Consider the following 144,179-nt stretch of genomic DNA (forward strand, 5'->3'; position numbering starts at 1 on the left):
ACACAACTCCAAACCAAAATGTCCATGATCAGCCAGTCTAGTAGAAGCTTTCTTCTGAAAACAAAACAAAACAAAACAAACTATAGATTCTCCTCAGGGGTTGCTATCCAGAGAATTAAAAAACTTGTCTTCTTTTTATATGCTGATAGCTGAATTCCACAGGAAATCCTCTTTCTTAAAAACGACCAGAATTCAAAGAAATTCAAAGGTATTCATTTTGGTGAATTGCAACCTGTCATCAATAACTATTTATTGAATGTCCACGGGGTGCCTAGGCATTTAAGTGGCAAGTGATTTATTTGCATTATTCAAAGGATTTCTAAGGCGAGTCTGAAGATTTGCAGACGTCTTTAAAGATGCAAAGTGGTGTGTGCTTCTCTCATTCAAACTGCCCCTACAAGGAATGAACTGAATAGTCTGGGTTTCAGAGCTCTAGGGATTTCCAGCACTCAGATCCGACTTTTGTAAGCGAAGACCCCATTGGGTGCCAATCGATAGGCGGGCTGGTGGTCAGAACACAGCCCCACCAGGGGCTTCTGGACAAGTTAGGCCCTCCCTGGTCTGAAGCAGGGCGGACTGCGGCAATGGCGGCCCTGACCCGCCACCCCATCCCTCCCCCCTACCCCTCCACTCCCACCCCCCACACGCGGCTCACACCCTCTCCCAGTCTCCCAGCCTCGACCGGTTCTCGCGAGATCCGGGCAACTGAGCGCTCGGGGCCTTTTCAAATCGGGATCCGTTACCGCTTTCCCGGCCGCCGCCATTGTAGTGCTCGGAGCCCCTCAGCGCAGGCGGCCGTGGCGGAGGCGGAGGCAGCGGCAGCGGGATGGCGGACGCCGACAAGCCCGAGGTGCTCGGGGTCGCTGGCGACGACAGTCCGCATCAGCAGCCAGTGGAGCAGCCGGGCGAGCCGCGGCGAGAACCGCACCCGCCGGAGCCAGAGAAGCAGCCGCCGCAGCACAGCAGCAGCTCCAATGGCGTTAAAATGTATTGTCTTTTCCTCCGGGGACCGGGACGAGGTGGGGGGCGGGGAGTTGGCCTCGGAGGGGGGCCGAAGCCGGCCTGGGCCTCGGTGGGGGATAACTGCTCCCGGGCCGTAGGCGGCGGGAGGAGCAGGTGCAAGTAGGGCCGCTCCCAGGCCCTTCCCTCCCGCCCTGGCCCGGGAGCCGGGGTGCGAGCCGGGGGGCCGACGCCCCTCCCCTGTTTCCAGCCGGAGACTGCGGGTCACTCCTTCTTCCCAGACTTCCAGCTGGAGAACCTTTGAGCAAAGCACGGCGGCCGCCACTGTCTGGAGGAAAATGGTCCCCCTTTTAAAGCCCAGTACAGTAGTTAGTGTTCATCACTAGGGAGTAACTAGGGATGACATCATCGGACATTTCCTCTTAACTACCGAGAACGTATTTAAAAGGAATAGTCCCCGATCTCCCGGCCTCATTCTGAGCTTTATAAGTTCAGTGTTTGTTGTTGCTTTCTAAACATGTGTTAATTTCTGAATATATATATACACGCCACAGAGGAAGTTTAATAATGTGCTGTGAGCCTAAATCCATTGTGTTACACTTGAATTGGTAAGAGGTTATTCAGAAAGGGAAATATGCGTGGTTCCTTGGTCCCCCACATCCCTCTCAAATGTTTGTAAGCCTTGCAGGTTATTTTTTAAGAACTCCTTGTGTGATGGCTTGTTCTTAATTTTGGTAAAATGGTAAAATAAGATTTTTTTTTAATTGAAGAAAGCCTGACGCTTTTAAGATTGCCCCTGTCATCAGTGTCTAGAAAGAATGTAGTTGACTCAAATCCATAATAATTTTTAGTTATAAGGAACTGTTATGCTCCCCATTGTTCTTGTTATATAGGGGGATATGAATCAGGCATTCTTTTGCATGTGCCCAGCTTTTTAAACTTGAAGTTAAAAGTATGTTAATAATTTACTGAAAACATCCTTTTCCTTCTCTCAGTTATGCCTCAGAGTAGAAAGCAGTGAACATATGGTCAAACTAAAATAGAAAAGAGAATTTTTCTTTTCTTTTGTATAAGAATGTTTGAAGCAGTACAGTAAGACCTGGACTAGTTTGTGTAGGAATTGGTCGCAGATAAGATAGCTCTCCCAGCTCAGTTATGACACTCTTCCTCTCACTTGGGTTTGAATAGGATAGGTTGCATCTTCCAGGCAGAATAGAGGTGCAGGTGTAGGAGATTCGACCTTGGTGGAATTTGTTACTAGGTGCAGAATGGTGCACCTCAGTAACTGAGCATCTGGAAAGGGAGCACTTTCTACCATGCATGCCAAAATATGGGCTCTCAGGGATTTGGCCTCATAAATTCTAATAGAAGGCATTGGAATGATAAAATTGGTGCTTTTTGTTTATCTCTAAATGTGGGCTTGCCACCCTTTTCTCCTAAACAAAAACCACAGTCTTGAATTACAGAGAGAAGCCCTACTATACTTGGGTGTGATTAGTATAATAGTGTCCATACAGATAAAGCTGGCATGTAAACCTCCCAGATCTAAAAGTCTCTAATCCGTTTTAAAGTCTCATTGTGGGTTAGCTAGACAAGAGGACAGAGGTAGGAAAAGAATCTCTTTCACTTCAAAGTGAGGAAAAGGAAAATATTAAGTAAAGAAATTAAGAAATGCTAGTAGAATATACAAATGAAGATTCTTTTAATATTGTTTATAGTTAATATCTCTCAGACCTTCCTGTTTTCCCAAGTTGAATAAAGAAGCAAATCTACTCTCAAGGGTTTCTTGTACTGTCAGTTCCATAAGAACCATATAATGGTCCAGCATGGGTCGGTCATTCATACTGAAAAACTGGGAACATTTACCTGTATCAAGCCAACAACCTTTTTTTGACCCTGTGAACCAACTGGAGTAGTTAACAATCTAACACATAACCCTTGACTACCATACATTTTTAAGGGTAAGAATTCACAGAGGTTATAAAAATTACCAAATATTGCCTTAAAATATGTATTGCTTAGAAGAGAACAGAGTGCCACTTACCAAGGTTGAAATGACTTTTGCTGAGGTTAATCCATAGTCACTGAGTATAGAGACCACTATGTCTTATTCATCTTTGTATCCCCAAGGCCTTATGTTTATAAAGGCCCAGTAAATATTTGTTTAAGAAATGCAGAAGTGAACTTTTATGATTGTGAAACTTATACACAGAGAATTTCATGGGCATGTTCACATCTTTTGACAAGAAATTAAAGATGTTTCCCTAGGTTTAGTCTTTTCTTTATGCCAAAATGGTATACTAGCTATCCTTTTCTTAAGTGAACAGGAGAAAAAATAGCAGTATTGTTACAACTCTTCATTATTTTCTGTGTGATTAACATCTTGGAGTATATGGAAATTGAAAGTTACATTAGGGTATAAAGTGTTGTGTAAAATATTAAGCATCGAAGCAAGGTGAAGTGTTTGAAGTAGAGTAGTATTTTTTATTATATTAGGAGTAAGAATGGAACTGGGCTTAATTTTAGATTTCATACTATAGCATGTTTTTAAAACCATGTTTTAAAATTATGTTTTCTTATTTGATGTTGAATATTGATTTTTCAGAAATTTATAACTTCAGTGGGCATAATTCCGTCTTAAGAGTAGATAACATTTTTGTGACTTAAGATAGTCACAGTCTTTATTTCAAGTACATTAAAGGGGGTGGTTTAAGTGAATAGTTTGAGCATTATTACAGGGAATTATGGATATAGTGCCAATATTTGATATTATGTAGCATCATTTCCCTAAGAGTTTTCACCTGTATCTTAACTGTCCATTCCATAGTGTATTTATGACATAAAAAGAGTTTAGGAATTGAATATTAAATTGTTTGTTTCTCAATAATCAGACCATACCTCTAGCCATTAAACTGGTCTGCCTTCCACAGATAATTTATGCACTATAGATGAGCAGTGTAGTAATATCTTTAATATGCCACTAAGTGAGGAAAAGTTGAAGAAATTGCTCTCTCTGGTCATACTTGGAATAAATATTTTGGAGAGGGTATCCTACATTAATATCATTGCTTTCAGTGGAATTATCAGATTGTTTTAAGCAAATGCTTACATATAAGCATCTTCTATTCATATAAGAATAGAAGAACATTGTAATTCAGAACTCTGTGCATTTTTCACAGTTGGTTTCATTCAGGAAGAAAATAGGTAGGAGAAGGCATACTTAGCTAGAGACTATATAGATGTCTGCTTACCTAAACAGAGACAGTTATTTTACAAACATTCATAGAATACAGTCTACTGTGTACATACATTCTCTGGGTGCTTACTTGTATCTACTGTACTTAGAACCAGAGTAAAGGCCTCTGTACCTTTTGGCCGCTTGCTGCCATTTTCAAAAGTCGCACACTGTTCAGACAGGTAGGTACTTGCTGGAGCTGGGACAGTTGTGAAGACTTACTCTAGGCTGTGCCATTTCTGATGAGGGAAGATGTTCCATTGTAATGGTGTCCCTGTCAAGGTCTGAAAAGGTGGCAAAGCAAGTTTGGCTCTAATGTTTCTTCCTTGATTTTAGCAGTTTTTCTGGCAGACGGCAACACCATCTGTGCCCAGATGAGCATGGGTTCTTAATTGACTGTTCATTCAAAAATTAGTATTTATTGAGCAACATGTTGTGTGCAGTCACCATGCTAGGTGCTGCTCATACCAATGCAGATAGTTTTCGTTCTTACAGAGTTTTTTACATCCTATATTTATGGTTGTGTTGTTACCTGCTCAGAAAGGTAGTGTCTAAAAATATCAATATCACACGGAACAGATGACTACAATAAGACGTGTGTGTGGAGCACTACAGTGTATAGAGTCCCACAGTTGGTTGGGTTAGAAGATAAGTGAGCGCCTGGATTATGAAACCTGGTTGGTTGTTGGAAAAACCCAGGAAGCTTTAAAAATTTTGGATTTCTGAATGTCATTTCCAGAGATTTTTATTAGTATGTGATTGTGGAAAATTGCTTTAAATTAAAGTATTAATTAAATAGTTTTAGATTCACTAGAATAATTAGTGATTTAAAACCTATTATTTCTTCTGTAAAAGAAGATTCCTTTTGATAAGTAAGTTGCATTTTTAAGATATATACCCAAATTTTTATCTATAGGATTTACTTTAAGTATATACTTTTATGTTATGGATGGTTGGTGGGTAGCATCAGATCGTCGCATTGTGATTACAGTCTTACAAATTAAATGTTTTTCCTGTTAGGGTCTCATTAAAAAGTTGATTTATAAAATTTTGATTCGTGTTGTCTTTTAAGTACTGCTTCCTACCTCCGTTCCATCCCATCGTGTAGGTGATAACTACTAGTAAAAATTATGATTCTATGAAATACCCTATCTTAGTTTATAGGTTAATACATAGAAAGTGTTGAGTATGAACATATTAGAATACCTTACTAATTAATTATCCTGATCAAAGTTGGGAATAGAAAAAATTATGAGAGTCATATGAGCGTGTATGCATGTATAGATACCATAATATAACTATGTATTTTAGTTATGTTTTTAAGCAAACTTTATGAGAAGTTTGGTAATATACCCAAATTCTTGCTCTGAAATGGCATTGGGTAATTTCAAAGCAAGCAAGCTGACCCTCCAGGTCTAACTTGGTGGAGAGTTTTGAGAAGTGAAGTGATAAATATGCAATATTTATGTAATGTAGGCTTCCATTATTAGAAACATGACAGATTTTCTTCTTGTTTTGTTTTTAATTCATAGGGAAAATGATGAATCAGTCAAAGAAGATAAATCTGAATTAAAAGAAAAATCTTCAGGAAATAAGAAGGCCAATAGATTTCATCCTTATTCAAAAGATAAGAATTCAGGCACTGGAGAAAAGAAGGGTCCAAATCGAAACAGAGTTTTCATTAGCAACATCCCATATGATATGAAATGGCAAGCTATTAAAGATCTAATGAGAGAAAAAGGTAACCATTCCTGATAAACCCACTGTTGGCTTATCTTCATATAGAAGGGGGAGGAACTAAGCAAACTTTTTTATTCCTCTGAACCACACAGACTCAAAAAATTGATTTTTGTTTATTTCTTGACACATGAATTAATCTTTTCCTCTGCTCTCACTTGACAACAATTTCATTACAAAGTCATACGGATAAATGAAGTTTTTTTTTTTTTTCCCATTTTAGTGGTATAGTAGTGAGCCAGCATATGCATGCCACCAAGAATTTTGTTAAAGTGATTGCTTTGTCTAGTTGAAGTTTTTATAGATTTTTAAAGGACTATTGCATTAGTTAAGCAATACATTAGCGTGTTAAAGTATGAATAATAAGGTCTGATTATTTTTTTCCAAAAGCTGTTTTGTTATTATCTTGGTGGATTCTGGAATCTGGCTGTGGAGTTCATTTTGTTTGCATTGTCATGAATGCCATGATGCTGTCTCTGCAGTTCTATATTAAAATTGCGTTACTGCTGTTGCAGTTTTGTTTTTAGAATAACTTGAAAAACTTCATTTTATATATATGGTTGGTTTTGGGGAAAAATAATTTTAATATTTGATCTTGTAAAAGTTAGTTTTGTTATCTCTTGAAAAATTGAGTTTCAACAGTCCTGCAAACTATGTACTTGGCTTTGAGGCTGATCTCTTCTAATAAATAAAAAAAACCTTGCATTGGTGTATCTGTTGTAAGGTGACAACTATTTGATTGGTTTTATTCATTGACTTTATTTAGAAAGTGTGTGGCTTGCTGTGAAGCATGACTTGTAAATTTAGTTTACTGATGGCAAACATGATTGAAGACATTCAGGTAGAAAGTCACCTTAAAACAGCTGTTGTGTGTAGGCGACCAAAGTTATTTGAAAAGTGTTAATGTTGATGTTTTTAATATGATAGGTTAAGGGACCATTTGTATGTATATGTGCATTTGTTCACCAACTATATCATGCTGGCCAAAATATGATCTGTAGTATGAATTAGGTTAATATGGTTGTTAGCTTTTTTAGAGAATGTGGATGATGTACATTTCAGAAAATTAGTTAAATTTACATAGCCATTGATAGGAGGTATGTTGGTCTGGTTTTGATTGTTGGTGAATAATAGGTGCTTTTCTGTAGAGTTGTGCACAGGTGTGCAGTAAAGCAAGATATTGGTGTTTAAATGTATTGTTTCTTGGTATCTTCCTTTTGTATGTCTTATGTAGTCGGTGAGGTTACATACGTGGAGCTCTTTAAGGATGCGGAAGGAAAATCAAGGGTAAGTGCTGTGGGCCATAATCTGCTTGAGGTTTAAAAGTTCCTCAGCAGTTTACTTTTTTGTATAATATTTGTACCAGTTTTTGGAAACTTAAGTTTCATTTTGTTTTACTTTATTATGCAAGATTTGAGGCTTTATACTAGCAAGTCTGACATTTATTCAAACCAAACTAGCTGCCTGGAAGGGATGGGTTTGTAAATGTTCATAAAGGGCATTCACTTTTCTAATGCTTTAAGGTAATGCTTCTTCTTAGCCAAGAGATTTTACTATAGGATTTTTTTTGTTGTGTTTTGATGTCTTCAAGGATATTCTAAAAGTTACTGCATTGATAATATTCCCTAAGAGTTCTCTGACAAGCCCATAGCTTAAAGGTGTTAATTCAGAATGTATGTTTGAAATTTACATTGAAGAACTTAATTTGGTAGCCTGCAAGACTACATAAGAGGCAGTGCTCTGACCAATTGGTATGAATGACATTGATGATTAAATTGACATAGAAGGAATTGGTTGATAGTAGGTTTTGATTTTTAGCAACAAGAAAGCAATACACTGAGGAATACAATGGAAAGCTTTAACAGTGTTCAATTCTATTGCAAAAACCAGTTGGTGCATGAGAAAAACTTTGTCATCACATTCAAATGGCACTTCGAACAGTAATGACAATTATTTTAAAAATGTATAGGTTTGTTTCTGTAGCATAAGTGATTATTTTATATACTTAAACTGGATGCTGTTAAATTGTGTGCAGCCAGTTTTCTCTAATAGAGAAATTAATTAAAAATGAGATTATTTCCTATTTTTACCTTAATAAAATTGAAAGATATACATTAAAAACAATTTGTGCATAATACATCTTTTGAAAATAGTCGTAACAATGGAAGAAGTGTTTTATGGAAACCTTTAATTTCCTTGAGTTACTTTTGATTGAATTTGTGAAAATACCTTATTTAGTCTTAACCTAAAGAAGAGTCCTCTAAAAGTAAATATGTGCTCCAAGCTTGTTAAATGCTAGATGCTACTGCCTTTAAATAGATCGATTTAAACATTGACAGAAGATTTGTGGTCACTTGCTATTATGTTCTAGAAGTGTAAAAGATAAAAAGTGATTGTATTATCAATTGCTTTTCATGACCTAAATATTAGAGTTTACCATTAACTTCGTCTACTGATCTAAAACTTTTCTTCTTTTGCATATATTGACAAATCTTCCTGGATATAGGGTTGTGGGTAAGAATTTTTTTTAAGTTTCTTAAGTCAAATTTAAACTTCTGATTAAGAAAAAGAAAATTTAGTATATAAACATTTCCTATAAATTTTTTCCCCATTAAGTGTTGTTGAATTCAAAGATGAAGAATTCGTAAAGAAAGCACTAGAAACTATGAACAAATATGATCTTAGTGGAAGACCCCTGAATATTAAAGAGGTAAGATTTCTTATATTTGGAATAATTTAAACTTTTGGATATAAAGACATGTTTTCTTTGGATTTTCATCTTGGGGGATGTATTTCTCTGGCTACTCCTTTTTTTTTTTAAAGCCTAGATGCTTATTAAAGCATTATATAATTGAAAATAATTTTGCTTGTGCATGGTTTCCTGTTTGCTTTTAAGCAGTTTTCCTATATATTTGATTTGTTCCAAGTTGTTATAAGCAGAGGTGCATGATTTTAAAAATGCAGGTATTTAAAGATGGCAAGGTTTATGTATTGACTTTATTTGGTATAGACATTTTCAGTTTTTAGATTGTGTTGTTTAACTTGAGAATTAGATATTCTTGTAGTTGATAGTAAAGGGTGCTTAATAATGCAAATACCTTATGGATTTGAATAAAATTGATACTCACTTTTAGTTAAAATCACCCTGAAACTATGCCAGATTAAAATTTAAGAAAACTTGTGAATCTGTTAGTGAAATTTGTAACTGGAACTTGGAAACTCCTAAAGTGGGTATGTTCCCTTTGTATGGAACAGTAGTATAATACATTGACAAAAGAATAATCGGAAGATCCTTAAAAAACTATGTACACTTAAGTGTAATTGACCTTGGTAATGATTAGCTTGAATAGCAGTCATTTTCATTTCTTCCTTTAGTTCATATTGTTAATCTTACCTGAATCGTTTGATCATGGACCAGTTATGTATATATTTTTGCTAAAGTCTGTGTTAGAAATGATTGAGGATGTACTTTAGGACCCTGAAGAGTCTCTACCAGCAAGGTTGCAAGTCTTTGGTAGTAGAGCATTACTGTCAGTCACAGTTTAATTTGGTTGAGTAATGATAAGAGTCCCAGCTCACTTTCTAGCTCTGTGACTAGGCAGGTTACTTATTCTCTAAACCTCAGTAATTATAATAGTACAAATGGTAGTACTTACCTAATAGAGTTTTTATGAGTATTAAATGAGATAACATGGTAGAGAATTCAAGCTCTGGCATCAGATAATCTGGGTGACTCAGGGCAAATTACTTACCTTTAATTACTTAAAAAAATTACCTAACTTTAATCACTCTCTATTTCTTTGTTTATCACTAAAGTGAGAATGATATTAGAAGCTATCTGATAGTTTTATAAGGTTTCAGTTAGTATATGTAAAACATTTAATAAATGTTAGCTACTAACTATAATTGTGATGTTATTATAAAAAGCACTTAGCACAGTGCTCAAAATATTATATAACTACATAAGAAATGTTAGCTGTAATAATAATTGCTTGTTGTTATTCCAGTCCAAGGTAGGAATATTCCTGGTTGTTGGTCTCTTGATTCTGACTATGAGGTGATAATGGCTTAAAATTAAATCCCATGCTACCAACAAATACAAGTATTCCAAATCCCTTTATTGGAGTCAGCTTTTGAACTCCTCTAATTCTGTTTGAGCCTGGGGGGTTTGTCCGTCCGTCCTTCCTCCTTCCTTCCTTCCTTCCTTCCTTCCTTCCTTCCTTCCTTCCTCCCTCCCTTCCTCTCTCTTCCCTTTCGTTTTCCCTTTCCCTTTCCTCTCCTTCCCTCACTCCTTCCTCCTTTCCTTCCTTCCTTCCTTCCTTCCTTCCTTCCTTCCTTCCTTCCTTCCTTTCTTTTGATTTTGACTGGGAAGTAGAGAAAGTTTAGACTTGTACTCTGTGCCAGCCATTTACATGGTGGTTTTTATGCTAAAGGACAAGCCTATGTTGTTTGTGTTCTTTTAAGTTTTAGCACTTCCTCTATCCTCAGTAATATTTTAGAGACCCTAGAATAGAGTTATATGATCCAAATTGATGTAGGATACTTCCATTTTTAAATTTTTTTAAGAGGGAAAAATAACTGAGTTTGGCCTAGCTAAATGATGAAGTATTCTTTATTCAGTTAACTTTATGGATTATTATTACTAAAGGTCTCTTTCCTGGGAATATCTGATTTACAAATGGATGACTGGGCTCAGTGCTAAAACTACTAGTGAGAGTCTAAGAAAAAATATATTTCCAATATTCCTTTCCAGATATTAGAATTTTATTTTTTCATTATATTAAATGGTGTTAGGAGCAGTTATAAAATTTAATAGGCCCTCTAATAGCAATAACAGGTAGTGACTGGCAGGCTGTCCTCCAAGGGGAAAAGAGGAATAAAAACCATGTTACATAGTGGCTACTTTGTTTTAGATAAATTGTATTTATATATGTTTTATATTTTATTATGCATATGTGTATATGTATTTTTGTGTGTATATATGTTTATATATATGTCAAAAATATAAAAAGACAAAACATACTAAGATGTTAAGGACAACAGTGTATCTCAATATTTTATGAAGCACCTCCCCTACCCCTCCTTCTCCCCATAGGTAACCACTATCATAAATTTTCGATTTGTGCAAGTTTTTGAAGCTTTAGTTAGACCTGAAACATTTATTATTTACTAACTTAAAAATTTTGCAGCATTTTTCAAAACATTTATTTCTTTATTTCTGTATTTCTCTTTATTTCTTCATGGTGAAAAAATACTTTGGAAGCTACTATACCTTTATTAATTGCATTTAGGTTTTTTTTTTTTAATTTTTTTTTTAACGTTTTATTTATTTTTGAGACAGGGAGAGACAGAGCATGAACAGGGGAGGGTCAGAGAGAGGGAGACAGAATCTGAAACAGGCTCCAGGCTCTGAGCTGTCAGCACAGAGCCCGACGCGGGGCTTGAATTCACCGACCGCGAGATCATGACCTGAGCCGAAGTCGGCCGCTTAACGACTAAGCCATCCAGGTGCCCCTGCATTTAGTTTTTCACCTTCTATTCTCCCAGCCTTCCTAGAGAATTTATTAAGGTCATCCAACTTTGTTTTTATTAATATTCCCAGACTGAGACTAGCAATATAGAGTTGATGGTTACATTTATCATTGTTATTTGGTATTGCAGATGATAGTCTATCAGTGTGTTTATGTGTTTTTTTGTGTGTGTTTTGCATTCCACCTGGTGAGATAAGTGAGAAATACATTTAAACTCAGTATTTTTATTTTGTTTAAAGGTAGAATATTTCTCTTATACAGTTAATGAACTTAAAAAAAAAGCAGTTTTTAATATCATTATTTGCTTGGACACTTAGCCTTTCTTTATCCCCCCCCTTCATCTCAGATCATAATCCATTGTCAGATCACAATCATTGTTGAGAAAGGAAAAAGGTTGGAAAGTGGGTAATTGTATTTTGTTTAGGAATGAAACTTACACATTATAATAGTTCCCCTTTACCCCAATATTCCTGGGTTTTGTAACAGTCTGTTCCACTGCTGAAAAGCTTTGAATTAGTCTGATTTGGCATTGCCTTGGGCATCCAGTGGTGAGAATTCACCATTACTGCATTTTAGCAAGAAAAGAGTCACAGTAAGTACAGTATTTTGTTCCTCTTTGAGTTATATATATTTATGCGTATGTGTCATGTATTTGTACCCTAGTATAAGGGCAGAATTAAACTAATTTCAAGTTCTTAAGTGACTTTAGTGATTGGAAACGGGTATTTAATTGACACCCCTGGAGACTGAAATCTTTTGTCTGTCCACAGGTTTTTATGGGACTGAATTCTCTGGATAAGAAAAAAGCTCACTCTTCAAGAGGGCCAATAATTTGAGCCAGTTGGGATAGCTACTGTAGAATTTGAAGTTGTTATTTTAATGATACAGATTTACTGATGTATCTAGTGGTATTTAACATTCAATGTGTGTTATAGGATCCTGATGGAGAAAATGCTCGTAGGGCATTGCAACGAACAGGAGGATCATTTCCAGGAGGACATGTACCCGATATGGGATCGGGGTTGATGAATTTACCACCTTCCATTCTCAATAATCCAAACATTCCTCCTGAGGTTATCAGTAATTTGCAGGCTGGTAGACTTGGTTCCACAATTTTTGTTGCTAATGTAAGTTTAAGCTTTAGTCTAAAACTTTGTCATTCAGATATTCAGTTCTAATCATGAGGTTATTAAATTAGATGAATGGGTTGTAGGTTTAGAGAACATTTTGCTGATTTTTAATGAAAGTAAGTGAAACAGTAATTATTGGAACTCAAACCCAGTTTAAGTCTATATATATATATATATATATATATATATATATATATATATATATACACACACATATATATATAAGGTTAAAGTGTAAATATGAGTATTTAGTATTCTTTAAAAGTGAACTGTGGAATTTACAAATACCTATGCAGTTCTTGAACATGTTTACTTTCATTATATGGGACTTTTGTTCATATTGGTAAATGGATTTCTTTCTTTAGCTTTGATATTTGATATTTGTGAATGTGCACATTGTAGTTGGTTTGTCATTTGTTCTAAAGCTTTTGAAAGTCAGTGATATCAACAGTACTTTCAAAAATCTGAATTTCTCTCAGTAAAAATAGATGAGCAAGTTTCACATGTACAAAACAGGATTGAGCAGATAAGAGGCTGTTTTGGAAATTTAAAAAAAAAATTAAGGATAAGGAACAACGTTGGGTGAAGCTTGATTGATTTTAAACAACTTAAGATGTTTTTATTTGAATACTGTTGTTGATGTACCATCTACCAAGAAGTATAGTTCTTTATAGTTTTTAGAGTTGAGAAAAGATTTGTTTGTATTATTTATAAATGGGGAGAGGGGTTTATTAGGTATGTAACTTTATGTAATTTTATGTTAAGCTTGACTTCAAAGTTGGTTGGAAGAAGCTAAAGGAGGTGTTCAGCATAGCTGGAACTGTAAAACGGGCAGATATTAAAGAAGACAAAGATGGCAAGAGCAGAGGAATGGGCACAGTCACTTTTGAACAAGCAATTGAAGCAGTTCAAGCAATTTGTATCCTGATTTACACTTTAGCGCTATCTAATATGGTTGAAGAGCTTGATACTGTTTTGTGGGGGTCATGGAATTTAAAGTTGCCTGGCTTGGAAATGTGTATTAGACTTTAGTCTCCAGCACATAAAACCTTTACTATGTCCAAGTACTAAAGTCACTCTTAAAACTTGAATTAGCCATATTATGTAAGCCTGGTATGAACTCTTCTACTTTCTCTTCCTGCCACAATGAACTGTATGTATATCCGCTGTCGACAGTTGATGTAATCCGTTGTGCATTAATGCAGTTGCTTTAAATGAAGTTTTCCCCCAGTGGTTGACTTACAAGATTATATTTTATTTATAAAGTAAAACTATAAAGCAAAGACTTCAAGATTTTTCTTTGAGTATATGGAAGAGACTAAAATAAGTAAAATAGTAAAGATGTTGATTAAAGTATTAGAGGTAGTCTGACTCTAAGATTATTAAAAATGTGTGTTCAAGTATAATTTTATAGTCAACTGGTTTTCCTTGACCAAACCAACAGCTATGTTCAATGGGCAGTTTTTGTTTGATAGACCTATGCATGTGAAAATGGTGAGTTCCTCCATATCACTTCAACCTCCCACCTCTTCAAACTTGTATCTGCTCTCCTCTGCATTGCAGATCTGTTTAGTTATGAATTAACCACACAATAAACTTTTTTTGCAATTAGGATGACAAGTCTGTCCCTCATGAAGACTACCGCTCACATGATAGTAAAACACCACAGTTACCACGTAAGTAAAAGTTATTATTAGAAGCAGAGCAGGCTATATATTTTTTCAATTTTATTATATGCTAAGCAAAACTCCTTATTTTTGCACCTATATCCCAAATTGCCCACAGTTTAGGATTAGTTTGGCATCATAGAGATAGTTTGTCATGATTGCTGAGGAAGACTGAGAAGATAAACATGTACCTTTTTTTTTCTTTTTGGTAGTTTTTCCTTATTACAAAAGCAATACATACTAAAAAAAATTGTTAAGTTCATATACATGAAGGGAAAAAGAAGTCCTTTTAATTTTACCACATGTAGTCTCCATTTTAATATTTTTCTGTATTTTTTATGGTCTTTTTATGTTTTTTTTTTACATAGTTGAGTACTACCATATAAATAATTTTTTTTTTAACATTAATCTGAAGTATTCCATGTTGGAAAATTCTTTTCACATGTTTTTATTGGGTGTGTAATAGTCCATGGTATGGATGCTCCCTAAGTATTTCACTGTAATGTTAGGTATATTTATTTGTTTTAATTTTTTTTTTCTTTTTTTTTTTTTTTTTTAAATTTTTTTAACGTTTATTTATTTTTGAGACAGAGAGAGACAGAGCATGAACGGGGGAGAGTCAGAGAGAGAGGGAGACACAGAATCTGAAACAGGCTCCAGGCTCTGAGCACTCAGCACAGAGCCTGACGCGGGGCTCGAACTCACAGACTGCGAGATCGTGACCCGAGCCGAAGTCGGACACTCAACCGACTGAGCCACCCAGGCGCCCCAAATTTTTTTTTTCTTTAATTGCCAACAGAGTAATTCATGTCTTTCTGTATACAAATATTTGGTATGTTTTTGGTTATTTCTTTCAAGTATATTTACAAGTTCTCAGGTGTGCATATTGATCAGTATTATCGAATTATTTTCCAAATGGTTATAAAACATAATGTACTTAACATCTTTGTCTCAGTGTTACATCTGCAAAATGAGGATGAGGATAGCGCCTATATCATGGGGTTGGCATGAGTGTTGCATGAGTTAATATATGTATAGCACTTAGAACGGTTTTGGAATAATTAGACACTCAAAAACTAGCTCTTCTTACTCTTTTTACTGTACCTTCTCTGATTTTTATTAAGTTTTTTTTAATGATAAAATATTTTAAATATACAGACAAAAATAAAATTACTCATGTAGCTATCATAGGCCATATTTGTTATAGATGATTTTCCTTTAAAATAAAATTTTACAGATAAGGTTGAGACTCCCCCTCTCTCCTGACCACCAGATACCATACCGAGAGGAAACAACTTATGAATATAGTGTTTATTGTTTAAGTTTTAGTCATTTGGATACACATTTATACATACACAAACATTATAGGAAATGGTTTTGCTGGATTTAAAATTTGGGGTGAGTGACATCCTATTGTATATATTCTGCAGCTTGCTGTTTTTGGTTTAATATTGTTTTTGAGATGCATTATATTGATGTAGCTCTAGTTCCTTAATTTTTTAATTTTTTTTTTTTTTGAGTGGGGCGGGGCAGAGAAAGAGGGAAAGAATCTTAAGCAGGCTCTAGGCTCAGCACTGAGCCCCACACAAGGGACCTGAGTTGAAATCAAGAGTCGGGTGTTTAACCGACTTGAGCCATCCAGGCTCCCCAGTAATTTCTGTTTTTCTAAGATTTTTACTATTTTTGTTCATTTTCAGATTTATTGGCATAAAATACCCTCTTAAATTTCTTCTACATCTATAGTTCTTTCTTCTGATAAATTCTGAAGGTTTGTAATTTCTCTTTTTCTTGGTCAGTTTTGCTTAGAGATTTTTCAGTTTTATTTGTGCTTTCAGTTTCATCTTAATTTCTGCTCTTTAATATTTTCTTCTCTCTATTTTTGGGGGTTTAGTTTCTTATTTTTGTCCAAATTCCTTAAGTTGAATGTTTACTTCACTAATTTTGTAGGCTCTCTTTCCTAGTAAAAGTAGTTATAACTATAAATTTAGCCGTTGCACACAAGTTTTGCTATGGAGTATTTTTATTGTGATTTCATTTTTATTAAATTACTACTATGACTTCTTAAGCCATGCAGTTTTGAATTTCTAAATGTATGGGGCTTTTTATTGTTAATTTTTAACTTATTGTGGCCAGAGAAGATACGATTGTGATTTTTGGAATAATTTGGACTTTGTATTATGGTCTAATATAAGGCACTTTTTTAATACATATTCTAGGTGTGCTTGGTGAGTGCAGTGTTCTGTATATGTCCATTAAATCAAGTTTGTTAATCCATTTACATTGTCTACATTTACATCACTACTAATCATCATGTGTGCTTGGGCTGTCAATTACTGAGAGATGTATATGGTAAAATTTCCCACTAGAATGTTGGATTTTCTTTTTTTTGTTGTTGTTTGTTTTTTGGTTTGTTTTTTTTTTTTTGGTTTTTACTTTAAATATTTTGACACTAACTTAGTAAGTACATCTAAGTTTTAGAACTGATACATTTTCCAAATGAATCAAAATTTTATCACTAAGAGTGATTTTATCTTTAGTAACTAAGTCTCATCTAATATTGATATAGTTATAACAGCTTTGTTTTGCTTATTCACATTTATTATTTATGTGGGTTAATTCCCATTATTTTACATTCTATTTTTGTGCTTTTTACAGATATTTTCCTCCTATCTTGCTTTCTCATTTAGTGGTTAGCCAGGATTTTTAATATATCTGTAAAGTCTGAAGTTAATATAACTATTCTTTTACTCAGTAATAGAGTGACCTTTGAATGCTTTAATTCTAATCACTTTTTCTATTGAATTATATGCCGTTATTGCTCATTGTCTCAGTTCTGTATTGCTTTTTTTCATGCCCACAAATTAGGCATTACTACTATTTACCATTTTCTTGGCTTACCTTTCTCTACTCTCACAGACCCTGGCGCTAATTTTTTCTCAAAGCATATATTTTAAAAGCTCTTTCAGTGAGGATCTGTTGTTAGTAAATTGTCTCAATTTTGGATAGTCTATAAATGTCTTCAAAGGTAGTTTTACTGGTTATACAGTTTAAGATTGATAGTTATTTTCTCTCAGCACTTTGAAAAACCCCGCAGTCTTCTGGCTTCCATTGTTGCTATTAAGTTGGCTACCACTTAAAACGTCCTTTCTTCACAGGTTAGCTGTGTTCTTCATGTTGCTGATTTTAAGATATTTGTCTTTGGTGTGCAGTTTTCTGCAGTGTTGGTATGAATTACTTTTTATTGGGCTTTCACAATCGAAGAATTCAGTTTCTTTTTAAGTGAACTCTGGAAAACTCTCAGTTCATGTGTCTTTGAGTATTTCCCTTTCTCTCTTTATAGGGCAGTTTTTTCCTGCCTCAGCCCAGTTTACCTTATCACTTAGAGTGTCATCTTTCGAGATTTCTGCCTGGCTTTCTGCTGGGGCTTCCGGTTTACTTTTCCACTATTAATACTCTTCTAGTTATTTAGATAAAAAATATTCTCTGTTGTATTCAGACTTATTCTATATCTCTTTTTGAGATTCACATTTTTATATATTCTTTATTGAGATATAATATGAACTCATACACTTTGACAGAATCAGTTCGTTATTCGAGTTAATCATTATTAATGTCCCCATTTTTCCCTTCCTCCCTTCTTTTGTTCAAATTATTTTAACTTGTCAAATGGGAGCCTCCTTACTGCCAATGATGCCCATACTCTTACTTTTGGTGAAAGCATGATTTCCCAGAGCTGTGAAGATTTTTTTTTTTTTTTTTTTTGTCATAGAGATATGAGATTGGCCTAGTCTCAAAGAGTCCTGGTTCCTTTTAGTAGAGAATGATTTCAGAGATGAAAATATGAGTCCTAGGTATAGACATGAGAGTATTGTTGATAGTCAAGTATGCTGTTGCTTTCAGTTAGACCATTTTTAGGTACTAAGCTGTTATCTTTTACCAGATGACATTGATCTTTTCAATTACACAGCATGCTTCTGTATTTTATCTTAAAACACACACACACATTTTGTGTGTGTGTGTGTGTGTGTGTGTGTGTGTGTGTGTGTAGATAGATAGATAGATAGATAGATAGTATGGTTTTCTCAGCCCCTACCTCTTAATTGCTACATTGGCTAGCAAGAACATACTCAGATTTAATATAGTAAAATAAAATAGTTCCCACTCAACTGTTAAGTCTTTAAGGTCATCAAATTAACTTCTTAAAGTCTATTTTCAACAAATTTAATTAGTTTATTTTAAGAGAGGTAGTAAAAGGAATACTGGATTTAGAGACCGAAAACTTAAATTGTAGTCCTAACTTAATCACATAGCTAAATGGCATTATAAAAGTAACTTAAGGTCTCAGAAATTTCCTCCTGTGTGGAAAATAGATGTGAAAACACTTAAGGTGCCATATAAATAAATAAATATGTCATGGACAAAACCAGGTAATGTAACATTTGTTTTATTCAATATTTTGTTTTCATTGTTGTTGACTTTTTAGTTGGATTTGAACCATCTTAAACGTAATTCTATTTTAAGTGGTTTTACATACTCGAGCAAGATTCTCATTTTCAGATATGTATACCATTTATAAGGTATATAATATTATTCAAAATCCTCTTGGTATTTGATTAGTCCTTTTTAGAATGCCTTGAAACTAGGATAGAAGGTAGGTCTGCTTTATAAAATACTTCTCATTAATAAATGGTGTTATAGTGAGGCTTCTTCACTGTGCTGCATTCTGATGAAAACAAGAACCAGTGCTCTTATTTGCAAATTTGCAAAATTTTGGCAATATTACGACAGGCATGTAGCTTAAAGAATTTATTTAGTGCCAGTTAGTTAATCATATATGGGCTGGTAATATCATTTTCATTTGTGTTTTAGGTGGTCTTGGAGGCATTGGAATGGGACTTGGTCCAGGTGGACAGCCTATTAGTGCCAGCCAGTTGAATATAGGTGGTGTAATGGGAAATTTAGGCCCAAGTGGTGAGTATTCTCACTTTCTTATTTCTTTTTAATGATACATTGCTAAATTTATAAAGCTTACATTTACTAGTTTGTAATAGTGTTTAAAGGATTCTGTTTTATAGTTGAATATTTAGGATTTCATTCAGCCTGAAAAAAGAATGAAACCTTGAGACCAGAGAACATGAAATAGAGTGAGCAAAGGTCAAGAGGGTTCCTCTGACGCTAGCTGTGTTGTAGCTAGCCGTTTAGCACTTTGGATTTTAAAATGTCTTTGAGGCAGGAGGAGAATGTTTAACATAGTGTCTCGTGTATCATGGATATACAGTATTTGTGGAATGGCTGAAATGCTACCCTATCAAAAGCAAGTTAAATTTGTATTTATAGCTGGGAAGGTAGCTTTTCAGAGAGCTGTTTGTCTCTTTACATGGACTAATTTACAGTTTATCTCTGAAGATTAGTTTTTAAACCTTGTGGTTTCAGAACCCTTTTATTCTCTTCCAATTTGGTGGCAGTCCCAAAGTGCTTTTGTTGACATGGTTATGTTTGTCAGTATTTACTGTGTTAGGAAATAAAACTTAGAAATTTAAAAATATTTACAGATTTATTTAAAATAACAGTTATCGACTTGTATTAACATAAATATAATTTTTAAGAAAATGTTTTATTTTCCGTTACAAAATATTAGTAAACACAGTGGCATCGTTTTATCTTTTTGGATATCTCTTTAATGTTTGATTTAAGGCAAGACAGCCGTGCTGTTATATCTGCTTCTGCATTTCGTTTGTTATATTGCATACATCATGTAGTTTCTGGAAAATTACACCTTATATTCATGACAGAATGAGAGTAAACAGTCAAATAATATCTTAATATTACTTGATGAACAAAATAGTTTTGACTTATTGGACCCCAGACCATACTTTGAGAACTGTGTCTTAATTGATAGAGTACTAAATGCTCTCAGATTCCTGTTTTTTGCTGAGATGCTATAGCTAAACTTTAAAAAATCAGTGTAGCTATGGTAATTGGTCTGAATGAAATAGAAACTTTTATTCTTAGGCCCTCCACCTTCCTAAACAAAGGCTTTTTTATTCTTTGTTTTTTTTACTGCTCCCTTAGCTGCCATGTTGAAAGGAGTCCTTACTTTCTGACTCGATCTCTAAATCTGCTGTGGTGATACTTGTGTGTGTGTGTGTGTGTGTGTGTGTGTGTGTGTGTGTGTGTGTGTGTGTTGAAAAAAAAAAAATGAACAGTTACCTAGTCCTAGATATTCTCTGCTTGAATGTGTGACCAGTGAATTTTGTTTTCTTATTTAATAAATATTCATAGAGGCCTTTTTGAAGACTCATGATTAGACAGCTGCTGTACATAGCACTTTAAAGCCTCACATGTGTGCCCCACTGCTTCTCTAGCATTCCGTCATGACTAGACCAGTGGTATCTTTTGCTATATTGCGTTATGTCATTCTTTAGTCCTAAAAATAAGATTGACTGAACGTACATACTATGTATTTTATTTGAGGTATGGGAATGGATGGTCCAGGTTTTGGAGGAATGAATAGAATTGGAGGAGGTATGTATAAGCATTTGTTTTTTGTATGTACCCAGTACCATGTTTAGTAAATTAGAAGCTGTGTTGAGAATTCTAAGGGAAAAAAAAGTCATAGTTTATTGTTGGCTCATACCTAAAGGCTGCTAGCAGAAACTGAGCCTAGTACATACTTAAGAGATGGGAAATGATGTGTTAAGCCCCTGCACAAGGTAGAGTGGATGAAGAGCTTACTGGTGAGACATAACATTTACAACATGTACCTTTCAGCTATATAGCTAATAGTCAAATCTCAAATTAATCTTTATTCCGTAGGAATTGGGTTTGGTGGTCTGGAAGCAATGAATAGCATGGGAGGATTTGGAGGAGTTGGCCGAATGGGAGGTAGGTAAATGTAGGAATGGGCACTGTAGAGGTCTCCAGAGGGCATATGGGGCATGGCGGGTAGGGACAGGCATAACAGGACGGGGGATATCATATAGCATGTGAGGTAAGTTGGTAAATCACAGACTTTTTGGTATTTGTGACTTTTGTCATCTTTCCAGTTTACTTTCATTATGTTCCTAAATGGATTACCATGTACTGATACACTTGAAAAAGGGTTAATTTGTTGCATAATCTTTTCAGAGCTGTACCGTGGTGCGATGACTAGTAGCATGGAGAGAGATTTTGGACGTGGTGATATTGGATTAAATCGAGGCTTTGGAGATTCCTTTGGTAGACTTGGTAGGGCTGGCTGCATATTTCTCCTTTTCCTTTTTGCAGATTATGTTTTTCAAAGTCTGTTTCCTTTTTTTGTGAAAAATTGGACATTGATAATGTTTCATGTAATTTATTGATGAAAACCACTTTAGGAATTTTAATGTACTAGCTCTCTTTTTCAGTAAATTACATATTTGAACCTATTTCTAGAAGACTTACACTTTTTGGTTACTGTACAGCTGAGAGCATAGTACCTTGGGAATTTTAAAATATGATTCTTCCAATTAATTAGTATCTTTCCATCCTTGTTTAGGCAGTGCAATGATTGCAGGAAGAATAGGAGCTTCTAACATGGGTCCAGTAGGATCTGGAATAAGTAGGTTTAAATTTTACTAGAATTTATTCAGTAGTATTTGAGTGCTTGCAAAAGACTTTGCAAGAGTAGTTATTATAGTATAGTAATATTTTGTTCTTATGTGTTAATATGTCTTGTCATAATTTAGAGAAACTTTGAGAGTTACTGAGCTTTTCTGTTTGATCACTGTTTGAAATTTCTAAACTAACTTTGAATTTTACCTCTTTGACATTTCTGAACTAACAACAGAGTATGTGTTAACTGTCAGCTAATCCAAGAAGCTCCGTTCCAACTGAGGAATCTGGGGATTTCCTTGATCATGTGTCAGGAGGAACTTTTGCTTTAGCACCAACTTTGTTTCCTTGCCTATTGTCTACAACTGCTGTTGGTGACTAGCTTATTTCATGTGTGAATATCTTGTGTCTTTTGCCCCTGTTACAGCACCTCTAGAGACTTCCTGAGGTTGAGAGCTAAGGTTGAAAGAGATGCTTATTTCCTTTCCTCTTAAACCTTTCCTGTGATAGAATCAAGAGTAGTTGGGGAATGCCACATTTCTTCCACCTGTTTCCTCTACCACATTTTAGGCCTTATGTTAAATCTTAAAACATGGCTCAGTTTTTGATCTCTTTTGCTTACTGAGCCATGTTTCTGTGAGCTCTCCGTACTTTATTGACTCCTTTAATTGATTGAAACCTCACAAATAGGAAATACAGCCTACTTAAAGTTTTCTAAGGGCAAATTCAGAAATCCTGTCAGCTGAAGATACTTACTTCCATTTACCTGCTTCTCATTCCTTTTCATAATTTTTTTCATCCTTGGCCATTTTCCCAGTAATCATAACTTCCCTACTTTCCTTTTTTACCTCATGTTTGTGCTTCTGTTTCCCTAACTTTAGATTTGTTATTCATAGAAAGCCAGTGTGAGGGTGGTTAATTTTTGAAATTTCTCCATATGGGGATATTAGGTACAAGAGAAAAGAAAAAGTTTTGGGAATGTATAGGATTGGAATAATTAAAGGGGACTCAGTGCATAAGAATAAATTTGGTATGAGCTATGAGTTAAATTCTCAAGCTCTGGCTAGAGGGGTGTGATTCCATGTTTTTCTATCTCCTTAAGTTCTATGTAATATTGAAATTAAAAGTTAAGTTTTCTGTGGTTATTGAAAATTGAATTGATATGAAAAGAGAAATTGCATGTGAAAATACTGAAGATACTGAAGTGAAAACAATATTATGTAGGAGAGTATGATAAGAGCAACAGTTAATGTGTTGGGAGTTGTAATATATTTTTTTGTTTTAGCAGTTATTACACATGGTATTAAAAAATAAACATGATAAAAACTATAATGTTAATGGATAAAACAGATAATTTACATAACTTAAATGATGTTATTTTATGATTGGAATAGAATTTTTTAGAAGTATATATGTGTGATGTATTAACGTAGTGGCTAGAATTAACAGATTGTTAGCCATTAACATTCAACTAACAATGTAGATCAAATTAAATTCTATTTCTTGGAAGATTGTTATTTTGTGTGTATGAAAATAATTTTATGTTTATGTATTATCTACTTATATAAATGAATTAATTTTTTTCTCCCTTTCTTTCTCAAAAATGATTTTGTCCCTCCTCTTTCCTTCTTCCTCTTCTTTCTCCTTTTTCTTCCGTTTTTGAAAAAACACCAAAATTCCCCAACCCCCCCTTTCCGTTCTTGAAATCCAGGTGGTGGCATGGGTGGCATGAACAGTGTGACTGGAGGAATGGGGATGGGACTAGACCGGATGAGCTCCAGCTTTGATAGGATGGGACCAGGTATAGGAGCTATACTGGAAAGGAGCATCGATATGGATCGAGGATTTCTGTCCGGTCCAATGGGAAGCGGAATGAGAGACAGAATAGGCTCCAAAGGCAACCAGATATTTGTCAGAAATGTAAGCAACTAAACGTAAAGGATACTTAAAATTATTTTTTTCTTTGTATATCTGTTACTAATACCTTTTTTCATTCTAGCTGCCTTTTGACTTGACTTGGCAGAAACTAAAAGAGAAATTCAGTCAGTGTGGTAAGTATACTAATGACTGCAGATATGATAATATTGATTACAGAGGAAAAACTGATTTTAAACCTTTAAACACTGTGTTTAGACCTTACCTGTCCAGAAATCTGTTCCTGGATAGTATGACAGGTCTAATTCCACTTGAAATAAATTATGCTGCTCTCCTCTGACAAGGAGCAGTGCAAATTACTTCTAAATAACCAGATTTAGAGTAGAGCCTGTCATTGTCTTCTGTGGAGAAAGAGAGGGCTTGCTTTATTACCTGATTTTTGAAAGGTTAGTATATCATCATTGCTTGCGTTTAAAAAGATTTTTTTCTGTGGAAAGTACTAATGAAGGGTATACTTATTTCCTTGTTTATAGTGGAGTGCAGTGCATTGCCAACATGACCCCAAAAATGCTGACATCCAAATGATGTGGGAGTCCATCAATGAGACCCATTCTGCACATTGTTTCCTGTACAATACAGGAAACTTAGCTGATAGCAGAGAACCCACTGCCTGGAGTTCCTTAGACGGGTACATTCTGGTGGCCCTTCTAGCTCTTTTATAAACTGTTCTTGGCTATGATGGGCACTATGTACAATCTTGATATATTCGTTAGGTCTGTAGAAGATTAGGTGGTTTTACTACTTGAAAAGGGGACTTTTGCTGCTGGGAGAAATAGTGTGAGTGGAACAGCGTAACAGATTTCCTGCCAGTATTTTTCTGCTGTTGCGTGGTATCCCAGAGACTCTCTGATCACAATAGTAAGCTATCTGGGTGGCCTGTAGTGATGAAAGGAAACTAAAAGTGGTACATTCAGTTCTTGAGAGCTGACAGAAAGTTAAGAGTATTTGGAATATATATTTACTTTTTTTGAGATCACGAAGGGGATAAGTTTAGTGTTCTCCCACAAAAGTAGCCTTCAGCTCTTCTCATAAAGTGGTGGTGATCACTTAGGATCACGTGGATATCATCTGTGTTCTGAGTACCTGACTCTGTTGTAGTAATCTGTTCATAGGTTTTTTTTTGTTTTTTTTTTTTTTTTAACTATTTTTTGAGAGAGAGAGAGAGTGTGAGCAGGGGAGGGGCAGAGAGAGAGGGAGACACAGAATCCGAAGCAGGCTCCAGGCTCTGAGCTGGCAGCACAGACAGCTGATGTGGGGCTGAAACCCACAAACTGTGAGACCATGACCTGAGCCGAATTCGGACACTCAACTGACTGAGCCACCCAGGTGCCCCTGTTCATAGGTTTTCTTCCCTCTTAGATAGAGGCTTTTGGTGCAGGAACTGCATCGTTTCATTCTAACATTTTTCATTGCCTCCGTATATATAGGAAGAGTTTATTAAATGTTTATGAGTGAGTTAAGTATTCTGAGCAGATCTTCATTCATTTATTCAGTTACTTATTCATTCAGTCAATCAGTCTACAAATAGTATGTTTTTGGCAGTCTGCTTGTCATTAGAATTAGACATACAAACAGTGAAACATAGTATCCTTGCCTTCAAGGAACATGCAGTGTGAATCTGTCAAAGATGTTCTTTTGACTCCTTTTGTTGATTATCTTTTTTTTGGCTTTCATGTATATTCAAGTAAGAGAAACTTAATGTTTTTTAATTGTAAAAATGTTAAAAATGAGGTAACTATTAAAACAGTTACCATGAACAGAAAACAGAATTGTAATGTTGTTTTCCAGTGTTGGTAGTGTTTGTAGGAGTAAGAGGATCTATCAGGATGAGTCAGCAGCATCTGGCCATGAACCCCATAGACTGCAAAAGAATGGACATGTTAGGGCCTTAGTGAATACATCAAATGAGGAGCAGTGGCGGCAGGTATAGGTCATATCTGTTGTAGTTTCAGTGAAAAAAAACAGCGCCAAATGAGATAAATTACATTTTTCAAAGTAGAACGGAGACACGAAAAGAACAAAGCGTAGTACACAAATGACATTACTGAAAATGTGACCAATATTGATTTGACTTTTCTTTAGCATATGTGTAGCAGGCACATTTCTTTTTGAGGTCACATGTGAGCAAGGCTTGCAGCAACTTTGAGGTCTTGTATTGAGATTCTTGTTGGAGTGGCATTGATTTGATAGATGGACATTAGCAATTCAGACGTTTTCTGAGAGGAAAAAAGTAGTATCCAACTCTACATTTAAAAAATGTGTACAGCATTTTAGCTAATAAAATGAAAGGTGGGGGCGCCTGGGTGGCTCAGTCAGTTAAGTGTCTGACTTCGTCTCAGGTCATGATCTCGCAGTTTGTGAGTTCGAGCCCGGCATCAGGCTCTGTGCTGACAGCTCAGAGCCTGGAGTCTGCTTTGGATTGTCTGTCTCCCTCTCTCTATGTGCCTCTCCCATGCTGGCTCTCTGTCTCTCTCTCAAAAATAAATAATCATTAAAAAATTTAAAAAATAAAATTATTTTTTTAAAGAAATTATTATTATTTTAGCTCTCCTCTTAGATCCTTTATTAATCTATAGTATCGTGAGTATAATGATTTTTATTTTTCTTATCAATTCTATTGTAAAAGCTTCTGATTTTTATTTAGATTTATATTAAAGTAATGCCATATTTATGGCCTTTTGTAGCAACGTGGGTGGAACTGGAGAATGTGATGCTAAGTGAAATAAGCCATACAGAGAAAGACAGATACCATATGGTTTCACTCTTATGTGGATCCTGAGAAACTTAACAGAAACCCATGGGGGAGGGGAAGGAAAAAAAAAAAAAGAGGTTAGAGTGGGAGAAAGCCAAAGCATAAGAGACTCTTAAAAACTGAGAATAAACTGAGGGTTGATGGGGGGTGGGAGGGAGGGGAAAGTGGGTGATGGGCATTGAGGAGGGCACCTTTTGGGATGAGCACTGGGTGTTGTATGGAAACCAATTTGACAATAAATTTCATATATTAAAAAAAATAAAATAAAGTAATACCATATTTAAATAATTCCCCACCATCTTCCTCTTTTTAACCTTAAAATGCATTGATGGTAAAGAAAATAAGTTATGGGAATATAGAGTTAAGTGTTCAGCTATTGGCAACTATGGAAGTTACCTGGCTCATATGAATTGAACTATCCATTTTTCTGCCACAGCACTTTATTTTCAAATCTTAAGAGAGTTTTTTCTTTCTTAGTATGAGAAGTTTCTTTCTAACCTGTTCCAAGTCAATAATGACCTCTTTCACAGTAAAAGTCAGTTTTGTTGTTGTTTTTTCCCCCTTGAGCCCAAAGTGAGTAAGTATATCCTTTTGGTTGCTTCTTAGTAAAAGTCTAGTGGTACTCCATGCATCTTCCCCAGACAGTATCTGTCGGTAAATGGCTCACCAGCAAAGCCCTGTGCTTACCAAATGTCTATACAAATCTTCCTTGACTTACAGTGGGGTTACATTCCAACAAACCCATCCTAAGTTGAAAATATAGTAAGGTGAAAATGCATTTAATTACACTTAGCCTACTGAACATCATAGTCTCACCTAGCGTACCTTAAACATGCTCAGAACACTTATATTAGCTTATAGTTGGGCAGAATCATCTAACACAAAGCTTACTTTATAATAAGGTGCTGAATATATCATGATTATCATTGATTAAATATATATCATGAATATATCATTGATTAAATACTATACTGAGTGTGAAAAATAGAGTAGTTGTGTGGGTCCAGAATGGTTATAAATGTACGGCTTGTTTACCCCTGTGTTTGCCTGACTTACTGAGAGTTGTGGTTCATGGCTGCCGCCCACTATCACTAGTATCATACCACATACCACTAGCCTGAGAAAAGATCAAAATTCAAAGTACAGTTTCTACTGCGTATCACTTTTGCATCATCATGATGTTGAAAATTGTAAATTGAACCATTATAAGCTGGGACCATCTATAGTGGTTAACTGTCCTTGATGGGGCAAATACAAAGGCCAAGAAAATGTATTTTAGGTTATACTACCTCAGTACAATATTTCTTCATACTTTGTAATTTGGGGGAAATTGTGTTCACATAGCCCCAGACATAACAACATGAAGAATGAGTGTAGTAAAATAGATCTTTTTTTAATCCTACCCTATGTAATTCCTCAGTGACATGCATTTTTAAGAAGGCTGAGTATAAATAAATTAACTGAACCATTCAGAGTTAGTTGTAGTTTGTGCTAACGGACTCATGTAGACATAGTCTTTCAAACTTGCTCCTGTATTTATTACACACTTTAGCTATACTCTGACTTGGCTTGGTATGAGGCAGGATCATAAGATTTTAGAACTGCAGTGCAAGGAAAGCCCGTTGAATTATTCCTGCTATAAACCATGTAAACAAATATAACTTTGATCCACAGATTTCCATTATGTAGTTTTCTGGATCAGCATGCTTGTTAACTGGCTAGAAAATAGAGATTTGGGTTAGATTTTATTTACTAAACCACGTGCTGCTTCAAGGATGACTAGTCGACTTTAACTCTGGCATATTTTAATAGTAAAACATAATGCAGTAACAGTAAAAATAATATATGAAGAGCATTCATTGATAGTCCTTTTGTTTGTAAAGAAACACTAAAACTTTGTTTTTTGTCCCTTATATCATAATTACAGCTTCTTACAGAGTATCTGATTTTGCTTTTTTCTTTTGTGGTTATGTTACACTTTCACTTTGGTAATGGCTTTTATTGAACCATTTATTTATTTTTGCTTTAATTTTGTCTATTTTTAGATAATGCTTTTATATCAGCATTTCCCAAAGCATACCCACAGGATGTTAATAGGCTGGATTAAATAAAGTGACAAGGTTTCTTTCACTGCAGGATAAGTCATTTTTTAACTAGTATATGTAACAGCAATATGTTTGACTATTCTGTTGTACTGATTTCTCATTGCATACTATTTTGTCCTATACTATTATTAAAATAGCAGTTCTATTTTCGTTTTTCTTGGAATCACACAAGATCAGTAGATATTTAAGTCATTTAAGAAAGTCCTCAGACTTTGTAATATGTAAATATAGCCAAGGGGGTCTGATTTAATTATTGGAAACTAAATTTTTTTCTCCTCAATTATTTATCTTTAGAAAAGTAAATTATCTCAGTCGGTGTTTTTATGGGATTAGAAAACGTAAAACGCTTTCTGGTTCTATGCCTTGTGGGAGTTTTGAACAGTCTTACCATGAAACGAGTATCTATAAGCCAGTTTCTGTAGCCTGAGTGTTCAGACTGTAAGAATGTGGAAGCATTTTGGTGGAGAGACCTTGTCAGATTGAAAAGCTGTGAGATCATGGTGGGGTCAGGAATTTGGGAGTCTGACTGTTGATTCCTAAACTGATAGAGACAATTTAAGAGAAGAAAAAGAGCGAGAGAAACTTGAAAGATTGAGACAGATTTTGCATGAGATAATTACGTATTTTCCTTTGAAGTTTTGAAGATTTCTTGGCTTGAGTAAAACTTACTATTGCTAATAAAGCTGATGTTAAGAGAAGCCCTAAGTTTTTATGAAAGGTGAAAGTAGATAAGGAAGAACCTCTAACTTTAAAAGCCCTTGAAAATTCTCCACAGTAATCCACCGAAATCACTGTACTGTGCTGTCTTTGACCAAGGTATGCTTTAATTAAACTTGCTTTTTCCAGGTCTCAGCATTCACAATATTAAGAGGACTCTGGAAATTGCTCTGCATCTATCTTTAAAGTTTTTTAAAGTTTCATTTTATGTTGTTTATTAGAAAATGTGATTTCTATGTTTTTTGTTTTAACGAATTGTAGGTTGGTTATATATTGTTTGAATTTACTTTAACCATGATAATATAATTTTTTCTGGGGATTAATCTGTTTTATAACTTCTAGAACAGTTAAAGGCTCCCTGGTCTCGGTTACAAGATCATGGTTTTGACTCATGACATTTATTAACTTGGACCATTTAGGTAGGGTGAGCAGTTGATTGCCAGTTGGTTTAAAAAAATGCAGTAAGGGTGCGATTGGGGAAATGGTTGAAAAAACAAAAACAGAGTAGTCCAGGATGTTGTAGATAATAAATCATTCAGATCAAGATTTAAACAGGAAAAAAAAAAAAAAGATTTTCTACTCCTGCATTGAAGTTAAAATAGATCCTATCACCTGGCAAAGGGCTTATGCAATTTTTTTTTTTTTATAAGGCTTTTATTATCTCCCTCTCCTTTTTTGTCCCTTTATAGAACTAAATATGTTTGGCTTTCTAAGTATGTTGCTAGACTAAAATTAGCCTGTAGTGATTTGGCTACTATATAATATTCAAGGAAAGGAAATACGGTAAGTGGGCACACAACTCCCCTAAATGTGTGTGGATCTGATGATAATACATCCCAGTTTGCCTGGGGATAGTCTCCTTTTCATCTGTTATTTGTGTGTAATTACTAATCACTCTCCATTTTACTCTCAAAGGTGTTCTGGTTTGTGTGGTGGATGTTTATGGATATTTTGTAATTTGATGAATGATTTAATGAATACCAGCAGTGATATTACCTATATATGCAATAATTGTCTGGTTTTCTTCCTCCTCCTCGAAGCTTCTCTGAGGTTCTTCTTTGGGCCTTACCATCACTGTTACTTTTATTGATTTAATCTATGCTATCTCTTCCATGCCTATTTCCATAACCTATTTGGTACCACTCTTACACTGGAGTTCAAATTGTGGTATTGAATAAATAAAATGGCACTGTGGTTAATAAGTAGAATTAGTGGGGCCCTTTGTGGCCTGATAAAAATTAAAATTCTGGGCAGTTGCTACTATTTGCAGTGGTGAAGTAATGAAAAGGAAGATAAAAGGGAAAGGAGAGATTGGGGAGATTGGGCAGAAAGTGAAAAAAAATTTTTTTTTTCTAAAAGTAATTTTGTTCATATTTGTGAGTTTGTTATTGTGCATGGTGACTTGCTGGCATTTTGTGCTGTTTGCCTTGCTGCTATAAATTTACTTCAGAAACTAAGAATTTAATATAAAAGTATTTTTTTATGTTCTACTTTAATAAAATATTAAATCCTAAGCAAATTTATTTTTATTCCTATTTTGTATACTTTAACATGTTTATATTCAGAATGTAAAATGATGAGAATAATGTTTATATGATGTTATTTTTAAATCATTAATATTTTTAGCCAGCTATTTATCATTTCATTGGCTATAAGGAATATCAGACCTGTGTAGTGAGATGAAATCCACTTAAACTGACTAGTAATTTTATAATTTTTCTTTCACAGGTCATGTAATGTTTGCAGAAATAAAAATGGAGAATGGAAAGTCAAAAGGCTGTGGAACAGTCAGATTTGACTCCCCAGAATCAGCTGAAAAAGCATGCAGAATAATGAATGGCATAAAAATCAGTGGCAGAGAAATCGATGTTCGCTTGGATCGTAATGCATAATTTTAAACCACGGTTGGAACATTCTTACATCTGTTTTGCTGAATCTCCTAGAAAAAGTCATTTTTTTTAGTAATACTGTATGCTTACAAAAGCTGTAAAAATGAACTTTTAAAACTCCCACCAGCTTTTAACAGTATAGTGTTAAATATACTGTGGTTTTTGTTAATCTCAAGTTTGGGTTTTTAAAGACAGCAAGTTGGTCATTCAGTTTAAATGAATGGTTATACTGTTTTTAATGAAATAAGCCATTTTTCTTGTTGTTACTTTCAGTACTACATAGTGGGATTTGTCCAAGTTTCCTCAACTTTTATCAACTTACTGTAAGGTAAAACAGATGGTTTTTTCAAAACTTCCGTTTTATATATGTAATTGTCCTTGAAAAGAAAGGGCTCAGACAAATTAGGATGTGATTTTGGGTTGGTTTTAAATTACTTTTCTTGGTGATGAAGAATTACTGTAAGTAAGTTTTAGATTCTAAAGTTCAGGATATTTTTTATTTGACTTAAATGAAGAAATGGAGTTTTCCTGCTCTTCCTTCTCCCATCATCCACGTTTTCCACATAACCCTATTAATATCAACCTCCACAGCCCCTTGTTTTATTATTTCCGATGATTCCAAGTTCATATAGAACCGATAATGTGGTAATCCCCAAGTATAATAATAGGCAGACTACTCCCAGCTTTCTGTCTAGTTTCCAGCCATTGAAGTGAACTGCTGAAAAAAGGAAAATAATAGAAATGTTGAGAGAGATGGTTATGTAAGTTAGTCCTCTGCTGTTCACTTCTATAGGAGCTGATGCATCTATAAATGCAGTTTTAATAAACCATGGAACACCTAGGCACAGCATATCAAACACATTGGATCCCACGATGTTAGACATAGCCATATCTCCTTTGCCTGCAAAAAAAAAAAAAAAAAAAAAAAAAGCATGTTGTTAAAATGTGCACACCAATGCTGTATTTTTATTAATAAGCTTCATAAAAAAACACTGGAAATTTTTTTTTGTTTGTTGGTTTTGGAAAATTGTTATTAGAACAAAAGTCTTACTGAATTTGTATTTTTTAATTTTGGGGGGGTTAGTATTTAAAGTCTTAACATTTATTTAATAATAATTATCTTTATTTATTAAACCATTTTTCAATAAGGTCTGTAGATTACTTGTTGCTTTTCATTCTCATTTAATATGGTTAATTATGATTTAATGCACATTTCAGATAAGTATTATTTGGGGGTTAGGTTTAGTGAAGTTAATCTGCAATTAAATAGTAAACCCTTCCTCTTGAGTCACTCTTTTTTTTTTTCTTCAAAGTATGCTGAGGAAATTTTTTTTTTAATGTTTATTCATTTTTGAGAGACAGACTGAGCGAGGGGAGGGGCAGAGAGAGAGAGGGAGACAGAATCTGAAGCAGGCTCCAGGCTCCGAGCTGTCAGCACAGAGCCTGATGCAAGGCTCCAACTCACGAATCATGAGATCATGACCTGAGCTGAAGTCGGACGATTAACCGACAGCCACCTGGGCGCCCTGAGGAAATAAATATTTTTAAAGGTACTTTTGCTCAGTGTATTTCAGCCAGGCTTGAAGAATGGGCATTGCAGCACGAGGGACCTAGCTCTTACCTTTTCTTGCAACCAACACACTGGCAATCGTGTCTGGCAGGCTTGTTCCTGCTGCTAATAAAGTAAGGCCCATTACTGTGTCTGGAATTTCTAATGTTTCCCCTATAATAAACATAGATACTACAAGTTATAAATCTTATAGATTCAGTAACCATTCTCTGCAGTTATTTCAGATATTTCCTTCCTGAACAAAAAGAAAATAGGCACATTTAGATTTCACAACCAATATGTACTTAGATTTTAGCTAGAAAAATATTTGGATAAGATTGGCAAATTGGGTAATACAGGTAGTACAGATTTTTAATGATAGATATCTAAAGATATTTAATAGACAAAATTCTACTAAGGAATAATTCCTCTGCCTGATAATGCCTACCAAAGGTTTGGATGTTCACTATTAACTGATCAAGGCTGTTGCTTAATATATGCTAATGATAAGATTGGTTATTTTCTGTTTTGCAAAGCATTTTCTTAAAGTCAGAATTAAACAAGTTGTTTATAGCTATTTTTAACCTATAAATGTGTTAACATGGTACACATTTTTTAGGTCCTACTTTGGTGATATACCTTAAACAAAGGAGAACAAAAATCGGGTTCTACCTGAATCTTCCTAACATCATGTTCCCAATTTATTAATCCTTCTGTTAAGTTTGATGTCAGTCCAGCATTTTCCAGAAATGTGTTCAGAAACAGAATCAGAGGGAAGTTAAATAAAAAAAACATGTAACTGCTCTTTTAATGTTGCAATTGAATACTTACCTTAAAGTCTTTTTCTTAAAATGTCAATTAAAAGTACTTTAAGTAGCTGTTTATTGCATGCTTTATATATTGATATTGGAATTATAGTTGGTTGTTAATTTTTGTTACTGGTTTGCCAGAGTTCATATGTACATAAATAACACTAATATTTATCATCTTGGGGGCTGTTCTATGATCTGTTACTTGATTTTGCTCTTTTCCTGATTTCCTATTGTTAAGTATATTCTGGCTGAGAAAATTTGGAGAGATTTAATATGCAAGCTAATTGGACTTTTTCATCCTTGTCATTAAAAGAAAAGAAATACTCTGCTTTTTGCTAGCATGCTATTCTAAGTCATACATTAATTTGGGGAAAGTCAGAGATTGGCAAGCTTTTTTTGTAAAGGGCCATGTAGTAATTATTTTAGGCAATGCAGGCTATATGGTTTCTGTTGCAAATATTCACCTCTGCCATTTCAGTGTGAGAATATCCACAGATAATATATAAATGATTGGGTGTGATTATGTTCAGTAAAACTTAATGAGCAAAAACAGGAGTCCTGACGGTTTGGGCACACAGACCATAGTTTGCTCACCTCTGATATGTTCATTTGGGTTAACCTTTCTGGGAGAAATTCTTGATTTTTTTTTTTCCTATGTTTATATTCAGTGTTTTTCTTTTGGAGTTCTGTGAAACTAGAGCTGATTATGGCCAGCGGTAATATTTAAATTTCAATCATGAAGGTAGTAGAAACCTAAACTTAAATTTTATTTTATGTACTTTTCACCCATTTCATAGTTGGTTTGTATTGCCATATCCAAAAGCAAAGTGAAATGTAATCCAGTTAAACAGTGAGCATGTACTGTTTTCTCAAAATATTGTCCCTTTGCTATATTTTTCATTGTGGAATAGAATTCAATGGATAGAGCATATTGTAGACCCCATACAATGTGATTTAATTATTAGCATAATAGGAGGACATCCTGTGTACTTGATTTCATTTATAAGAAGATCCCTTGACTTGTAACTCTAGGCTGTATAATATTTGAGAATATAGTTGGTATATAATACACAACTTACAAACCCCTGAATGATCTTGCTGGTATATTAATATTTAATCTTTTTGTAAATAGCAGTTATCTTTAGTCTTTGTGGAAAGAGAAATTCCTCCTTAGCTAGACTTTTAGTGAATATAAGCAGTTCTTCTGTGAAACTGATTATTTTCTTTTTTAAATTGTGCTCTTGTACTAAAGATACATACCAGTTATTGTGACCATCCAAACCAGGATATATGTAAATGCAGATATCCATAGTGCCGACACGAAAAAGGTTATCATAAAGTAATTTTTCCAAAACTTTCTTCTACAATCTGGTGTGGTTAGAAAAAGTAAGGTAATGATAGGAAGGGATAGTACCCAAAAAATTCTTTGTAAGTCTGCTTCAGGCATGTTGAAAACACTTGGTGGATCTGTTGAGGAAAAAATAAATGATTTTGAGTTTTCTCAAATGGCCAATTAAGTTGGAAATGTCCATTTAGAAAGCTATATTGAAATAAATTAGCTGTATCAGTTTCTAAGAGGCTATTTAAAACATTTGAATACCTCATTACTGATATTGCTGGCAAAAAGGAACTAATTGAGACTTTAGGGCAGACAGTATAAAATGCGATACTCAGCATTTCTTGATTTGGGACCTAAAATCCATCAAAATATCTTGGATCATTCAGTAAATGTATTCGACATAATGTTTATTAAGTGTCAGTTGGACTTCTCTTGGTTTTCTACAATATGAATGGTTTTTAGTAACTTTTTTTGCTTATGGGACTAACTTGCCTTCTACCTATTATAGCTAATATAGTTGTCTCTGTCCTCCAGTATTGATGATGTCTCTAGCCTGCCCTGTGTATCAGATAATGCATACTTAAGATGTATAAAACAATTATAGCATAATATTTTTATTAAGTTGAATATTCCATTCTAAATATCATTGTGATTTTTGGGGGGCTTCAAGTTTTCTTTCTTAACATTTATTTGTTAAATTTGGAATTCACTATAATTCTTAGGAAGAGCCTTTAAGAAAATAGGAACTAGTATGGAATCTACAATATAACTTATAAAACTTGAGTATGTTCTTTTATTTAATTTGTTTTGTTAAGTTAGTGGAAGACAATATATTGGATAAAAATAAGAGTTCACTTTAAAATTATTTAAAATTTGCATGGCATTTACAAAATAATGTACTATATTGTAATGTACCATTATAATGTAGCCATGTATTGGATCAAATTACATTACAACTAATGCCAGTAAAATAACTCATGAAAAAATTTTCAAAGCTTCAGCCAATGGACCATTAAATAATATTAGATATAATTTTAGTGTAATGAAAAGATTCTTTTGGTTCTTTTGAATTTCTTATTAAAAAATTTAACTTAGCAATATGCCACTTGCACCTGAAAGTCTAGAAACTAATTTTTAGAAGAAGGGGAAATGTCATGTTGTAATTTTTTTAGGTAGTAAATTAGAATAGCTTCCTAATGTACTTAGGTAAATTTAGAATCTGTTTCATACAATCACTTTGTAAAAAACTAATACATAAATTTCTGTTTCTGGCTCTAGATGAACTTCTACTAAACGCATTTATCCACATGTTCTGCAACTGCTTCAGATGACATATTTAAAACTAGTTTTTCGCACACCAGCACTTTTTCCTAAATTCCACGTTTTTGTAAGTGGTGTTCCCCTTTTCTCAATCAGTCATGAACGAAATCTCAGAATTTCCTCTGCTCCCTTTTCTGACCTGTACAGTCTTTCAGTTGTCCCACCTTGGTGATGCTTCCTCTGCATTGTCTCTTTTATTCCTACTCCTTTGCTCTGTCCAGGCACCTACCAAACACACCAGCTGTTTTAGTGGCTTCTTACAGACCTCCATTTCTTTTATCCTCTAATTGCCCTGCTCAGAAACCTGCAGATTTACATACTAGCATATAAGGCTCTCCTATTCTTTACTATCAAACTTTAATCTGCTTCTTTAACGTATACATTCTGTGCTCCAGGTATGCAAGTCCTTGACCAGGCCTTTTGCTCATATTAATTCATTGGCCATCAGTTTATCGAATATACTTTACTTTTACTTCTATGTTATTTACATAACAGACTTCTGTAACTGTTAATTATTGGTAATAAATCAGGCCATCAGTTAAAATCTGATCTGTTCCACAAGGCTCAGTTTAAATGCTGCCTTCTCTGTGGTTATCTTTCCTAGCTTTTATACAAATTTTATACAGTCTGCCCCATTTAGGAACTACAGTTGTACTTTATTTTCTCCTCTTTATAGTACTTCAACCTTCATCTTCTAGCTGTTTTCTTTTTTCTCTATAGTACTGGAAGATTCTTAAGGATAGGGACCACCTCTTCATCATGTCTGAATATCCACAGTGTCTTTTACATAAAAAGTATATAGTAATTGCGGAATCAAAATGAGACTCAAGTTTTTCTAGTGAGTAGATTTAATAGTGGGCATGATGTGCTTATTACCTTCAGAAACCTGACTAAGACCATGTAAACTTAAAGGAAGCTGAGAGTAGCCAGAATCGTCATGAAAAATCCCACTGTCAGTTCTTGATTGCCGACGGATGAGTGGCTGACCCTCGTCTTCCCATCCCATCAGTTGTTCTTGCTCACTTCTCCTCTCCGTAGTTTCGGCAAGACAAGTGCAGCAAGGGCTGAATTTCTTTATAATATATTGGTTGACTTTAATGTCAAAACACAGCACCAAAACATATAATCCATATATCAAAAGCAGTAAAGTTCCTTCATACCTATAAATTAGAGAAATTTGTGTATTTTAAAATAAAAAAACAAAGGTTTTGTAGAGCTACTAGTTTGGGGGCAGTATCTGCTTAATAATTTTCCAACACAGCAATAAAACAAGCAAATAATATTTCTAGGTGTATTTTGGTTTTATAGTTGTGTCCAGACTTGGCTACAGCATTATTATAAATTTATGCATAAAAGCTTGGCATTCATTTCTATATTTCAAATAAAACCAAGGATTCTAAATTCATTGTCTTCATTTATACTTTACAAATTATAGGCATAAAAAATGCTTTGAAAATAAAAATTGTAGACTTTCAAAATAAAAGTTAAACTAGTGAATAGTGATGGGAATTCTCCATCTCAGTTCATTGACAGCATGCATTCCTCAAAATATACAGTATTTTATTTATTTATTTTTTTTTTTTTTTAATTTTTTTTTTTCAACGTTTATTTATTTTTGGGACAGAGAGAGACAGAGCATGAACGGGGGAGGGACAGAGAGAGATGGAGACACAGAATCGGAAACAGGCTCCAGGCTCTGAGCCATCAGCCCAGAGCCTGACGCGGGGCTCGAACTCACGGACCGTGAGATCGTGACCTGGCTGAAGTCGGACGCTTAACCGACTGCGCCACCCAGGCGCCCCTAAATATACAGTATTTTAAAGGAATATGGTTTATCTGTTAGTTCATTTCAACTGTATCTATTCAAATCTGGTGTAAGAATTTTGTGTAAACTATTCAGAATATATAAGGCTTTGGGACTTTCCAGTTTACAGGGGTTTTTTTCATTTTTGGTTTTTTTTTTTTTTTTTGATATAACTAAATTTGGCTTGTAGTCACAAGACAATAAGGATATTTAAAAAATGAAATTACATCATAGGCACTAAGAACTGTTGTCCCATAGTCTGGTCTCCTAAAGAGTTGTGATTAGGTAATACCACTACATTTGAACCTTTCATTTACCTTTTATTTTATAGCCAGTGAAGCTCTGCTACACTGAAAGCACAGAATTCTTGTTTTCCCTAATGGAGGGAGCATAGGTTTGGATACTCTTACAGTTATTGCCATTGTCCCTTTAGAGACAATCATTAGGACAGTCATTGTCACTTTAAAGATAACTGCTGAGTTCCAGAAGGATCCCTACTATAGGCAATAGGCTTTCTTTGGGAGACAGACTAGATTTCAGGATGATTCAGTTAGAAATTCTGCTCCCTGCAAGATTTTAAGTTTCTTGTCTGCAGGTCTTATGCAGGGTTGCTAAGTTGTAATACTCCAGAAAGTTGTAAAACTCCAGTTGTAATACTCCAGAAAGGTGCCATTTACATTGTTTTCTATTTTTCTGGTATCCTGTAGCATTATGCAGTGCACAGTCTATATGGCTGTGCATTTTACATTCCTCTCCATCCCTTGTGACTCCTAGCATGGTGATAAACCCATAATAGATACCTGGTTCTTCTTAGTTGAAAAAGTTATTAGCTGTCCACTGAGTCACCCTCTTTTTCATTTTCTTGCAACAGCAAGACACTGGGAGGTAACAAAGCAAACAATTGCTAATACCTATATATTGTTGATTCTTAGAGGAAGAAGGCTATAGTTGTTGCTAAATGAACATCAGAGAGAGAGTTGGAAGAATTGAAAGATTTTAAAATTTACTTCCTCCGTCATTTCTCTCCTGTCTTGTGACTATGACCACTTCTAACCTAGGCAAGGTAAACCACCCAGTAGAAGAAATGACCCAACTGCTGGGGCTTTAATTGACAACAAAAGGGGAGACTGAACAGGCTGAGGGGTGAAGGAAGGGTGGTAATGTCCAGTGATTAGTGAGACAAGGAGACTCACATGACTGAAGAACTTTCAAAGGGAAAACCCAACCAGCACCTGTGATGAGGAAGTTAGCTCAGAGGCATGTGGGAAAATGGTACCAAAGTGGTAGGTAATTGAGAAGTGACTGAAATAACATTTCCGAAAAAGACATGTTGCTAAACCATTGGAATTTCATAAAAACCCTCTCTGTAATTGTGTTTTCCATAAGAGTAATGATCATTTCAAGCTTACCAGTAAACTTGGTTGTCGAATATTATGCCAAGAACTGCAGCTACACTAATTGCATATGCTGCACAGTCTCTGAATAAGGGCCAACATGATAGCGTTGAGGCCTGTAAAATGATAATTTACTGTTTCCGTTACAGTGTAACTTCAAGTACATGCTTAGCACAATACTAAAACTATATGTTTGTAGCTAAATATTGTAACCTTTTGCATTTTGCTTAGAGAAGGAATTTTAAGAAAAATGGTGTTTCAGAACCTACTCTGGTTTTCATAAATTTGACCAAGAGCTATTTGTGGGTTAACTTTAAATGAAATACATGTTTTTCTACTGATTAATAAATTTGATTGAACACATTACTAGTGCCTTGTTTGTTCTGGACCATAAACCATTTTTGTAATGTGTCAAGACAATAAATTTGTGGAGTAAAGTTGTTTTACATACCACATTAGATAGTAAGCCACAAGCTGCACAGATGCCAAAGAGGTTATACATTGCAGATCCAAGAATGGTGCTAATGCCAATGTCTCCTTTTGTGATAAATACACCTATAAGCAAGGTAATTGCTACATTAGTGCTACCAGACTTGAAGAAGATAAAATCACATAGAGTAAGCAAAAAATATAAGGAGCAATATTTACCCAGGAAAGCAGTAACCAGCTCAGGAGCTGAACTACCGGCTGCCATAAAAGTTGCACCTGCAACATCCTGAGACAGTCCAAGGGCTGCAGACAAATGAAATTATGTGAAAGTGACAAAGGGAATGTCTCTATAACTAAACATTCAAATCTATAGCTTCACAGAAAAGCACTAACCGTGACTTAAACTGGAAAAATAAAGCATGCAGGTTAAAAAATTAGAGGAACCCAGTCTTGCTCTATGAATCCATTACTTAATGCTTCCTTAGAAGGGGAGAGAAGGCCAGAGACCATGGGAGCTATACTGCAACTCCGTGTTCTAAATGCCAAGATGCAGGGTTTTGTGGGACCCAGAAAGAACTTTCTAGCTGGGTGGCTGTAGGTGTATGGCAACAGCCAGACTTCTTTAAAATAGTACTGTCAACAGTGCTCCTGTACAAGTTGATGAAACTGAGGTATCTCAGGAGTCCTAATCCAATTTGAAAGAGGAGAAAAAACGAATTGGTAGTTTTTAAGATCTGTAAGTGAAGCTGAATTAGGATTATTCACAAATTCGCAATTTCAACTGTGTCAATACAAATGAGAGGAAATTAGTTCACTAAAAACCAAATAAGAATTACTTTTGTATAATTACAGTCTATTGATTTAAAACCTACAACCATTAAAATTTTAGAGTACTAAGCCCAAGAAAATACTAGTATTCAAATCGTTTGTGTATATCCCCGAGACTTACAAGCACAGCCACTGTCTTCAGTGATGAGATGAAGGGTCTTAGGAAGTTTTTGGCTCTTTCAATTTTAGAACTAAGGGATCTACTATGGGAAGGAGAAGAGAAAGTCATGTTGAAAAGACTACCTTGTTTTGGGAAGGCTTAGACAAGGTTGCATCAGAAATCCCCAACTAGGTTTTACTGGTACATTATGAAGTAGCCTATGGAAGTAGCATGCTTTTTTATTCTTGGTGTGGCAGATTGTATTTTACAAAAATGGCTACAGTATTTGTGTCCTGGTGATTTTCCAGAACCTTTCCATTCCCTGCCTCTCACCCCCCCCCCCCCCCACAAAAGTGGAGTTTATGTCTCCCCCTGTGACCACTTTGACTAACAATATGGTAGAGCCATAATATTTCTGAGGCTGGGACATAAAAGGTGACAAAACTTCTTCATGGTTCTCTCTAGGGACCTTTGCCTTAGAGCCCTGAACCACCACACAAAACCTCAGCCACCGTGAAACTCCTGTACTGGAGATACCTCATGAAGAGCCCATACAGAAATAAGAGGTGCCTGAGGAACCCCTACTAGTTCAGCCCCCAAATTTTGAATCTCCCCATCCCAGGCACCAGACATGTGAAAGAGAGGCAGCTTTCAGATAATTCCAGCCTTCTCTTCTGACTATAACTGCATGAGATGCGTCAAGCTGGAACTAACAGCTGAGCCCAGGAAACCCTCGCATCTGTGAGAGGTAATACCATGATAGTTTTTTTAAGCCACTGGTTTTGGGGTGATTTGTTAAGCAGCCATTGATAGAACACCTGGCTATTGTTGTACTTACTGAGTACCTACTATGTCAGATGCTTTTTTAAGTGCTCGGAATGTGGCAGAAAAAAAGACCAATGTTTCTGTTCCCGTGGAACTTTAATTCTAGGGAAAAGAAACAGACAAGATAAGCAAAATATGTGTTATGTTAGAAATAGCAGGAAGCAAAAGCAGGGAGTGGGGAGCATATAGAATGTCATGAAGAAAGGATTGTAATTTTAGATTGGGTAGCCAGAAAGGCCTTTGCGGAGAAGGTAAATTAAAAGTTTTCAAGTGAGAGAGCTAGGCACATATGTAGAGGCAGACTTCACTTTACTGTGCTCCACAGATAACGTGTTTTCTACACATTGAAGGTTTGTGGCAACCCTGTGTCAAGTGTATCTGTGCCTTTTTTCCAACATCATTTGCTAATGTCATGTGTCTATATCACATTCTGATAATTTTCTCAATATTTCAAACTTTTCCCTTAGTATATTTTGTTACGCTGATCTGTGATCTTGGATGTTACTCTTGAAACTGTTGGGGTTGCCATGAACTGCACTCAGATAAGACAGCAAACTTAACTGATAAATACTGTATGTGTTCTGACTACTCCCCCGCCTGGCTGTTCTCCTTTTTCTTTCCCTCTCCTAGGCCTCCCTATTCCCTGAGACACAATACTGAAATTAGGCCAATGAATAACCAACCCTACAGTGGCCTCTAAATGTTCAAGAGAAAAGAAGAGTTGCAAATCTTTCACTTTAAATCAAAAGCTGGAAATAATTCAGCTTAGTGAGGAAGACATGTTTTAAGCAGAGATTGGCCAAAAGCTAGGTAGGCCTCTTGTATCAAACAGTAGCCAAATTGTGAATGCAAAGGAAAAGTTCTTGAAGGAAATTACAAGTGCTATTCCAGTAAACACACAGAAGGTAAGAAAGCAAAAACATCCTTATAGCCGATACAGAGGAGATTTTAGTGGTCTGAATAGAAGATCCAACCAGCTACAACATTCCTTCCAGCCAAAGCCTAATCCAGAAGAAGGTCTCTCTTTAAGTCAATGAAGGCTGAGAGGGGTGAGTGAGGAAGCTGCAGAAGAAGTTTGAAGCTAGCAGAGATTGGTTCGTGTGATTTAAGGAAAGAAGTCACCTCCATGACATAAAAGTGCAAGGGGAAGCAGCAAGTGCTGATACAGAAGCTGAAGCAAGTTATCCAGAAGAGCTAGCTAAGATCATTAATGAAGATAGCGAAACAATAGATTTTCGATGTAGACAAAACAGTATTCTATCGGGAAAAAGGTGCCATCTAGGACTTTCATAGCTAGAGAAGACGAGTCAATGTCTTGTTTCAAGCCTTCAAAGGACAGGCTTTTGTTAGGAGCTCGTGCAGCTGGTGATTTTAACTTGAAGTCAATGCTCATTGGCCATTCTGAAAATCCAAGGCCCTTAAGAATTATGCTAACTCTATTCTGCCTGTGCTCGATAAATGGAACAATAAAGCATAGATGACAGTATATTTATGTACAACATGGTTTATTAAATGTCTTAAGACCACTGTTCAGACCTGCTGCTCAAAAAGAAGATTCCTTTCAAAATATGACTGCTCATTGACAATGCACCTGGTCACCCAAGAGCTCTATTAAGAGATGTACGATAAGATTAATGCTTTTTTTATGCTAACACAACATTCATTCTGCAGCCCATGGATCACCATTCTAGATCCCATTAAGAACATTCACGATTCATGGGAAAACCATCAAAATATCAACAGAAGAGGAGTTTGAAAGTATTTGATTCCAACTCTCATGAATGATTTTGAGGGTTTCAAGACTTTAGTGGAGGAAGTAACTGTAGATGTGGTAGAAATAGCAAGAGAACTGGAATTTGAAGTGGAGCCTGAAGATGTGACCGAATGGCTGCCATCTCATGATAAAATTTGAGTGGGTGGGGAGTTGCTTCTTACGGATGAGCAAAGAAAGTGGTTTCTAGAGACGGTGACGATGCTGTGAAGACTGTTGAAATGACAGCAGAGGAATTAGAATATCACACAAACTTCGCTGATAAAGCAATGACAGGGTTTGAGAAGATAGACTCCAATCTTTAAAGAAGTTCTAGTGTTAGTAAAAGGCTATCAAACAACACTGCATCCTATAGAGAAATTAGTCATGAAAAGAAGAGTCAATCGATGTGGCAAAGTTCATTTTTGTCTTATTTTAAGAAATTGCCACATCACCCCAACCTTCAACAACCACCACCCCGATCAGTCAGCAGCCATCAACCTTGAGGCAAGACCCTCTACCAGCAAAAAAGATTATGATGCGCTGAAAGCTCAGATTATAGTTAACATTAGGTAAAAGGTTAGATAAGGTAAAAGGTAATAGGTGGCTAGATCATGTAAGACTTGTGAATCCTAGCAAGGATTTTGGCTTTTATTTTGAAAGATATGGGAAGTGTGTGGAAAGTCATCCACCTCCTTCTTGCCAGTGATGCCAGCCCCAGTCATGAGGTTATTTGGTCTCAAGAGGCCCAACCAGCTCTATCTAGTCTGAGCTATTTTGCCACCTGTTAAGCCTCTGTTGTGAAAAGTCCTCTTAGGATATTTGGAATGATTCCTCACTATTTGCCTTTGGTCATGTTGCTTGATGAACAGGTTGCAGTGATGAATGAAGGCAGAGAAGTAATATTTTGTGCAACACAGTTCATAACGTTTCCTTTGCTGGTTAGAGTCTATCTATCTATCTATCTATCATCTATCTAGCTGACTCTGTGTAAGACCAATTGGCCATAAAATTTTAAAATAGAAGATGATAAGACATATTGCTCTGTGCTTAACTTTGTTCATTTCAGGAATGAAGTAAATGATATCTTACATTCATACTATACAATTCACTTTCATATACATAATTTAATAATCTCAATTATCCTCTGATATGAGTGGTGGTATTTCCATTTTACAGATGAGGAAACAGGCCCAGGAGGTTAAGTAACTCAGTTACATGGATAGTAAGGATCTTATATGTGAGAAGTTAGGGCATAAACTCCAAGTCTGTTGTTTCTAAATCCAATGCTATTTCTATTTCACCACAGAAACCTAATGTAAAAATGGCACTAAGGCAGGCCAATTATAACATGTTGGGCGACTCAGTTATTTTCTTTCCTGCCTCATGGCATGGGCATATAACTACCCCATTCTATTCTTTCCTAGGGCAAATAATAGTTACTGGGAGTCAGGGATATTTTGGAAGTTTTCCAGCATGTTCCAGAGAATGTATAAATTTAGTGATATTGGATATTAGCATGAATTCTCTAATTAAATCAGGGCCTGATAATATGTGGATGAAGTTGCAAAAGAAAAAAAATGCTTAATTTTGAACTAAATGTCCAAACTTGGTGCAGCTCAAGAGTAAATGACCAATCTTTGCTTAATGCTAGTTTAAGAATGCTTCATTAGAAAAATTCAGTCTCAGGAGGGAAAAGATGATCTGTTGAGCTGTTTGCCACAAGGAAGGAAAATGAGTGACCCTTTTGAACACTTTCACTATCAAAAGGCAGTAACAAAAAAGCGTGTTGCTATTCACTGGGCTCTAATTGAGTTATGAAAGGAAAGGTTCTGTAACGATGGATATATAAAACTTCAAAGATATTTTAACAAATCATATCTTAAGGTTCTAAGCATATTTTGTAAAATGGTTTATACCTTTGAACTTTAGAATAGACTGACTTTGTCTTCGCTGACCTTTGGGTAGCATTTCTCTCTGCGATAGTTTATTATTAAAGATAAATTGTTCTGGTTTTTTTCCCCCCAGAGCTATTACTTTTTTCCTCTTTATTACTCTAAAGGAATAATCACATTTCCTTCAGGATATAGGTGAACTGTTCAAGGTGAGTTTTCTTTATAGGTTTAGATATCATTACATTGTTTATATAAAGTGCAACTTTATGATAATGACCTGTGGTCTATGGGGACCACAACTTAAACCAAAATTCATCAGACTTTTTCTTACACATGTTCTCTTCTCTGATGCTATGTTGAAAAGCTTATGACAGCTTTTTAAAACTCTCTTCTGGAAAGATAATATAGTGGGAAGAGTTTTAAACTAAAATGGAAACCTGTATTCTGGCCCTGCCTGTACTTAATATGGGATTTTAGACACGTTATTCAGACAAGCCTTACATTTTGCCATCTGTAAAATGGAGTGTTGGACTACGTACTCTTTGAGGCGTCTTCTAATTTTGTCAATTTTTATCAAAATGTAGGATATGGATTCTATGCTTTTAGACTCTATGCCACTTTTTATTGTTAAATAAATTTATAATAAAAAAACCTCCTACATTACTGAAAATTTAGGAGATAGTGTGGGAATATAGAAGGGGAAGAATCACTTATATGTTTACCATTGTGTTTTAACCACTGATATCATTTTAATGTATCTCCAGCCCTTTTCACAATGCACATTTTAATAGTTATAAGCATAAGCTATATGTAATTTGGCATCCTCTAATACAATTTTAGAAACTTTCCAGTGGCAGCAAATTTTCATGCTTTGGGAATGGATTAGAATGACCAATCAAAGGTCATTCAGACACACCTCCAGTGACTGGGATGGTAGTCATCCTGAGTAGTTTTAATTTCGGTCCAGAATGAAGTATGACAGCAAACCAAGGTGCTTTATGATTTGCAAAACTGTTCTAACATTAATTTCAAATATATTTTTAGATTTTTTTTTGAGTACAGCTTTAACATCATAGGGATAAATGCCTAGCTTCCCAATGTACAACATATATATATTCTGTGATGTTTTTAGCAATAAATAAAAACATTTTGATTTCTTTATAGTTACCACCTCATATTTTATCTGAGCTATGAGGGAATAAATTCTGAAACCCTGTGTAATGCTTTTAAAGACCTAATTCCACTTATGAGGACTCCCTCCAACCTCCAATCTAATGTCTATAACATTATAGTGATTTTCCACCTGACCTAAGCTTATCATATAATGCATGTATAAGACACTTTATCTCCAAACCTCACAATTACCTCAGTTCTGGCTCCATAACTTGCCCAAGGTCACATAGATAGTAATTGCAGAGACGGGATAGACACCTAGATCTTTTTTACTTTCAAAAGCTACTCTTTCAGCTATCCATGTAGGTAAAGCAAAAAGATTAATGCATGGCTTTATTATTATTGTTATTATTACTATTACTATTATTATTGTTGCCTGTATATGCAATAGCATCTTGGTAATACCCAGACAACTTGGCAGTTATTCAGGTCCATATACCTTGGGTAGATTTAGATGCAATCCAAGGGGACCACAACTTAGATCAGAGAAAAGAAACACAAAGAAGATGAATATGCTCTTAAGAGGAGGATGAATGCCCTTGTGGCAGGGAGAAAGCACGGTTCTTAGATTCTTTGTTCTTTGGGAAGGCTTGGCCTCTGTAAATTTCATGAGGATTAAGAATCAAACAATCCCCTGAAACTGTTGGCTATCCAAATGCCATACCCACGGAATTATTCAACTGCCTTTCACTTTTATCCATTTAGAACCAATTCCACCTGGAATTAAAACTCACATTTCTCTCTTATTGTCTATTTCTGAGACATACGTTGCAGTTGAACATGGGCAAACATGGTTCAAAGCAAAGTGAATAAAAAAAAAACCTTTTGATAACAAATTAGATATTTTATTTAAGTATGTTTCCCCAACACCTTATTAAGATCATTTTCACTTAAGACATGTTATACCTCAGGGCGCCTGGCTGGCTCAGTTGGCTGAGCACCCGACTTCAGCTCAGGTCATAATCTCATGGTTCGTGGGTTTGAGCCCCATGTCAGGCTCTGTGCTGATAGCTCCGAGCCTGGAATCAGCTTTGGATTCTGTGTCTATCTCTGTCCCTCCTCTGCTCACATTCTCTCTCTCAAAATAAATAAATAGACATTTAAATTATGTCAGGGTCTGTGCTGGCAGCTCAGAGCCTGGAGCCTGCTTCAGATTCTGTGTCTCCCTCCCTTTCTTCCCCTTCCCAACTAGCACATGCTCTCTCTCTCTGTATCTCTCTCTCTCTCTCTCTGTCAGAAATAAAGGAACATTAAAAAAAAAAAAAAAGATGTTATACCTCAAAGGGTCAGCATGGTGGAGGAATTAGAATTCCTAACTGAGTAGTATATTAGTGTAACATTTAAAAAGACAAGTGTCGGCGACACCTGGGTGGCTCAGTCGGTTAAGCATCTGGCTTCAGCTCAGGTCATGATCTAACGGTTCATGAGTTCAAGCCCCACGTCGGGCTCTGCGCTGACAGCTCAGAGCCTGGAGCCTGCTTCGGATTCTGTGTCTCCTTCTCTCACTGTCCCTCCCCCCACTCATGCTCTGTGTCTCTCTGTCTCTCAATAATAAATAAACTTTAAAAAATAAATAAATAAAAAGACAAGTGTCTTAGCCAGCTCATTGTGGACTTTGGTCTATATCAAGTGACCAATTGTAGGGGGTCCTCAGTTTTCTACGAAGTTAGCTTGAGAACTACTGTAAAGAACTACTGTAAGCTACTGTAAACAGTGGCTAAACAACTCTAAGAGACCCCTACTACATATCAAAAGTATACATAAAAAGGATTTATTTTGGCTTTATGCTTAATGTTTGTGTTTCTAAAACCAAACTGCTTATAGAGATAAGATCTAATAGTCTTATCTGGGCTATAATTTAATATGGTTTCTATTATATTTTTGATTTATATAATATTAATTTATATTTAAGTTAAATATTAAATATACTTTAAAGATATCACTTTTTAAAAAAGAAAAGGTCACTAAAGATAGAATAAAATCGTATGGATTTTAATGTAAAGGAAATAAAAGGAACCCTAGACAGAATATTCCAGAGATATTTGAAGTATCATTTAAAGTTGTTACATGGATTATTAGATTAGATAAAAGAATGGGTTTCATAAATGTAATTTCTCTTGCTTTTATTTGCCTTAAACTTGGTTTTCAAGGTCTAGCAGATGCACTCTAGATTTGATATTTGCCCCAAACATATCCATATTGACTTTGATCACTCACCTTCTGCACTTTCATTTTTCCTGAGTAAAGAATTATAATCTCTGTAGTCTGTTCTTTTTTTTTTAATGTTTATTTGTTTTTGAGAGAGAAACAGTGAGAGCCAGGGAGGGGCAGAGAGAGAGAGAGAGAGAGAGAGAGAGAGAAGGAGACAAAGAATCTGAAACAGGCTCCAGGCTCTGAGCTGTCAGCACAGAGCCCGATGTAGGGCTCAAACTCATGAACCATGAGATCATGCAGTATTGTGATAGATCATCCAACAAGTATACCATAGAGCTTTTGGAAGAAAGAAGAAACCCCAAGCAAACAGTACCAGATGTGACTAGCTTTACAAACCAAGCATGGGAATTTTAGACAGTTTCATAAGTCAGGCTTACATGAATGAACAGAGACCACAAAGACCACCCCCCCTTTCTTCCTTGTCCTCATTTGGAACCTGTCTGTTTCTGTCTCTGTCTCTGTCTCTGTCTCTGTCTCACACACACCTCAGTGTATCCACCCAACTCCAGGTCTAGGGTAGCACAACTGGTGGGGATAAGGGAGCTCCCTTAAGATTATTCTTTACCCCATTACCTCTAGCTCCCTTGATCTCAGATAATATTCCACCTCTGATGACATCGTTTATAACCCCTTCCCCTGAATCCTCAATTCTATTTCCCAATTCAGAAACTGGGTCTTATCTCTGAAGGTAAAATGCTCTGGACACTAGAGTGTGATTTTTATTCCCTCTATGATGTGGATTAATTTCACTTCATTCCTCTATGTTCAATGAATCATCATTAGCCTCTTTTCCGATAGAACCTCAGTGGATATAAAAGAAAATGGCATTCGAGGAAGAAGACACAGGAACAGCATTTCCCCATATTGGTGCTACAGAGTAAAGATGCCAGCAAAATGTCTCGGGTTGTCTAACAAGAGGTGTGTGTTGAGGATGGGGTGGGGAGGAGAGTTTGTGTGGCTTCTGTGATCGTAAGTAGAGCGAGGAGAAAGAAAAGAACCTTGCTGGAAGAAGCCTCCTGTGGTGGTGACTCTAGAGGAAATTGCCAGATCAACATAGATAGCTACAGACAGAAAAAGGGTCCAGGGTGGGTATCAGCAAGAGGCTCTGGCCTCTACCATGTCCTGCTCATCCTCTGAATGGAGAGTCCTGAGCCTATTCTATCTTCATCTGAAGACCCTTCCATTGACCAAACGAACTACTACTGGTGGCTTGAGGAGTGGGTAATGAGGTGATGGGGCTGGGGTGGGCCAGGGTCCTGTCAATTCTCCCAGCATGTTCTAGGTTGGGACTTATAACATGCACCCTACAGAAAGTCATTGCAACCTATGTGATGATTTGGTTTCACAGTACCAGACTAAGATCTCATGGACATCCTAGACAACCAAAGGCTTAGGCCTCAGAGTCTAATTATTGTATTTGGCAAGTGTTTATAACATTAATTTACAACCTCCAAAAAGTGGCTGAAAGTCTAAACTGATTTTTTTAAGCAATTCAGTGGATTCTCTTTATTTTGTAGTATACTTCCTCCATAGTTACAATGAGTATTTGATGCTGTTGTTGGTTCTTTTTGTCAAAACTCCAGTGCTGTTGGGATGAAAACACCCTTTAAGACTGTTCACGGGTTCCTTGGGTGGCTCAGTCAGTTAAGCAACTGACTCTTGATTTTTGGCTCAGGTCCTGCGTTGGGCTCAGTGCTGGGAAAGTGTGCTTGGGATTCTCTTTCTCCTTCCTCTCTGCCCCTTCCCCACTTGCACATGTGCACTCTCACTCTCAAAATGAATAAATCAACTTAAAAAAAAAGAATGTTCAAATAGAACAATTCTGAAACAACCATATTATGTCTGCTAACCTCAAAGAAGGATGTGTCAAATTATATCAGAGCAGTTGAGAACATTGTTGGATGTCAGCATTGGAGAGGGAAGGCTTTGTTGGCTGGTCTTAGGTAATTATGTATCATCTCAGCTTCTCATCAGCAAAACCAAACTCATAGAACTGACTTTGTGGGGTTTCTGTGAAGACCAAATGAAACCATCTCTATTTAATTTAGAGCCATGCTTGGTCTTCTATAATTGTTTTTTGACAAATAGCTAATAACTAAATATATAAATAAATAACAACACTCCAGCACATTGTGGAATGCTTCAGTAAACTGTTTTCAGGATTACATTAATCCTTATTAGTTGACAAAATGGGTGGAATTATTATAACGCAATGCTCTTCAAAAGAACTATGGGGAAATGTAAAGTGTTTGCAGACTTTTCTGAGGCTAGTTTCTGTGGATGTAAACAAATCCCAGGGAAATTGTTTTTTATTGCTGATGTCCTAATTTGGATGGACTATGCTAGACCTTGAAAAGAGAAATGACAGAATTAATTTATAGGCACTTAAAAAATGAATCAGGCCAGCACTATTTCTATCTCATTTTGTTGCCAGTATTTTCAGCACTCAAGACCAGGGTCAGTTCTCAGCAGCTGAAGAAGATTTAGCAGCAGCATGGGTATCCATCAATCACACATGTGATATTGTGATTTATAAGAAATACGTATTTGGTCATTCAGACGACCAAAATATATTTCTCTTATATATTTGGTCTTCAGCCACAGTTACTGACTCATGCTCCCAAAACCCTTGGAATTTCCTAAGAATTGAGAGTGATGAAGGCATCTTTTGTTATGTTAACAAAGCGACTTTTGGACCCTACCTAAGAACAAACCCTGTAATTAGAGGGTTAGAACTTTCAGTCCCACCCCTGACCTCTAGGAAGGGGAGAGGGACTGGAGGTTGAATAAATTGGTCAATGATTTATTTGATCATGCCTGTGTAATGTAGCCTCCATAAAACCCAAAAGAACCTTTCTGGGTTCAGCACCTATCTAGTTTGGTCTCAGTAAAGGGGGATTTGCTGGAATGGCCCTGGCTCACAGAAGCATTTGGTTTGGGAAGAGAAAGGATGAAAGGAACTTGGTATCTGGGTGGCCACACGGTCAGATTAGAAAGGCAATAGAAATGTGGGTGCTAAAGGTATACCCATATAAGGTATAACCCTGTGGAAATCACTCTGAAAATTTGAAAGGTGCATGAAAGTAGCAGCCTATAAGACGAACTCCCATTTTGGAAGGCAATTGAAATAGGTAAGTAGGGGCGCCTGGGTGGCTTGGTCGGTTAAGCGTCTGACTTCAGCTCAGGTCATGATCTCACGGTCCGTGAGTTCGAGCCCCACATCGGGCTCTGTGCTGACAGCTCAGAGCCTGGAGCCTGCTTCCGATTCTGTGTCTCCCTCTCTCTCTGACCCTCCCCCGCTCATGCTCTGTCTCTGTCTCAAAAATAAATAAACGTTAAAAAAAATTAAAAAAAAAAAAAAAAAGAAATAGGTAAGTAGATATCCCTGTGTGCTCCTTTGAGATGGCTACCTGGGTTCATGGAATGAGTGGACACGAGGATCTGGAGCAATGCAAAGATGGGCTGAATCTAGACACATTCTTCTTGTATCCCCAGAAGCACAAAAATGCCAATAAGAACTGTTCTATCTGCCAACAAGAGAGACAGAGACTGCAGAGGGCTATGTGTCAGATTCCCTAGTAGGAAGGTCCTGACCATAGCTGGCAAGAAATATTGATGCTGGTAGTCTTTGGGGCCTAAAAGTGGGTCCTGACAGTATTCACTGCCTCTGCAATGGGCTTTGCTTCTCTAGGATTAGATGCAAATGCTCAAAATACTATACAAGAATAGGAGCCAAAGATATTGCACTGATTTGGATTGCTGACCATTTCTCCAGACCAAGGAACACATTTTACGGTCCTTGATATCTAGCAATAGGCAGAGAGAGAAGTTTGATAGAGAATTGGAGTGGGCAATTGAAATATTGGTTATCGAAAATGGGGGAAGATAAGGGCGCTAAGGGTTGGCCTATAAGCCTTCACCAGTGTGTGCTCACCCTGAACATGAGGCGTCCTGAAGGAGTGTCCCCCACTAAATAGCTTTCTGTTTTCTGGTGGATCTGGGGAAGAGTGGGAGGGGGAAGGTATTGGTATTCTTTCTTCCTCACATCACCTCAACTTTGTTGTTTTGTGCCCTTGCTAGATGTAGCAGTCAAAGGACCGGGGCTGCAGCCACAAGGGCTGGAAGCAGGGAGGATTGCTAAGGAATGGTTGTCTTCAACCTTTGTGTCACAATCCCTAAGGGTCTGGTGGGATAAGATGCACCGTCGCCCCATCTGCCAAATTGAAATTAACAGTCAATTCAGCCATATTGTTTGTGGTAAAAATCACTCACTAGTTGTGCACCCATATGACCTTGGACTGCGTGATCAGGAACGGACTGAAGGCGGGCTGTTGCTAGTATTGCTGCCTGCATGCAATGTAGCTCAGCACTGTGGACTAGGTAGTTAGTTACTAATGAACTGAGTGAGAGTCTAGTAATGTGCCAGTATCTTTTAACTTCTATGATTGTTTTGCTACCAGGGGTACGTGTTTGAAGACCAGGAGGTGGGCTGCTGCAATGTTGTGATTTATAAAAAAAATAGATATTTGGTTTTCATCCATAGTTCCTGCCTCAAAAGCCTGCTCCGAAAAGTTCCTGCTCCCCAAAGCAGGAAATTCCTACCTGTAGAGCTTGATAAAGTTGTCTTTTGTCATTTTAATGAGGTACATTTTGGGCCCCAACTGTAGAGGGCTGCTGGTTGCCAAGGGAACAAACCATGTGATTAGAAGGTGGGAACTTTCAGTCTCACCCACAGGTCTCCAGAGAAAGGAGGGAGGGCTGGAAGCTGAATCAATTGCCAATGGTCATGATGTAATCAGTAATGCCTATGTGATGAAGCCTCTGTTAAAAAACAAAAAGCTGGAATTTGGAGAGCTGGGAGAGTGGCATGTCTGGAGAGGGCATACCTCATACCTTGCTTCATGTTTCTCTCTTCCCTCTGGCCGTTCCTGAGTTATATCCTTTTGTAATAAACTAGTAATCTAGGAAGTAAAATGTTTCCCTGAGTTCTGTGAGCCACTCTACCAAATTAATTGAACCCAAGAAGGAGGTCATGGGAACCTTTGATTTATACAGCCAGTTGGTCAGAAGTATAGGTAACAGCCCAGCCTTATGACTGCTATCTGAAACCCAAGAAGAGGGTTGTTGGAACTCCCAATCTGTAACCAGTTAGTCAGAAGCATAATAATCTGGGCTTGCAAATGGCATCTGAGGTCAGTTGGGGATGGGGAGGGCAGTCTGGGATCTGATACTATCTTTGGGTAGATAGTGTCAGAATTGCTTGCTGTTGGGGGAACTGCACCCCCCCTCCCCTGCCAGCTCCCCTCCCACACATTGGAATTGTGAACCCAATTCTGGACTGAATACCAATTTACACATTCATAATAGCTACTGTATTATATTTCACAGCAAAGAGCGATTCACTTGTCTGCTGATGATGTTTCAAAGTAATTCCACAAGTGGCCTAGTGGAAGTCATTATTATAAATATTCTATGAAGTCACTTAATGAAGATTATTTTGAAGTAGCAATCTAAATTTTAATGCAGTTCCTTCTGCAAGGCTAGAAAAGTTATGTATTTATTTACCACTCCCAAGACAATTTTTTATAAACAAAATTCTTGATGAATTTATTCTTTTAGTCAAGGTATTGTTTGGAAATGTGAAAACAAAAAACAAAAAACAAAAAAAAAAGATCTTATGTGGATCCTGAGAAACTTAACAGGATCCCATGGGGGGGGGGTGGGGAGGAAAAAAAAAGAGGTTAGAGTGGGAGAGAGCCAAAGCATAAGAAACTCTTAAAAACTGAGAACAAACTGAGGGCTGATGGGGGGTGGGAGGGAGGGGAGGGTGGGTGATGGGTATTGAGGAGGGCACCTGTTGGGATGAGCACTGGGTGTTGTATGGAAACCAATTTGACAATAAATTTCATATATTTTAAAAAAAAGGAAATGTGAAAACAAAAAGAAAAAAAATTTTTGACTTTTCTATTTTCCAGGAAGAGAAATTTTCAAGGTGGGACAGAGTACCTTGAATTTAAAATTTCTTAGTGTTAATATAATTAACATAATCTATGTACGTCGTCTAATTAAAGGTTCACTACTGGCACAAGGATGAACAAATAGATTATCACAACAGTTAAGAGTTTGGAAGCAGAGGCCCATACATATATATAAGAATTTAGTATATGAAAATTGATTAACTTTCTGAAAAAGTAGCACTGAATTCTATAGCAAAACAAATTCTTAGTGAAAGAAAGAAAGAAATGTAAAAAAAAAAAAAAAAAAAAAAAGAAACTACACGTAACAGAAATTATGATAATTTCTCTGACCTGGAGATAAAAATTTCTTTCTAAGTGTAAAACCAAAAGGAGAATCATAAAGGAAAATATTTATAAATTTACTTAAAAATATGTACACTTCAATGTGATAAACAAATTACAAAAACAACAAACTATGAAAAAGCATGTGATATAGAAATGATATTAGAAAAAGGGTTAATATCCTTATATTAAAATAATGTCTTGGAAATCAGTAAGAAAAAGACAAATACCCTCCTGTCAGAACATGGGCAAAAAAGCACAAAAGCAAAACCACAAATTGCAGTAAGCATGAAATGTTTACAGCTTCACAAATAATTGGATCAATACAAATTTTACAAAATGACATTCCATTTTAAAGCAATTAACAGATATTTTAAATGATATTATTCATGGTTTTCTGGAATGGAAGTTATCCCACATTCTGGAGGTATAAGTTGGCACACCCTTTGTGAAGTGTTTTTGCTAATGTATAAAATAAAGCTTAAAATATGCATAGCTCTGCGTCTTTATCAATAAACAATCAGAGAGGTTTGCAAAGATCTTGTACATGTATGGGCACAACATTGCTTAGGATAAAAAAATTAAAAAAACACAAATGTTCAATGAGATAAATAATTTTTAAAATTATGATAAATTTTTACTGGGTACCTACTATGTATAAAACCCAGTGTTAGGATCTTAAATCATTTGGAAAATCATGCTACCATTAAAAATCACGTCTTTGAAGAGTATTTAATAATATGGGGAAATGTGTAGAATAAAATATATGAGGAAAAAGTGTGTACCTTTGAGTGTACTTCAAACTGTATATATAGCAAGATCTAAAAGGTCAAAAGAAAATACACCAAATGGTAACTGTGGGGGTCTCTGGGTGATGAAAATGTAGGTGATTTTACTTTTTTCTTCTATTTTTCTTGCATTTCATCAATCTGAGTAAAAATATGATGTGAAAGTAATTTAATCTCTATTATAGAAAAATATTGATGTCAATGTAAAATGGAATGTCAATATAAAAATGTATATATTTATACCTACTTAAGTTAAATAATAATAATAACAAACATGCTTACCTGTTCTATAAATTTTTTTCTTTAAACAAATATGTGTTGAGAGCCTCTGCTCTTTCCAGGTCCTGTTTTAGGTCTTAAGGGTACTGCTATGGTACAGTGAACAAGAGAGAGAAGGACTAGCATTTCAGTGGGGTTGGGGAGCAGGGGCCATGGGAAAAAAGAGAGTTAATATTCTAGCTCTCTCTCTCTGGGAAGAAATACCAGCAATCTCTGTGTGTGTGTGTGTGTGTGTGTGTGTGTGTGTGTGTGTGTGCATGTATGTGCATGTGAGATGAGGGGAGAGGATGCAGTTTCTGTGCAATCCTGTGAGTGCAATAGGAAACCAAACCCTTAACTTTAACCTTCTCTGAAATGAGCACATTCAACCAATGAAACTAACCAGGCAAGAGACAGACTGGAAACTTCTGCTGTCCTTTTGCTTATATGGCCTGAATCATCACTGATATCCTGATTTTAGGGACTGGTATACTGATGAAAGGGATATGCTCAGAATTGTGGACAATGTACCTGGCTGAGGGGATGGAACAGAGGGGCTTAGCCTGGCAGATCTTATCTTCAGAAACCTATAAGTGAGCTTAACTTTTAATAACTGAATTTACAATTATCTGATGCCTGAGGTCACTTTACATAGGATGCAGGACTTACTTATTTATTTGTTCATAAACATCAGTTACTTTCCTTACTGGCAGAAGGCTGAAAAAGGAAGTGGGGAGGAAGATAGTCCTTAATGTCATTTGTTTACCATCTACCTTTAAAAACAATTACAATTTTAGAGTAAAACAGAAAAAAAAAGTTTTTGAAAGCATAAAATGGCAAGCATTAGGAGTCTCTTGTATTAGGGGTACACACCAAGTGCATATATGTGGAAACTTGGAACAGTTTAGAACGAACTGCCAGCCAGGTAGTACAGCAGACAAAGAGTTTCTGGAGATAGTCAGTGTAATAAAAATTGCTGGGTACTCATTTAAAGATGCTCTGCTGCACGTGAACCACCAAGAAAAACCACATGCAGGCCAGTTCCAGAAGGTAGGGGCCCCACAACACAGAAGGCCATCTCTGCAACCAGCTGAGATGGACAGAACTGTTGCTGAGCTGTTTTAAAGACAGCCACGTGGGGTGCGTGGGTGGCTCAGTTGGTTAAGCCTCTGATTTCAGCTCAGGTCATGATTTCACAATTCCTGAGTTGGAGCCCAGCATCAGGCTCTGTGCTGACAGCTCAGAGCCTGGAGCCTGCTTCTGATTCTGTGTCTCCCTCTCCTTCTGTCCCTCCCCTACACACACTCTGTCTCTCTCTGTCTCTCTCTCTCAAAAATAAATAAACATTAAAAAAAATTAAAGACAGCCACGTATTTGTGGCACAATTAATTTGGAAGATGATGGGGGAGATTTCCAGCCACTTACATTCGCTGATGATTTCCAGGGAGGGTAGGAAGTACTCATCACAGACAATAGACACGGCCATGAACATGTACAGGATAATTAGGAAGTAGATTACAATGCCTCCATCTTTGCGCTCCTGTTTTGTGAAAAACCCTTCAGGAAATTCCAGGGATGGAGGCACAATGCATTGGGTGCTATTTCCTGGTAAGAAAAAGAGGGAGAAAGTTTGAAATATGTTGGTGTCACTCGTTCCAAGCCCACAAGGAGAGATTTCTCAACAAAACTCTTAAGTGTGGGGTAACAGTGGAATTTCAAGAACCCTGGTGAAACTGTATAAAACACTTTTGAATATGATGCAGCTGTAGAAGTTTAAAAAAAAAAATAACCTTTGGGACCCGAAAGAGGTGCTTTAATGAAATAACTGATGATAGCAAAAGAACTACAAGAAGAAAAATTATGAAATCACTCTTCCTTGTCTGCTTTCTTTCTAGAAGGGAATTTTGAACCCCTCTTCCTCCTCAAAGAGACATTACGTCTCTGATGATTTCTAATATCTGTACAATTTCATTTTCCCATCTCAGAGCCCAAAGTTGTCCACAGACCTGTGAAGAATCCTCCACTGTTGCAGAGAATTTCTAAGACGAAAGAAGATTTTTTTTTCATGATGAAGTCTCTAACAATAAAAAACTAGAGACCCGCCTGTTTTATGCTGTCTGTGAATTATCTCTGAGCTATCTTTGAAACTTATTCGAGGCATCAAAAGTGTTTGATATTCTTCTAAGTGCTAAAAGTCAGAGGAGGAAGCATAAGCCGAAGTGAGTAAAGTGAGAATTTTCCTCTCTTTGTCCCTTTCATCCATATGTGACAACAGCAGCAGGGGCAGCTGACCCCAGTGTCCACCTACCTGTGGCCCTCGGGAGACGCCGGGGCAAGGGTGCACCTGAAGAAGGCAAGTGTGCGGTGGCCCAGAGGATGCCGAGGAGCAGAGCCCTTCTTGCCCACCGTTGGCCCCCTTCGGTCTGCATTTCTGCCGTTCTCTCACTGCAGTGTGCCGCTTTGGGAAGGGGGAAAGGGAGGACTAAGCTGGATCATGTGAGGAGTCTCCTTCCTGTTCGCTGCCCTGCTGAGAACACATCTCAGCAAGGCCTGTGCAAGGGGGTGGGGTGTGAAAGGAACCAGACAAGCTTCTCTGATCAGAAGCCCCAAGCTCCAGAGAGGCTGGAAGAGGTGGGGGGGTGGGGGGTGGTGGGGAACAGACAATTCTTGCGTACAGCTGTAGTCCCTGAGGGCAGATCCGGGCAGCATGCTCTCTAAAGCACGGTTTTATTTACTGGTCTTCATAGTGGCTGTGTTTTTGACTTTTCTCTAGATTTGGAAAGGTCTGAGTTTGCAACTGCTTCCGTCTCCCTTACTTCTAGAAGTTGCCAGGACTGGTGGTGTGGGAGTTCCCTGGCTAGACTGGCAGCTTGTTATATTTGTTTTTGGCCTGCCCTCATCTTCTCCATTTAGAGCTAGAGGCAGAAAGGTGACTTCGGAGACTATTGGAATAATCTAGTGGAAACATGATGGTGGCTTGAGCCAGGGCAGTGGCAATGGGGCTGGAGAGAAGTGGACAGCTTCCACGACTATTGGGGAGACATGGTGGATGCTTTGTGATCACTGATTAGCTCTGCTGGGGATTCTAAACAGCAAGGTTGACAAGTCAGGGGATTTCAAATATAGACTGCTGTCTTCCCTATCCTCTCATTGAGCGTGCTTGTCAAGGTGTTAAGAACTTGGGGCAGTAACATGTGAAGTAATATGTGCCTAACAGCACAGGTTCTGAAGCCAGACCACATAGTTTGAGTCCTAGCACTGCTACTTACTAGTTATGTGTCCTTGGGTAAGTTATTTAACCTCTCTGCTCCTCAGTTCCACTATCTGTAAAAAAGGAAGGTTAGAACCACTTCACTTCTGTGGTGAGGATTACATAAATGAATGCATGTAATCTGCTTAGAGCCGTCTCTGCCACATGGTTAATGTTATCTGTCTATCGTCTATCTATGTTATAATTAATGTATCACTCTCGATTAAGAGAAAAGCTTCTTGGCCAAAGGGCTTCTTTTTAGGTTTTGCAACTCTCACGGTTTCTTTGCTTTGCAGAAAAAAAATAAAAATTGATGTGCTTGCTAAGTTTTAGATTTAGAAACTGCATTTTTTCTGGTGGAAAGGAGTTAAGTTGCTTCCGGATGTTTATGATGTTAGATTGGTAAAAATTCTCAAATGCCCTTTTGTTCTGCTGGGAATGGTAGCCATTATAAACCTCTCTGAAACTGTCATTTCTAGGAACCGTCTATCCAGATGTGTGGTGTGGTTGTGAGGTTGGGATGATGAGTCACCAAGTGTAGCCCAGAACAGAGCAGAGGCTCAGCAAACAGTGTTCTGGCTGCCGACTGCCACAGGAGGTGGCGCCCTGGACCACTGGATCATAGCCTCAGTGCCAGCAGTGGCTAAGGCCAGGGGTAGAGGTCACTTTTGTGCTGAGTGGAAGTGAATTATGAGCCTTTCCTCTCCAAAATGCAGTAGTTCAACCAATTATAAGACTAAACATTATAAACAAACAAAATAGTACAAAAATTCAAACCCACAGTAAGTATTTCCAGTGCAAAATATTAATCCAGGAAAGAGCAAATATTCAAAGATACAAGCCAATTACAGTGGAATAGGAGTGCCTTGCACAGAGTAGGTACTTTTTTTAAATTTTATTTTTAAAATTTACATCCAAATTAGTTAGCATATAGTGCAACAATGATTTCAGTAGATTCCTTAATGCCTCGTACCTATTTAGCCCATCTCCCCTCCCACAACCCCTCCAGTAACCCTCTGTTTGTTCTCCATTTTTAAGAGTCTCTTATGTTTTGTCCCCCTCCCTGTTTTTATACTATGTTTGTTTCCTTTCCCTTATGTTCATCTGTTCTGTGTCTTAAAGTCCTCATATAAGTGAAGTCATATATTTGTCTTTCTCTGACTAATTTTGCTTAGCATAATACCCTCTACTTCCCGCCATGTAGTTGCAAATGGCAAGATTACATTCTTTTTGATTGCCGAGTAATACTCCAGTGTGTGTGTGTGTGTGTGTGTGTGTGTGTGTGTGTGTGTGTGTATACCACATCTTTATTCATTCACCCATCCATGGACATTGGGCTCTTTCCATACTTTGGCTATTGTTAATAGTGCTGCTATAAACATTGGGGTGCATATGTCCCTTTGAAACAGCATACCTGTATCCCTTGGATAAATAGCTAGTGGTGCAATTGCTGGGTCGTAGGCTAGTTCTATTTTTAGTTTTTTGAGGAATCTCCAAACTTTTCCAGAGTGACTGCACCAACTTGCATTCCTGCCAGCAGGGCAAAAGAGATCCTCTTTCTCTGCATCCTCACCAACATCTGTCGTTACCTGAGTTGTTAAAGTTAGCCATTCTGACAGGTGTGAGGTGGTATCTCATTGTGGCTTTGATTGGTATTTCCCTGATGATGAGTGATGTTGAGCATTTTTTTCATGTGTTGGTTGGCCATGTGGATGTCCAACTTTTTTGGAGAAGGGTCTATTCGTGTATTTTGCCCATTTCCTTACTGGATTATTTGTTTTTTGGGTGTTGAGTTTGATAAGTTCTTTATAGATTTTGGTTACTAACCCTTTATCTCATATGTCATTTGCAAATATCTTCTCCCATTCCATCGGTTGCCTTTTAGTTTTGCTGATTGTTTCCTTCACTGTGCAGAAGCTTTTTATTTTGATGAGGTCCCAATAGTTCATTTTTGCTTTTGTTTCCCTTGCCTCCAGAGACGTGTTCAGTAAGAAATTGCTGCGGACAATATCAAAGAGGTTTTTGCCTGCTTTCTCCTCGAGGATTTTGATGGCTTCCTGTCTTACATTGAGGTCTTTCATCCACTTTGAGTTTATTTTTGTGTACGGTGTAAGAAAGTGGTCCAGGTTGATTCTTCTGCATGTCGCTGTCCAGTTTTCCCAGCACCACTTGCTGAAGAGACTGTCTTTATTCCATTGGATATTCTTTCCTGCTTTGTCAAAGATTAGTTGGCCATACGTTTGTGGGTCCATGTCTGGGTTCTCTATTCTGTTCCATTGATCTAAGGGTCTGTTCTTGTGCCAGTACAATACTGTCTCGATGATTACAGCTTTGTAGGATAGCTTGAAGTCTGGGATTGTGATGCCTCCTGCTTTGGTTTTCTTTTTCAAGATTGTTTTGGCTATTCAGGGTCTTTTCTGGTTCCATACAAATTTTAGGATTGTTTGTTCTAGCTCTGTGAAGAAGGCTGGCGCTATCTTGATAGGGATTGCATTGAATATGTAGATTGCTTTGGGTGGTATCATCATTTTAACAATATTTGTTCTTCCTATCCAGGAGCATGGAATCCTTTTCCATTTTATTGTGTCTTTTTCAACTTCTTTCATAAGCTTTCTATAGTTTTCAGTGTATAGATTTTTCACCTCTTTGGTTAGATTTATTCCTAGGTATTTTATGGTTTTGGGGGCAATTATAAATGGGATCTATTCCTTGATTTCTCTTTCTGTTGCTTCATTGTTGGTGTATAAGAATGCAACCGATTTGTGTGTTGATTTTATATCCTGCAAATTTGCTGAATTCATGAATCAGTGCTAGCAGTTTTTTGGTGGAATCTTTTGGGTTTTCCATGTAGAGTATCATGTCCTCTGCAAAGAGTGAAAGTTTAAACTCCTCCTGACTGATTTGGATACCTTTTATTTCTTTGTGTTGTCTGATTGCAGAGGCTAAGACTTCCAATACTATGTTGGATAACAGTGGTGAGAGTGGACATCCCTGTTTTGTTCCTGACCTTAGGGAGAAAGCTCTCAGTTTTTCCACATTGAGGATAAGATTAGCATTGGGTCTTTCGTATATGGTCTTTCGTATATGATATCGAGGTATGATCCTTCTGTCTCTACTTTCTTGAGGGTTTTTATCAAGAAAGGATGCTGTATTTTGTCAAATACTTTCTCTGCATCTATTGAGAAGATCATGTTGTTCTTGTCCTTTCTTTTATTGATGTGATGAATCACATTGATTGCTTTGTGGATATTGAACGAGCCCTGCATCACAGGTATAAATCCCACTTGGTTGTGGTGAATAATTTTTGTAATGTATTGTTGGATCCAGCTGACTGATATCTTGTTGAGGATTTTTGCATCCATGTTCATCAGGGAAATTGGTCTATAGTTATCCTTTTTAGTGAGGTCTTTATCTGGTTTTGAAATCAAGGTAATGCTGGCTTCATAGAAAGAGTTTGGAAGTTTTCCTTCCATTTCTATTTTTTGGAACAGCTTCAAGAGAATAGGTGGTAAGTCTTCCTTAAATGTTTGGTAGAATTCCCCTGGAAAGCCATCTGGCCCTGGACTTTTGTTTTTTTTTGGCAGATTTTTGACTACTAATTTGATTTCCTTACTGGTTATGGGTCTGTTCAAATTTTCTATTTGTTTCTGTTTCAGTTTTGGTAGCATATATGTTTCTAGGAATTTGTCCATTTCTTCCTGATTACCCATTTTACTGGCATATAATTGCTCATAATATTCTCTTATTATTGTTTGTATTTCTGCTGTGTTGGGTGTGATCTCTCCTCTTTCATTTTTGATTTTATTTATTTGGGTCCTTTCCTTTTTCTTTTTGATCAAACTGGCTAGTGGTTTATCAATTTTGTTAATTCTTTCAAAGAACCATCTTCTGGTTTCATTGATCTGTTCTACTATTTTTTTGGTTTCAACATTAATTTATGCTCTAATCTTTATTATTTCCTGTCTTTTGCTGGTTTTGGGTTTTATTTGATGTTCCTTTTCTACCTCATTAAGGTGTAAGTTTAGGTTGTGTATCTGAGATCTTTCTTCCTTCTTTAAGAAGGCCTGAATTGCTATATATTTTCCCTCTTATGACTGCCTTTCCCGTATCCCAGAGGTTTTGGGTTGTGGTGTTATCATTTTCATTGGCTTCCATATACTTTTTAATTTCCTCTTTAACTTCTCGGTTAGCCCATTCATTCTTTAGTAAGATGTTCTTCAGTCTCCAAGTATTTGTTAACTTTCCAAATTTTTTCTTGTCATTGATTTCGAGATTCATAGAATTGTGGTCTGAAAATATGCACGGCATGGTCTCGATCTTTTTGTACTTGTTGAGGGCTGATTTGTTCCTAGTATGTGGTATATTCTGGAGAATATTCTATGTGCACTGGAGAAGAATGTATATTCTGCTGCTTTAGGATGTATATTCTGCTGATTTAGGAAATGTTTTTAATATATCTGTTAAGTCCATCTTGTCCAGTGTGTCATTCAAAGCCATTGTTTCCTTGTTAATTTTAATTAGATGATCTGTCCATTGCTATGAGTGGGGTGTTGAAGTCCCCTACTATGATATTACTATCAATGAGTTTCTTTATGTTTGTGATTAATTTTTTTATTTGGGTACCTCCACATTTGGCGCGTGAATGTTTACAATTGTTAGGTTTTCTTGGTGGATAGACCCCTTAATTATGATATAATGCCCTTTTTCATCTCATGATATAAGCTTTATTTTAAAGTCTAGATTGTCTGATACAAGTATGGCTACTCCAGCTTTCTTTTGTCGACCATTAGCATAATAGATGTTTCTCTGTCCCCTTACTTTCAATCTGAAGGTGTCTTTAGGTCTGAAGTGGGTCTCTTGTAAACAGCGTATAGTTGGATCTTGTTTTCTTATCCATCCTGTCACCCTATATCTTTTGATTGGAGCATTTAGTCCATTGACATTTAGACTAAATACTGAAAGATATGAATGTATTGCCATTATGTTGCTTGTAGAGTTGGAGTTTCTGGTGGTGTTCTCTGGTCCTTTCTAGTCTTTGTTGCTTTTGGTATTTATTTATTTATTTATTTGTTTCTTTTTGTTTGTTTGTTTGTTTTTCATCGTTTCTCCCCTCAGAGAGTCCCCCTTAAAATTTCTTGCAGGGCTGGTTTAGTGGTCACAAACTCCTTTAATTTTTGTTTGTCTGGGCAACTTTTTATCTCTCCTTCTATTTTGAATGACAGCCTTGCTGGATAATTATTGGCTGCATATTTTTCTAATTTAGCACATTGACTCTATCCTGCCACTCCTCTCTGGCCTGCCAAGTTTCTGTGGAAAGGTCTGCTGCAAACCTGATCTGTCTTCCCTTGTAGGTTAAGGACTTCTTTTCCCTTGCTGCTTTCATAATTCTCTCCTTGCCTGAGTATTTTGTGAATTTGATTATAATATGCCTTGTGGATGGCCAGTTTTTGGCGAATGTAATGGGAGTCCTCTGTGCTTCCTGGATTTGATGTCTGTGTCTTTACCCAGGTCAATAAAGTTTTCCTCTATGATTTGCTCACATAACCCTTCTACCCCTATTTCTCTCTCTTCGTCTTCTGGGACCCCTATGATTCTGATGTTGTTCCTTCTTAATGAATCACTGATTTCTCTAATTCTTAAATCATGATCTTTTGCTTAATCTCCCTCTTTTTTTCTGCTTCATTATTCTCTATAAGTTTCTCCTGTATATCACTGATTCTCTGTTCTGCCTTGTTCATCCAAGCCACCGTGGCATCCATCCGTGTTTGCATCTCAGTTATAGCATTTTTTATTTCATCCTGACTAGCTTTTACTTTTTTATGTCCACAGAAAGGGATACTAATCTATTTTTGACTCCAGCTGGTATTCTTATTATTGTGATTCTAAATTCTGGTTCAGACATCTTGCTTGTATCTGTGTGGATTAAGTCCCTGGCTGTCGTTTCTTCCTGCTCTTTCTTTTGGGGTCAATTCCTTCCTTTCGTCATTTTGAAGGGAGCAAAAGAATTAATGATGTAAAAAAAAATTAAAAAAAATTAAAATTAAAAAAATTAAAATTAAAAAATTAAAATTAAAAAATTAAAAACAAGCACACACACACACACAAAATCGATAAATGATGCTAGATCCTAAGTGTGGTTTGGTCTGGGTGTTGAAAGGGGCTTGACAGATTAGAGAAAAAGGGAAAGAAAAAAAAAAGGAAATCGTTTGAAAATTTGAAAAAATGAATACACTGAAGTAGACTAAAATGAAATCATGGAAGTAAAATAGAATTTGAAAAAATTTGCACAAAAGTAAAAAGTATAGTAGAGAAAAAGGAAAATATTTTTAATAAAAATTGAAAATAAAGATGAGTTTTATCTCTTTCTGATTCAAGAAAAAGAAAAGAAATGAAAAAGAGAAAAGAAAGAAAGAAAATTGAATAGATGGACTGGTGAACAGACTGCAGTATGTCTTAAATTACTTGGTTTTCCTCTAGAAGTCAAACCATGAAGTGCTTTATAGTCCATAAACTAAGCAGGCGGAGAGACTTGTGTTCCTGAAGAGCAAGGTTGGCCCAGTTGGGCGGGGCTTAGTGTAATGGTTCCGTTCTCCACTAGATGGCGCTGCCTAGCTTACTGGGGTAGGTTGCTGTGGTGCTTGTAGGCGTGTATGCGCATGCCCGGGAATGGTAAAAATGGCGTCACCCAGATATCGAGCCTCTAGTGTTGGAATTCCGTTTTCCCCACTCAGCAATCGCTCACCCGTCCTTTGTCTTCGGCTTCTGTCCACTCCCCGCTTTTACGCAGTCCGTGACCAAGCCCCAGGCAGCACCTTCCTCCTGAGGTTTGTCTCAGATGTGGCTGTTTTTCTCTGCCCCTTACTTCTGAGGGACTGCCTCTTTGACCCGTTCTGCCACTCTGAGGATGGTCTCACCGAGGAATGGACGGGTGCCGGCTGCACCCAGGAACGTTTGTGGGACCATGCCGCTGCCGAAGTCCAGAGACTGCGGCCAGGTGCCAGCCCGCCCCAGAAAAAGTTCTCGAGATAGTGTAGCAGCAGCGCCTCAGGGATTATGTAAAATCACAACACACATCTGGCACCAGGCTTCACCCTTAACGACCTTGTTCCGGCACCAGCAAATGTGGTTGTTCTCCCGGGTACACTGGGGCCTTGCCTTTGGGGGACCCACACAGCCGCTACCAGGTGTCCTTCCAGCAGGGGAACCGCCTCTCCCCGTGTGGCCTGAAGAACCCCAGACTCCACTCTGCTCCTGGGGATTCGCCCTTCCCACCAGAGCACCGCCAGGTATGGAGCTACGGCGTTTCAGACTCTGTACTCTCCCTGTTTATAGTCTTAATGGAATTTAAACCCTCTTCTTTCTCCTTTCTCCCTTTTTAGTTCAGTTCCTGCGGCTGTTTCCAATTTTCCACTTTCTCTCCAGCTGCTTTAGAGGAGGGGTGCGTTTTCCCATATTCCCCCCCCCCCCCCATCTCCGTCCTCTCTCCGCCCACAAAAGCACCTCCCTGCCCTCAGGGCTTCTCTCTCCCCAAGTTCACATCTCCGCGCCACATACCTGCTGAATTCTGTGGTTCAGGTTGTGCAGATTGTTGTGTTAATCCTCCAATCAGTTTTCTAGGTGTGCAGGATGGTTTAGTGTTGGTCTGGCTGTATTTCATGGATGCGAGACACACAAAAAACTTCCATGCTGTTCCGCCATGTTGGCTGCTCCCCTCATAGTAGGTACTTGATAAACATTTGCTGTTCAATTACGTTGTAATGATTCTTAAAAACACATTCCCAGAAATTGCTCTGAACAAACTATAAAATAAAATATGAATGTACCAAGGAAAAATAATTTAGAAGGCTAATTAGATTTGCTTTATACATTTATTCTTCATTTTTCAAAAGGATCTTAAAAAAAGCTTTGTATTGTAAAATGAAACACAGATAAAGCCACAGGAAATAAATGTAGAGTTTATGGTTATATTATTCTCGTTATTTTATAAGAGGGGACTCTTTTGTAAACACCCCTGATCAAGAAATAGAACTTTGCCAACCATCCCAGAAGCTCCTTCATATGCCTCAATCCCCTCTCTTCCTTTTCTCTAAAAGTAAACAGCTACCGACTTCCATAGTGATCACTTTCTGTGTGTGTGCATTTTTAATCGTTTATCACCCACTCCTAAGTGGGGGACACTATAGTTTAGCCTTAGGGAAAAAAAAGACTTTTAAGTTTCTTTTCGTTTATAGATTTCTCCTCCTCCTTTTTCTTTTCTTTATAATTTATCTGTTGGAAAACCTCAGAGCACTGGATCTGTCCTGATTTTGTTGAGTGTGTCCTACAGTATAGCTCAATATGTCCTTCCGTTATCTTTGCTTTTGTTAATTGGCAGCTGGGTGCAGAGGCTTGACCAGACTGGGTTCTGTCCAACTGGCAAGACCAAACGGGGTAGGTGGTATGATCTTTCCTCAGAAAGCTCATGAAGTCTGCTTGTCTTTCCTTTTGTGATGTTAGCAGCTAGTCCCTCCTTAGAGATTGCAAAACAGCCACGTTCTCATTCTATAGTTTCTTCTTCACTTGTTACTTGGAATATTTTACAGTGAGACGATTTCTATCATCTACTCTTGGGGTACCCAGTTTATATAGAAAAGATAAGATATGCGACTGATCCTTTTCCTCTACTGAACACTTCTCAAGTTAATTGGCTCTCAATTTTCTTCCAAAAATAACCAACTAGATTTTAAAAAGTTATTATGAATCAATGTATTTAAATATATTTGATGGATTCCATTTGCAACTATTATCTTTTTTGAATTTCAAATTCTCTCATCGTTAGCTGGTGGGAGCTTTATCTTTAGGCTGTCTTCTGAGAGCCTTTGACATGACCTTTAGTTTTTGATAGCTTTTTTTTATTACCTGACATAAAAGAGATGTTCCAGGCTCTTATACATAAAACCAGTCATTTATCCAAAATGCCTCATTTTCTTTAAGTGGAAAGTATGTGTAAGTAAGTGGATTATGATCTAAGAATCTGGGTTGCTAGGAATGCTCATTGTTACTAGATCATTCATTGTTTGCAATCCTCCCTGCCCCATCCCCACCATATCTCTTAATAAAATGACTCATGAGTTCATATTCATACTTTCCATACAAAGGTCCTATTTCCGAGGACATAGGGGATGGTAGAATTAGAATATCTAGTGTTTTGTAATTACTTATTTACTGGTCCAAAATTACATATATGAGTCTCAAAATAATGAAATTGATTCTACCACCACTAATATAATTACTGAAAAAAGTTAGAAATTTTTGCTTATACCCTACTCCTCTTCTGAGAGCTAAAACCTATCTGCATTGCCTGAGCATACAGTCATTAAATGACTCCCTTTAACCCCTATTTAGACTTGGTACTACAAGTAGCAACATTTTTAATGTTTGCCATCATTCTAAGCTTGATGTTTCTCTAGACATCTGATGCTTTCTACTGAATCCCTTGGAAGAACTCATGGGAACAGTGTTCCTTAAGTTCTTTCACGTCACAATGATTTGTCAATGGTCTTTATATTTGAAAGTCAGCTATGCTGGATATAAAATCACCGGCTCACATTTTTCCCCCTTGAGTATCTTAAACACGTTACTCTGTTTTCTTATGGCAGAAAACGTTGTTGACAAGCTGATAATTATAAAAGTTTCTTCTCCTTAGAAGTCATTTGTTCTTTTTTTCCTAGATACCCTGACTTTTTTTTATTTTTCCTTAAAGTTCAGTAATTTTACTAGAATATATCATAGCGTTGGTCATTTTAAGTCAATAATCTCAGGTATGGAATGTGCTCTTTCAATATGTAGTTTCAAATCTATTTCAGGAAAGTTTTATTGAATTATAGTTTTCTGTATTGGTTCTGTTCTCTTTCTTTGGAGCTTTTCCTTTCAGGGACTTCCATTATTTCTGTGTTGGATATTCTTTGGATATCTTCAATATTGTTACTTGGTCATAAATCTTTTTTATCTTTTTCTTCATTTCTTTTTGATTTAAAATTTTTTCATTCTTTCCTTTCTATTTCTTTTAAGATACTATGTGTTGTGTTTTTTGCCCCTGTGTTCCCTCTAGTTTCACACTCAATTTTTCAAAAATTTTTCTTTTATATCTAGTATTTCCAGATCACTACAATCTCATTGCTGAATTTTTTTCTTTCTCATTCTGATTTATGCTGTTCTTATCTTGTATGATTTTCTTCATGTCTTTTAGATTTCATTATAATTTGATCTCTTGTGTGGTCATGTCTTCCTGGCATGCTACCCATGTCTGAAGCAGTGCTATTTCTGCCCCTATTCTCTTTAATTCTTTTAGTCACTTTGTGTGGGATTTGACCTCCACATCATTCTTTTTCTCATTTTTATGTGAAACTAATTTTTCCTAAACTGTTTTTAATGTTTATTTATTTATTTTTGAGAGAGAGAGAAAGAGTGAGCAGGGGATGGACGGAGAGAGAGGGAGACAGAAGCAGAATGTTTTGCATAGAAGCAGGGACTCGAACTCCTGAACTGTGAGGTCATGACCTGAGCCAAAACCAAGAGTCCTATGCTTAACCAACTGAGCCACTCAGGTGCCTCTAATTTTTCCTAAACGTTAAGAAGAAGGTGTTGTTAAGTGTAGCTTCTTTCAGTCTGCAGAGATCGCTCTTCTATTGTTTTCTTGTAGTGTTCAAACATATCATGGCTTGCTCTCTCAAATTAACTGGTTCTGTTCTCCACTCCTACTTTTATTGGGGCATTTTCTTTCCCTTTTCTCCTACTGTCTCTATCTGGTTAGCTTTTATTCCATGACCAGAAGTTTAAACATGTGGTTCAAATCTCTGTGTGTCAGCCCTATCCTAGAAGGGAGTCCTGCTTGATCAGTTTTGAGAGTTCATATGTATCGAACTTTATTGTGACCCCTTGGACTCAACTACTGTCAGACTGAGTCAAACCATTTTTGGTTTTAACTCCCTTCACAAAGAGTCCTGTTGTACTTTATCAAACTTTTATTGTTATTTTGGGGTGTCTTACTGTTAGGTCAGTCAGATTCCCTATGCCTTCCCTGTCCTTTTCCTACATAGAAGCTGATACTGTGCATATTTGGTGGCCTATTTGGTGTCACGAGGGTTCTTTGTCCCCACTCATTTGTATTTGGGGCTGGTGGTGATGATAGCTTGACACTTTTATTTTATTTTATTTTTTTGAGAGAGCAAGAGTGAGGGAGGAGCAGAGAGAGAGGAAGAGAGAGAATCCCAAGCAGGCTCCACACTGTCAGCTCAGAGCCCGATGTGGGACTTGAACTCACAAACTGTGAGATCATGACCTAAGCCGAAGTCAGATGTTTGAGCCACCCAGGTGCCCCGACACAATTTTATTTTTAATGTTGTTAATGGGTCTTTGTTATCTAGTTGCTTTGTTTGTTTCTAAGTGGAGATTTGGAAAGACTGAGAAAGTGTGCCACTCCTGTCTCTTGAAACACCTTTTTTTTTTTTTTTAAACCAAAGGAATCCATGGTTGTATTTTTTTAACCAGAATTTTTTTAGCACACTGAACATATGGTTTACTTGACAAAGATTCTATTTACATACAACCAGTAGGAAACTCATCTATTATGTAAAGTTGCACACAGCTAAACTGTTACTGAGGTTCACACTGTGCAAGCAAAACAAAACTGTGAACCTATTGGATGTTTGATCTTGGGACAATCTTTGGGCTTCTTGTGCTCATTTGTAATATGGAAGGCCTGGACTGGATATGTTCTTAATTCTTCTTATTAGCACTTGCTAGTATTCAACATTATTAGACTCTCAGTGGTGGTTTGTACTCAGAATGGAAATTAAAATAAATAAACAAATAGAGAACCTCCAAAATAAGCTGTCTTGAAAATGTTTTGAATAGTTCTCACTGAGTTGGACCCACACAGCAGTGAATGAGACCAACCTAATTTGGACTTCACATTTTAAGTAACCCATTAAAATCAGTACAGAGGTGCTTATTGAGCTGTGAGAGAGAGAGGGAAAGAGAGAGAGAGAGCCTGGGAGAGAGAGAGAGACCGAAGGGAACTCTGTGCTGACAGCATGCTCAAACTCATGAACCATGAGATCATGACCTGAGCTGAAGTTGGACATTGGACAATTAACTGACTGAGCCACCCAAGCGCCCCCATAAGGAATTTCACAGTGACTTTTCCTTGACAGCATCCATGGGACCTCATAAGAATACACAGGGTCTTTTATCTCATCCAAAGGCCATTTGGTCTGTTGTCGAAGCATTTGTCTGAAGCGTCCCCAAGCCGAGCAGCTCAATTAGCTCTCCAGCTCCACCTGCTGATTCTTCAAACACAGTTGGGCTCTCCAACTTCCTATTGGAGGAAATATGGAAAAATCTATTAGAAGACCTGTGAAATCTGTCATTTGAAAAGATATTTTGATTCTCTTCCATAGAATGAAAGCTAGTGATGTCTGCCACCCCCTGGCTTTTAGTATCTGCACCTTTAAGTGAAAGCTTTCATAGGCTTCCCCTATTACTGTGAGGACAGAGGAAGAGAACAAAGCAGATGGCTAAGGCTGCCCCCATACTCTGACTCCAGCTTGTTGATAGAACTTTTTTATTTTTTAACTTTTCACGCATATGTAATATATACACACATATAATTTATGCATGCATATATTTTGAAAAATGCATATATTTTGGCATTGCCTTTTGCAGTTTAAACATGCAGAATCAAGTCCCACAGGTAACCCTTAACAAGGTGAGGGATTGACTGTCACCATGTTCAGAACAATCTGGAAAGTTTGGGACAGAGTGAGTGTTGAAATGTGAGTGCATTGGCAGAGGGAGGCTTCAGTGTCTCAGTTGCTGGCATCTATATGTGATCCTCCCTCAGGCTTCTTGCTTATGGGAGTAGCCTGGGAATCCTCAGTGAGAATTAGTCGAAACATTTTCAATTCCTAGAAGGTCTTCACCGTCTTCTCAAAATTTGTATTTCCCCCCCTTTCACTGGAGGGCATATTCCAATTCTGTGAGTACTAAGGAGGAGTTCAAGGTTTTCAGATCACCTATTATTTAAAAAACTACTTAGGAGTGAAAATAATTTTAGAATTAACTAAACCTCAGTTAACTCTCCCCTTCTTCATTCTTTCTGAAGTGTACTAAGTGGGGATAATACCACGTGCATTTTAGGCTATGTGATGACAGACCTAAAATATAAATATTTGTGCCCTTCCCCTCTGCACTGCAACTCCATAGGAGCACATTCTATGTTAGCAGAACTTGGCAGAGTGCTTAGCTCTCAGTGCAATCGAATGTATCAGGTAGGCTATCAGCTGGGGAACAAAATGGTGAGGGATTTTCATTAGCTGTATTTACACAGATTTCAATTTTGCTTTTAGTCTGCTTCTTCATACTTAATTGAGGTAGCCTTTCTTTGTCTTTGTCCTCAGACTCCAAAGAAAAGCCTTTCCTGAGTGTCTCAGTACTTGGTGGTTGAATGAATGATCTGGAAAAAGGCCTGCCTTGGCCTGACTTTGCATTTCCTCCTCCAGCTCTATTTCACTGAGGTGTTCAGAAGGGATGGCAAGTGAGACAAGAAGTAGAGGGGCCCTGACTAAAATATGCTGGAGTGTGGAGATTTATTTTCTTCACTTTAATATAATAAACCCCCTCAGGGTCTGACTTAGCACCATCATTTTTCCTTGGTCTGCTCTCTGAAGGCTGCCAACACGACGTGAGGAGATTGATGCCTCCTTTACTATAAATAATCGGGACGAAGGCATTTATCAGGGATTCTTCAAAATTTGCTGGCCTTAGAGCTTCTCCCCTAGGCTGGGAACTCAAGAGCCCTAGGGTGAGGTCTAGAGCTCATGAGAACTGAACATAAGAGAATCTGGCCCTGAAGAGAGAAAGCCAGTCAGTGCTTTGTATTTCTCTCCATGCTGGGATAGGCCGTGCATATCATACCGTGAGCTTTGAAGTCCTTCCTTAGCACACAGAGAAAGAGGTTGTCCTAGCTCTATCGTGTGTGGTCATGGGAGTTTGGAGCTAGAGGAGAAGCAGGGAAGTGGACCCAAAAGATCAACCACTGTAATAAGAGTAGCTTAGTGAACCATGCCCATGCCGTCCAGGGCTGCTGCTGGGACTGTGGCTGTGGTCAGTCTTTGTCAATCAGTCTCTAGAAGGCATGGTCTGCACAAGTCTCTGTGAAAAGGCCCCTTGCTTTCCATACCACTGGGCTACTTGTTCTGCTCTGTCTTTGACTAGATATTCCCAAGGAACTCGAAAAATATTACCGTTTTCTAGAACCTAAGGACACACATATCACATTGTTTTTCCTTCTCTGCCTCTTTTTCCAGTTCTTCTCCAAGCTGGAAGGTCTCCCATGTGTTTCCCAGATCCCCTTCAAGGGAGGAGTGTTTCCCCAGTGCTGTGGGTGGCCTCCAGCCGATGGCCTCCACCTCTTAGCCCCTTGAGGAGCTGCCTGAGCAGCAGAGAGCCGCCTCACCTGAGATCACATTACTCCCAGGACAGCCCACATCCAAATAAGGCTGGGATGTAGAAGCCTAAACATTTTAGCCTGGCATAGACAACTCTGACGATTAGTGCTCATTTCAGAGTTTCTCACTGGTTTGGTTGTGGCTACATTCACCTGCTTTGAAGTTTAACTTCTTCCACCCCCAAATCCTACTTCCTCCTTTTCCTCTCACAGATGCTAACTCCCAGTAAACATCTTACACCCCAACTGCATCTCGGTGACAGCTTCAGAGACACCTACCTATCTATGCAGACTCTTACCCGCCTTGTAGCTTGGGAGAAATCTACTCTTGGTATATATATAACGGTGGATTTTAGATTTTAGAAATTGCTTTTTTTTCCTTCAACTCATCTTGGCTTTCAAAAATGTTGTTGTCTAAGGGTAGAAAAAAACAAGTTGAATTTGAAACTCAAAGCTGAGGAATGGCTTCTTTGTTCTAGGCTGTGTCTACCCCGAAGGGCAGAAAAAAAAAAAGAGTTGAATTTGAAACTCAAAGTTGAGGAATCACTTCTTTGTCCAGGCTGTGTCTATCCTTTCCTTGAAGCCATGCATGCCATTGATTCCATGGATGAGTGGTTAGTCACAGGGCAAGAGGAAATGGAAGAAAAAAGAGTTTGAAAGATTTCAAAAACATGATACCCATTGTATCTATATTATAGAGCTTTGTAAACTGTGGAGTGCTAGGCAAACCCTGATAATTGTTGCTCTTTTGATGGATGAGTGCTGTCCCTTCCACCATGTTGTGGTCCACTGAACAGTGGAGCTGGCCTCATTTAGATCTCTTCCGCAGCCAACTTTGTTCCCAGATGCTTTGGGAGGCTGTTTAGGGAGGAGGGGAGCAGCGGCCATGATGGCAGAAATGGCTTAATCTAGTTACAATATGTTAATTTCAGCCCCTGTCTATTGCTTTCTGCTCTCCTTTTGCTCATGAGCTTATTTTGTGGCTCTGGTGGGTCCTTCTAATCTGGAGGTTTTCAGACTTTTCTCCTAGATACAAATGGAGTTTGTTTTTAAAGGGTCACCTCTCTTTCCGTGGCTTGTGTGACTTGTGCAGCCATCAATTTGTCCTGCATATGGACTCGTGTCACAGGGAGGTATGACGTGGGAGAACCCTAAAAGACCAGCAACTTGGATTCCCTTTACAAGGAATTTAGCTGCAACAGTGAGCGTTCACTCAGCATCCCCTTACGAGCCTTGGCTTCCTTTGAGGAGAGGTCACCAAACACATAGGAAAAGGGCTACCATGCAGGTAGAGTCTCTCAGCTGATTTTTTATGGAGTCCAGGTCTTTATGTGACAGGGAGACTGAAGCAGTGCTTACCAGTTCTAGCCAGGATTCTTCCTCTCTTTCTTTAAGAATTAAAGTTTTCTTTAAAAAAAATCACGGAAGTCATTTGGTACTTCTACATGGCAGAGTAGAGGTTTTGTTAAAAAAAGTCAATAATAAAAATGTTTTTATTGAGCATCTGCTATGATCCACGCACTGTTCTAAGACTTTACAGTTATTACTGTACTTAATTCTTACAGTAACTCTAAAATAAAGTTGCTACCAATATTACCATTTTATACATGAGGAAAGAGAGGCAAAAGAAGCAGGCATCCATCCTGGTTCAGTTTCTAAGTGTTCATAAAGAGTTGCTAACTATGTTTTCCTTTTTTCTTTCTTCGTTTTCTTTTTTTTTTTTTTGGAGTGGGTGGGTTATATCTTTATTTTATTGATAGCTATGTTTTCTTTTCATTTACTCAATAACTATTCACTAAGCACCTGCTGTATGCCAGCTGCAATGCCAGCACTGGAGGATAGAGTGCTGAACAAAGCAGACCCGCTCCCTGAACTTTTGGAAGTTAAAGATGGTCAAGACATATGGTTCCTCAGGGCCAGTACTTGCATACCAAGTTTTTTTTGCTGGGGAATACATTTCAAACCCTCTGCTTACTGCCTAATTTTTCTTAAATGCTTAGCTGGGAGAAACTAGGTTTCTGGAAAATTTTTGAAGGTTGTATTATATGCAGCCCATTTTCCTTCCAAGTTCCCAATCTTAGTGAATGTCATCACCCTGACTGGCATCCTTGACTCTTCCTAATTTTCCCAGCCCCTGCCATATCTCTCAATCTCCAAGTCCAGACATTTCTTTCTCCTAAACACCTCTTGGGTCAACATACTTCTCTCCATGTCCATTGTTACCACCATTTGTTGCCCAGAGTTCTAGAATAGCCTCCTGACGAGGGTGTCATCTCTCTTGCCACCTTAAAGCCCACTATCCTTGTGTGTCAAGTAGGCAATTGATATAGGAGCATACAGCTCAGAGGTGCAGCCTAAAAGAAGAGGAGGATCTAGCTAATGAATTTCAGCACGCCAGTCACTGAGGTAGGAGGAGAACCAGAGGACTGTGGTATTGCAGAGTGGAAAATGGGTGGTTTTCAAGCAGGGAGTTGGTTAGAGTTAAGGTGAAACACTAAACAGTGCATTATATTTGGCAGCACAGAGATCACAGGTGACCTTAACCAAGAAGTTTCATTAGAGTCCTGTGGATAAGTAAAATGAGAATAAACCCTGAGAAGGAAAGAAGCAGTTTGTTTTGTTTGTTTGTTTTATGTGAGAAAGAAATTGAATAGCAGCTGGAGGAAAATATTGGGTAAGGGATTTGGGTTTTTATTTGTTTACTTGTTTTTACCACAGGGATTCTATTGCATGTTTATGCATTGATGAGGATGATCCAATGACAAGCAAGAGAGTGAAAGTGCAGCGAAGACAAGGGAAACCTTGAGAAGGTGCCAGGGATCAGGGCTCCAGAGCTCCCAAGGGTGTCTAGGCCTTTGTTGGGGGAGCTCTGCTTCCTCCTCTAGAGCAAGACAAATGGAGAAGACGGGCATAAACGAGGCAAACTTATGGACTTGGTAGGGTGGAAGATTACAAATTATTATCTGATGGTTTCTATCTTTTAATCATAAAGAACATTTTAAAAATCATGTTTAACTCACATTTGAAGAAGGTTTGAGGAGAGAGACTATAGAAGGTATAAACTAATCATGATGAGTCTGGAAAAGCTAATTTACTGAGGAAACATAAGAAGAGTGTTGAGTGTTTTGTTCAGGCTTCTGGTAATGAATTTAGAGTGAAACCAGTCAGCTATATTTCATGTGTGTGTTTCCTCCAGGAATATTCTATTTTCTAAATATAGGTGTGGATGAACTGGACTCCACCAGGCTTGGTTTTATTACATGCAGATGGGACAAGAGAGAGATGTAAAGGAGGTGATAATAATTTTCAAGGAGGTGAAAATAATTATAGATCAGGTGATCTAAAGGATTCAGAAGGAAAATAAAAAGAGAGGACTGTTTGGTGGCTAATGGGAATGTGGTTGATGGTGTGGAGATATCAGTGAGGTTAAAGAATTATGTAGGTGAGCCGGAGCTAGGGGAGAAGGTGTGGGTTAGAGACTGACTTTAATGAAACAGATTTAAAGGTGGCATGGTTGTAATAAGAACAAGGTAGTGTGTGATGATAAGACGAGCTCAGTTGCAATACTGTGGAGGGTAAAGCAACTGGAGAGGAGAATGTTAAGGAGCTGAAAATTCAGCATTTAGCTGCCTTATTTTGCACACCTCTCAATGTTTTGTGGTTTTTGGTCTTTCCAACAAGTATGTTATTCTCTGAAGGAAGGAACTACATTTGTCTTGTCACTGTTTACTCCCTAACGCTCAGCTCAGCACCTGACCCATAAAATACTCAATAAATGTTTACCAAATGAGCAAATAAGTCCATTCTTTTAAAAATTCTAGAAGTTATTCCTGAATTGAGAGCTCACCCTAGGACCATTGTCTTGACTCCTTATGGACCACTTTCTGCGAGCTGCCTTGTGGGTAATGGCATTTACTGCTGCTATGGAAGCACTCCTGTTTAATTCTCCTTGGTATTTAAGACAGGGCTTGCTGAGGAAGTAATTCACTCCTTTGCACAGAATTCCCTTAATCAGGACCCACAAGGGAAACTTTTCTAAGATTTCATTGCTAGGAATACCTGTAGCTCTCTTAAGTGAACAGACACTTTGTAAGCCTCATAAGCAAATATGTATTCCTCTCTGCTTTGCCCATTACAGCCAGATTTGTGGCTCAGGCTCACCTTCAGCAATTATGCAGAAAAATATGGTATCTATTTCTTAGGAATAATTTTACCCTTTGCTTTATCTTGTTATCTTTTCCTGATTTCCTCAACTGAGTGATTTCTTCTCATGTTTCATTTCTCTTCTAGAATATTTCTTGAATATTTAATGCTAAGGTGTTTTCCCAAGGTTCATTCGGATGGAATTTTATTCTGACCACTTCAACTGATGCATGTTTCTGGTGATCATGTGAAAAGCAAGCTCGTTATTTCATAAACTGTAGTAGTGAATATTTAGATTATAACCATTTGTAAACAATACATATGTCTCAGAATTTATTGAGCTAATCTTTTTGAGTTCAGCTTGTAATTCATACAACATAGAATGTTAAACATGTCACCTATTTTGGAGTTAATATCAAGCACAAAATTGCTTACAAAAGGTAAACACAGTTTTGAGCATGTATCAATTAAATCAAAAGGTCCTATCTGAGCCTTTATTCATTTAATTACAGAATCTTATAAATTTGGGGGGGCATATGCTTGTTTAATCAAATAATTGAAGAAGAATAAAAAGAACTAAGTCATGACTAAGGACTTTGGGAGCCTTATTAGAAATGCAAATGCAATAATAAGGCAGAGATCAAGATGACAAATTTGGACAGAGGCCACTGCAGAATAAGAAGGATGAACAGAAGTGAGAGGACATGGGAGACTCTACAGGACTAATCACAGAGGAATACGGGGCACAAAAATCTACACACTGTAAAGAAAATGAAAAGGAAAAACAGAGGAAACGTGTGACAGCTGTGAGCTTTGCAACACACAGTATTGGAGAGTCATTAAATACGTTGAGGGAGTACATAAATACTGTCATTATGTGAAGGTTTATTCCAGAATGCTAGCTGAGACACCTACTATATTTTACAAGAGTTGTTTTCTGCAGATGGAAATGTGGAACCCACAGGACGGAGAGTGATACACAAGGACAGCTCAGCAAAGGGGCCCACACCACTGGGGCCGTGACCAGGCCACTGTGGGTGATCTAGTTGGGGACGCCTATAAGCTTCTTTCTACAAAGTCTGATCACTGGTCTCAATTAAGTGTTGCCTATGAGAAGAATGAGACTGTTGATTGTGTTGGCCATGAAATATATGCACAGGAAAAGAAAATGCATTAATATTTTATCAACAACTGTAAAAATATTCCAGAGCGGTGTAAGATATGTTGGCAAAGCACGTTTTACATCTTTTTGTAAGCTACCTCAAATCCTTTCTTGGGAGAAGCTGGGCTATTTGTTAAAGAATGCAGGGGCGCCTGGGTGGCTCAGTTGGTTAAACGTCTGACTTCGGCTCAGGTCATGATCTCGCGCTTTGTGGGTTCGAGCCCCACGTCGGGCTGTGTGCTGACAGCTCGGAGCCTGGAGCCTGCTTCAAATTCTGTGTCTCCCTCTCTCTGCCCCTTCCACGCTCATGTTCTGTCTCTCTGTCTTTCAATAATAAATAAACGTTAAAAAAAATTAAAAAAAAATAAAACCAGACTATATAAGGTCATATTTTCAGTATTGATTTAAAATAAATGACTCTGGAAATGGAATGTTCATTATTAGTACCATTAGAACTAGTAGCTATCGTACATTGTGTGCTTCTGATGTGCTAAGCAAATGCTAAACATTTTTTGTGGCTTATTCATTTGATCCTCATCATAATCCAATGAGAGGGATCATCACTATTCCCACTCATGCAAGTGGCAAATATTTATTGAGTTCCTAATACGTGCCAGCAACTTTTTTAGTGAGTGAGACAAAGATCTTACTTTCTTGGTGTTTCCTTACTGATGGAGAATAATGGACACAGAATCTAACAGAATACCAGTAGTAATACATGCCAAGAGAAGTGTAGAGGGGGATAGGGACTATAATTTCAAAAAGCGGTCTGGGAGGGCCTCTCCAAAGAGATGACATTTGAGGAGGTGACTGCATACAGTGAGAAAGTGAGTCATTTCATAAACACAAACTCAAAAAAGGCTAAGTGACTTGGGAAGGGTCATACAGATAGAAAATGGCAGAGCTGGAATTCAAGCCCAGGAATTCCGTCTTCCAAAGTCAGGGCTTGCTGTTCGCTGATGCCCAGTGGCAGGCCTGCTGGAGCCACGGCACTGTGCCCAGGCTGCAATTTCATGGCAAAAAGGTAAACACGTCTTTGATGAAAACTGGGATTTGAAAAGAAGCTGGGATCTGTTTGGCTGTGTGAAAACGGTGAGAGAGGGAGTGTCTTCCAGGGACTGTGTGGTGTAGTGTCAGCACTTCTAAAGCATTGCTTGATGATATATCTGCAGAATGTTCACATTGCTTGAGGGTAATTCGTGTCGCATCCTTAGTCCAGTCCTACAGGATCAAGTTGATAGAATGGAAACACATTTACCCCCTTTAATCTCCTCTCACTTATTGTCCCTGTCATGCTATAGTTGCTGCTGGAAGGCAGTGCAAAGACTGTCCCATTTACACTTAACAGCCCACCTTTGTTGAACTAGAATTCTTGTCACCTCCTCTTCTTTTCCTGATACCCTCGATACAGAAGATGGGTAGTCCCTGGCTGGTCCCATGGCATTGCATGTATGGACTGGGTTTCATCCCCTTCTTTCCTAGTCTAGGAATGAGAACAGTGGTGGTGCTTGTTCATAAGAAGGAAGGGAGAGCATACTATTGGTGGGAGCCTGGATCTGGGATAAGCCCCCAAGGAAAGCCTGGCCTCTAAAAATGCAAAATAACAGTCTTCTTGTTGAGTAAATTTTGAATAAATCTCTGAAGTTTCTGGAGAGGTCACAGAAGGGCTTGGGAGAATTGTAACTGTGTTCATTTGCTCATTTGCACTTTTTTCAAGTACTTATCAGGCACCTTCAATATGCACAACACAGTCCTTATCCCAGAAGGTAGAACACATGCAGCTTCATGGGACAGACAGATGTAAACAAGACCATCACGTTCAGTATTACAAGTCGTATAAAAGAGGCACACACAGGGGTGATGTCAGAAACACAAAAAGTGACTTGTTGGGTGGTTCAGAGCAGCTCCACAGGAGGGACTGTTGAGGATGGACCTTGGTGGAGATGTAGAATTTGCCAGAGAAGGAAAGAATGAAACTCAGTCTTCTGAAACAGAGGGGATAGCATATCTAAAGACAGAACTCAGAAGTGGTCTGGTTGGTTCAGGACACAGCACTGGGGCATGAGATACCCCTACAGGCAACTGGGGTTCTGGGGGAGGGCTGACTGGAGAGGGGCTGGGCCAGGTTCAGGGTCTCAGGCTTTTTCTCTCCCCCTGTGGACACGGAACCGTAGGTGTGGGGAACATTTAGTGGATAATGAACCTGTCACCCAGATGGTGCCTTGATTAAACTAGATATTTAGGGGCACCTGGGTGGCTCAGTCGGTTAAGCATCCGACTTCGGCTCAGGTCATGATCTCACGGTCCGTGGGTTTGAGCCCCGTGTCGGGCTCTGTGCTGACAGCTCAGAGCCTGGGGCCTGTTTCAGATTCTGTGTCTCCCTCTCTCTCTGACCCTCCCCTGTTCATGCTCTCTCTCTGTCTCAAAAAATAAATAAATGTTAAAAAAAAATTTAAACTAGATATTTGAAAACAGAAGATGATTTCAGTTATTGCCAAATGAGAAATTCCTGGAGATTTTTGTTTTGTTTGCACACGTATGTATTATTTATCAGCATACACGTTTTTTTCCTTAGGTGTGCTTGTGTGCAAATGATGAACAATGTGTCATAGGGCTGCAGATTCTTACAGCCATAAGAAGTTGGTTCTGACAGTGAGTTTACTGCACAGCATGGGTACTAATGCTTTGGACACTTAGCCACACCACTTAGGTGGGAGTATAAATTGGAGCAGCCCTTCTGAAGGGCAATTTGGTAATGTACATCAAAACAACCTATGACATCTGCACAGCACTGACCTCAAATTCTTTTTTAAAGAATTCGTCCTAAGGGAATGGTCAGAAATGCATCTAGAGTATTCATTCATTGGAGTGTTTTTTATAATGTCAAAAAACTGGAGATCATCTACATTTTCTCCTAAAATAATAATGGTATAATGGGGAGCTTTATAGATGTTAAAAGGAATAAACAGAAGTTTATTTGTTTTTATGGAAACTTATTCCTAAATGAAAAATTAGTTTACTAAATAATATGTACAATGACTCTAATCTTGTAAAAATGTGATGTATAGTCTGTATGAACAAAGTCCAGAAAGATATCTACCAAGATTTTTTTTTTTACATTTATTTATTTTTGAGAGACAGAGAGAGACAGTGTGAGCAGGGGAGGGGCAGAGAGAGAGAGTGAGACACAGAATCAGAAGCAGGCTCCAGGCTCTGAGCTGTCAGCACAGAGCCCGATGCAGGGCTTGAACCCACGAACCGTGAGATCATGACCTGAGCTGAAGTCAGAAGCTCAACCGACTGAGCCACCAGGTGCCCCTCTACCAAGATGTTAATAGTGTTATTGCTGGGTGGTAGGATAATAAGTAATTCTTGACTCTTACTATTGGCTTATCTATATAATTTCTAGGGTTTTGGCTTTTAAAAAAAAAAAAAAACAACATGTATTACTCCATGACTTGTGCAATATAAGGTTATACATTATTTCTCCACATGTATGCACACTGGCTGGTTGACTGTTCACCACACCTTTTTAAGATTCTTCTGTCATTCTATTTGGGACTATTTGGCCAACAACTCAGGAAAACAGAAAAAAAAAGTTTGTGGATCATATATTATGGTTGGAAAACTTCTGCCGTGTGCAGGCCATGTCTGTGATTTGAAAGACAAGCCAGGCTTATCTCTGCTCCTTTTTGGAAAGCACATATCTTTAGATTAAGCATTGCTGGCAAATTTCCAGAATTTCCATTTCCTTAGTAACTGAGCAATGTAATAAATTGGATAAAAGCATCTGCTATTTTTCAAGTCATCTGTGCTGTGCAAAAGTCTCACCCGGACACCTGGATTCCTTTTCAGAAACTGTGTGATTTTCATATTCTGCACACACAGATGGAAATAATCTGGGTTTAGGCTGGTCTTCCTTGGGGGAGCTGCTTATTTGCTTTCACCCACTGCTGTGACTCTAGTGTTCAAGTGTGCCTCGCCAGAATCTAGTGTCTATTTCTGAAACTTTTAGAAAGGATTCTGTATCTTGGGTTTTATGAAGATCGTAAACACGTTGTGGAAAATGAAGTGAAACGCCATTCACTGTTCTTATGTATCAAACTCAAGCTGCAAAGGAAGATATGCAGCAGATTCTGCTCATTTCTCTTTTCCCTCCTCACTGCAGAAGTTGGAGATAACCTTTCACTGGATTAGTTCTGGTACGAACTAGTTTCTTTTCTGCATGTCTCCTGTTGCTTTTATCTGAAAAGGTCCTGTCTACCCTGGGGTGTCTGCATCCTGCTTACACCTTTATTTACAGAGTCTTTGTTTATGGCAGAATAAAGGATTGAGATATTAATTGGTGCAGGTTTTCTCTGTTTTGTTTTTCTCCTGCCCCCCCTCCCCCCGCCCCTCTTCTTGGTTACCATGGGAATCAAGGTTGTTGCATTTCTTTGTCCTGGAAACGTTTGCAGGGCAGTGAGGAGAAGCTGCTTGAGGGCAACAGCCCCTCTGGCATGTTATAAAATCTTGAACTTGTTGTAGACAGCATTGGGTATTCTGGAGAAAAGTGGTGCAGAGGGAGCATCTCTGAGGACAAGTTGAGGGTAGTGGAGGCCCAGGTATTAAGAAGGGTCTGGAGGCCAGCCAGCCTGGGGCTTGGTTGGGACCCACAGCCTGCTCCCCAGCAGTGCTCTGGGGGAGACAAGGCTTACAAAGGTAAAGGCCACTGCAGCACCAGCAAGACCAGCAGAAACTCTCTGCTTTGGAGCAGTCACCCTTCAGGGGACCATGTGGACATAGACTTCTAAGATGTCAGAGGGAGCTGTGGGGAGAAATGAGGACTTGCCCCTCTTCCAGGGCTCCTTGTAAATCTTCCAAGTAGTGAAGGGGAAAGAGACTGGAATGAAAGTCTGAGAGGCCATGTATCTCCAGCCCTGGATGGCATGAGCTTTGAGGTGGATTTATGTTGGTGAAAAGAAAATGCTGTTTTTGGCTCTGACGTCACTGGCTCTGAGTCCATCAGATTCATTTTTTTGAGAAGACCTTGTTTCCTTTCAATATTCCTCCAAGATGCTGACAAGGGTCGTACAAATTTCTGAGTTTTATAGATTGAAAATGAGATTGTTTGGACTACCTTGTTCTCTTCGTGAGGATTATTGGCTTGGGTGCCAGAATCTGAATTTTTAAGGGCTGTGGTTATTAATGGGGTCCGCAACCCCTTTGTGTGGGAAAAGTGCCTTCCAGGTTGGAGCTGAGCATAGATAACCCATTTCTATAGCTTTATGAGATCTCCTCTATCACATTATTAAGTACCATCCCTCCTCTCTGTAGCAGCATGAGCTGTAATTGTTCCTCTTTGTGTAGGAGCAGGTAATCCATTTTTAGCTGCACTATTTAAAACGATGCCATTGATTATTCCTTGGTTTATGTCATGGTTTCCAAGGCTGTGTGAATATAAAGTCACTATAAGTTTGGATCTCTAGTAGTTACTGCTTATGCATCAAATGAGGCTATCAGCGCAGGGCTGGATGATTAGGATGACACACTATGAAAATGAACATGGATTACAAGCTGTGGATGAGAAATAAGGATGGGAGCCCTGACCTCAGCTTTCTGAGAGCTCAGTGTGGAAGACTTAGAACACGTCACCAATACCCATAACACAGAACCTTAAAATAAGACAGGGAATAAATAATAAGGGCTGTAGTTAAGTTATAAGGCATGATGGGCATTCAAAAAAAGGCAGGGTTTATTCCTGGACAGATTATGTAGAATAGTCCTGAATGATGCAGAGGATTTGGGTGGGCGAAGGCAAAAGGTAGCTTATGTTTCTATTATTCATGAAGTTTTATGACTAAAGCCTATGGATTTTGTTCTTAAGATAACTCATAGGCAACCCAAATCACCATATTTGTCCATCACATCTTAAGCCTGAGTTTAAGGTAGACAGGAATAAGGTAAGACTGTTCCATTTCTCTTTAGGAGAGTTTTCATTCCATTTCCTTCTTCCTTTTCATTCTTTTTAACCAAAGAATTAATGGAGCCAGTGGTGTGAGTTCAGGCATTCTCCAGAGATCAGGTATGACTGGAGACAAAGGGAGGTTTAGAGCTCCCTTATGCCTTGGAATGATATGCCACTGACCCTCACCATCCTGCCTGTGCTTAAGAACAGCATCAGAGCAGAGAAGAGGAAGGGGTAGAAGAGAATCAGTGTCTCCAGGTTGCTATCTATAAATTGCTGCATACCAAATACAGGGAAGGCCTGAGGCAGAATGAGGCAATGAAACGTGGGGAACATGGTGACTAATACAAGTGTGCTCTCCACACGTTTTGGATCATCAGTGAGGCAGTGGTGAAATGGAGAACTACTTGAATAGAAAAATTTCCAGATATAATAGTACTGAGTTTGGATGTCCTATTATAATATAATCATAATAACTAATATTTATGGAGCACTCACTTGCTGCCTAGCTCTTGACACGCATTATCTTATTTACTGCACATAACTACCCCATGCAGGAGATATAGCTGTTATCCCTATTTTATAGATGGGGAAACTTAGCAGAAAAGTTAAGACAATTAGCCAAGGTTATTAGCTAGTATCTAGTGAAGCAATGAAGTGTGGCTCTAGAGCTCCAATGTGTAATTCTTAATGCCATGCTGACTGTCTGGTTTTAGGAGAGCAGAGCAGGGTGTGTATAGGGGATTTCTGTTAGTGCTCCCAGCATTGCGGTTGGTAATGGAGACGTCACTGAGTTTACATGCATCAGGAGAGATCATTTAACAAACCGTATTAAAACAAAAGCAATGGTTGTACTCATGCATTTCCTCAGACGTTTTCTCTTTTATCCTCTGCCATCAATAGGGTGGTGGCTAGCCAGTGGCATTTTTAAAAAGCATCAATAATGAATTAAAATAGCTTTTTGATGTAAAAAGTATCGATAGCCTATAAAAGAGTAACATTCTCAATAACTCACTTGGGGTTGACTGAAGAGAGCAAATGAAACGTATTTGCAGCATGTTGTTTTTGCTGGTTTAGTTTCTGAAAAATAAATAAGCCAATAAACTCCACCACTGGAGGTTACTGGCTGTGTGTTGAGTTACAGGATTGTAATACTTATTCACCAATCAGGAAACATGAGTTTGCATCCCTCAATATGCCTTTTCTTCTCAGACACATATTTGTATAATTCTTCAGCTTCCTCTAGGAGGAGTGATATTGAACCTATATCCTAGGTTCAGTTGCTGTTTACAAGTTGACAGCCAATTCTAGACTCCAATTCCAATATTACAAAGAGAGAACATTTCTTTTTTAAAAAATTTTTCTTTTACATTTATTTATCTTTGAGAAACAGAGTGAGACAAAGCGTGAGCAGGGGAGGGGCAGAGAGAGAAGGAGACACAGAATCTGAAACAGGCTCCAGGCTCTGAGCAAACGGTCAGCACAGAGCCTGATGTGGGGCTCGAAACCACTGTGAGATCATGACCTGAGCCGAACTCAGACGCTCAACCGACTGAGCCACCCAGGTGCCCTGAGAGAATATTTCTAAGAGAACTTTCAAATTTACATCTCCACCAAAGCAATGGTACAAATACAATGGAATTAACAGGAATTTTAACTGACCTTGTCCCCTCCTGGAGACATAAGGCACTATTCGCTAGGATCCCAGCACAGGGGGTCTCTTAAGGGCATACACAATCATAAAGAAAATTCACTTATATTTTGGTAAAAAGTAATGCTTGCATATAATACAAAATGCAAAAGGTGTTAATAATATATATTGAAAAGTGAAGGTCCCTCCAACCCCATTCCCTAGCCACAGCAATTACTGTTTTTTTTGCCTTGTGTCACATGACATCTTGGTTCAGATAAACTGAGAGTATTTTGACTTGACTATAAAATAACCAATTAAACTTTCACCTTTAAAGAAGTTATCAAATAACACTCGTGCACAATACATCATTGCACGCCTCACCTCTTCCCTTATAACCAGTCCTTCTGTTACAACTCTGATACTCATCCCATTAAGGATGAGATAAGGGAGAAGGTGGGAGTAAAGGCTTATTCAAGCTCATGGAGGCACAGGGATGGTGGGCAGCCAAGGCTGGGTAGGATGAGAGGTGAGGTAAGAATCAGGACTGTGTGTTGTTCAGACGAATTTTTTAAATCCAATTTTTAAAACTCAAATTGGCTGCTTCATAATGTCATGTTTTATGTGAAGCAGAGCTTTAGTGACAGCCCTCAGTGGAGCTTGGAATCTGATTAGGACATTTGGTTGTCTAAGGTAATATAACAGGAGTTCGTGACTAAGCCCTAACGGTGAGAAAGCACTGAAAGCATTATGATGTGTTCCAGCCTTTATCACCAGTGGGATTGAGCGTCAACCCCACTTTAAGCAGTGTGAACAGGGGGAAGGTAGGAGGCTGTTGTCGAACATGCTTCCAAAATTCACTGAAGCTCTTGCATGCCCATAGGCTATGAGTATCTTTGTAGTACTTGTTTTTACACCATCTTCCCCCCCTAAAAAAAGTTTACCGTGGTTTCTAGTTCTGATTGATTCATTACAATGTAGTATAGTGGAAATATATATATATTCCAGCAGAATAAAAGAAGATGGAAATACACACAGGGGAATAGCATGAGCCAAGGCATGGAGGAGTGACAGCCCTGTGTGTTTGTGTAATGGAGAATACAGTGGCATGGTTAGGTGTGGGTAAGGAGCATGGAGTGACTATTGCTCTAGAGGAAGTCTGGGCCTGGATTATGCTTAGACCTGTATGAAATAGGGAGGGGCGCTCGGCCATTTGAATCAGTACAGGGGTGTGATCAGAGTAGAGAACAACATCTTTGGTGGCAATGTAGAGAGGGCTTGTAGAGAGAAGTCAGAGTTGCTTGTTTCTTCCTTGCTTAGTGGCTAGCAGTCCTAAATGTCACTGCACCGAGAATCCAGGAATATACTTAAAATCCTGCAGCACCTCTCATCAGAGGCATAAGGAATTTTAATGCCAGTTCTCATCCTATATTTTGGGCTTTCTAAGAAATTTATCTAGCCATCTGGCTTACACTTTGGACACTACCTGCTTGCATTGCCATCTGTTTGGGGGGTGGAATTCAGACATTTTGGGATCTTCCATCATGTCTCAGTTGTTTATGTCTTTTTTTCCCCCTTAGTTATGAACTTAGTTAATTTCTATTATTGGGCAGGTCGACATCGTCACTTTATAGGTAGATTTTCTATATCCCCAAAAGGATGGAAATACTCCTGTTCAATAATGTAGGTACAATAGCAATGACAAGGGCCAAGATGAAGTTTCCAGTACTGGAGCCTTGTGGCATAGCTAACTCATGTGTCCAGAGCCATGTGGGTATGATTCAGCCCCACTCAGCAAGGCATGTGAAGATGGTGGACAATGGCAACACATTTGAGTGCTTCTTTTATGATGAATATGGGTGGGTAATACAGAGTGATGAGAAGAAATACTAAGAGAATATACTGCAGAAGAGAGAGGGGAAAGATTTATTTTAAGGAACTGGCTTATGGATTATGGAGGCAGGCAAATCCAGAATCTTCAGAGTAGGCCATCAGCCTGATGGCCCAAGGAAGAGCTGATATTGCAGTTTGAGATCACCTGCTGGTGGAACTCTCTCTTGGTGAGTGGTTAGGGATGATTGGAGGTCCAACTGGGTTCATGGGGAGGTCAATCTTTTGTTGTACCTAGGCCTTCAATTGGCCGAGTGAGTCTCAATCTCCTTGATAGAGGGTAATCTGCTTTACTCAAAACCTGTCAATTTAAATGTTATCCTTATCTCAAAATACCCTCACAGAAACATCCAGAATAATGTTTGCCCAAATATCTGGGCAACATGGCCCATCCAAACTGACACATAAAATTAACTATCACAGACAATCAGGCACACAGGGATGAAACTAATGTAAAGATGGAAGCGGAGATTGGAGTGATCTGTCTACAAGCCAAGAAACACCAAGACTGCTGGAAACCTCAAAGATTAGGACTATCCCACAGATTCGAGAAGGAATCAATCCTGCCACTATCTTGATTTTGGACTTCTATCCTCCTGAACTGTGAGAACACATTTATGTTTTTTTAAGCCACCTGGTTTATGGTAGTTTGTTATAGTAACCCTAGGGAACTAATATATACCTAAACTCAGCGGCGTCCGAGCCACATTTCCCAGGAGGAATTAGGGTCTGATGTCCCATTCTGGGAGTAGTTTGGAATGTTTACGGTGCCAGGCACATTGGCAGAGCTTTGGGGAGGACCATGGAAGGAAAAGAAAGGCTTAGATACAACGTTTCCAGGGGATACTAATATGAAAGCCAAAGGCAAACACACTGAAAATAAGTGGAACTTCTCTGATAGGAAAATGGGTTAATTTCCTTTGATATGAAAAGCAGCTACCAAAAAATCAGGAGAGAAAAGATAAATGCCTTTTGGAAAAGTGAGGAAAATTGAGAAACAATCAATATATAAAAGAAGAATCTGATAAATCACCACTAGGATGACCTGGGCTCATTGTGCATCATGCCTCCCCTTAAACTTGTGCTCAAAATTTGGTCTTTCAAGTGTATCCTGAAGATGCAGGCCAATAGCAGGCCAGATGAAGTCAAGGTGGGCACTGCATAGCTTGCCCCATCAGCCGGACAGGTGCTGCTTCACAGAGATGCTTTCCTCAAACCCAGAACAAATGGTGATGTGAAATATGAAAGCATGATCGATTGACTAATCAGGAAGCAGGCATTTGTTGAAGACCCATTTTGTCTCCATCACTATCCTGTGCACCGTGAGGAGTATGAGAACACCATGTTCCTCCCCCCTAACATGGAAGAGAAGAGATAGGGATGAGAAATAACAGAACGACAATCCAAGGAGGGATGTATTGTTTGGCCTAGATTGTATCAGTGGTTTCCAGTTCCGGATATATTCTGGATGTATTCCCTGAAGAGATCTTTAAAAAATGCAGATGCCTCTGGGAATGTTCATAGTAGCACAACTTGTAAGAGCTCCAAACTGGAAACTCTCCAAATGCACATCAACAGTAGTTTGGATAAATAATTATGGATTATTCACATAATGGAGTGTCATTCAGCAAAGAGAATGAAAGATTGACAACTACACACACCGATGTGGATAAATCTCTTCAGTATAATGTTGAGTGAAAGAAACCAGGTAAAAAAAATATCATATTTCAATGTGCCATTGTAATGTAAGATGTTAACAAGAGGGGAACCTGTGTACAGGGTATACAGGAACTCTCTGTACTATCTACACCTTTTCTGTAAGAATAAATTGTTCTAAAATTTAAATGTTTTATTTAAATATAAAAACATCATACTGTATGATTCCATTTATGTCAAATAAAAAGACAAAATTTGTCTTCTGCTGTTTGAAGTCAGGAAAGTGTTTTCCCGGGAAGGAGTGGGGTCTGCAGGGGTACAGGAGGGCACTGTGGGGATATTGGTAATGTTCTGAGTCTTGATCTGTATACTAGTTACAGGGGCATGTTTCATTATGAAAATTTATCAAACTGAACAGGTGTATGCACTTTCTGTAAATAATATTTTATTTCAATAAGAAGTTAAAAGCTATTCTGATGTCTACTCCTATCTAGACTAACTAAATCAGGTTTCTTGGGCATTAGTATTTAAAACAATTTTTTAAAATTTATTTATTTATTGAGAAAGAGACAGAGCGCAAGCAGGGGAGAGGCAGAGAGAGAGGGGGAGAGAGAGAATACCAAGCAGGCTCCATGCTGTCAGCACAGAGCCTGACATGGAGTTCAAACTCACAAACTGTGAGATCATGATCTGAGCCAAAATCAAGAGTTGGATGCTTAACCTACTGAGCCACCCAGGTGCCTCAGGCATTAGCATTTTTAAAAGCTCCCTAGATTATTTTAATACACACCTAGGATTGAGAGCAACTGCTATATGTCTTGTAGGCAGTGAGAGAAGTCAGGAACCAGTCTGGACTTGAGCTGTGAATTCAGGTTTCCTAGAGAAGGCAGAATACACGTGAGTCCTCAAAGGCTGGGAGGGATTGATGAGGCCAGTGGGGTTCCACAATAAATGAGTGTTTTGAGCCCAGGAAAACATTCCATTTCCAATTCTCATTTTCCTATTTTTCTGGTGGTAGCTACGTTTTCTCATAGAAACTTGGTCCTAAATGTTCTTGTCTCATGTTGACCCCTTCGGTTCAAGAACCATGAACAGGGTTTCATCTGAATTCATGCAAAGAGAATTAAAAAGCAATTAGTTTTTGTACTCTAAACACTAGATTTTATCTAATTTGTATACTTTCTTGTATTTCTACTCAAGCCCCAGTAAGCCCTCCAGAAAGCATGCTTGAAATAAATGACTAAATACACAAGCCCCAGCATTTAGGTTGGATCCACAGAAGCACTCCCTGTGGCATCAGTGATCAACTGCTAAGATGTAATACGTTTAAGTGTATAGTCAGGGAAGGGAAACTTCTTGGGGCAAAGTTTGATGTATGCTGCCTTATGGAGGAACTTCTGTCTGAGTGTGTGTCTCTATTTATGATTATTATGAGCCCAGACAGGCCAGCGGACTCACTGATAGGTTTCTTACTTATGAGGAGAGAGGAGCTATAGAACATCCACAAAGAGCATCTGCAGACCTAGGGTTGGTATTTTCATTCGGATAGCCTTTACTTCCGTAGGCTCATTCTAGGTAAAAATGGCAATAACAGCCAGCTTTTATGGAGTGCTCACATCACACCAAGCACATGGCCAAGCCCTTTCCATGAATTATCTAACTGGATCCTCACTTCAATCTTAGGAATCCCCACTTGACAGATGAGAAGCCTGGTGCCTGAGACTAACAATTTATCTAAATTCCCACCACCTGTCAGAAGCAGAGCCCATTATATCAAGTGACTTCCAGAAATGTTTTTTTTTTAAAGTTTATTTATTTATTTTAAGAGAGAGAGAGAGAGAGAGGATCCCAAGCAGGATCTGAATGGCCAGTGCAGAGCCTGATGTGGGGCTCAAACTTCCAAACTGTGACATCATGTCCTGAACAAAAATCAAGTGTCTGATGCTTAACTGACTGAGCCACTCAAGACCATGTTTGAACCATGGTGGGATAGTGCCTACAGCCCTCCTGGGAAAAGTTGGGATGATCCAACCCAGCAACAATGTGTCCTTAAAGCCCCCCTTCTCCTTCCCGCCCAGATTCATCCCCTCCGCCTCCCTCACCAAGCTCAGAGTTTATTACCTTGTCCTTTCATGTCCCTTTGACTTTTCATCTCCTGATACTCGCATTTATCCTGAAAAGTTGTGTCTCCTTCCTCCTTCATTCCTCATCTCTGGAAGCGTGGATAGTGAATTGAATCATGCCAAGACATTTGAGATTTGCTGAGTAATGTCTCTCGAGAGTGATTGCACTGGACAAGAAACTCCATTGGGAACACAGTGCTTACCACTGTTGAGTGCTTCTGAAGGTGACTTCTGCTAGCTTGGGGGTCAGCACACTACAGCCTGCAGGCCAAATTCTGATTTAGTAACTAAATGGGAACACAGCTGCACCCTTCCGTGTATTGACTGTCTATGGCTGCTTGGACGCTGAGCCGGGGGCAGGATAGAGTAGTTACTGCCCAGATGGTATGGACCACCAAGCCTACAACACTTGCTGTCTGGGCTTTACAGGAAGATTTTGCCCATCCCTGGGCTAACCTGTGGGGGAGGGCTCCACTGCAGGACTTGGCACAGAGGCTCTCGATAAATGGCAATTTCCTTTCCTGCAGGTTCCGGGTGTCTTCCCATGTTGAATTCTGGGCAGGAGGAGCATCCGGAAATCACATCACATGGGTCACTGCTTTTCCTGCCCCTTCAAGATGGGCCACGGAGGCCACAATTCTCGTTGAATAGCCATTTGCACTTTGGTGAGTGAGAAACTGACAAACATCCTCGCAGACCAAAGCGATGTGCTGGTCATATTGAAGAGGATATTTTATGGGTGGCAGGCAGCAGGGAGACCCTGGGATGGGACCATCATCTTGGTGCCAGGAGTACTGAGCAGGAGGACTGCAGGGGTTGGTGCTTCGGTGCCACAGACATGGAACAGTTATGTGTCCAGACAGTTGTTTCCTTCACCAGGGTAGAGAAGGGACATCATTTCTCTTTCAAAATACCTGCAACATAACAAAAACTGAAACTAGTCTTGAAACATGTGAAGATGAAGTTAACTGCAGTATCTGCTTTATTATACGTTTGTTAAGGACCATTTTCCATCAGGCAATCTTTGCTGTTTGCTGGTTAGCTTCAGAGGTGCCTTTCAGTTGTTGTGGACAGAACTGAATGGCTAGAATGCAGCCATTCCAAGAAGTCACTAAATGTGACCCCTCGGTTGCTGCATTAATTTTACTTTTCCTAAATCGAGGGACCTGCATTTGGTGGACCATTCTCTACAGGAACTGTATCTCCCTTCTTAGGGGCACACAGGTACTGGGATCTAAATTTTTCTCCTGGATTACTTAGAAGGTCTTAAGCCTTCTTCATAGGTCACATGTGACTTGATATCTCACATTGTACCTCTGTTCACCTTAACTAAGATCTAGTTTTTTTGAGGTTGGTGCAGTGGTGGAGGTTGGAATTAATAAGTAACCCCATTGTCTAGCCAGGATTCCCTAGAGGCTTACTGGAACAACAGATTCCAGGGAGTAAGAGGGAGGGCTGAGGGAACTGAGGGTGGGAGGAGGAGGAGGGGTGTGAGTGGGGTGAAGATGGGCTGTGGAGCTCACCTCCTGTAAGTGAGATGGTCGTTCCATCTCGTGACACCATTTTCCAAGAAGATGTATAAACCGGGTCCTTTGCCAGGACAGTGAACCCTGAGGCAAGAAAAGAGGAAGAATTTATCCACCAGCTCTTATCTTCCCACCATCCCCTGAAAGGTTTATCCACAGGTTTGTAGTTCCCCTGTGCTTCCTGGTTGCATGTATAGGCCCTGAGTGGAATCCTGAGAAACCCCAGGGTTCAGTCACAGATGTGGACACTTTGCTGTCTGGTATTTGTCAGCACCCCCTATTTTGCAGCTGTCTGCTTGAGTCTCTCTCTGGTTGCAGAAGCACGTCTGGCCCACATACTAGGGAGTTAACTTTCCTGGGAGCTAAGAGTTGGTGCTAAATACTCTGGTGCCTTCATCCCTCGGGTGACTCAACTATAAGGCATGTGCTATGTATTCTTCCAGAGGCTTCCAGCGGCCTGGAGGCCTAGGTACCTACTCTAACACCTCCCATTAGCCCTGGCTTTCTTTCCATCTGTTATCAGTGTTCCTAGCATCCACCCTAAACTCTTCTCTCCGGATCTGCTTTTAGGAGAACTTAACCCAAGCCCGTAGGTGAGAGTTGCATGACGTGGGCATGTGGTGAGTCCTGCCATATGACACCTGTGCACTGCTCCAGGAGCAGTGGCAGCTGGGGCAGAAGTCAGGAGAGGTTGAGGTGACACATATAGGTGTTGGGTGATGTCTGCTGCACCTGGCAAGAAGGGTTACAGTTCATTGATTTTAAACTGCCACCAAGTAAGTATTTACCCTGTGCAGCATCTGTGCTGAGCACTACGTGTGAATCAATGCATTTAAGCCTCACCGTTGTGACCCAGACACTATCACCATTGTCCATATTTCACAAGTGAAGAAACTGATGCACATAAGGATGAAGTAATCTGTCTAAAGTACTATAATAAGGGCAGAGGCACAACTTGAACCCAGGGCAGTCTGCATCCAGATTCTGTGCCTATAAGTTAATGGTGAAGGATGATGTATCTTAATGATTGCTCTTTGCAGCTTTAATATGACCTGATTTGATTAGGGGACAGTGCCTTTCAGGCCCCTGTTCCAAAGACTTCCTACCAGGCCTGGTGCCTTAGCTGATTGTGTGTATGTGTGAGTACTGGGTGTTGGGAGCATGGGAGCTGGGAGTTAAAACACGATGACCCCTTTCCCTGCGGTGTTGGTACCCAAACAAGTAACCTCCCAGCCTTTGTAATGAAAGCAGATGCTCTATCTGAGTCTCTCATCCGGGTTTGGGTTTTTTTCCAGGACCAGAGGCTGTTTCTAAATTAGACTCTAACTTACCGGCCATCAAATAGCACAAAGCAAACAACTTTTTGATGAGTTAAGTGTAAATGAGTCAGAGGCAGAGAGATTAAATTTTCCCTCAAATACACATGGGTTAAAAAAATTATAGTCTCTGGAGAGCCTGGCTCCTTGAGGACTGAGTTTTTGCCAAGTCAGCACGTTGGAGAAAGAGTCTGTGACTGTCTGCCAAACCCCAAGCGCCACTGGCTTCCTTGCCTTCGCTTCTTGCTGAACCCGGGAGGAATCCGTCTTCCTAAATCCTCGCTGTCTGTCAGAACTGAGAGCCCATTTCTGTGCAAATGATTCATTGTTGTAATTTGTGCCACCTCCTCACAGACTCAGGGACTTTTCATTTTTTTACATCAATTCCTATGGAGTATTTCAACAGGTCTTTTTTTTCCTCCTCTGTCTCCCTCCTGCCCTTCCATCGTCTCTGCCAACAGATTCCAAACAGGAGTCCTCGACAGGGCTTTCTTTGTCTAGCCCCGAATCTCACTCTGCCTCTGGCAGTGTATTTCTGACAGGTGCAGAGCAGACAAGAGGAATGACAGCATCATGCAAAATGCAAGCAGATATAGTAGTGTGCATCACCATTTCTCTTGCTAGTGTTCCTTTGGGTTACAGTGAAGTCACCTTTGGGGACAACTTTTGTTCTTTTACTTAAACAAAGAAGTTGCTGCGGATATCAGTAACCCTCCAATTCTGCTTTTAAGAGCACAACAGTGAGAAAAGGATTAGAATGATTTTGAGTATCTTAGATATTTCCCATTCCAGGATTTGGAGTCAAAATGTGTCCACCACTGCAGGTGGCTATAAAAATGAGAGTGCAGGAGGACCACGGAGGGGTCCCTGAATACTGGTGGCAGAGGGCCAATTTGCTCAATTGCAGGCAATTCTGCTTCTGAGGTGGGTGAGATAAACAAGCCCAAGCCAGGAAAATAAACCTCTTCTCTTTGCATTTTAATCCCAATAAATATGGTTTCCAAAATTGAGCCACTGGCACTTGCCAATTCCTCTGCATTTTGGAGTGGAGTTTAATGAGCACCCAGCATGTAGTTGTCTCTCCTGAGCTTTTTGCAGAGTGTCCAGATGACGCCTCAGGAGAACTCTGCTTGTAGAACTTGTGGCATCTGCACCTGCACCACTCCAGAGGGCTGGTCCACTCACACGCTTTTTGTTCCGTGGCTCCCGGATGCTGGTTGGATCTGAGTGGAGACCAAATCCCAGGGAACACGCACGTCAACTTGTCAAATGTTCTGCTGGGTGGGTGGCATATGTTGGCGTAGGATCGTGCCCATTTAACAGCCTACATGCAGCTCATGCAAGGACTGCGAAACACAGCCCGCCCTGACACTGAGCTGTACACGTGGACGCCATGGTAAAGTTGAACGGCAGATGGAACACTCCAGCAAACCTTTTATTGGCCATATGTCACTTTTGAGTGTTGGCCAACAAACTAAAATTTCAGCTAATATATAATGATTTAAACAGCAAAAGGAGCAGCTGCACTTTGATTTTTGGTGCCTTTCTTCCCTGCTTTCCCAGCATGCTGGAGTTTCTTGAGCTGCTTTCTTTAACCCTACACTCGCTCTGAGTTCTCACCAGGTGGCACCATCTACAGAATTACACTACTGGTTACATCCAGCTCTGTGTGACAATCTCTCTGTTCCTTCTTCCTTGAGGGCTGTTTTCTAACTTCTTTGTGGTTATAATTTTTTTTTTAATTTGATAAGAAAATGCTACAAAGCACAACCCTTGAATACTTTTATACTTTTGCCAGCTTAGCTGTTTTTCTTCTGTTTTTCAAATCCCTCTTGGGTAAGGACCCCTTGCATTCTTTTTGGGGTGTCTGAGTTGGCCTTCTGCTTAGCCTGCAGAGCTTGTCCTTGGAGTAGAACTGTGGGAGGGGAGTTCATTCTGATTTATGAGGACATGACCGGGGATGGAGCTCCTCTGGAAAAATTCAGCTTTTATTGTCAGAATCATCTAGAAGGAAATGATTGATGTCAGGAATAAGTAAAGCAGGCCACCCCTTGGCTCTTGAGTCCCTTCTGGCTCTTCAGTCCCACACACTGAAAGTGCCAAGTCTCCACTCTCAGCAGCCATGGACATGATAGCTGGCTTAGTGCTCGAAGCCTCATGGAAGAACAGGCTTCTTGTTATAAATTGAGGGTTATACAGTTGTTTCTGGGGTCATTGTGCTGGAAACCACCAGGAAAGGAGTGGGAGAACAATATGAATTTAAACTTGCATGCTTGCCAACCACTAACCCAATAACTCAATGTAGGGATACATGATTGCTGAAGTTATGTCATCATAAAAGGGCTCTATAGTTGTCACTCTAACAAACTCCAGCTCAGGTTTCTGTATATTAATTCCTGCAAAGCTCAGCCACCTCCCTAATGCTATTCAAAAGATTTCGAACAGCATTGTGAATAAAAATTATAGCAGAGTACATCAAACCCAATGATTTCTATAACATCTGGAGCTAAGCACATTAAATGGGGAGTAAAATGCACATTCATCACGGGTGTTTGGGTTTGTTTTCTGTTTTTGTAAAGAGAGGAAGTAAGACATACTTTTCCTGTAGGGATTTTTAGTTATCTGTTCCTGTGTTAAACTGGACACCCTACAGAAGAATTATGGTTTCTGTATTTATATGTTGATTCTCTTTGTAGGTCTGGTGAAGATTTTGTCCTGTAGCAACTTTACTTTGGGGAATTTATTCAGAGATAGAACTGCTGTGTGAAGCAACATGTGCACACAGTTAACCATTTCAGCATTATTTATGAAAGCAGGAGATTGGAAACAACCCAACTGTTCATTAATGGAGACCAGACTAAATCATAATATATCCACACACTGGGATGCAACTGTATAAAAGAGAGACGATGCTCTCTATACACAGAGATGGAAAAGGCTCCAATACATTTGTTAGTAAAAGTCAGAACACAGTATGTGGTGTACTCCATTTTAATTCATGTAATATGTGTATACACAAAAGGCAGGATACACGAGAAAACAAGCTGAGGGGAGAGCAAGAAGAGAGATCACGGGAGGGAATAAGCCACTCACTTCTTTTTTTCTTAATTGCATATATTTGACATATAGCACTGTATAAATTTGTGGTGTATCATGTGTTACTTTGATACAGTTATATATTGTGATATGATTGTCATTGTATTAGTATATATCACATTACATAATTATTGTACAATATTATCTGTATTCATTTTACTGTGCATTCTATCACTATGGCTTATTTACTATGCTTTGCAAGTTTGTAACCTCAAATCACATCAATTTATCCTCCAGTCCATGATCCCTTGGTAACTACCATTTTACTCTATTTTTTTATGAGTTCGACTTTTTCATATTCCACACATAAGTGATAGTGTGAATTATTTGTTTTTCTCTGACTTATCTCATTTAGCATAAAGTGCTCAAGGTCCATCCATGTTGTTGCAAATGGCAAAATATCCTGCTTTCTTGTGGTTGAATAATATTCCATTATATATATGTATATATACACATACCACATCTTTTTATGCATTCATCCACTGATCAGCATTTGGGTTGTTTCCATATCTTGGCTATTGTGAATAATGCTTCAGGAAACGTGGGAGTGTGTATATATGTTTGAGATACAATTTTTATTTCCTCCGGGTACGTACCCAGTTGACACTCATTTCTTAATCTCTTGGAATCTGGCTTTTGTACCCACTGTTGTGAAGGAAAATTTTCACACTGGCTCACCTATAATGTCCTAATTAATTGCTAAACTCTCAACCTCCTCGATGTCTTTGCTTCCTGTTGACCATATACCCCTTCAGAATGAAGTATTTCTAATATAGTACAGTCACAAATTCTGCTGTTCACTAGCTGTGCGTGCTTGGGAATGCTTCTGCTTAACCTTTATGAACCTCAGATAGAGACAAGGAAGAAGGAGGGAGCTAGTATTTCTGAGTGCCTACAATCTTTGCAGAAGTATCTCTTTACTTGTTTTATTTTATTTTATTTTATTTTATTTTATTTATTTTTTAATTTTTTAAAATGCTTTTATTTAGTTTTGAGAGACAGAGAGAGACAGAGTGCGAGTGGGGAAGGGACAGAGAGAGAGGGAGACACGGAATCTGAAGCGGGCTCCAGGCTCCAAGCTGTTAGCACAGAGCCCGACATGGGGCTTGAACTCACAAGTGGTGAGATCATGACCTGAGCTGAATCCAAGAGTCCAACACTTAACTGACTGAGCCACCCAGGCACCCCAGAAATATTTCTTTTAATCATTACAATGGCTCAATTTTACAGAAGAGGGAATCGAGGCTTGGAAAGCTTAATTAACTTGCCTCAAGTCATAGAACTCATAGGTAATGGGGTCAAGATTTGACCAGTCCCTAATGCAAGTTTATGAGAATGTTTTGTGTCTGACAAATACAGCCGTGTTTTCATTCACCTTTGTTTCTTCTCTTCTCCTGGACTATTTCTTCCACTACTCTGGCTGCTCAGAGCAGAGTTGGCTCTTTTTGTTGGCTCTTTTTCCTTCTCCTCACACATGGTCTCTCCTTGTCTCCCAGGTCCTGCCCTTGTCCTCCTGCCTCTAGCTAACCCCCTCCCCCCGAAGAGATTTGATCTTCACCCTATGGGTTTACTTTCTAAGTCTGTGTCTATATCTTCAGACATTTATTTCGACTTGCTTAATGGACATTTCACCCAGACATCTTGCTGGAACCTGAGTGCCAGTATTTCCTGAGCCAAATATATCATCTTTTTGCTTACAATCTCGTCCTCCTTGTTTTCTTTTTCTGATAACACTACCTCCCAAACCCCTTGTTCCTTAAGCACAAAACCTTAGGGAAGATTTTGATTCCTTTTTTTCTCCCTTGCTTCTAGTTCCCAATAAGTAAAGAAAAAAATTGCTGTTTTGAGTTTGACTGACTTCATAGAGCTCTGTTATACATTACGTCTTGCCTGGGGAGTTCTCTCTTCACTGACCACCTCACCTCCAGCTTCATTCCTCTCCTATCTAGTACCTGACAAATAATCTTCATAGAGAGTGGCACTCCTAAGATCTATGTGAGGAAAACTTTTAAATGCTAATGAGGGACACACACAGAAAAAGTTTTCATAGATGGAAAGGCCAAGAGCATAAATTATTACAAAGCTTCCAATTCTCCCCAAATTAATCTATAAATTTGATGAGGCTTCAATAAAAATACCAATAGGAGGGTTTTTTTAAATATTTTTCTGTAACCAGATAAGCTGATCTGAGAGTTTTTATGGAAAAATAAGTATGATAAAATATTGTAGGAAAATTATGAAAAGAAGAAATAAAAGGAGGGAATGAATTCTAAAAGATATTAAAATTATTAAAAAGTGACCATAATTAATATAGCTTAACTGTACATAATAAATGAGAACAAAGACAGAATAGAATCAGAAACTGATCCCAAAACTTTTATGAAAACTTAGTATTTGATAAAGGCCGCATATCTAAATTAGTAGGGAGAAATTTACAATTCAATAAATGGTGTTGAGACAATTGGGTAGCCATCTGGAAATTAATAAAGTTGTATTCTCCTAACTCCTTTAAGCTAAAAATAAGTGCCAGATGGACTATCAACATGAAAATTAAACGATCAAGGTTCTAGGAAAAAAATGGAAAACATTTTTGTAATCTGGGAGTGGAAAAGAACTTTTGAAGCATGATAAAATTCAGGAGACATAAAGAAGAGACTGATAAATTTGGCTCTAAAAATCAAAGATTTCTGCATGATAGAAAACACTATAAATAAAGTCAAAAGACCAGTCAAAATCAGGGGAAAATATTTATAACAACCATGTCAGACAAAGGGCTAAATTTGTTAAAACATAAAGGACTTCTACAAATCAATAAGAAAAAAGATCAACGCTCTACTAGAAAAATTGGTAAAGAACATGAACAAATAACTCACAAAAAGAAATACAAATGGTACTAAGATACTTGAAAAGATGCCTATGTTCCTACACAATAAACAAATGTACACTAAAACTACAATTTTCACCTAATATCCAAAGTTTCTTAAAATGCATTTTTACAACTTGTTTTTGATAACAGTATAGAAAAACAGACATCTGTACGTTTTTAAGGTATGTAAATTGATACAACTCTAAAGAGAGCAATTTCAGAATATTTATCAACATTTGAAATGTGCATACCCTTCCATACATCAATTCCATGTTTAAAAATGTCTCCTACAATTATGTTTAAGCTTGTGCCTGAAGAAATGTCTAAGGATATTCACTGTAGCACTGAGTGCAACAGCGTATTTTACCATCTCAAAAAAAGAAATGAAAAAACAGTGAAGCATGGGACCTGCCATGTTTACCCTCTACACAACCCTCCCCCCCCCCCCTCCTTCCCCACTGATTGTTTTCTCTTTGGGTGTTGAAGGTTTTGTGATCTGGCCTCAGCCTGCCTTTTCTGTCTTGCATCTTGCTTCTTTCTACATTTGTTATACTCAACCAAATGACTACATTGCTGCCCTGCAGGTCCTATCTCCACACCTCTCTTGGTGCTGATCCTCTTGCACTCTTCCCCACCACTCCCCTCTTCATCTATGTGAGTCCTAACTCTCCTTTATAACCTGACTTGAATGCTACCTTTTCTGATGACATCCTTGAGCCCTTGACAATCCCCCACCCCTACTTGAAAATCTCTACCTGCTATGACTTTTGCCACAGTATTCTGAGGTTATTTCTGGAGTGGCAATGATATTTTGATGTCCTCTTTTTGATGCAGCTATTTTAACCTGGGGACACTTTGATACAACCTACAGAAGACACTATTAACTTACATTTTCTCCAAGAATGAAAACATTTTCATTGTTTTTGATTATGTAAGTAATATGCACATACTTAAAAAAGTGGAAAATCTCACGACTTACTCCGTGTGTGTGTGTGTGTGTGTGTGTCTGTGAGAGAGAGAGAGAGAGAGAGAGAGAGAGAGAGAGAGAGAGAGAGAGAATAAAGGAAAGATAAATTTCTGAAGCAGATTCCTGGGTCAAAGATATACATACTTAAAATTTTGGCGTATGTTGCCAAACTGATCTTCAGAAAAATTTATATTTCATTCAACAATAGTTATTGAGGTGCGAGTGTGTGCCAAGTGCCATGTGCTAGATATTTAGGATACAATGGTGAGTAATGACAGATGTGATCCCTGCCTAGACTCGTGGAGTTTGGTGTAAGTGTTACTAAGGAAAGACACATAGTCCTGTTAGAGATGGCGGTAGAGAGGATTTGGCAGATTTGGGAAGTTCAAGGATGGCTTTCTGGAGGAAGAGACATTTCAGATAAGGCCTAAAGCTTAAATGGTAGTTAAGTAGACTAGTGGGAGCCATAAGAGTTCTTCAACCACAGCCTGTGCAAATGTGGCTGCAGGGCATTTGCAGAAAGTTTGCATAGCTGGTGTGGAAAGGGAAGGGCAGCCCAGTGTGAGGTGAGGCTGGAGATATGGATAGGGAGCAGGGCACAGATGCATTTGTAGGTTTTGCTAAGGACTTATTGTTGTTCCAGCAGCAAGGGGAGATATAAACAGGGTTTAGGGGTCATATTTGTATTTTAAAAAGATAAGTTTGGTTGAGTAGAGAACTGATCAACATACATGAATGAACATGGTTGACAAGTTAGGAGGGTATTGTAGTCATTCAAGTGACAGATGACACTAGCTTAAACTAGTGTGAATTACAGACAATAATGTGATCAAGGCAGAAATACAGAAAAGTGGATGATTTTATAATTTGACCAATACCAGAATCATAGTGGATGTCACTGATCAGTCTTTGCCAATCCAATGTGTGTGTAATATATATATGACATATATATTACACACATAATATGGATTATATGTATAACTTAAATAATTTTCCTTTGATTATTAGTGAGGTGAAACATTTTTTGTATTTCATTCACTATATTCACTTTTATTTATTTCTTATTTTGAATTATCTGTACCTATCCTTTGTTCATTTTCTTATTGGGGTACATACGCTTCTTCTGTTCCAGGATCCAGTCCAGGATTCCACATTGTATTTAGTGTTAACTTCCCCGTTGTCTTCTCTGGTCAATGAAAGTTTCTCAGTTGCATATATTTCTATTAATGATTTGAAGAAACCATTGTTATATTGATTCAGGGCAGAGCTTGGTAAGAATCCAAGTATAAAATCAAGGTAAACTTAAAACAAATTGAAAATAAAATGACAGTGTGTGATATACATTGCAAATATTTATTCAGTTTTATTTAAAACTAGATTTAAGTTTGGGTGTTTGTATATATATATGTGTATATATATATAAGTTTGGGTGTTTGTGTATATATATATATGTGTATATACATATATATACATATATATGTATATACACATATATATATGCTTATGTGAGATATCATTGTCAAATCACCATCTTTTCCTTCATTTTATGGTTTTGGCATAGTGCTTAGAAGTCCCTCCATCCCAATGGATAGAACTATTTATGTGAGTTGTCTCATATTACTTTTACAACCACACATTTTCAGGTTATATCAAGTAAGATGAAAAACAGACATCTTCACCCTTCCTTATTCGCTTCATCCTTGACTTCACCAGATGGGATGATAAAAATCAGTACTGAGGTCATGCTTATGATATAAGCAATGTCAAAATAACAGCATACTCTGCTCTGAACTACTTTGACTTTGCACCTAGCTTGGGTACTGACCAAAGCCTCCCCATATCCATGGTATTCTTTAATTGTTTTATCAGTCCTACCAGATCATGGATTCCTCGAGGGCAGGAATCACATTCATCTCCTTTTGCATAATACCCACGTAGCTGGGTCCTCCTTAGAAGTCTCTGCCAATATAGCATTCCAAAGCATCTATTCATGGAAAGAACTCAAACTCTAAACATTGACAAAAATGTAGATTTTGTCAAAAGTTTTGTGAGGTATTTATTGGAAGTGAGAATCCATCATAAGTCACACAGCATGGCAATCAAATGTCTATATCAGGCAGCATATTTGTCCACTTTGTCTCCTCCCCCTTCTACAACCAGTCTCTAGTCAGAGTAAAAACAACTAGTCAGCAAAATAAAACCTGCCATGTTAGCCTGATGAGGGTCACATGTTTTTTTTTTTGTTGTTGTTGTTGTTTTTCAAACTTCCTTGAGGGTTTTAGTTCATCTTATCAAGGCTGTTTCCCTTGGTGTGTTTATCAGGAACCTTTGTGTATGATAGTCAATATGTGCTTGTGGAAATCAATAAACTGGGCAACAATGCTGTTCTGATGCTGGACTTAAGCAGTGACTCAGTTGGTGTCTAGGAGGCAAAAAGATCTTCTTTTACTAATTCCTTTTTTGTCTCTATTTCATGGAGAGAATTAGGACTTTATTGGAAACCCACCATAGTTTTATGGGCTATCAGATCAAGTTAATTGTAATAAGGATCCACCTTAAATTCTCACCAAAGGGCTTAGTTACTAAAGCAGCATTTTCTTAAATGGTCCCTTAGCACAGACTAGAGGACAATGTTATTGCAAAGTGAGCAGATGGTCTGGGTGAACTGAAAATATGGATATCACCTGTCTGTCCTAGGTGGTTAGCCAGATGCAAATCCATTTGGGATAAAGGCTTCAGGGTAGAAGCCAATGGCCCCCAAATGGGAAGTTTTATCTCTTCCCTGAGGAGTCTGGAGAAAGAGTTGAGACATTGTGTACCATTGGACAAAGTAGATGTAAACATTCTTGGTTCTAAGGAGCAAGCCATGTGCACACAAGTGAGCAAACCAGATTATAGGGGGTTAGGAAGGTAGCTGCTTGATGCTTCACCCAGGCCTAGGTTAAGAGCAGGCCCATGGGACGTTTAAATATCATCTGAGCACCAGCTCACAATATGAGTTCAGGTTCAAGTTACCAGATGCCCTGGCACCTAAATTCTGGCCTAATGGTGAATAGAGTCATTTTTATTCTTTTCCTCCCTTCTTTCATTTTCTTTCTTTCTTTCTTTCTTTCTTTCTTTCTTTCTTTCTTTTTTAAAATTTATTTAATTTTGAGAGAGACAGAGACAGAGACAGAGTGAGCAGGGGAGGGGCAGAGAGAGGGAGAGAGAATCCTAAGCACACTCCACGCTGTCAGCATAGAGCCTGATGTGGGAGACAAACTCACGAAACCATGAGATGATGACCCGAGCCCAAATCAAGAGTCAGACACTTAACTGACTGAGGCCACCCAGGCGCCTCTCCTCTTTCATTTTCTAATGGCCTCGTCCTGCTTCCTGGGCCCATTTCAGTCTTAATTTATCTGTAACAATTTTGCCTTCTGTGAACTTATCTCTTGATGATGTGACATCACTTTCTTTTAGCTTGAGTATCCTCATCTGAAAAAAAATGGAAGGAAAATGAAAGATGATATAAAAGAGTGACCAGCACAGGACTGGACACCTGGTAGGTGGTCCTGTAGCATCTTAGGAGAAGCTAAGGCTGATTTCAGCTGTCAAGACTGAGGCTTTTTCATTCTCTCGGGCCATTGGTGAGACCATGCCTCGAACAGAGCGACAGAGGTGGCAGAAGCCTTGCTCTTTACTGATTCCTTGCCACATCAAAGCTCTCAGCAGTGAGATCTCTTGCCCATTCTGAAAGCCTGGATGATGGCTCCCTGGTATCTCTTCATATGCCACAGCCCATGAGCTGCAGCTTCTGTTGACCCCTCTCAGGGTAAAACAATGGGCTGGCGACAGCTGCGGGAACCACGGGAAAGAGCCAGCAGAATCCAAGCTGTAACTGAGTTAATGACACTGTGGCATTGGGGTGGCTGTCTTGAGGACTATCAAAAAGAGAGAAAGAAGGAAAAACAAGAAAAAAAAATCCCAGGCCCCAAAACAAAGACAGATGTTTTGACTTAGGACAAAAGCATTAAGAGCCGTTTAGAGATTTGTTTTCCTAACAGCAAATAGATACTTAATTGGTTTAAAATAAATCAAAAGACGTTTTATATTTACATCAAAATTAACCCAAAAAGGAAGATCAATGAAAATTGAAACCTCTCTACTCTATTTTCCCTCTTTTCTTTCTTTCTTTTTTCTTCTCTTCCTCCAATACAATAAACCTCCTTCTTCTTAAGAATTTCACATGTCAAAATAACAGCATGCTCAGGTAAGCTGGAACCAGCACTACCCTGGATATAATCCATAAATGGCAATCTTGGAAATGCCACCCCTCATCTTGTGCTGCTCTGTGACTTGAATCTGATTGAGGCATAAACCTCTCTGGATTTACATGTGAGTATAGTGTGGTAATGATGTCAGGGAAGACCAGTGATCGCCAGCATTTGTGGAATAGTGCAAGGAGCCCATGCCTAGGACTCAGGAGACATAGGGTATAGTTGTGAGTTGGATCCTAATTGATGTATGACTTTGGGAGAGTAACTCAATCTCCTGGGGACTCCCCTTCCTATGGTCTCTTCCTTGTTTAATAGTCAAAGTATATGTCTTGGGCAGAGAGTCTGTTTACAGTTATGGAGCTTAAGAAACCCACTCTGGGGGCAAGTCAGGGTTGAAATCTAGCCTTTGTTCCCCTTGCCAAGATTCTGTCTCCCCAAAGGGGAAACTTGCTGAGACCCTGATAATGAGCCTGGACAAAGGCACTTCCTAATGTGGGGCAGAGATGAAGAGAAGGGGAGGCAATTTTGAGAGACTGGGCCCTGAAAGCCCAAGGATGTGCCTTGGTCAAGAGTGACCATGGGGCGCCTGGGTGGCTCAGTCGGTTCAGCGTCTGACTTCGGCTCAGGTCACGATCTCGCGGTCCGTGAGTTCGAGCCCCGCGTCAGGCTCTGGGCTGATGGCTCAGAGCCTGGAGCCTGTTTCCGATTCTGTGTCTCCCTCTTTCTCTGCCCCTCCCCCGTTCATGCTCTGTCTCTCTCTGTCTCAAAAATAAATAAACGTTAAAAAAAAAATTTAAAAAAAAGAGTGACCAAAGGCAAGTCTAAAGGAGACAATCTGGAGTAGTTTAGGAGATGGAGGAGGAGACTGAGAGTCAATGGGGAGAGAAATCTGGGGAGAAGTCTGTGGGAGGCAGAGAGAGGAACCCTTCTCCAGATGTCAGGGTGATTTGGAGTGCAGCCTAGCCTCAACTGATAAGTTGCAGAGAAACCAGACAGGGAGGAGGGTGCATTCATACTGACCTACACCATTATGACAGATGCTACGTTTCGCTGGGGTTTTGAGGAGGGCTGCGTGTTGGGGGGTGGGCACGGTCTGGGAGAGGGTGAGGATGAGAGAAGAACATGGGATGAAACAGACTCCAAGCCTCTGCTTTTAGGTAATGTGTGGCTGTGATTTGTCTACTTTTATATAATTGAATAGATTTTGTTCCTTAGAGAGTCTACACTCTTGTAGTAAAGTGGATTGTTTTGTGCCTAACCGAGCCTGACTGAGTGGACTCACGTTGTGTTTTGAGGTTCTGAGATGGAGAGATGCTGAAGAGAAGTGACCAGGAAAACAGAAGAACCAGGGTGATATTAAAATGAGGCAGACCTATTTGGAAGACCCTAGACCTGGTCAGTCTTGGAAGATGACATGGATTATGATCTGAAAGGCTGGGTCAGGACATGTGAATAAGCTGAAGACAGGGACTGTAGAGCTGGGTTAACCAGAGGCTCTCTTGGGGCATCTTTACAAGGGGGCAAAGCCAGGTTCCTGGATGTCTAAAGAGAGCGGCTCCCCAAAATACATTCAGACCTGTAGGATCTGGGGACAGCAGGAGAGACTCCTCTGGAGAATCCGGGGAGTGAAGGGGTACCTGAGAGTGAAAGTGTGTGAAGAGGGTGTTTGTGAACTGGGGTTGGGACCAGAAGGAGTGCTCGACCGTAGGTCTGGTTTCTTAGGTGGGACAGTAGAAGCAGGCAGCACAAGTAAGGTCCCAGTACAAACTGACATTCGTGCTGTGCTGGGCTGAGCCCAGTGTAGGAGTTGGTGGAACCTGTATTATGGCCGTCACTCCAAGGCTCACACCCTGGACTCTTCCAAAACATGCTAAAGAGGTGTGTGTGTGAGCAGTGTGAGCTGAGGGCACACAATGGAGGGGGGCACTGTTAAAATCTCAAAGAACAAAAAGCTGGGTAGCAATCAGGCTTTACCACCTGGTTTGGAGGCTGAGGATAACAAGGGGAGCAGACATGAGGAATTTTGTCGTGGAGTGAGAATAGCACCGGGTTAGGTGAGTTAGAAGATGGGTGTTGGCTCTTCCTCAGGCAGCTGACCTTGCTTACCAAATATGGGCCTGTTGGCCTTTTTTTTTTTTTTTAAGTTTATTTATTTATTTTGAGAGAGAGAGAGAGAGAGAGAGAGAGAGCAGGGGAGGGGCAGCAAGGGAGGGAGAGAGCAAGAACCCCAAGCAGGCTTCTTATTGTCATTGTGGATCCTGACGTGGGGCTCGAACTCATGAACTGTGAGATCATGACCTGAGCCAAAGTCAAGAGTCGGATGCTTAACTGACTGAGCCACCCGGGTGCCCCCCAAATGGGCACCTTGGTCTAGATGGTTCTTTTTAGCTCTCTGAGACTGAGACAAACCTCATGCTCCATTGCTGAGTAGCCTCAGCTCAGTCTTCAGAACTGCCAGAGGACTGTCTACATTAGCATTGCTGCAGCAGAGGTACCCATCACCCTGCATGGAAAGTCAGTGTCTAGATAACAAGCCTGAAGCACCAGTCCTGCAGCTCCTGAGTGTGGGTTCATGGCACACACTTCCCACTGTGATAGCTGCTGCTAGCTGGACTTGCGGTGCTTGTACATACTATCCAGAATCTTGGCATCACTTATTTTTATTTGGCAGATGGGAAATTCAGAGTTCAGGAAGGGTAGGTGGCCTGCCCAATGTCATAGAGATGGCAGTCAAACCAGACAGATCCTTCTCTACTTGATTTCCCCCAAATTGAGCCCATCTCCATTTTCACACCTTGAATCACCCTAATTTCTTCAGACTCCCAAATTGCTATTTCACAAAAGAGAATTATATTCTTTGTACCCAACTCTAATACCTTCGTGGAAATAATGGTCCCTGGAGCACACTCACTTACAAAAAGTCACCCTTGACAAATATTGTCAAATTAAGATTTGTAGGCCAGGAAAGAAAATCAGATAAAATTATATTCTTCTGTTCCTTTAAATCTACCATAAAACCAAAAATCTTTAATGAACCAGAAAATCCACAAAAACCATTAAGTTAAAAATAAACTTTAAAAATTGACCGGAAATCAACAAGAATAATAGAAAATGTAAAACCTGCAGACTAGAGCATGATTATATTATTGATATGAAGGATTAAGGCAAAGAGAGGGGACTCCAGGTTACAGAATGATGAATATTTGCTACCCTTTGACTGAAAACTTTCAGGCATGATGGGTGGTTAGGTTTTAGGACCTCAGGAGGAAGCCACTTTCTCTGTACCCTCACCATGAAGACGTTTATTCAACAGACTATACTCCAAAACAGTTTTATTGGCAACTTCTGATGTCGCCATATGATCAAATCAAATCAAATTGCTTGTAAACAGCATAAGCTTTACATATACAAGTGGTACCTTACTCCAGGGGCCAGAGTTTAGGTCTCAACCACTGTTTTATCCTCAGGAGACCTGGACACCATAAATATTTGTTGAACAAGTGAATCAAATATTCTACAGATAATACCGTTTTGATATTATTCTTTCTGATTATACTGATATCCCTCTGATATTCTGATTTTGTGGGGTGAGGGATGCTCATTTACTATCTATTTGCAACCTAAAAACTTCCCTGGGGGGTTTTGTTGCATCCTATTCTGTTTGGAGGGAACCTACAGAAAAGGAGTCCTTTCATTGACAAGGAAGATGGAGGAGATGACATCGACCATCCTTTCAAGAGCCAAGATTCTAGGAATGTGGATGCATCAGGGTTCTCCTGGTGATACGACGTGATTTATCCTTGCCTTGCTCACTGCCATCCTTCTCTGGTGGCCTGGCTGAGCTGTCTCAGTATATTCATTTCTGCTCCTAGAAGCCCAGACATCATTTGACTTCTATGATCCAGTCCTTGGAATTTTCTTTTTCAAACCATAAATACAACAATAGAAGGTACGCTGAAGTAGTTTTTTAGGTTTCTTTTGAGGGCAGACTCCATTCATTCATTTATTCAGCTGATATTATTGATCACTTATGAGGTGCCAGGCACTTTGCTATTACTGTAGATCCAGCCCTAAACCACACAGACAAGTCCTTTTTCTCATAGAACTTGAATATTGATGGCTGGGAGAAGTGCCCCAGTGGTGTGGGCTCTGCCATGACCGGCCTCCACCTCCCCACCCCATCTCTGGGCAGGCTTTGCAGTAGGAAAGGAAACAATAGCATGCCTGTTAAGTCTGGGTAAGTAACAGAGGTGGCATCAAGACCTCACAGTTTTAGGCTTATTAATTTTGTGTTTATATGGTTTTTAGGATTTTTTACATCCTGACTAACCAAGGTTGCTAGTGCAAATGGCCACATAGAGTAGGAGGAAGTGCTCCACGCCATGACTGCCCCCCAGCCTGTTACTGCACCACCTTTGCACCTTGGCCCTTTTCCTAGTGGAAGTTGCATAGCACAAATGGCTTGATTCTGATACTCTCTGGGACTATTTGGGTTAAGACTTAGGGTCAACATTCTGCTACCTTGCCCTCCAAGAGTGCCCTGGTGTGAATATTTTCTTCTCTCTAAGGAGCCATGTAGTATAGTAGCTAAGAGGCACCAGACCTCAGCTGTGGTCTTGGGTCTCTCAAGACCTTCTTCTAGGGTCAGAGTAAAGCAGGGTTTTAATCTGCCCTGTGAGTTCTGTGATAATGCTTTGCCTCATGAAGCAGCGAGCTCTGGTCCCCTTTGCTTGGGCTTCCTGCAAAGAGCTTTTGGGGAAGGTATGAACCCCGCCAATGCTCCTTGCCTTCCTGGGCTATAGGTATATATGTGGTGAGACACTATGAAAACTTCCAAATAGCACTGATGAAAGGAGACAAATCAGTGATGAGTTTCCTTCAGGGCTTCTGTGTGATGGAGTATTTCACCCAAACTCTGGGATGACTCCATCCCAATTATCAGTTTTATTTTTAGGAGCCCTTGAATAGGTCTCACCTGGTTTATCAGAACTGGGTTGGAAAGATGGCTCCATTCTACCCAGATCCCAGGGAGCATGATTCATTTGGCCAAATATTTGGGAACTCCAAGAGATGGTTTCATCAACTACCAAAATAAATTAATCACAACAACTCCTTGAAGCCACTGAAAATCCATTCTGGAACATGGTTATAAATAAAAAAAATAATCAAAATAAAGAATTGGTGATTGGTGTTTGGGGACTATGGGAAGAGTGAAATTTTCCCTCAAGATTTGCCTTTGCTGTTACAAGAATTTATCTTGCTGGACCCTGTTTCATCCTGTTCTGTTGCCTGGTGATGTATACATTGCCTTTTTGATAGCCAGAACTCTGCCTTCCTTTTCCCCTTTTCCCATCCCTCCCTTGAAGCAGGGAGGCAAACAAACAAGACACAAAGGAACAGAGCCAAATACTACAAAACATTAATGGAATATTTGCTCCAGATGAGATTTTTAAAGAGGCACTTTAAATGCAGCAAAGACCTAAGCACTCACATCAATGTTCCTGTAAGCAGAAAATAAAATCTACAAATAAAGTTTTAGTGGAAGGTGTATCACTTTATTTTATTAGTATTCATATTCCAAACTCATGTATGCAATTGTGGAGAACTTCATGAGACAATTTTGCTCTTTGGAAACAATCAACAGCCCCAGATCAGCCTAATAAACATTCAAAATATCATCCACACCAGGCACAGGTGTTTTGAAGTTGCCACCTGTGCTGATGTTTAGTGGGCTAGAACTACGAGCACCACCATAATTTGTGCTCTGGCTTTGCATCCCACATGCCACTGCAATGAAATGACCCAATTTGTCCTGCCTCTGCCTTGGAGGGGACAGGGTCTCCAGGATCCTCCTAGCAATATACCTGTCGTCCACTTTATTATATTTATAGTCAGAATGACACTCCTCCCAGCCTCCCCTAACTGTTCAAGGACAGGTTAACTCTGAAGAAAAGGTGCTTGAGGGTTTCCTGGACTGCTCTACTGTTTGATCTGGCCTCTGACTCACAGTTGTGCACAGGTGAGGTCTTGAAATCTAGACCCTGGCGTCCTTCCCCAAGCAGGTGCGAGATGGTGAGATTATGCACAAACCGGGGCCAGCACCAGGGTTGTTTTTTGTTTTTTTTTTTTTTACAAACTGGCCTGGCCTTAGAGAGGATCTATTAGACTATAGGAAATGCTGGTGCTTTGCTACTTATAAAGAATGAATCTCCTCACAGCTTCATTGAAGCTTCCCAAGGGCATTCCCATTTTGACCCCAAAGCATCTATAAGTGACTTTTCCACTTTACAGGCACTTGTTCCCAAGTCTGGTGTTGCTCTCCTCACTCCTGAGCCACTTTAATGATAAACCAAGAATCATAAATTCCCAATAGAGGTAACTCCACTTTTGAATTGCTTATGGTTTAAAGAGAACTTTCAGATTAAAGACAGAGAAGAAACCTGAGGAAAGCCAAGGATTTCAGCAGAATACATTTGGATGGAAAGGAATCCTAAAGATGCCCTAGAGGGGGAAACCACCCAAATTGCAGCCTAAGAACCTGGGGAAGTGTCTGACCCAGATAAGTAGGGTTTGGTTTAATCTTTAGATTCTGGTTGCTTAATTCCCAGACTATTTGCTGTCAGAGCTGCACAATCAATTGGCCTAAGGAGATAAGGGACCTGTTTAGATTAACATCAGAAAGAAAAAAATGGCACATGCTCTGGAGGAAGTGTCAGTTTTTCTCAGCTAACAGGCAGGGAAGGTAGAGCCAAAAGGAGGTGCTGGATAGTTCCATCACATTCCACCTAACTGGACAAACCGCTAGACTGTGGGAGTGAGGAGGCAGTGATCCGATGTGAAGGGGGCACTGTGCACCCAGGAGACATTATAAGAGGAGGGTATAACACAGAGGACTGTGTCCAGCCTCAATGACAAGGTGGCTCAGAGCACAGGCTTTCAAGACAGAATTTCCTGGGTCACATCTGATGCTGCCATTGTATCTTACTCAAGGGCCTTAACTTCTTGGTGCCCCAGTTTCCTTTTTTTTGTAAAATGGAACCAGTAAGGCTGATATGCAGATCAAACAAGTAACAGAGTTTACAACCATGCTTGGCATATAGTTATTACTATGATTGTCACTATTGCTGTATTTGCTGTTATAGCCTCCCACCCAGGTTTCAGTCATCCGGACGCTTATGTTTCAATAGCTCCTAGTGGTTTATAGTTCCAGGACCCAAACCCAGATTTACAGAATCAGAATCTCTCTGGGAGAAACCTAGGAACCTGTATTTTAATAAATGTCTCAGGCAAGTCTGGAAAACACTGAGAAAATTCCTCATCTGGACCCCAGACCCAATCTAGGATGGAACTTCCATCACTTAGGCTCACTTTGCCTCTCCTCGTCTACCCGGTCCCCGGGACACATCTTCTTCTGGACCATGCAGCATTCTGTCTTCTTATCTTTGCTTGAGGAAGGCTTTCTCCTCCAAGTACACGTGGAGCTCCCTCTGCACTCTGCTACTGCCACGGCCTGGAAAGCTCTTTCTTTCCCTCCCATTGCTGAGCAGTCCCCAGTTGTCTGTATACTAGTGCTGGGCATTTTTCCTTCTTTGAGGGCTTCTCTGCCTCCTTTCCTCATCCGGCAGAATTTCTCATGCAGCAGAGCTAGATGGTTGTCTTCTGTCTACTGGCTCCCCTGCGGTTCTCTTTAAGAGGGACTGGATTCCAATCATGAGATGCTAAGGTGCCATGACCCGTTTGTCACCAGCTGGTGTCTCCTAGACCAGGGATGGCAGGGCATGAATAAGGAGATGATCTAGTCTCTCAGGAGTCTGACCCTGCACTTTTTCTCACACTTGCTGGTACTGGTCTCACATCACATGCCAAACCCTCGGCCTCTCCACAGCCCGTTTAAGCCCTTTTCCTGCTGTCTGGCCCAGGTCCCCAGAACTGCTCTATGGCCCCTCTTTTCTCTCCACCATCATTGCCCACACAGGATGTGGGTCGCCTCCCCACTGCCTCTGCTCAGGGCTGGAGACAATCCAGTGTAACCACCACCTTGGTCTGGTCTGCCCCAGGGTGAACTGATGGCTCTGACCCAGGGAAAGGACATCCCTCCCCTCCAGCCACAGTGGCCCTGCTGCCAGCCAGGAGGAATCTGTGAGTTCTGTGAGCCTGCGGTGATGAGGAGGTCAGAGAGGAGGCTTGGGGCCATAGTCCAGCCCCAAGGGACAGACCTCCCTGGAGACTTGGGAACCGGCCAAGTGGCAGCCAGGGGGCAGACATTCCTGGTGTTTCTGTTGCTGCCTTTGCCACACCCTGGGGCTCACCACATGCTCTTTAGGTCTGATGTTTGACCTGCTTTGTTAGCAGATCCCATCTCCCTTCTGCTTCTTCCTTTGCCACAGAGGGAGTGGGGGGTGGGGGTGGTGGTGGCAGCAAGGCCAGAGGAGGTAGGAGGGGGAGGGAAAGGATGCACTGTGACTTTAGGTGTATGATGACTCTAGGTGACTGTAGCACCTAGTCATGGTGCAGGGAAGCTCCCAAGGCTTGGGGCCATGCCTGAGGAAGGTCCTCTGTCTTCCCATGTGGTCATTTCTCTCATGGCAAGGAGAGGACAGTGAGAAGGCACAAGCAATGGTGCTATACCCCAGGACTATTTATTAACTCCTTTTTGTATAGAGTCTATTCCTTCTCCAATAATCAAAGCTGACTTTTTGAGATAACAGATACATGGCTTCTACTTTAATTTATTCTTTCATTCAGCAAATACTCACTGGGAACATTACTCTGCCTGGGCCCTTGGGGTAAAGGTGCTGGGGAGAATTCTAGGGGTGAGAGCGTAGATGAGACACGCCTACAGCACAATGCATGGGGTTGAGTCGGCTTCAAAGAATGGCTCATAAATGGAAGCAGGCAACTCTAATACAAGGAAATTAAGGGCCACCTAGGTGCTATAAACACAATACAAAAGGGTCAGAAACTCTTGGCTGCAGTGCCTGAGGGAGGTGTAAAGGTAGAGGCAACACATGGGCTGGCCTTAAAGCACAGTGGACACTTGTAACCATACAGGTGTGGTGGGCACTGTTGGTGGATGTCCACCTGAGTACATATGGGGAGATGGAAAGTTCTGGAATATTTGGGAAGTGAATAATGCTTAGTTTGGCTAAAGCCTCAGGTTTCTTAAGGGAAATAGTGAAAATCCTGGAAGAGTTGGCCAAGGCAAGTTGCTGTAACATCTCTGACACAAGATGAGAAGTTTGACTTGATTTGGTCAGATATGTAACCACCGGAAGCTATTTTCCAGTAGACAGATGAATGAACATGGCAAATTTTGCTGTAAAAAGCTGAGTCTTCCTTCCAGGATGGGAAGATCGTCAACATAGAAGTGTACAAGGGAAAGAACTGTGGCAGTGTGAATAGAAATGGAAAGATGAGCTGTAGAGAATGGTCCTGAGGGAGACTGAGCAGGATTTGGCAATGCTGTGGGGACCAAATGTAGTGAGGTATCAGGAAACGATTGTGTGTTTCTATATACGGATTCCTATTGGCTGGAAAGCTTCTCAGTTCAATATTCACAAACATTTATAAGTGCTTACTCTCTTGTCTTATGTGAGACAAGCAATACAGGAACAACAAAGGTGATCAGACATAGTCTTTTTCCCAACTGGAAAAGAGACTTAGAGGAGAACCCAAGCCATCCCTTCTATTCCCTTTGAAGGGAAATCAGAGATGATTGAATGTTGTATTTAATATCTTCCATGAAGTATGAATGAGGGGGAAGGGACCTAGGATTATTGATTCTCTGTGAACACCTTTGGGTAGTGTAATGATTCCTTTGGCTTTGTTTCATTTGGTAGCTATTTCTTTCTTTTAAAAAAATTTTTTTTAAATTTTTTAAAAATGTTTATTTTATGTTTGAGACAGAGAGAGACAGAGCACGAGCAGGGAAGGGACAGAGAGAGAGGGAGACATAGAACCAGAAGCAGGCTCCAAGCTCTGAGCTGTCAGCACAGAGCCTGATGCAGGGCTCGAACCCACAAACTACAGGATCATGACCTGAGTTGAAGTGGGACACTTAACTGACTGAGCCACCCAGGTGCCCCATAGTAGCTATTTCTTTTGATTCTAACATGGGATATGTATTGAGTCACAAAGGTGAGTAAGAGATTGACTCCTTCCCTTTCCCCAGGATCTCCCAGCTTTTGAGGATAGTCAGAGGAGCATGAAAAGAATGGCAGGGCTGAGGTAAAGAAGAGGACACAAGCAAGTGGTCTGGGATTGAAAGGCAGGTCTTGTATGCCACTGGCACACAGGAGCTGAGGGGTGTCCTGGGAGAGGTGGCATTTAAGCCAGATGTTGAATGGGGTAGGATTTCAATAGGTAGACATACGAGAAGTAACAGTGGTGTTCTGGTGAAAAAAAGAGGGAGCGCAAAGGCAAGGAGACAGGGAATGTGGGACATATTTGGAGAAATGCTACATTGTCTTGTTTGAAAGATGTATAGGCAGAATGTAGCCCTGTTTAGCTGGGAGTTTTGTTTTGCTCTGCTTTACTTTGTTAATGAAGTTAATAGTAACAGCTGGAAATCCAATTAAGTGGTTCAGAAGTTGTGGTTTAGTCGTTTCCAGTTTTACTGTTCTGGGTTTCTCCTTGGGCCTAGAAGACATCCTTATTGTTAGCAACTGTCAAGAGGTCTTTGATCAGGCAATTTCTCCATTCCAGCCCAGAAGTGTGTTTGCTGGGCTTTGACTTTTGGCAATAATGTATCCTTGGGAAGAAGACTTTCATCACTCACTACCCAAAGGGGTGGGAATCATGCTTGCTTTCCTTACTAGTCTCTTGATGGACATTGAAATGCGTATGTGACAGGACATATATGGCAACATATGGAAATCACCAAATTCTATAATAATATTCATGGAAACCCAAATGCTCAAGGCCAGGAATTGGCTGAAATTAGTCTTTTGCATGTTCTTACTTCATCAGTCTGGACTTTCCTTCTCTCTTAGAGCTGTTGATTCATCAAAGAGCAACTAGAAATATTATGACAACAGTATCTTTTACATGCTAAATAAGAGGACAAGAAGGACCACCCAAGGGTAAAAGAAATAATTAACCAACTTAATTATCAGCAATAGGTTGTCAGTAATTCTTAGCTATGTTCTTTTGGTAACATTATGTGCTAGCATGCTTAAAGTAAATACAAGAAAGGATTGTTTTTCTTTGGGGCAGGGCATGGTAGGGGAATGGTGGTTAGAGTTGGGAAATTGCTTGTCAAAACAGAAAGGATTCTAGTAAATCCATGAGATTCAAATCCTAAACATGTCTTCAAGCATGAAGCATTGAAGTTGGTGTCTGACTCTACGTTGCTTTCCTAGCTTTTCCTGATGTACCAAATGACCACACACTAGGTGGCTTAAAAACAGGAGAAATTTATTTTCTCAGAGTTTTGGAGACCAAAGTTCAAAACCAAGGTGTTTTCAGAGTCACATTCCTCCTGAGGTGTCGCAGGGAGAATACTTCCTTGTCTGTTCCAGCTTCTGGAGGCTCCAGGTGTTCTTAGCTTGATTCTACATAACTCTACTCTGCCTCTATCTTCACATGACCTTCTGTGTGTGTCTCTGTATCTGAAACCTCCACCTGTCTTTTGTTGTGAGGACACCATCATTGGATTTAGGACGCATACTAATCAAGGATAATCTCCAAGATTTTTAGCTTAATTCCACTTACAAAATCTCTTTTCCCAAATAAGGTCACATTCACAGGTTCTAGGGATTAGGGTATAGACGTATCTTTTGGGGCCACCATTGAACCTATGACCCTGAATATGTATTCTTTGGTGGTGCAGAATGTGCTCCTGGATGTTCAACTAGTTTTTTCTGATGAGCAGCTCATCCTTAGAACAGCAGAGGATTGAATTCAGTGCAAGGAGAGTGGAGAGTGTAGCAAGTCTGAGTAAGTTGCACTTGGGACGAGAGGAATAATGTAGTTTACTGGACAGAGATTACACAGTATATTCTGGAAATGTATAAACAACTCTCCTGATAGACTCCATGCCTGGGAATTAGAGATCTCCAAAGAAAGTCATCTACATGGTACATTTTGTTGTTCATAGCACACTTTGTTGTTTCTTGTCCACCCCCCCCCCCCTTCTGTTACAAATAGAAAGCTTTGAATTAATCTAGTTGGACTTTTGAAACTCTGAAGTGTTATGGAATGAAAAAGTACATTTTAAAGCAAGTCACTCTAAAATAAATAGAAGATAACCCAGCAAATAATACGCATCTAAGATTTTGGGGGGGATGTTTAATGGCATCCTTTCAGGGTCAGAGTTTCTTATTTTTCAAATGGGAATATTAAGACATAGAGAAGCTGGGTCCACAAATGCAGTCAGCTCCTTAAACAATAAGTGCAGAATCTCTTTTCTCTTCCACTAGCTGAGAAACACAGCCACCCACATATTCCTGCTCCTCTCCCCCAGTACTTTGTGATGTTGGTAGGAAATTGCCCAGAGAGCACTGACTCACCGGAAATGTTGTCCTTTCAAGAGTAAACAGCAAGAATGAAATCATGTCAGCACCATTTACCAATTTTACTTTTAATTGGCTTATATGCCTTTGATCACTGAAGGGGAAATAAGTGAATGAGGGCTGGCACAAGCTTAAGGACTGGCATTATTACCTTGCACGTTAGTTTAGACCATTTTCCACCATCCACCTGCGATGCGGTTATTTATTAGCATAATATGGTTACAGATCTATCTGCGGGGCTTAAAGATGGAAATTGAAACTCCGTGATGATTTAGCTGAAAGTTACTGGAGCATTCATAAAGCTGTCAGAATTACAGGAGAAACCACATTAAGAAAACGCCAGCACTAGTTGCTGTTAAATGGATATTCAAACATCGTCAGCACTGTTACCCACGGAGGACTGGTCTAATTTATAAGCTCCTGTACAAGGGGATAATGGCAGCTGCGCGTTCAAAGGAAAGTGGATCACAGGAATGACATTAGGAAGAGTGACCACATGTTTTAAAACATAAATCAGGACATAGGACAAAGGACTTTCCCCCGATTCATTAATTTATTTACATCTTTAAAAGATATTCTCATTAATAAATCACATTTATAGGAAACAGTAAAATGAACGGAAAAAGTACAAATTCAACTTTTATTCATTCAACAAATACTTATTGAGTATTTGCCAGGCATGGTTTTAGGTGCTGGATATGATGCAGACTAAACAGACAAAATACTGACCAGAGATAGTAATCAATTGTTCTGTCAACAGAGGCTTATTGAGAGCTGCTACACACCAGGCATGTGCCTATGGTTTATATTCTGTCAGTTCATGATCATATACATTTGTGATCACATATACTTGGGAAATGAGGTATTACTGAGTCTGACCCTAAGAATTCCTGGGAGTACCCAGGTGTCTCCCATGGGTCTGCTGATCACTCTTGGGCATAACTTGTTGCTCTGTTGGTTAAGCTAGAGTTCTGTAGACTTGGCCTCAATGTACAGAGTAGCTACTCTGAGTCAAAATTTTGTTTCCATTTCCATGGCTGCCTCCAGGTATATAGCCTCAGTGCTGTTGGAGCTGGAGAACTGGATGCGATGTTGGTGCCCCTGGGATGGAGCCCTGTGCTCTGAGATGTTGGCCTGTCATGACTGAATGTGTTCCTTCTCCAGCACACTGAGCTCAGGTTGCTTGAGCCCTAAGAATTACAGTGTTTATCCAGTCAATTCTTTCAGTTCTTCTCAAACCAGAGGTTCTTTTGCGATTCTGCATCCACCTCACAAGCTGTACTCATCTCCTAGTCCCATATAAATCTAAGGATGTTAGTGCATGCACCTTCCACTCACCGTGGGCCTCTGAGACCTGGACCTGCCAAACCAAGACATCTTGTTACACACACACATGCATCTTTGAAAACAAGATGGCCTGAGAAAATCTGGAGCAGCCGGCCTTAGGAATATAGCCACTGGGCCCAAACTGAACGACACAAAGTTCAAGGTAGAAAAGCCAGTATTCTGCGGAAATGAGCAGGTAGGAAGATGAACCGAGAGTCCATTATGAAGGCTAGAAACAAATTTGGGTATGAGCCCCACACCCGGAAATGAGATTGAAGTTAAGGTGCAGTAATTAGAAACATGGGAATTTGCATCAGAAATCAAATCAGATTGGCAAAGAACATCATGATATATACCCAGATCTTCACTGGGAGGAATTATTACTTCTGCCTACTTCTGCCATTAAAGATATGGATATTGAGCTCCTGCCCTGATGAAGGCTCTGCATTAGGCAATGGGAGATAACTATGAATGAGTTCTTTTCCTTGTCTCTAAACAGCATAGAATCTAAAGCACAGGTCAGAAATGTACAGCCCTTGGGACAAATCCAATGAACTTTCTGCTTTTGTATGGTCTATGAGCTAACAATGGCTTTTATATTTTTAAATGGTTGTGGGGGGGCGGGGATCAAGAGACTAATATTTCCTGATATGTGAAAATTGCATGAGTTCAAATTTCAGTGTGTATGAATAAGGTGTTATTGGAACACGGCCTTGCTCATTCATTCATGTATTATGTGCGGCTGCTTTCCCGCTACAATGGCAGAGTTGAGTACTTACTACAGAGGTTGTATGAGCCACAAAGACTGAACTGTTTACCCACCCCTGTTCTAGGAAAGGGAACAGAGGAGATGCACAGACATCAGCACATGACTTTGGGGAGAATATGGAGGTAAGGATGTACCCAAGGGTATTCCTGGAGCATTGAACAGGGGATTATAAAAGAAGCACAATATTCAGTTTCCTTAAGGTTACTAGAACAAATGTATAATTAACCAAAGAGAATTTTTACATCCTTTTTTTTTTTGCTACCACATAAGCAGGGAACCAAGGGAACAATAACAACAACAACAAAAACCATGTTACTATATTTCCAGTTTAGCTCTTTTGTTTTTGTTTTTGTTTTTACTTATTTTATTATTAGTAGTAATGACATTTCAGCTTTCTCTTAAAAACAGTATATACACACAGGTATTAATTTTGCTTTATTACCAATTGTCTTATGTGTATTATTAAAACATTATTTTTTCAGGATATCCTGCATAGGATAGAGTTAAAAAAAAATAAAAGATTCTTTAATTTTTAAGTAGTCTGAAAGCTGTGATCTGGTGCAGCTTGGCAAGGCCAGGTCCCTGCATTGGTTCAAATGGCAAGCCTCCCAGCAAGGCCTGAGAAACGGGTGCCCTCTGAGCCATTCCTTTTTTTTTTTTTTTTAATAATTTAAATGTCTATTTATTTATTTTGAGAGAGAGAGAGTGTGAGCGGAGGAGGGACAGAGATAGACACAGACTCCAAAGCTGATTCCAGGCTCTGAGCTATCAGCACAGAGCCTGACATGGGGCTCAAAGCCACGAACCATGAGATTATAACCTGAGCCAAAGTTGGATGCTTAACCGACTGAAGCACTTGGGAGCCCCTCAACATTCCTTTTCACTGGATTGGTCTTCCTAGGGTGGGAAAGGGCAAACCTGGGTCCCAGCAATACCAATGGTGGCAGGTGTATATGGCTGACCTCAAAGTCATTTTTAAACTTTTTTTTTAACGTTTATTTATTTTTTGAGAGAGAGAGAGAGAGAACGAGTTGGGGAGAGGCATAGAGAGAGACACACACAAAATCTGAAGCAGGCTCCAGGCTTGAGCCTGACATGGGGATCAAACCCATGAACCTTTAGATCATGACCTGAGCTGAAGTCACATGGTTAACCGACTGAGCCACCCAGGCCCCCTCAGAGACATTTTTAAATAAAACCTCTTCCATATCTGACTTAGGTGAGCTGAACAGAAAAACAAAACCAAAACCAGATCTGGGGCTGTGATTCCCATTTTACTTTTTCATGTTTGGCATTCTCTGGTGAAAGTGTAAGTTCATGCTCTAAGGAACAAGTGGTCAGTGACGCAGGCCAGTAGTCCACATTGACTCACTGAGAGGCAGCATAGCATTGATTGTGGGGTTAGGACGTCTGGATTTGAAGAGCAGCTCTGCCTCTCAGCAGCTTTGTGACTCTGGAAAATTTATGTAGCTTCTATACTTCAGTGCTCATTAAAGGAGGAAGGAAATAGCAGCTATCAAATAGGGTCATTGAAGATTAAATAGATTAATCCATGAAATACGTTTAAAACAATGCCTGACATATAGATGAGTCCTTAACATTTGCCATGTTGATGATGATGATGGTGATGATGATGATTACTATTCTTTGCTCTCTTGGAAATACCTATTCAGAGTCAATCCTAAACACTATTTTTAGACTCTTAACATATTTCCCGACACTCCATCTTCAGAGAGGGAATCTTTCTCTCTCTCTTCTTTTTTTCTGAGGTCCTCCCCTGAATTCTAGCCTCTTCCATTGTCCATTGTCTTTTTGTCTTACTTCAAGCTTTTAAATCCCGACTATAGCAATCTAGCAAATATGCCCAGGCACTACTTTTATTACCGGGTGAGGGAAGCCTGGTGGAGTGATTAAATGCTCTGTAGAAATGCCATTGATGATCCAGTTTCTGTTTTAGAGCATCAGTCATTTCCTCTGCCACAGAAATGGTGACCACTACATATTTGTTGGATTGAACTGAATTCTATTCTTGCTCTGACAGTGATGAAAATCCCATTCTCCAAAATTTATTGCTGCATTAAATTAACCTGGAGCTTAAGAATTGGACAGGTATCTGTTTATTTACATTTAAGTACCTGATACTTTCTGCTTGACTGTTCTGCTCTGGAAAACAGAGTTTGGAATCTCTGGCTCCTGATTTATACAAGGGATGTGTTATGATTTTTCAAGAAGATCATCCTTATCCACAATTTTCTGGGGCTCTTGCTTTAAGTATATCCTTACTAGGCTCCATATGTGTTCCCAACTGATTTGTTATTGACTCAGGTTCCTCCCTTTCCTTGCACTCAGCTGTTTAGCTCTAAATTTGAGAGATGCTTGCAAAGGACTGACTTAGGATTTAACAGAGGGTGAGCAAGTGTTTTAGTTATATATATGTGTGTAACAAACTACCGTAAAACTTGGCGGCTTGAAACAATAAACATTTAATCTCATAGTTTTGGTGGGCCAGGAGGCTGGGAGTGGCTTGGTTGGGTTATTATGGTTCAAGATTTCTCACAATGCAGCAATCGAAGGGTCAGCCAGGGCTGCAGTCTTCTTAGACTTGATTGGGTTGGAGAATCCACTTCCAAGATTATGAACATGTCTGTTTGCTTGGGGTTTCTTTTCCTTGCTGAGTTGGCTTCTTTGCAGGGCTGCCTACAGAGAATGGCAACTGGCTGGTTCCTCCAGACGGGGTGAGCCATGTGACTGAGTAAGAGTGCTCAAGATGGAAGCCAGGGCTTTTATAACCTAATAATAGAAGTGGCATATTATCCTTTCTGTATGGTGTTGGGCATACAGATCAACATTGGTACAATGTGTGTATAGACTACACAAGGGTATGAGTAACAGAATATGGGTTCCTTGGGAATCATCTTGGGGGTTGATTAGCATATTCTACCCTCTGGGTCCCTAATGATTCACATCATTCCCACAAGCAGTACACATTCATTCTTGCACAAGTTCCCCCAATGTATCTCATTAAAGTTCCAGTTTGAAATCCAGGATTTTGTTATCTAAATCAGGTCCAGGAGAGGAAGAGGTTTTTCAGGTATAGTTCCTTAAATGCAACTCCTCAAGTACAGTTCCTTTTCACTTATGAAACTTAAAGGAACAAGTTGTCTTCTCCCCACACCCAGCATACAATGAGGGGACTGGCATATGATAATGGCTATAGACATTCCGATTCAAAACGAGGGGAGGGGCATCCACATGGCTCAGTTGGTTAAGCCTCCGACTTCAGCTCTATTCATGATCTCACAGCTTGTACATTTGAACCCCGCATTAGGCTCTGTGCTGACAGCTCAGAGCCTGGAGCCTGCTTTGGATTCTGTGTCTCCCTCGCTTTCTGCCCCCCCCCCCGCCCCCCGCTCACATTCTGCATCTCTCTCTCTCAAAAAATAAATAAGACATTAAAGAAAAAACTTCAAAAAAAAAAAAAAAAAGAGGGGAAATGAGAGTTGCTTAGGTGGCTCAGTAGGATGAGGATCCAACTCTTGATTTCAGCTCAGGTCATGATCTCATGTTGTGAGATTGAGTCCCACATTGGGCTCCACGTGACCAACTATGGAGCCTGCTTGGGATTCTCTGACAGCCTGAGCCCAATGTGGAGCTTGAATTCATGAACCCTGAGATCATGATCTGAGACGAAGTTATATGCTCAACTGACTGAGCTGCCAAGGTGCCTGAGGGGGAACCATTTTAATAGATGTGTATTGGTATCATATGGTTTAATTTGCTTTTCTCTAATGGTTAATGATGTTGAACAAATTTCCATGTGCTTATTTGTCATCTGTATGTTCTCTCTGTTGAAGTGTTTGTTCAGTTCTTTGGCCCATTATAAAAATTGTGTTGTTTGTATTCCTACTGTTGAGTTTTGAGGGTTGTTTTTATGTTCTGACAAGTCCTTTGTTAGTTATATATTACAAATATTTTTTCCAATTAATAGTTTGTCCTTTAATTATCTTAACAGTGTTATTTTGGTGAGGTCCAATTTATCTTTTTTTTTTCTTTACTGGATAGTGCTTTTGGAGTCATATCCTTGAACTTTTGCCTAAAGATTTTCTACTATTTTCTTCTAAACTTTATACTTTTACATTTATATCTGTGATCCTTTTTGAGTTATTTTTGTATAAGTTGTGAAGGATATGTCAAAATCCAGTTTTTCACATGTGGATGCCCAATTGTTTCAATGCTGATTGTTGAACAGATTGAGCTTTCCCTATTGAATGAACTACCTTTGCACCTTTCTCAAAGGTAAATTGGTCATATTTCTGGATTCTCTACTCTATTCAATTTATTGAGATGTCTAGCTATCTAGCAATACCACGCTGTTCTGATAACTGCAGATTTGTAGTAAGTCTTATAATTACACAGTGCAATTTATCGACATTTGTGCTTCCTTTTTTCTTCAAAATTGACTATTCTCTAGCTCCTTTGCCTTTTCATATAAATTTTAGAATCAGTTTGTATATATCTAACAAAAATCTTTCTTGGATTTTATTGTAATTGCATTAAATCCATAGAATAATTTGAATCTGTGAATACATTAAAACAGTATGTCTCTCCATTTATTTAGGTCTTTAAAAATTTCTTACATCAGCATTTTGTAGTTTACAGCTTACATGTGCTGCACATGTTTTATTATATTTTTACAGAACTATTTCATTTTTAGGAGTACTTATTGAAAATGGTATTTACAAAATTTTCCATTCCCAGTTATTGTTCATTGCCTGCATATGGTTCATTGCCTGACTTCTGTGTGTGGTTGTGTATACTGAGATTTTACTTATTTCGTTTATTAGTTCTAAGAGTTACTTTTTAAAATACATACCTTGAGATTTTCTATGTAGACAATCATGTAATCTATTTAAAGTCACACTTGGGGCACCTGGGTGGCTCGGTCGGTTAAGTGTCTGACTTCGGCTCAGGTCATGATCTCACGGTCTGTGAGTTCAAGCCCCGCATCGGGCTCTGTGCTGACAGCTCAGAGCCTGGAGCCTGTTTCGGATTCTCTGTCTCCCTCTCTCTCTGCCCCTCCCCTGTTCACGCTCTGTCTCTCTCTGTCTCAAAAATAAATAAACGTTAAAAAAAAAAAATAAAGTCACACTTTATTTTTTTTCCTTTCCCATCTGTCTGCCTTTTATTTTTCTCAACTTATTGCATTGGCTAGGACTTCCAACACATATATTGATGAAGGAAACTGATCTACAGTTTTTTGTTTGTTTTTTGTTGTTTTTGTTGTTGTTTGGTACTATCTTGGTGTTTAGTGTCCTTGGTTTTGATTTTGTCTGGTCTCAAAATGAATTGGGAAATATTCCCTTCTTATCTATTTTCTACTAAAGATTGTATAGAATTCGCTTTATAGCTTCTTTAAATGTTTGATAGAATTCTCCAATGAAACCATCTGGGCCTGGAGATTTCCTTTTCTGAAGGTTTTAAAAATTAATAAATTTCCTTAATAGTTATAGAATTCTTACAGAATAGTTATTCTTATAGAATAGAATTCTTATAGAATAGTTATAGAATTCTTTGTCTATTTCATCTTAGATGAATTTTCATAGTTGGTGTCTTGTAAGGAATTGATACATTTAATCTAAGTTGTTGAATTATTGTGTGCACAGATATTTGTATAGCTATAGGGGTATGATGAAATGTTCTTTCTTTTATTCTTAATATTGGTAATTAATATCTTCATTCTTTTTTCTTTGTCTGGCTAGAGATTTATCAATTTTACTTATTTTTTTCAAGGAAGCAGATTTTAGTTTCATTGATTTTCTCTTCTAAATTTCATTATTTTTTTCTTTATGCTTGCCTTGATTTTCTTTTGCTCTTCTCTTCTTACTTTTTTTTTTTTTTTAGGTTTATTTATTTATTTTGAGAGAGACAGAGACAGCACTAGTAGGGGAGGGGCAGAGAGATAGGGAGACAGAGAATCCTAAACAGGCTCACCACTGTCAACTTGGAGCCTAATGTGGGGCTTGAACTCCTGAAACCGCAAGATCATGACCTGAGCCGAAAACAAGAGTTGGGCACTTAACTGACTGAGCCCCCCAGGTGCCCCTCTCTTTTTACTTTCTTAAGATGTAATCTTAGACCTTTGATTTAAAACCTTTTTCTTTTCTAATATAGACATTTAATGTTATAAATATCCCTGTAAGCACTGCATAAGCTACATCCCACACACTTTGTTATGTATATTTTAATTTGTGTTCAGTTCGAATATTTTCTAATTTTCTCTGAGACTTCCTTTTTTTGACTCACAGATTAATTAGAAGTATGTTGTCTAATACCCAACTATTTGGAGGCTTTCTAATTATTATTCTGTTATTGATTTTTATTTTAATTCTACTAGAGTCAGAGAAACACTCTGTATGGTTTTTATTATTCTTTTAAATTTGTTGAAGTTTGTTTTATGACCTAGGATATGATCTACCTTGGTGAATGTGTCACGTGCACTTGAAAACAATTTGTATCCTGCTCTTGTTAGGTGGACTGTTCTAGAAATGTCAGGTCAATTTGGTTGAGAGTGTTGCTCAGTTCTATATTCTTGTTGATTCTTTGTCCACTTCTTCTATTGCTTACTGAGAGAACAGTGTGAAGTTTCCAACTCTTTCTGTGGATTTGTCCATTTCTCCTTTCACTTCTACTTCTTTTTGCTTCATATAGTTTATTTCACTTATGTATTTTTAATGTTTTATTTATTTTTGAGAGAGAGAGAGCGAGTGAGCATGCACAAGTTGGGGAGGGGCAGAGAGAGAGGGAGACACAGAATCCAAAGCAGGCTCCAGGCTCTGAGCTGTCAGCACAGAGCACCATGCGGGGCTTGAACTTGTGAGCTGTGAGATCATGACCTGAGCCGAAGTCAAATGCTCAACCAACTGAACCACCCAGATGCCCCTTGCTTCATGTAGTTTAAAGCTCTTTTGTTAGATGCAATATATGTTAAGAATACAGTTGTCAGAGTTAGCAAAAATGAGGACAAAACAAAAAAAAGACTAGGGTAAATTTTAGATACACAATGAATAATTTGTTCATATAAGTACATCCTATGCAACATTTGTATTTTATCCGGCAACCCTAACTCAGAACTATTATGTCTTCTTGATGAATTGAACTTTTATTAATTTGTAACATCTCTCTTTATGCTTGTTAATTTTTCTTGTTCTGAAGTCTACTTTGATATTAAAAATGATTCCAGTTTTCTTTTTCCCCTTAGCTTTTTTTTTTCTTGATTAGTGTTCTCATGGTTTAAGCACACCAAATGGAGACAAATACTGTCAGATTTAAAAACAATAATAGCAACACCAACAAACATGTGCTATCACCAGAAACTCATTTTAAATATATTATATGTATTACATTATATTATGTGTCAAATACTACCCCAAATGCAATTATATTTAGGCAGACAAAAACACCACTGTTATCACTTTTCACCAGTTAGTAGAAGAGGTAACTGCAGTTGGAAAATGATATAGCTACTAAATTATGGAATCAGAATTTAAGGCTTAGCCTGACTCCAAAATTCATGTTTTAACTACTAGGTTACTCTGGTTACTTTGTGTGTAATCCAGGAGTTAACAAACTTATTTTTTCTAAAGGACCAGACAAATATTTTAGGCTCTGCAGGTCATGTGATTTCTCTTGAAACTATTCCATTTTCCCTGGAGCCCCAAAACAGCCACTGATAATATATAAATAAAAAAGTGTGCTTCTGTTCCAATAAAGCTTTATTTGAAAAACAAGTGGAAAATTAGATTTGACCTGTGGGCTTCTGTTTGCCAATTCCTGCTTCTAAGTGTTGGCAGATTTTTTAGTTCTTGTCCCTGTCGGCTGTATTTCTCTGGTTCTTGATTTACGAGTTCATTTCAGGTCATCATATCTTCATAGCTCGTGATGAAGCTTAATTCACATTTCAAGCAGTCACGTGTCCTATTCCCTTACTTAAGATCTATTTCTCTAATAAAAAACACTTCAGGTTTTTTTTTGTTTTTTTTTTTTGCTTAGCAGATCCTAATATAGATGAATTATTCAGAGGCAAAAGAATAGAAAGAGTGATATACAAGTCTCTGTCCAAGAGAACAGGGAGAGAGATGTTGAACACACACAATCTGTCTTCACTCTGCAGCCTGGTTGCTGAATCTAGTCCAAGTATACATGTAATTCCAGTGTACTACATCCATGAAGGAATTATTTGGTACCTTCTTGTGTGCTTCCAAGGTTATGGGATTCTCAATCTCTAAAGACAGTCCTTCTTGTTTCTTCCTTGGAGATGGAATAAGGAGACCACCCTAGTTCTTGGAAATGTGTAAATAATGAACTGGATTGGGTCTGTGATTTGTTTCCATTGTATGAGTTCTAGCCTTTGAAGTCACACAAAATGAATGTAATTTCTTCAACAAGGCAGTCTGGGATTATAAATTTATTTTCTACAAGGGAAAAATACTAGAACTCACTAATAGTGTCAATGGCAAATGCAAAATGCTTAGAAATAAACTTAAAAAGAAATTCCAGGATTTATGTGCAGAAAATTTCACAATCTTTTTGAAAATATAAGAAAAAATGGAAGCAAATGAGGAAATACACAATGAGAAGACAATACCATAAAAATGCTGATTGTTGCCAAATTAATCTTTAGATATAATGTACTTCTTATTCAGACCCCAAAAATTTATCCTTTAGAGGGGAATATTTTGCAGATAGGGCTTTCCAGGATGCTGACTGAGCCTTAGTTCAGCATGCAAGGCATTTATTTTGGAGTGCTTATGGACCAAAGAAAGATAGTGGGGAGAAGCAGGGCTGGACAGAAGGAGGAATTGGTCTGCAAAACAGTGTCAGGCTTCCTCTGTCCCCATTGTGAGCTCTGGCACTAGCTTGAGTCTTTAGTTATACCAAGTTGGGACTCCCCTAACCCCCAATTGATCATTCATCAAATGCAGGCTGCTTCTGGAAGGAGGCTTAATCATAGGTGTGGTGATTTTCTTTATCTGAGGGTCATCTTTGGCAGCACTCCCAGCAGCTGAGAGAATAATCTTCTATTCCTGAAGGAGGATCACAACATTCACCCCATGAAGGAAATTGGACAAAAGTTCTATCAGTAAAGTTCATCTAAAATATGGGAGAAATCTTGCCCATAAGTTATACTGTAAAGCTATCTACAATCATTAAAAGAGTAAATTATTGGCATAGACATTGAGAGACTGATCAGTGAAACAGAAACGTAAGACCAGAACCAGACCATTGCATGTACATAATACATGTGGTCCCTCAGTATAGTAGGGCATGAATGATTATTCAATAAATGGTATTGAAATAAAAATGAAGTTAGATTACCAATCTTATACCTTAAAGTTCATTTTAGATGGATTAAAATCCATCTCAGTATAGAAAATAAAACTTAATAGTACTAGTAAAAAATGTAATGTTGTAAAGGGAGTAGAGGACCTCCTAAGCATGATCTTAAAGTCAGAATTTATAAAAGAAGAAATATTAACTCCAATGATTTGATTAACAGCTTACAATGGCAACAAACTTACTATACTTGATAAAACTAGAATTGACTAAAAGCTTATTATGTACCAGATACTGTTATCAGGACTTGATATGATTTGCCATCTAATCCTATGATCAAGGTACTATTGTGTTTCCTATTTTATAGATGAGGAAACTGAGGACTAGAGACCCATTTACCTATGTTCACATAACCAGGACATGAAAAAGCAAAGATTTGAATCCAGCTTGTTCAAACCCACTATTCTTTAAATAAATGTGGAAGACAGTGACAACCTAGTAAAAGTGTCACTAATGGCAAAGGTCCCTATCCCTACTTGAAAAAGGTCTGTTACAAACTGATAATGAATATATAGACACTCGATTAGAACGTTCAAGAGCCCAATGTAAAGAAGAAAAATAATGACCGATAGATAAGTGAGAAGACCTTCAACTTTACAGTCTCACCAGTGAAGGAAAAATGAAGCATTCCAATAAAGAGAAAGCATTTTTCCTCTGACTCTTTTTTTTTTTTCCTCTGACTCTTAAGCCAAGAGTAAGAAAAGCTGTTGTCCTAAGTGACAAAAACATGGGGAAATTGTCATTGCCATATAGCTAGTGAGAATACTGAGCAATACAAATTTTCCAGAGCTACTTTGCAATATTTACCAAAAGCTTTGATCCAACAATGCTACTGACAGCAATTTAGCTTGAGAAAATATGTAAATATATGTGTTAATATATGTTAATAGTATATTAATTAATAATATATACATCATTCTGATGCTGTAATGATAATAAGAGCGAATTTTTAAAAACAGAATATATTTACACTGTACTATACTGTCGTTAGTGACATAAATGCATCTAAATTAACCAAGGAAATTGTTTAGTTTTTTCACTGCATGAAAAAAGGTATAGTGTCACATTTTGTAAATATAGCCATACATATAATTATCTGGATGGTTATATCTAGAATTTTAGCAATACTTATCTTTAGATGGTGGGATTATGGACAGTTTTTCCCTTTTTTGCTAATCTTTATATTCTTATTTTTTACCATAAATGTATATGTCTTGTGTAATAAAATATACACTTTGTTGTTTGATGCCAAAGTTTTGAGTAGATGTTCTTAAATCTGAAGCCATTTTGGAAATAGACAGCAGCCACATTCCTAGCTGGGTATTTAAAATTTCTGTACAGTGTGTTTCAACTGGTTTCATATTTTGGTTTCAATTTGGGTCAGTTTTTAAAATTTCAACTTGGATCATTTTTTTGCACTGGGTCCTCTCTCTGTATCTGTTTCCTCCCTGCACCTAGAAAACTTGCCTTTTCATCTGGTAAGTAAAGCAGCCAGAACAAAGCCACCAATGTAATTTGAGTAGGTGTGGATCAGAATGAATCAGGCTGCAGGAAATGATTTGGGACTGTTTTTTAAGATCTTTGCTTTTTTTCAGTCTTTTGTATTCAGGGAAGATTGAAAGCCCAAGTGGGAGAGGAAGGCTTTCAGGTTCTCAGGTTTTTAAAATGCAGGTCTCCAAGGCCTTAGACTGAGCTTCCTAGGCATGACAGGAACAGAATTTGGTGCAAAAGGCAAGCAAATCGCCTTGGCGAAGATATTATCCCTGTGGTCCCTCCCATCTCCCCACATGTCCTGGGCTTTCTCTGCTCTTCTCCTCTGTCAAACACCCCTCTGCCCTTTCTCTACCTCTCCCCCTCCCAGCTCCCTAAACTGCCACTGTCCTTGAATTTGGACTTCTTCCCAAAGAAAGCAGAATCGCTTAGGGAAGTAAGGAGAGAAAATGAGTTTATTTTCCAGTTCTCAGGGGCTACTTTTAGTGAGACAAATAGCTCAAGGACTGTGCCAAGCTGTGTGTGTGTGTGTGTGTGTGTGTGTGTGTGTGTGTGTGTTGTTTTGTTTTGTTTATTTTTGCATACATGCATTGCCCTGATGCTTTACCCTCACACCTACCCCCTCTCTCAAACTCTGCACACCCTTCTCACTCCCACAAGATTCCTAACTGGGGAGCCATGTAACAAAGGGAGGGAAGAAGGAGATACAAGCAGTATATGATCACGGACACTGAGGGGGCAAAGACAGGGGAGGGATGATCTGAACAAGATACCCACAGATATTCCTGTTTATTTCAGATTCATCTATTCATTTGTTCATTCTTTCATTTACTCGCCCATCCTCAAACATGAATGTAGTTCCTATACATCTCAGACACTCTACCAGGCCAACTAGGTATATAGACAAACCTACTTCCAGCCTCAAGTAGTTCAGTTAGAGACAAGATAGCCAATTATGATGCTCATCAGAATCACTTGTGAGAATACAGATTTCTAGGCCCCATCTCAGACCTTCTGAATCAAATTGCCAAGAAGGGGAGTTTCAGAAATTATAATTTTCATCAACTTTTTCAGAAAATTCTATGCAGTCAGCTCTGATCTGAAGACCAATGTTAGGAAACCATTGGTAAGAGCTTCGTGATGCATGAAGAAAAAGCTAGGAACCAAACTGCAGTGTAAATGCCAGGCCAGCTGGCTCCTCCTCTCTCCTTTCCCTCCTTCTGGGAGCACCCAAGTCAAGGATAGTTTTCCAGTTTTCTATTGCTGCCTAATAAACTGCTCCCAAACTTAGTGCCTTATAGCAGCAAACAATAATAACAATATATTGTTTTTCACAATTCTGTGAGTTGACTGGGATCAGCTGGGTGGTTCTTCTGTTCCATATGGTGACTCAGGTGGCTGCATTCAGGTGGGTACTCCAGTGAGGCTGAAATGTCCAGGATGGTCTTTCTATGAGCACCTCTCCATGTGCTCTCTCATCATTTGTAATCTAGCCCAATCTTCTTAGCCACCTTTGCATCCAACTCCCAAGAAAGAAAAATCTGATGCTGACATTTTGTTTAAGGCTTGGGTTCGGAAGTCCCAGAAAATTACTTCTGCAGTATTCCAGGCAAAGCAAGACACAGAGACAACCCAGATTCAAAGGAAAGGAGAAATAAATTTATCTCTTATTGAAAGAAGCAGGAAAGAATTTGTGGTCATATTTAATCCACCATACATTTTTAAAAATTATGCTGATTTATTAGGTGACATACCCATAGACTTCCCAGATGACTCCAGTGTAGGGGTTTCAGATATGGTTCTAGAAATCAGTCACCTTAGACCAAGACCTTGGCTAGTTGTACAAGTGGCCATAAATGAACAATAAAATTTAATAGAGACAGGCTGTAAATACAAGATGGGTCACTCCATTGTGACTACATAAAAAAGAGCTAAAGATAAATAATGAACAAACAAGGCATGAGAATGTAACCCAGTGTTTTTGCCAAGAAGGCAAGCACAGTATTGGATATATCTAGAAATTCTAAAGCATGGTAAAGCCATGATTAGAATATCATATCCAGTTTTGGCCCTTATCATTTAGAGTCAGACTTACTCAGGCTAGGAATAGAAATGAGTTTTTTCTTTCTCCATCATGTCCTGGAGACTGGTCTTGATTAGGGTATCCTGGCTAGTCTATACTGCAGGAAATGAGAGGGGAGAAGGAGGCAGTGGAATGGCAGGCCATCAGCCACCTGTTAACTTTGTAGAGCCAGTACTTAGGATATCAATTAGGTCATGTGATTTCTCTGTTTCACCCTCCTTTAGCTACTCCGATTACTCAAAGTAAAGCCAAAGTCCATGCAAGAGCCAGCAAGGCCCCACCTGGTCTCGCCTCCCTGTCTAACTTCATGTTCTACAAATATTTCCCTTTCCATTTTACTCCCATCAGAGTAGCCTTTCTGCTGTTGCTTGGAGATGGCAGCACACATCTGTCTCCAGGCCTTTGCATTCACTCTTCCCTCTGCCTGGGATGCCTCCCTGTGTCTGCACAACTCAGGTCTCTGCCTATATTCAGTTCATCACCCTGCATTAGCAGTAACTCCCACTTTCATACTCCCTGTCCCCATCACCTTGCTTTGTTTTCCTCCTTGCATTTACTAGCATCTGACATATGTTTATTTTCTTGTTTATGTGTTTGTTGTCTCTCTTCCCCCACCAGCATGTTAGCTTCAGGAAAGCAACAGCACTGCTTTGTCTTCTGTTTTACCTCAAGTGTCCAGCTGTCCCTGGTCACTTATAGGTACTCAATAAGGGTTACTTGAATAAATGAATGGATCTCTTTGTGAGCCTTGGGGAACTGAATGCAACACCTGGATCATAGCAGCCCTACGGTGAATGCTTGTTGAATCGATTTGTTGGCCATTGTATTATAGAGTCAATGGGTCTGGAGACCCAGAGTTAAGTCCCTGCTCTGCCTCTAACTTCTTTGTGACTTTGGGCAAGTATTTATCTTTTCCATGTATCATCGAGCATCTCCCCTATAAAACTCAACATTTAAAGGAATCCTAGATGGGAAAGTGTTTTGGAAAGAACGTTACCAATGGTCTGTATTATTCTTTGAGGGTCCTGCCTGTTCCTCAAGGCAAGAGAATTGCAGCCCACTCTTTCAGTTCAAATCTTTGTGTCCTGCTTGTGGGTAGGGATAGCATCAACCCAGCTCATTTTTAATGCATAAAGAAGTAAGGGTAATGGAATTTTGGGTTGGGGTGCAAGGATGCACTAGGCAGGTAGAGATGGCAGTGTTCAGGACACTGGGAGGCATGAGGTTTTCCACTGTTGCAGTTGATTAGAATGCATGTCAGGAAAACATGAGCAGGGATTTATTAGGGTTTTGAATCCCTCTTGATAGAAATGGTTATTTTCTAAAATGTTAATGAAAAGATAATAAATAAAATGCTAATGAATATAGCAGGAGCATGGAGTTAGATGTCAAATTACCTGGATTTGAATTCCATTTCACTTGTTAGGTGTGAGACCACAGACAAATTATCTAATACTTTCAAATCCTAGTTTCACCTTGTGGAAAGTGGGGATTTTAGAAATTATCCACCTTGCCAGGCCATTCTAAAGATTAGATGAAACATTCCATGCAAAGTGGCTGGAACGCACACATATTATCATTCTTGTTACTATTATCAGGAATAGTAGTACAGGAGTAATGGTAGACTCATATCTACCTAAATTAAATCATCTATGTTTCATTTTCCATTCAATAAAATCGGATAGTAATCTATATGACAAAGCTGTTTTCCCAATCTTGCTTTGGAAGCCAAATGATGGTGTATGTCAAAGAACTTTGTAAAAGTATAAACTTTTATCCAGATGTGAGTTATTACTGAATGTGAAGATTCAGCTACTGTCATGGGCTCCAGGGCCCAGGTCCATCTCCCTTTCTCCATGAAACACACGATGGCCCTTCTGCTTTGGCTTTGGCCCCCCAATCTCCAGCCCCTCCAGTTGCTGAGTCAGATCACCCTACATAACTGAAGGGACCAAGGACCTCAGTTCCAGACGCAAGATATATACAGGCCTTTCTCTTGTCAAGTCTCTACAAAGTACCCTAGAGGCCATGATAGAGGGACATACTCTAAAAACTACCATTACAGACCCATCTGAGGGTTGTCAAAACTGTCAACAAGGAAGGTTCTCAAGTTTCTCTCCCTGAGGTTTTTAAAAACAAGAGTCTTGCCTAAAGATGGAGCCTTAATTATATGACCTCTCAAGATCACATCTAATTAAGATTCCATGTAACTTCCTGAGTTTGTATAGCCTCTCTTTTGAGAGTAAGGCTCTTCAGTAATTAAATATCTGAAGGAACTGGGCATTCATTATCTGAGCATTAATTCTGAAGACAGATCAGGGGATTCTGTAATTTAAATCATTTTGGTAAATGGTCATTTGATTATTACCCAGCTGATGGAATTAGAAAGAGATCTTTGAACTCCATCCTTGTTCATGTCCCTATTCTTAAGGCTTCTCTGTATAAAGGTCTTTGATTAACTTGCTATAAGGATGCTCTTCTGTTGGATTTCCTCTGTAGACTTGTCGGTCCCCTCAGTGATATAGGGAACTCTGTAGGGGCCAGGACCTGTCTTGTCCTTGTGTGTCTCTTCCTGCCTGTCACTACACAGGGTACAAATGTACAAAGCAAAAGGTTGGTTTTGTTTTTAATAAACAAATGAATAAAGTTTCAGGAGAACTGTCAATTGATCATGACCAAACTTGGGACTGCTACTAAAAAATGTCAGCGTACATCTTGGATTTGCTTTGTGGTTATCTGTTATCTGGAAACAAAATAATTAACAAACATTTTGAAGTAAACTTTCCTGACAATTCTGAATTAATTTTAATGAAATTAAGTCCATTTCTGGAATTTTCAGAAGTTATTCCAGCAAGTGAGTTTTGTCTGCAGAAGATAAAATAAGACTCCCTTTCCACACCACTCAGAAAACAGGATGGAAGAAGGTCTCTAAACATGATAGCAATGAAAGTGGATGTGAAATTCATGTTCCAGTCCTGGGTCCTCTGCTTTGTCGTGTGGCTAAGATAGAAACATCCAGTGAAATTTGACTTGATCAATATAGATCCATTTTTCTGAGCCAGTGATTTCCTGAAAGAGGGTGATAGACTGAAGTCCTGAGATTTGAATCCTGATTTTGACTTTATTTGATACCATGGACCTCAGTTTCTGTGTGGGTATAATGGGGGTGGAGTGGAAAGGGGAGGCTCCAGTGTTCTATGACTCAGTGCCTGTTTTCTGGTAACTTACCCACCAGAGAGTGGAAATAGTAGGGAACTTTATGGCTCTGACTGAATTCCTCAGGAGCAGAGTCTCTCAAATGCTTAATGCATGAGAAATAGCAAGGAGTGTTTATTGCGTTGTGGGTTTGTGGCTGAGAGGCATGTTGGTTTGGGCCCTGGCTTTGAGGACAGGCTGAACTGGGTCCTTTCCTTGGACTGCCACTCATTAGTTTTATCACTTTATGTATGAGAACCTTTCTAAGCCCTTATAAAGTGATAATATTTCCATTCCATTGAAAAATGTAAATAAAAATAGAGGCCATATCATAAGGTCGCTGGAAGACCTGAAATGATAAGGTCTGTAAGATGATGTAAGACACACCTGATACACAGTAAAAGCTAAAAAATGATCATTGCTTATGTGGTGGTGATGGATGAAGATGGTGATAACCTGGAAGAGACAAGGGTGTCAGTTGCCTTATCTGCCTCTTAGATTGTTGAGAAGATTAAAAAGAGTTTAACAAAACGCCTGGCACACAGTAAGTGCTATTAAAGTATTGATTTTTTTAAGAAAAATACATAAATATGTTCCCCACACTCTCCTACATAGATCAAGCTTCTGCTGCATAAAACCAGCAGACGAAGTTGGTGTGTGCTACCCCTGAGACATTTTCTGGGCATTGTTGTTCAATTTCACAATCAAGAAAGAACAATTCACTCCCTCCTGGGTGTGCTGTTGTCTCTAAAGACAACAGGTGCTCTGCCAGAGTACAACAAACATTTCTTTTCCTTGTTTCCTCATGTTCCTCCTCTTTTGTGTTCTCCCTCCACCCCCCTGCCTGCCCTGACCGCCTTTTGGTTTGTATTCAAGTTATTTCCCTTCTGCTGTGATCTTCCCCCTCACATCTGCTCTTATCCCTCCTTTGCTGCTAAGCCACATGAGTCATGAGGGCAGCTCTGACAGAGGTGCGACTGTTCTTTGGCAATCAAAGAGCTTCTCAGGCCTGCTCAAAGTCATAAGGTAATGCTGCAAATGCCAGCCCAAATGCCAGCAGAAAGCTGGACCCCCTTTCATCTCTCTCTTTTGAACAACTTCTTTGTGGGGTCTCCTCACAAATGGTGTCTTGAGACAGAATGTGTTTTAACCCATTTGTTTTGCTTTTCTTCCTCAGCCCTTATAGAAGGAGTGGAAAGTCGGAATCAGTGAGAAAACTCCTGCTTAGCAGAGGGAGCCTTCCATGAAACTGCACTGCTAACTTGGGCTAAAAACGAGGTAATTTCCCTGAAGCATAAGTTTGTCACATCTGCTGAATTATTCCGGGGGCTGCATCTCAGATTGCTTCTGTACCTTACTGGAAACTCATGGAGTTACCCCAGAAGGCTGTGGACTTGTCTTTAAAAATTAATGGGTTTTGGTGAGACTGGGTGCCTCAGTCGGTTAAGCATCTGACTTCAGCTCAGGTCATGATCTCACAGTCCGTGAGTTTGAGCCCCACATCAGGCTCTGTGCTGACAGCTCGGAGCCCGGAGCCTGCTTCGGATTCTGTGTCTCCCTCTCTCTTTCTCTGCCCCTCCCCACTAATGCTCTGTCTCTCTCTGTCTCAAAAATAAATAAAAACATTAAAAAAAAATCAATGGGTTTTCTCATCTGAAAATTGGAATCTGAATCAAGTTCATCACATCAGATTTTTGTATTTTAAATATCTTAAACTGGTCTGCCATGAACCACTATGAATATCCCAGGCTCAAAACTTATTTAGGGAGAATTTTTGATTCTGGGATTAATACCAGAAGCTTATCCTGTCAGAGCATTTGTAAAGAGTTTTCCTCCTTACATTAGCAAAAATCCAAAAATGAGATCAAGATTCCTTCTAAATCCTATCATTTAACTATTCATATTTAGTTACTTGTTTACATTCAGCATAAAAGCCCTAACATAGGTATGGTAATGGGAGAAATGAACTGTCTTAATTCCAGAACTGAGCTGATGCCTCCTGAAGATAAGATTCTTGTGAGATGTTCCTGGGATAATTAGGAAGAGCCTGAAGGATGTATGGTTTGGCCTTTAGTCTTATTCTAGTTCTAATAAGCTCTGTTCCTTGTCCAGGTACAGGTGTATCAACAGTTATCAGAGGCAAGCAAGAGATCATTTCTGCTGTCCCACATCCAGCCCCCAATCTTCCCTGAAATTGGTGTTGAACATATAGTGTGTGTAAGCATATAACCTACATTATCTCTAATCTTTATAAGAACTCTATGAAATGTTATTATCCCAAGTCTTCAGATAAAGAAACTGAAGAATTCAAAAGAATTATTTGACTTAATCCAAGTATGGCAGGTTATGGTTCCAAAATATGGTCTTAGTAATATTTTCTGTGGCATGGCTCATCCAGAGTCTTGCCACTCACCCACTCAGAGGGGAAGTTCATGTTCTCTCCCCTGTAAACTTGGCAGGTTTTGTGATTGCCTCAACACGTAGGATGTTGTAGAAGTGATGCTGCATGACTTCTCAGTTTGGTTTAGTAAAAGGTGACATTGTTCTGTCTAGCTCTTTCTCTTCCTTTAGGAATACTTACCATGGGAACCCAGCCACCATGTTTTGAGGAAGCCCAGGCTACAATGGAGAGGTCATATGTGGACTTGCTGTCCAATAGCCCTGGCTAAGGTCACAGCCAACAACCAAGTGCTGAGATTTCTAATGATTCCAGCCTGCAACCTCAAGCCACCCCAGCTGGAGCTGGGTGTAGCATAGACAAGCTAATCCTGCTAAGTCTTGACCTGATTGTAGATTCATAAGCAAAGTAAACATCATTGTACTAAATACTAAGTTTTAGGATGGAGTGTGACATAGCAATAAAACAAAAAAACTAAGCTAGTCTATGGATGATCTGGGATTCAAGCTTCCATCTTTGTGCCTCTGTAGGCTCTGTGACTAGTGTATGACTTTATACTATTGTAGGCTGTTTTACTGTCCCAGATCCTTATTCTCCCAGAGATCCTTATTCTCTCAGGCCTTACTCCTCAAGTAACTCTTCTCCATCATAGTCCTCTTTCAGCCTGGGACCAGAGTCATTCTGCCTCTGCTTGCTGTACGCGTGCTCGTTACTATTCAGTCCCTAATTAACTTCTGGCCATCAATATACAGGAATCTGAATATCAGTACATGCACTCCATGTATAGGCATGCTTTATGCACTCCAGGAGAAGCTCTCCACATCATATTCTGGATTTTATCATTGTTTCCTAGGCACATAATAGTAAGTCTTCATAACAGTTAATATAGTGCAGCAGTAATGTACAGGTTTTTAAATCTGAATGTCTTGGTTCAAATCTCACCTCTTCCATTTACCAGCTGTTTGACCTCAGGCAGTTTGTTTAACTTCTTTGTATCCTAGTTTTCCCATCAATAAAATGGGGGTAGTAACAGTTCCTTCTTCACAGAGTTGCTATCATGTTTTAGTGAATTAAGGAATTAAATCCTTAGAACAGCAGTTGGCATATTAGCTCTCAGCAAATATCATTTTTATGGGTCAGCTGTAATTTAGAAACATATTTCATGACACATTTTTTTTCCCTTGGTCGTTGGATAGGAAAAATGTTAATTTCTCCCATTGGCTGTTTTTCTCCGTGGTTCTGTGTAACCTGCTTTTGCTTAATGTGGAAGATGGGGCAAATTCTGCTGGGCGTGCATCTTTGAGTAGGAAGGACCAGAGACTGGCCAGAAACTTTGGCATCCAGGGTTCAGCTTTGCCCTTATCTTCACAACATCACCTGTTCTGCCAAATGAGAGCTCTTGACTTTTGTTCATTGCAGTGTGTGTGACTAGCTCTGTAAATCAAAATTTATTTTGAAAGACACTTGAGAAAATGGGGTATCTTTCCATAAGGATTTGGGGGAACCAGCGGACAGGCAGCATAAAATGTTGGGGAAATCGTTCTGCCTTAAGACAGATAATAGAGAAACACAATCAGGTAGGACAAGGTAGTGGCTGACAGAGCATCGGTGATCATACGGGACAGAACTGCAGAGGGTCTTTAGTCCAATCTCCTGTCTTCCAGATGCAGTCTCAGGGGCAGAGCAATTGTTGTGAGATGGTACCACCTGCATGCACTTTAAGAACCTGTAGCTTGATTACCTTCTGTCCTCTATCACCAAAGACATTGGACTTTAGGGCCTGTTAATTAATTTAGACTGTTCTGATGAAATGACTTGGGTTTTCGGTCTTCATAATTAACTTTCTGTTCAGTTTCTTTTGCTTGAAGAAAAACTGAGGTAGACAGGTAGCTGTGACAAAGCAGTATATATTTAGAAGTGCCATTTGCTGAAACTAGCCAAGTGTCAGAAATTGCAGGAAACATATAATTATCCAGTCTGTCTCATGGCTGAGGAGCCCTATTGGTGTGATGGCTAAATTAGTTTTATGATATTATTTCTGGCTTTAGTTCAGGCCAATCTAGGGATGCACGAGGCACACCACCTCTCTGCCATCCCTCTATTTTCAGGACCTATCCTTGCTACGTGGGAACAAATGTAGTATCAACACGACATATAAATTGAAAAGCTTCCCTTGGCCCTTTGTGTACCGCCCAGCTTTTTATATCAGTGACTCGATTTCTATCACTTGTCTGCCATGCTCCTGAAGTCTTTGCTGTCTCAGTGTGCTGTTTAGATGCTTAATGCCTCCTCTGCTGAAGTCCATTCCCTTGGAGCTGGTGTTAATGAGGTCCCACGAAGGAGCTCTACATTTTGTAGCTCAATTTCAGTTGCCCAGAGAGATGGATGGTATGAAACAGGCAAAAGGGCTCCATCAAGTCGGCTTGGAGAACAGGACCACCAGGATCCCTGAATGGAATTCAATCAGGTGGTGCTGTGGAGTAGGGGAGGGGGGAGCGATCCCTTTGACAGGAAAACAAATTGAAAGGAAAAGAAAATCAGAAGACAAATGCCAGTTTCAAAATGGGGGCTGGGAATAGAGGGGCAGTGCATTTGACCAACTTGAGGCTTCACACGGCAATGGTTTTCTAATATTCTAGGGGAGATTTCTATCTGACATTGGTCAGGGTCTTGATGAAGGTGTCTCCTGAGGAAAGAAACTTTCCTTTGTAGCTTTTGGGTGCCAGGATTAGTCTCAGCTCAGATGATGGCCCTGTTTGAGTGGTTAAAAAATTGTGTAGATAGCTGGTGATTATGCCTCCTTTCCTCTCCTGTCAGCTTGCATTTAATGGCAGCTCTTTGCAGGTAAAAAGTTGGGAGTAGTATTGCATCATGTGTGTGTGCATCCATGCTCACGTACACACACACGTGCACGTGTGCGAGCGCACACACACAACACACACTCTGAAATGTGAGCACTGGAGGAAGTTTTAGATGAAGGTGTCCTTGTTATTTTCTTAAAAGTAAAAATTGCACTGTCTACAAGGTACAAAGCACATCTGACGGCTCTTTGAAACATTTTGCCTTTCGCTTCGATATTCTATGCATTTCTAAGCAGGGAGACTTCAGGCAGCTTCAGGGAATAGGAAAATCTACCACACACTTTTAGGCTTTAGCCAGAGAAGTGACATTCTTCTCCTTGGGCAGTTCTGAAGTAGTGATTCCCCATTTTACTCAAGTGCAGCTTTATGACTGGGAGGTTTAGACAACTGATGCGAACCCTCACTTCTCCATTTACTTAGCGTGGGATCTTCAGCATTCTAATGAACAGTTTGGAGGTTCAGTGACCTCAACTGAAAGATGGAGATATCTAACATTGCTGTGATGTTGTTGTAAGGGTGGAATGTAGCCTACTGCTTACCTAGTAACAAGTGCTCAGTGATGGTTACCAATTTATAACAACAGCAGCCTGAAGTACTGGCCACAGTGCTAGTACTTTGGAGATAAAAGCTGAGATCGTGCTCTTTTAGCAAGAATAAGACATTAAGGAATGAACTTCACTAAAAGCAACCTGATTTGGAATATATAGCTAAGTTCTTCTGGAATGTGTCTCTTAAGTGGACTGACATTAACGCAGTTACTTTTGCAATGCACAATGTAACCAGTTGTATTAGATAATTTATCTTTTCAAAATGCCCACAAAGGGAGGGTGTGTCGTGGGTGGGGTGGGCATTATTGTTTCTTTAATAACAATGAGGACCTGAGACAGAGAAGGTACATCTTGCACATGGTTCCCAGGCGGGATATGGAGTTATGTGAACTGCAGAGGTTATGGCCTCCTGCTCAAGCTGGAGGTGGGGCTGGGGCTTTTGACTGTGGCAGGGTTGGGGGGAAGGGGTGGGAAGAAGTTGAGCTCTGAGATAATGAGGCCTGGGTTTGAGATATAACATTGGTGGTTGGCTGTCAGTCTATTGATTCTACAAATTAGGTTGTTCCTATGTTCATGCCATATGGACACAACACTAAGGATGAGCAGTGCATTTAACCAAACTGTTGCTCTTTGACATTTCATCCATTCAACACTCACTCATTCATCTAATGAGTACCTCCTGATGCCAGGAACTGGCATCTCCCATCTCCTTAGAAAGGCTGCATTCCCTCCGCCCCTCTGGTCCATACCTTAGTGAACAACCCAGCCATGTAATGAGCCTCCTGAGCCACATAACTTGGTGCATCCTTAGCTTCTCGCTTTCCCACACTTCCCTTTCCCAAAGAACACATCTTACTCATTCTCCCTTTCTTCAGATTTCTTATCTCATTCTTCTCTCCATCAGCACTGTTGCCATCTTGTCTCTTGTTTGGCTTTCTGAGGTGGCCTCCTAGTGTCCCTTCCTCTAGTTCCTGCTTAAATCCTTCAAAGGCTTCTCCCAGAGTGATGGCCAACTCCCTTAGCATGACCTAAAGGCCTTTGCTTATCTGACCCCTCCCTACCCAGCCTCATCCCCTGCCTCCTCCTCCCCTGCCTCCCTGCTTCAGAAATACTGGTACATTTTCTAGCACTGCACATGCTTTCTTGCTTTGGAACCTTGGCTGTATCCTCAGCTGTATTGTCTTTTCCCTGCCCAGATGGCCTGGGAAATGCTTGTGTTTCCTTCCAGCTTCCTCTTAAATGCCCCTTCCTTTGGGAAGTCTGTCTTTTCTTTATCG

At 39.1% G+C, this 144,179-nt stretch overlaps 2 protein-coding genes across 4 annotated transcripts; one reads left to right on the forward strand and one right to left on the reverse strand.

Annotated features, from left to right (window-relative positions):
- The first annotated feature begins 769 nt into the window (after window positions 1–769).
- Window positions 770–32,212, forward strand: MYEF2 (myelin expression factor 2). Of its 3 annotated transcripts, XM_042942121.1 has the most exons (17): window positions 772–987; window positions 5,728–5,936; window positions 7,167–7,219; window positions 8,439–8,446; window positions 8,549–8,642; window positions 12,399–12,590; window positions 13,359–13,512; window positions 14,038–14,087; window positions 14,206–14,269; window positions 19,130–19,231; window positions 20,735–20,785; window positions 21,077–21,145; window positions 21,389–21,487; window positions 21,777–21,839; window positions 23,544–23,752; window positions 23,832–23,883; window positions 31,070–32,212. In XM_042942121.1, exons 1-17 carry the CDS (start codon window positions 827–829, stop codon window positions 31,231–31,233), a joined length of 1,794 nt encoding a protein of 597 aa, XP_042798055.1. In that variant the 5' UTR covers window positions 772–826; the 3' UTR covers window positions 31,234–32,212. The 3 variants fall into 3 exon arrangements, with proteins under 3 accessions (XP_042798057.1, XP_042798055.1, XP_042798058.1); XM_042942123.1 differs by lacking the exons at window positions 21,389–21,487; window positions 21,777–21,839 and having other exon boundaries at window positions 770–987; XM_042942124.1 differs by lacking the exons at window positions 12,399–12,590; window positions 13,359–13,512; window positions 14,038–14,087.
- Window positions 31,809–66,832, reverse strand: SLC24A5 (solute carrier family 24 member 5). The gene is made up of 10 exons (XM_042942125.1): window positions 66,812–66,832; window positions 58,316–58,465; window positions 57,433–57,612; window positions 40,097–40,180; window positions 39,900–40,003; window positions 39,464–39,564; window positions 37,127–37,410; window positions 34,852–35,058; window positions 32,852–32,953; window positions 31,809–32,131 (listed from the first exon to the last, which is right to left on the reverse strand). Exons 2-10 carry the CDS (start codon window positions 58,434–58,436, stop codon window positions 31,809–31,811), a joined length of 1,506 nt encoding a protein of 501 aa, XP_042798059.1. The 5' UTR covers window positions 58,437–58,465; window positions 66,812–66,832.
- Window positions 66,833–144,179: the final 77,347 nt, after the last annotated feature.

This window comes from Panthera leo, chromosome B3 (assembly GCF_018350215.1).
Source record: "Panthera leo isolate Ple1 chromosome B3, P.leo_Ple1_pat1.1, whole genome shotgun sequence".
Lineage (NCBI taxonomy): Eukaryota > Metazoa > Chordata > Mammalia > Carnivora > Felidae > Panthera > Panthera leo.

What these genes read in the sequence shown, in the direction of transcription:
- MYEF2 (XM_042942121.1), top strand. Translation starts at nt 827, where the DNA reads ATGGCGGACGCCGACAAGCCCGAGGTGCTCGGGGTCGCTGGCGACGAC. An exon ending in GACCCCTGAATATTAAAGAG is followed by an intron (nt 8,643 to 12,398) that starts GTAAGATTTCTT and finishes TGTGTGTTATAG; the next exon opens with GATCCTGATGGAGAAAATGC. An exon ending in AATGAATAGAATTGGAGGAG is followed by an intron (nt 20,786 to 21,076) that starts GTATGTATAAGC and finishes TTTATTCCGTAG; the next exon opens with GAATTGGGTTTGGTGGTCTG.
- SLC24A5 (XM_042942125.1), bottom strand. Translation starts at nt 58,436, where the DNA reads ATGCAGACCGAAGGGGGCCAACGGTGGGCAAGAAGGGCTCTGCTCCTC. An exon ending in GCTGGTTACTGCTTTCCTGG is followed by an intron (nt 40,004 to 40,096) that starts GTAAATATTGCT and finishes CCTTGCTTATAG; the next exon opens with GTGTATTTATCACAAAAGGA. An exon ending in TTGGATGGTCACAATAACTG is followed by an intron (nt 32,954 to 34,851) that starts GTATGTATCTTT and finishes TGTTTATTATAG; the next exon opens with GGGAAACATTAGAAATTCCA.